The sequence below is a fragment of the Pseudopodoces humilis genome, chromosome 3, assembly GCF_049639895.1.
Source record: "Pseudopodoces humilis isolate 2021_Gansu_Grassland_sample_001 chromosome 3, ASM4963989v1, whole genome shotgun sequence".
In the NCBI taxonomy this organism is placed as follows: Eukaryota; Metazoa; Chordata; class Aves; order Passeriformes; family Paridae; genus Pseudopodoces; species Pseudopodoces humilis.
In genome coordinates this window covers 42,296,883-42,424,397 of record NC_142202.1, presented here as the reverse complement: position 1 = coordinate 42,424,397, position 127,515 = coordinate 42,296,883, and the positions used below count along the sequence as shown (strand labels likewise).

Here is a 127,515-nt window from a genome sequence, read left to right as displayed (position 1 = left end):
TGCACTGAAATTAAAAATTTAGGAGAGAAATTTCAGTGCTTCAGTGATGAACAATTTTGATTTTCAGATTAAGAGCCTTTGGAAACCACATTTTTGTGCATGCCCAGTACATTTTTACCAAAAGCTGTATTGTGAACAAGACTCACCTAAGCTCCAAAAGGAAAGATAAGGTATGTTGCTCATGCATGCATGGAAAATCAACCGTTTAATCAATAATTTATGGAGGGTCCATAGGATGTTCTGCAATGGTCTGCAAAAACCTTTCCTCTCTGGTGGGAGTGTGAAGTGGAAGCTAAGTGCAGTAGGCCAGAAGCACAGAGTAGTGCTGTCACTCAAAAATCAGAGTGCTGTAAGGCTGCTTTTTCATTGAAAGCCATGCAGCTTTGAAATGCACTTTTGGAAGGGCTGACCCCACGCACTCAGTCCACAGTAAGACCTGAGCGAATAAGGCAGAGCCTCAGGGGAGCACTCTTAAAGTCCTTAAGCCAATGCTCTGCAACAGCCTGTGTCCCCTGCAGTGTAGGTCAGGTTTGACTTTTGATCAGCATGGGAGCTGAACCTAGAAAGTCCCTGGGACTGGTAATGTGGAACCATCTGGAGGCTCTTTGTTTAGCTAGTTAATTCTATTAAAGCACACTGCAGGATTATTAAGTTTGCAGGGCTTAAAGCCCAAAGTTAGTGATAAGAACTTGGATCTTTGTAACCTACAACTCAGAGTCAGGTCTGTGATAACACTCCCTATGCAAATCACACATGCAAATCTATCTGAATTTCTACCATCTACAACCCTGTTTGCTGCAAATTATAATTTCAGATCCTATCCTATATTTGTTCATTCATTTATTAGGTAAAAACATAATAGGATTTTCAGGGAAATCTGTGTTGTGGAAACACATAAAGGAAGTGACTAGAGAATGAGATCCCAGCCAGGCTGGTTCCTAGTTTGCTGTCTTGCATAGCATCTGCTTTGCCATGGCCATCCTTGCTTTATCACCACTGGTCTGCAGATTCCCAGGTTTGCCTTCTTGAGATTTTTCTTGAGGGATGCCTCAGCTTCCAAGTCAGGTGCTTGCCTGAGTGCATTGGTACAGCCATATTCTGTCTATTTCTCCACAGATTACACTGTCATCTTCCCATTGCAGCTCAGACTGGAGGGTTCTTCAGCTGCAGAATGTGCTCATTCTTTCTGAGTATCAGCTTGTTAATTTACCTTTCCTTTACAGAAGTGGTAAAATTGTTAAATAGTGTAAACATTAATCTTCTATAATAAATATTTAATAATTGATGGTTAATTTAAAATTACCATATGCATATTATTATTATTAAACCATTAACGTTTAGAATAATAATATAATAAAATTAGGATATGATGTTATTGAAAAGAGGCTCCAAATATGCACTAACATTGTGAAGACCTCTTCTTGGATACAGAAAACATAACCCATGAGTAGGTAGATGAGCCATAGTACCCAAAACCAGTTCCTAGAATTGTTTGTCTTTATCATCTACCATCACTTTCTTTTTCTATGGGGAAATGCATTCTGGTTTCTAGCATGTTTTTTCTAAAATGCCCTTTTAAAGCCATCAGGAACATACAGTACCCCATCTGGCAGTTGCCAAGATGCATTGATTAGCATTATCCAAACATGCTCCAACTCATCAATAACCTGTGCTAAACCTTCTCATAAGAGATTGTTTTTTTCCTGTATTTTTTTTCTAGTAACTTGTCAAACAATTTTAATCCTATTGAAATAGATAGTCCTTGCAAAGCGGTACAGGTTAGCAAAGTGAGTTTAGACTCATGCCCTGTTGCATTTCATCAGGCACCAAACAGATTCATTTATATTGTGGTTAAAAGCAGCCCTCTTCATCACTTTTTTTATGGGTTTCAGTTTCTTTCCAGAGGGGGGAAAAAGGATGAAAAGTCAAAAAGTCTTCTCTATAGGGAGATTTGAATTGCTTAAGGATCTGAAATGGAATTGCATCTTCCCACAAAAACAGAGTAATGTTAGTCACAGACTGTGGCATATGTCTGTTAGTCACCATTAAATTAGGAGAGTTTACCCACTCTGTTCAATCAGTGCAAACATGAAATAGATCAGGTCTCAATTAGCTGTAGCAAAAGAAGTCCTTCAGAAGTCAAACTTTGATCATAAAAGGGGGCAATACTGAAAATATGCAATGGAGCAGGGAAGAAGAGTGACAGACTATTTTCATTAACAAAAATAATCGTTGATCTCAAAAATACCTTCTGTTTGACATCTGCCGCCCCCCCCCCCCCCCCATGGGAGATAATTTCTTTTTTCAAGCAAAGGCTGAATGTTCAGCCATCACAAAATAAGTGGGTTTTGCTCTTGAGGGTAATTGAACAGCTGCAGCAGTGAATGAAATGTACAAACACTTCCCAGCTCTCAGGATTTGGCCCATTAGATGGTCCTTTCAGGGCACGGAACTGGCTGCTGGCTCAGCACACTCTGAATTTCTATTCTGAGATGCACCACCAAAAGCTACCAATTCCAGAAGCTGAGGTCTCTAAATAGCTTGTAATGTTGTTGGAAATAGGATATTTAAAAGACATCTGGAAAAAAATGTTTGTGATCTTCTGTCAGAAATGGCTTTATTTGCATTCCAGTTTTTCTCCAAATATGCAGTCAGGATTCAAAAGAGGATCATTTCCAAAGAGTGTTGTCAAGATAAAAATCAGGTTTTTTGGTACTGCAAGATGGAGAAAATTATTAATTGAAATGCATTTTTAGAAGTTTCCTGTAAGTAATGCTGAAAATAATTTTACAAAAACAAAAGAAATAATACAAATCAGCTTTTATGTCAGACTGACGTTCTCCCTTTGTTGTTTGTGTAGCTTAGATAGTTTGGTTAATGACTGTTACTTTCATTCAGATGGGCATGCTCTGACAGACTCCTTTATTTCTTCATCGTTCAGTGGCCTTGTTGTGTGTTGGGTTGATTGCGTTTCAAAAGAAGCTTAACTTTTTATTTACAAAGCCTGTTCCAACTGACTTAAGAAAATTTAAGAACACTGTTATGTGATGGAATCCTATTATTTTTTTTCTTGCAGGGAGATGAAGTGGTCTGAGAGGCATTAAAGCAGTGCTGGTGACCAGATGCAGCAACCCCAAGCCAGAGGGCTGGTCTTCCATGTGTGCTGTGTCATTGCTACATGGTGGATTGCTGAATGGATCCCCATTGCAGAGCTGGCAATGCCCCAGCTACAGCACTGGCTTCTCCCTGACAGCACCAGCCTAGAGGTTAAGTCCAACATATGAGCTGTAAAGCCACTGTTTCTTGTTGTAGTTCAGTTTATTGCAGGACATTGTCCCAGAGTACTGGGCTACTTCCCGCTCACTGAGGCTTCATGGCAGAGCAGACAATTTCTCAGACCTTGGAACATCTCCTAGTGGCTTTGTGTGAGGATTGCTCTTCTTAAATGTCCTGGGTTGATTATGATGTTAAATTGTATCCCCATTCGTCCACCTAACCCAGACACAGGTTTTGTATTCTTAAAATTCCATCTCAGAGTAAAAGTGAGTGGAAAAGAAGCACCGAGTCTGTTATCAGAGACTGTACTTGCTCCCCCCGCATCGGGAGTTTTGACTACAGCACAGACAGACAACAAGACACAGATCGCCTTGGCTTTCCAACTAGCCGGAGCAGAGAGCTCTTCCTGGACTGTTTTCTTTCCCTTTTTCTGAAACAAATCAAACCTGCTCTGGACTGGGGACTCGGGGGAGCACCGGGAGCTTGCACCCGTGGACTACCGGGAGCCCAGCCTGGGCAGCGGCATTTTCCAGCGCCAGAGGGACTGATAACAGAGCGAACAGCCACAGGAAAGAGACCCTCTGAAGTTTGTCATCTCTTCTGAACGGCGAGAGGTTTTGTAATTTGATATCGTTCATTTTTGTGCTGGGTAGTGCTGTGCCTGTGAAATAAAAAGGTTTTTTCCACTTCTCTCAGAGAAATCTCTTCCCGAACCGGTTGGGGGGTGGGAGAAAAGGGCCACGTGAGTTTGCTTCCCGGGGGGAGCCCCACTGGAGGTTTTCTCCCAAATTTGCCCTAAACCAGGACATTAAATCATCAGAGACTACTTGTAGAGATCAATTATGTCTTTGTACTTATTCTGTCACTGGTCAAACACTTCAGGTGTAGTTTATCTGGAGATTTACAATGGATTTTCCATCAGATCATTGTCCAGCTATCAGAAATCTACAAAAATTGTGCAGAGCACTTTTGCCTGGGTTGGAATACACACCTTCTAAGACAGCAGAGTATCAGCCTTCCCCATTGTCTCCTCTCTCCAAAAAGGGACAAAGAAATCACAATTTTTTTGATGTTTCTATATACATACAAAAAAAAAAAAAAAAAAAAATCCTGCTAGGTGAGCACAGTTTTCCTGAGATTGTTTTTTTGGCAAAGCTATGTATGCTGAAAGCAGCAGCATGTTCATGGAAATTCAGCCATGACTATGAATCTGTCTGTGCTTCATGTGTCACGTCCTAGTCTGCTTAATTTCAGGAAGTAAATGAAAAACCACAGTGTGTAAAGGCTTTACTAAATTTTGGAGGAACATTGGTATTTGTCAGGTACTTAATTATTAATCTTTCAAAGTTAGTCTGTAACATGGAGTCTAGTATAAAAGAAAAAGATAAACACTTCTGAATTCCAGTTGAGTTATTGAAGCTTAAGATAGATATTATGCAAAATATTCCAGCTGCTCGCTGTCAAACTGTTCATTTGTGCACTGCAGTGTCTGCTTAATTTTTCCTCACTTGGGCCACCTGCCTTTTCTAAGTATTTTATGTGTAAGATATGGCCCTGGAGGAGATTGCACAAACAACCTAAGGAAATACGGTGTTATTCTCCTGATATATACAACACCTTCATTTCCCTTAATCTTCTCCATTTTGCACAACTATTGTCTGGGAAATCTGCTGTCACAGATGAGAGCTTTCTGTGCTGTCTGTAGGCTGAGGACACACAGTGGTTCCCTGTATTTCCTTTACACACAGCCCTGAATTGGCCATCTGGCCCACCTGTCTCATCAGGAGCAGTAAGGGTTTTTGTCACTGATTCAGCGAAGCACAGGCTCATGGACTTCATCTTCCTTGTAAGGTTTCCCTGGTAGAGTATCTGATTTCAGGAGTCTTTTCACATGGTGGTTCTGTTTTGGTTTTTTGGGGTTTTTTTAAAGTCCTCTTCCCCCCGCCATGCTCAAAATATAGAAAAAAATTACAAATTAATATCACTCCCTGGGGTGTGTGTGTGTGTGTGTGTGTGTGTGTGTGTGTGTGTGTGTGTGTGTGTGTGTGCGCGCGTGTGGAGCAATGAGGAATCAGGAACTGACTAACTTAGATGACACAAAAACATCTTGTAGGTTTTTGGATTTATAGTAATTACCTAAAAAAATAAAATAAAAGTTGCATGGCTTGATTTCCCCTCTGGCAGAGGGAACATCCTTTTTTGACTATGATTCCTTACCCATTAAAGAGGGGAAATCACACTGCTCTGTTGATGCAGCCTTCCTTCTTAAAGCTGTGCTGTAATTACAGGTATGGGCTGAATTGCCTTTGAAATACCAAGAAATGTCCCTGGGTAACTGTATCTGTCATTCCTGGGGCTCCATTTTCTGATGTAACCCGTGTCTTTGCCTTCTAGAAAGAAGGCAAAATGTGGTTCATGATTTCTTCCCATCCTCAGTTACTGCTACTAGGTGTCTGACAAATGTCTTCTTCAGGAAACCTTTCCATCCGCTTTTGCATCCTGGATATCTTCAACTACTTCAGCACCTACTAACAAGGTGATACCTCAGGAACACACTGAGTATTACACCCCTCTCCCAAAGACAATTAGCCTTAGCAGTACTTAAAGACTGGTATGTAAATTACATTACTCTGGAGCCTTGAACTCCTTAGTAAAGTAGGTATTTGCTGCAGGCAGCTGCAGTCAAACCAATTTATTTAATGTAGATTAATAATTTGATACAATTATTTTCCAAGGACACTTACTAGGGTTATTTTTGAATGTTCAGCCATTTCATAGCCCCAAATATAATGTATGATGAAAGTAGCTGGATTTATACTTTTAAACCAACTTTGTTTAATTTCAACTCCTTTTTTTTTCCATGCAGAGACTCTACGAAGATGAGCAGAGGTCAAATCGTCAGCTGTTGGCTGTAACACTGTCCCCTTTCTTCTAGTTCAGCAAGCTCAAATCCCATAAATCTTCTTGATCTTGAAATACACAAAAGCACACAGAAATCTAAAAGAAAACCTTGAGCATTTAACTGTCTTGGAAATATACTTCCAAATATATACTCTGCAAGATTTATCTTACAAAGCTGGTTAAACAGACGTGTTCAGTACTGGGCACCTTTTGTCTGGTGGTTTAAGTAAAGAGACATTGATTCCACTGAGAGAAAATAATAAATAAAGACTACTGACAAAATAGCTGACTGTATATATGCACTTCTTTAGGAATAAGGGCATATATATGAATTTCTGCAATTGTGGAATATCGTGGAATCACAGAATAGTTAGGGCTGGAAGGGAGCTCTGGAGATCATCCAGTCCAATACCCCTGCCCAGGCAGGGTCATCTTGAGCAGGTGACACCAGAACACGTCCAGGTGGGTTTTGAATGTCTTCAGAGAGGGAGACTCCACAAGCTCCCTGGACAGCCTGTTCCAGTGCTCTGCCACCCTCAATGTAAAGAAGTTCTTCACATTGTTGAGTTGAAACTTCTGTTTTAGTTTATGGCCACTGCTCCAAAAAGAGTCTGGCACCAATGTACTTGTATATTAAGGAAAATCTGCCTACTTCTTCATCTCATAAATGCATTTATAATTTTCTACATCAGTGAATGATTGCTGGCTCATGAGGATATATGCTTGCAGCAGGTACTGAGATCAATCAACAGGTTAGGAGAGATAATCTGGGGCTGTAGCAGTGATTCAGTAATATTCAGTATATTCAGAATATTCAGTAATATTCAGTAAGCCCTATTAGCTTTATCTGGCCATAAGATGTATACTGAGCATGTTGGGGAAGCCTCCATTGGTTAGTGCTTTCCTCTGCCTTGTTTGCAGAATGGAAAGCAACACAAAAATGCAGGCTTGCAGCCTGGATCCCATGAGACACAGACAAGATCCACCTTATCCTTTTTCCTTTGTAAGGCTCTGCCACATTCTTTCAGAAAGACACTTCAGAAACAGCAGAGAGCCAGCTGCTGGCTGGAGGAGTATTTCCAGCAGTGACAGCCGGCTAGGAGTGGCTGGATGTACATCCATCATGTTAATTAAGAGACCAGTGCTGCCACTGGGTAATGGGTGTGTCAGGCTGTGACAGAGAGTGCCAGATGCCTTGCTCAGTTGCCACATGAATGTCCTGTCACCAGACAGATGTTGGGCCATATTTTTGTGCCTTCCATCAGAAGCGTCCCTCTCTGGCATGAGCATGGAGCCTCCTTTCCATAAATGCTCTTCTGGTCAGAATTTCAGGTATCTCCATCACTGTCATAACTTTTCTGCATTAACTCAGAAGCAAAATTCATCCCCTTGATCAATGCTGAATGCAGAGTGTACTCATCCATCTCTTAATTCTTTCTCCTATTTTTGTTTTCATATTGATCTCTGATACCACAAGAAAGTCTGTGAGATACAGGCATGATATTATGAAGCTGGAAGATATAGTCATATTTCTTCATCCCTGGAGACATTCTCAACAGTGTGCAAATGCTAAAAAAGGATTAAACCTTAGGAAAACCAGTTGATGTTTCAGTTCAGGTGATGACATATGCACTAAAAGTATAAGTCTTATCATGATGTGTTTTCAGGACAAATTAAAACCCAGAAATTCCTATGAAAGAGGTGAAGGACATGGGAGGATTACAATAGGAATGGTGGTCCTCAGGAGGGGAAAAGGAAAAGAAAAGTAGTCCCAGCAAGAGGGAAGGAAACAAAATAAGAATGATAATGCTTATGAATTTTCATAAACAGATGCAACTATACCTTTCTGTCAAATGGTCTTGGTAGGCTTTACTTCCAATCAATTTTCTGATTCCTTTTTGAGCAAACTTGTACTTTCAGCTTTCTCAACACTCTTTGCAACACACTTGTGACAATGAATTCCACAATTTAAGAACAGCTTGTGAAGTATTTCCTTTTTTTTAACCTGTCACCTGATAATTTCATCTGATGTCCCTCAGTTCTTGTACTGCAGGAAAAAGTTAATAATTATTCCTGATTAATCTTCTCTGTGATAATAATAAATGTATACATTTAGGTATTTTTGAAATATTATTTTATTTAATTTTGCATTTGTTCTAGTTTCACTATATCCTTTTAAACACTGATTAATCAAAGCTCCATGAAGTTTTCTAGGTGTGAGTGCATTGCAGACTTTGGCAAAGACTTATTGATGTTTCTATTTTCTACTCCTTTCTTACTATTTTTTTGCCTTCTGCTTTCCTATTTCATGGATGCTGAAGAGTGAACTGTTTTCTGGGATTAGTCAGAAAAATAATCAGTTTCTCTTTCATGGATAATAGTTGCTGATTAGAGCATAATGAGGTGGAGAGCTTCAGAACTGAGGTGCTTTAATCTCATGCAAAAACAGAGACAAAAGTATGGAAGAGGAAACAAGGGTGCACACAATCATAAAGAAATACATAATGCGGACTTTTTCTTTCTCAGCTCTTCTTCAGGAAGAACAGGTAGCTGTATGAGAGGAAGTTACAGAGAACCAAGTTGCAGTGAGAGGTAAGAGATGACCAAGATGTGGACCATACAACTTCTCTTTTCACATCTGGATGAAGTAGACATTATCAATGAGGAACAACAGCATTTATTGTAATTCTTATGATGATGAGGACAAAAATAATCAAAATGCCACCATTGTGAAAATGGTGGCATTTCAGTCAAGACAGGAGGAGATGAAAAGGTGAGAGGAGAAATGATGTAGCTATTCAGCACACAACTACACCAGGGACCAGTTACCAGAGGGGCCCAGGTGCAGCCTAGGAAGATGGGGGAAGCAAGGGGCGGATGTCAGCAGCTGGTAGGATAAACAGTTCCATTCTGATTATTGCACTGCTGCCTGTATTAAGCCCACAGTACCATTAATAACAAATGCAAAACTAGAAGACAAGTCCCCAGTTCCCTTTCTGTTATTTTTGAAATTGTGAAAAGATGAAAATAATTATTTTGATTAAAATGTTCCCTGTGTTTGTTGACACAGGGTTATTTACATGTAATATACGAATTTACAGGCATTGTTACCTTAAGAGGCTTCCAGCAGTTCTGCCTTAGAATATTTCATGTGAAAATTCATGTGCTCCAAACATTATTCGTTTTTCTTGCCCCTTATGGGATTATGATGCACATGTTTGCTTTATGCAATCTGAATAGTTTAATATTTTCAGTCCCTTACAAGGAGATGACTATTCGTCAAAGATGTATTTATATTTCCCTGTTCACCCCAAGAATGTCTAAATTCACCTGTTTTAGCCTGATTAGTTTAGTAAAAATTGTTACTAGCCAGAATGAAGGCTGGAAGGTTTCTGCCTCTAGTTATAAATCTTATTTTTCCTCATTTATTATTTTTAATTAAATAATTGATTTGGTTTCAGTTAGTTTCTCTTGGTTACTTTGCAATCTAAGGGAAACAATGGATATTGAAAGCCTGAAGAAAAAGGAACTGTTTTATGGAAATAAATGTCTTTTTCTTTTTTTTCCAGAAATCTTTGCCTTAAAATAATTGTTTAGCATAATGTGGCAATTTCCAGAATGGTCAAGTCAGTGAATTACAAAAGAATATTTGGGAGATGTTATAAATGTACTCATTAGCAGACTTAAAAAGCATATTAAAAGCAGACTTAAATGGGGGATGGGAGCCAGCACTGAAGAAAATAATAGCATCTTTGGAAACTGGTTTATTCTGTCCTCTTATATAAAGAGGTCACAGTGGAAAGAAGCAGTTTCTTCCAAACAAAAGCAAACACCACACTGTTTTCCAGAAAAATGCAGAATTACAGCAGGTTTCCCCAGGGTTTGGAGAGTGCCTGATTTGTCCCACTACTTCACTAGAGGTCTCGCACAGAGATAATGAATGGCCCTCACAGTCCCCTGATGGTGTCCTCTGGGCACCAGAGACAGAAAATCTTACAAGAGGGAAACCTATTGTGTCTTGCTGGCACTCTGCCCCCTTTCCCTGTGGTGAGAACCATAAATTCAACTCGGTGGATCTTGTCCCTAGGCATTGAGAAACACCGGTCTGCGCTGATGCAGCTGTACATGCCTGGGCCTCAGCTGAGCTCCATGCAGGACAGCTGGACTGGGCTGCTGTGTGCTCAGTCCTGAGGCCTCACCATGCACCCAAAGGAGATGTTTGGTACAGGCTAAAGCATCCAGCAAACCCGAGGGTTTCTGCCTCTTGCGTATATATGTCTGTGCTGGATGAGTCTGACTTGATAACCCAGCTAGCTCCTATATTGAACAGGTGTTGTAGACAAACCTTTTGATGCCTTGGAGCATTAGTCACTGGCAGTGAAACAGCAGAAAAAGTCTGCCTCCATCTCCTCCAGTGCCTGGGGTCAGACTTTGTCTGTGTCCAAATCAAGAGGCTGTTACGCTTGCAGAAGCTCTCCTACACAGGCAGAGACTCTGCAGAAATTATGAAGTCTCTTGGGCCTCCATGAATTGGACTGCATAAAATAAAATACTAGGGAAAATCTAAAGTTCAGTGCTTTATTTTCCTTAAGACAGTTGTGTTTCCACTTCACTTGTTATTTGAATCATGCCTTGACTACTTTTAAAATCACCTCTTGTACGGCAACTTCATCTCGTATTCTGATTTCAGTCAGCTTCTAAGTCAACTAAAAGCCAGTCGCTGCTGCTTCAGGAACTCACAACCTTAATTGCTGTCCCTGATACTGAGGAGCTTGCCTTTTTTTCCACATGGATACATTTGGAAATCACAGCGCACTTACATAAAATTGTTTTCTTCAAAAGACGTGATCCCTCAAGAAGTCACGTCAAAGACTTAATCAGTATAAGGAATCACATCATCCTGAATTGTTCTTCAGTGTGGTAAAAGTTTCTTCTAGGCCAAGCCAGCAAAAAATGTCAAATCAGACAAGGGTTGTATTAATTTTATTTGGCAGTTCTCTGCAGAATACAAGGAGGTAGACCTCTGCTCTATATTTATTTTATTGGAAGGAGTAGAAAGCTTGTCACGGATCAAAGTCTTCTAGCTTCCCTCTTGGGAAGGCACCACTCCTTCTGCTGGGTCTATGGAGCGATAAGAGCACTGTGAATACAAGTAAGAATAAATAATATATAATAATTACTTGTGATTACTTTCAGTATTCATCACTTTGTACAGTAGAAGCTAAACTTTCAACTGCCCTCAGACAGTAAGCAGAGTGGTTTTTAAAAATGTCTGCTGGAAACATGGCTGCAAAACTATTTCTATTCCCACTGTGATTTCCCCCTCCCCATATTTCACAGAAATATGCCAGTTTTTTTCACATGTTCAGTAGGGAATAGACATAAATAGCATGGGTTTGTCTTGTTTTGATAATTTAATTTAGGTTGCATTGTTTTCATTAGCATAATTTTGACTCATTAAAATATTAATATTATATTTATCAGTACATGTACTAAACGTATTTCTATTTTATGTTTAGTCTTTATTAACTGATTCAGTAGAATCAGAATAAAGCATTTAACATATGAATTAAGTTAAATTCAGAATGCAAGCTTTTATTATTTTAAGCAAATTTCATTTTTTGATACAAAATACAACCTCTTTTTGTAACTTTTTACTACCCACCAAAAGATACTGAAGACCAGGCCAATTTTTATAATGCATTCTTTCTGCAAATATTTGGAACTTTCTGAAAACCTGCTTCTTCCAAACTAAGTCTTTACATTTGAGACCCTCATCTGCTGAGGAGCCTCTGCCTGTGGCTGAGAGGCCCCTTCTAGGCTGAAGCCACTTAGATTAAAAAGAAAAGGTTAGTATTTTTTTTTTACTGTGTTAATTGCAAATCTCTTTGACCTGCATGTCTGTCATTTTGGACACTGGGCTCAGATACATCTAATAATAAAGAAAAGCACAATCTCTTACATCTACAGTTGCCTGTTTCCCTCTCCAACATTGGTGATGTTTTCCACATTCCAAAAGTTATTGTGTGCTACAGAATAAAATATTGAATTTCCAGTCCCTGTGCCCCCTACATAATCTGTGTTAGTCCATTTATTTTTAAAATTATTTCCTCTTCTATTCAATTACAGATTTGAATACAACTAGAGGCTTTATTTCCTGTTCTTTTCTATGCCTATAATTGAAAGTCAGAACTCTCTTATTTGTTCAACTCCAAGAATTCTGAATCCTGAAAGAATGGAAATTAAACTGCAAAGAAATTTATGTATATGGTCACCTTATTTAACAGGGATTCAGCTTTTTAATAATCCATAGTGTGATTAGATAATTAAGGAGCAAGAAAAATGTGAAAGAGCAAACAAAAAATGATAGAGACCAATTACCAAAATGAAAACGACTAATACATCCTAAGATGAACGATGCTTACCTAAAAATGGTGTTTTATTGAATCAGGCAGAACTTGACCTATATTGGAAACAGAAGGAATTATAGTGATTATGTTGGGATAATATCAGAAAGCAGCTTGGCTGCATTATTAAGCTTGAAAGACATCAGCCGCCGCTATAAAATGCATCGCTAAACAGACAAGGACAGTAACAAATTATCCAGAGGGAAGTGAGGGAGTTGAGAGGCCATTTTGTCACTGCACTGTCATTGTGCAGACATTGATCATTCATCTTGGTGAGGACAGTCTAGGGAGGTGGGGAATACCTGTGCTCTCAGAAAACCAAATCAAGCCTTGGCACAAGGACAGTGTGGAAGGTTCCTATCTGATCCTATTGAAACCCTGGTAGCAGGGAAAATCAATGTGGTTAACAGGATGCTGCAGCTGGATCAAGGTCCTCCAGGAAGAGGCAAGTCCTTTTCACCTGCAGGGACAGTCTGGTGTTGTGCTGTTTGCTGTCTTGCTGTTTCTAACAACGCAAACAGCTGCATGCAGATGTTGTTTGCTAAAGATGCTGAGAATACAAATGCCAATATAAACCAAAACATACTCACATAAGGTGCCAGGGTGAGAAGGGCAATTACAAACAAAGATTGTTTCAGTCTTGGTCATGCCTTTCTTTACCCCTGCAATGCTGGTGGAGCTGCCCAGTTGTGACTGAAATTAGTTTTAAAGCTAATAGAAATGAAGGTCATAGCAGGAACATATATGTCACTGTCATCTGTACTTGCCATTTATGTGTCAATATTTTGCAAGTTAGTATTCTTGGGACCAAGAGATGCTAAACCAATAAACAACAATGGAAGAACGTGCCCCAGGCTACCTTTTGTTTCTGGAAGAGAGATGCAAATGTTGATAACTAGTTCACGGGGATTTAATGTTCCAGTGTGAATGAGGGGTGGAAGTGATGCTACCTGATGCTACCTCGGAACAGAAGATGGTTGAACGACACAAGCTCATCTTCTAATTACCAAGATGAGGCTGAAGGTCAACATGAAAAATAACATGTTATTAATGGATCATATTTATTCAGTGAGAGATCTTCTGGAAGTACTATACAATACAACCACAGATGTTAACATTTAATAGCAGAACTTGAGACTGGGCTTGAGTCTTTCAACTACAGAAATTTCCCTGGTGCTAATTTTTGCTGGAGGGCTGAGAACAGCCTGTGGAATTCACACTGGAATTTTTAGACCTTTATTGTGTTTTCATAACTACAGGCTCATTCCCTTCTGTTAGTGAGGCTCTCATGGGCTTGATGCACCACCTGTAATTTCCTCATGGTGCTGAACTTGAAAACATTTAAAACATTTAAAACATTTAAAACACAACTTAATCAGGGTCTTTTGGTAGAAAAAAAAAGACCAGTACAAATATTAGTCAGTGTTAAGAAACTAACTTATGTGCTAAATGCAGGTATATTAACCCAGATTTTTTAGGAAAAATGAATAAATAAAAGAATTTTTCTTTATCTACAGACCAAGGGGTGAAAGAAGGGATTAGGTGGGCTTTGGAACTAACTTCCTTCCTTCCTTCCTTCCTTCCTTCCTTCCTTCCTTCCTTCCTTCCTTCCTTCCTTCCTTCCTTCCTTCCTTCCTTCCTTCCTTCCTTCCTTCCTTCCTTCCTTCCTTCCTTCCTTCCTTCCTTCCTTCCTTCCTTCCTTCCTTCCTTCCTTCCTTCCTTCCTTCCTTCCTTCCTTCCGCCACTTCCTTCCTTCCTTCCTTCCTTCCTTCCTTCCTTCCTTCCTTCCTTCCTTCCTTCCTTCCTTCCTTCCTTCCTTCCTTCCTTCCTTCCTTCCTTCCTTCCTTCCTTCCGCCACTTCCTTCCTTCCTTCCTTCCTTCCTTCCTTCCTTCCTTCCTTCCTTCCTTCCTTCCTTCCTTCCTTCCTTCCTTCCTTCCTTCCTTCCTTCCTTCCTTCCTTCCTTCCTTCCTTCCTTCCTTCCTTCCTTCCTTCCTTCCTTCCTTCCTTCCTTCCTTCCTTCCTTCCTTCCTTCCTTCCGCCACTTCCTTCCTTCCTTCCTTCCTTCCTTCCTTCCTTCCGCCACTTCCTTCCTTCCTTCCTTCCTTCCTTCCTTCCTTCCTTCCTTCCTTCCTTCCTTCCTTCCTTCCTTCCTTCCGCCTCTTCCTTCCGCCACTTCCTTCCGCCACTTCCTTCCGCCACTTCCTTCCGCCACTTCCTTCCTTCCTTCCTTCCTTCCTTCCTTCCTTCCTTCCTTCCTTCCTTCCTTCCTTCCTTCCTTCCTTCCTTCCTTCCTTCCTTCCTTCCTTCCTTCCTTCCTTCCTTCCTTCCTTCCTTCCTTCCTTCCTTCCTTCCTTCCTTCCTTCCTTCCTTCCTTCCTTCCTTCCTTCCTTCCTTCCGCCACTTCCTTCCGCCACTTCCTTCCGCCACTTCCTTCCGCCACTTCCTTCCGCCACTTCCTTCCTTCCTTCCTTCCTTCCTTCCTTCCTTCCTTCCTTCCTTCCTTCCTTCCTTCCTTCCTTCCTTCCTTCCTTCCTTCCTTCCTTCCTTCCTTCCTTCCTTCCTTCCTTCCTTCCTTCCTTCCTTCCTTCCTTCCTTCCTTCCTTCCTTCCTTCCTTCCTTCCTTCCTTCCTTCCTTCCTTCCTTCCTTCCTTCCTTCCTTCCTTCCTTCCTTCCTTCCTTCCTTCCTTCCTTCCTTCCTTCCTTCCTTCCTTCCTTCCTTCCTTCCTTCCTTCCTTCCTTCCTTCCTTCCTTCCTTCCTTCCTTCCTTCCTTCCTTCCTTCCTTCCTTCCTTCCTTCCTTCCTTCCTTCCTTCCTTCCTTCCTCCCTTCCTCCCTTCCTCCCTTCCTCCCTCCCTCCCTCCCTTCCTCCCTCCCTCCCTTCCTCCCTCCCTCCCTCCCTCCCTTCCTCCCTTCCTCCCTTCCTCCCTTCCTCCCTTCCCCCCTCCCTCCCTCCCTCCCTCCCTCCCTTCCTTCCTTTTTGCCAATTTTCATACTTATACTACTTAAACCATGGTGTAATAAATCAGTGTTTCAACATGGGGAAATTCTCTAAACATCATAGAAATATGGTGTAATTATAAATTAGTAATCAGAAAAATACTTTAATTGAATTTTTTTATCAATTTGAAAATTTTTAAGGGTAAAAAGAAATGTCAGAACTGACACTTTCCTGCAAAAATTTTTGTCTTGAATGATTCAGCATTATTCCTTAAGAAACCAGCTTGCTGAAAATTACCTCGGTTGTCCAAAGCTTCATTCAAAGCTGATGATTATGCATCACAGGTGTCATCCACCACAATCCTTTGATGCAAAAGAGTTTTATCATTTTCAATAATGAGTAAATTTGACATGAGAACTTTTTAGGAGAGTTTATTTCCATGTAGTCCTTTACCTAAATGCATATATTTTTATTGATAAAAAACTTTCTAAGGAATTCCATTATGTCCAAGTAAGGACAGTTTGGATGAACTGATTTGATGGGGGAAGAGGGTGTTGAAATCTGATTTATCAGTCTCATCTCAATTTGACTTTTTGATTTTAAACTCAAACAGAATTTCTTTTCTCTCTGACTTCTTCAGGTGTATGTAATTTAAGAGAAATCAATTTAGAAATTAGATGCATGAATTACTCAGCAGTGGTCAGAGAAGGACTTGCCTTTTTATAGCTGGCTGAGTCCAAATATCTCTCTTAAGTGCTAAAGCATTAATTCCACTTGGAAGGGAATTCGATCAGTTTTTTAGAAAATGTCAGTTGTTTTCAGTGGAAACATTCCAATTGAAAAAAAAGCTGGTTTTAAATGGTTTAGGCTGATCCAAATTTGGACTGATCAGGCACTCAGCTCTGTGAAATGTTAGACATGAAGGTGATCCCTCTTTTGATGAAAAATGTCCCTGGGATCACAGCAGCATGCAGGAAGACAAATATTAAGGAACCCGTCCTCCAGAGGGAAGGGATGCAGTCAGGAAGCACAACCAGAGCTGCTTCTTCCAGTGACTGGCATATTCAGGATCCTGTCCTTGTTTGTAAAACCAGAAACAGAATGATTTTTCTGCTCCTTGGGTAAGTGGTGAGGTTAGTTTATATGCATTTATTAAACATTTTAACTTCCCCAGTGGAGGGACTGCTATAGCTCAATGTTTTATAAAAACTACAGACAAAGGTTGTTGCAAGGTAACATAATCTTCATCAAGGGCAGTATTTTAAGAAAAACAATTAATATCAAGAGTCAAAATTAAGAAGAAAAATCCTTTAATTTATCACTTCAGTGGGGTTTACAGGTAGTATTTTTCTAGATAATATATCCAAAAGTGGAACATTTGAAACTCACTAACCAGAACTTTGCCTTACTGAGGTTTTTGTTCCTCTCTTTAAAAGGTACACAAGTGGCATACCATAAAGCATTAAGTCAAAGCTGCAGAAGTTGTAGTCTGTGATAGTCTCCAGTGCATTACTCGAGAACGTGTGACAAAGAGAGCTGGCCATATCCTGTAAGCAAACAGACCAGTGTTTTCCTTGGGTTACAGTGAAATTAGATTTATCATCTGCAGATGTGGCCCTTTGTTTTGAATCACATGCTAGCCAGGAGAAACCAGAGAGCAATAAAGATTGCTCCTTACCTGTTGCTTTAGCCGGCCACTACCCTGTCTGTACTTGCCCCCAAGCCATTCAGTGCAGAGCAAGCAAAGATGTCCTTCAGTCATGTTAATATTAGAAATCTCAAGATGCAATACAGAGGCAAAGCTCATTTCACCTCAGTTTGATGTCAGGTATATTTGATGTGTCTGTCAAGAGTACCTGTCCTATTTCATTACTTTGCTTCTTCAGCTTCTCCCTTAATTGTGCATGTTTAAGAAAAATGTGGAGGACAAACTCAGTTCACCAGGTCTTATAAATTCTTTGCTTCTAAGCTATTTTGAGGGCTGTAAGAGAACTGTTCATGCTGAGCTATAGATCTAGGTTTTTTCATCTGTGGTTCCAAGAAAAGATGTTCACACCAGAAGCCTATGAAAAAAAAACCACCCCTGCAACCACCATTTGGCATCTGTCTGAAAAGACACTGATGCTGTGAATGGACGAAAGGCACTACAGAGGTGCACACCAGGTAGATTTGTACTGCATAACTTGGAGTTGTTTGTCAATAATTTCCTGCATGACAGAGATAGTGCTGGAAAATGTTAGGAAAGGTGTCATGTTTGTCTCTGGCACACAGAGGGAGCTTAGACGTTTTTGCTTCAAACAAGGATTCAGAGATCAGTCTTGTTCCCCATCAGTCTGCCGACCTAACACAATTTATGCTCAAGAATTCAGCTTCACCCAGCTCAATCGCTGATCCCAAGAACGACCCCTGTTCCTGTAATGGCCGTACATGGACAATACAGTGCCTAACCTAACCCGGACCCTGTTTCCTTGGGGAAACAGTAGCTTGGGAATGGCTGCCAGTATGGGTGTTTCTGGGTGGAGCTGTCATTCCCAGTGTCAGTGGTGGTCCCAAGGTCTCCCCCAGAAGTTTGCTACTGAAAAGTGGGCAAGGCACTTTCAAAAATGACACCAGATAGTTGTGTTCCCAGGGGCACAGGGAGGGCTGGGTCCTGTCGTGAGTTCTGTGCCAGTGACAGAGTAAGATCCTACAGTGTCCCTGTAGGACTGTACAGAGGCCCTGACAACAGGCTCCCAGCCAGCCCTGAGGACAGGCAGGGGCCTTTTCAGGGTGCTGTTGCAGCTCTCAGCCTTTTCTCCCCGACTTATTCAAATGAATGTGTCCCAGAGCACCAAAGACAGCAGCAGCCTTTTCCTCCCTGCTTAGATGATGACAGTTTCCACCCCTCAGTGGCCTCTGTGGGGGCAGGAGCATACCTACATTTTCAACAGATGCCAGAAAAATGCATGAGAAATATTCCATAAGAAGTGCTCAGAATATTTGTCTGCATATGGGGACCAAAATGATGACTAGGTCGTGATTACCAAAATCTGGATTTTTTTTACCTCCTTACACAGCTAACTTCTGCTCCTAGTCCCTCATATTCTTAGGAGATGTTGCTGCAGAAATGTTAATACCAAAGGTAAATGCTAGCTATAAATATTGGACAATATTCCCGAGTGCAGCAGCTAAGGTGGGGAGGAAGGGGCTCCTACAACCTTCACCCACTGTTTCCCTGCTGCTGAAGTGGCCATGGGTCTTCTGAGTCCCCCACATAAATCAGAGCAGCTGATGGGCTGCCCCACCTTTCCCCTTCTTTGGATCATCCCTATTGTCCCGTGGGCACCACTCCTTCCCTGACCAGCCCTGGCAGAGACATTCTTTGCTGAGAGCCACCCCTGGCCATCACCGAGGGATGGTTTGGCTCCCTGCAGCCTGCTCTCCCTGGCAAGGACCAGGCTGAGCTGCGGTGGCTGCGGCCCCCAGGATGCCATTACTGGCCTGTCTGTCATGATGCTATTAGTGCGACGGAGAGGAATGACTCCAGCCAGTAAAAGGCATTAGCAGAGGTCATTAATGAAAGGTTCTGGGTATTCTTAGAAAATTGCAGCATTACTGGGATGATTTGAAATATTTATTAACGTGGGGAATTATTTCAGTTTGTAGATTTCTCTCATTATCTTTTTTTTTTTTTTTTTTTTTTTTTTAAGCTTGTTGCAAGGCTACCAAGCAGGCTTGTGAGGAATCCAGCAGTGGTCTCTTCAATCATGGAAAGTGCTTTCAGAAAACATTATAGTAATACTCAACTAAATGCTGTCTGTTCCCCCCGAAAAGGAAAAATCATCATGAAGCAAAAAAGTAGCAGAGAGAGGAGTGTTTACTGCAGGAAACGGGTTTCTTCCCTCCATTTGTGAATGTTTTTCAAATGCAAAATCAAGATGGCTTTGAGCAACAAAATTCTGATGGTGAAGGTCCCCAGGCTTGAAAATAGGTAATGGGCTAGGCACACAAGAAGGCAAAATCATTGTTTTCTATTACTTATCTATGTGTTTCCTATTACTTGCCAGGGAGGTTTCAAAAGAAAGCATGCAAGCATGGTTAAGGAACCGGAATTTGGGACAAATGTTGACCTAGTTTTCAAGATAAATATCTAATATTCATTTGCAGTTCCTTTGTAGTTGCTGATGAGTGGATGTCACAACATTTGAATACTCTCTTTAAAGACAGTAAACTGATTTTCAGATGCTCTTCCCAACTACTTTATCTCACATCATTTGGAGCCGTGACCTCCTCTGTATGCCTGCCTACAACTGTAGCCTGGAAAAGTAGAGAAAATATACAGAATCAAATTAGAGGAGGGGTTTTCAATCTGTGTTCTCATAGTCCCTGTGGAATCTGACTCACAGAGGAGAACTGCTAGCAGAAAAATCATCTTTGAGACTTGTATACCCACTCACACCTCCAGCTGAGCGCTAGCTCGCTCAGAGTGAGTCTGAACACTGATGGGTGAGCATTCATGTTTAAATTGTTGTTGCAGCAGTGGAGAGGTGGTTAAAGTTACCTGATGAAAGGGAAAATGATGATAGCCTTCAAACTGGTGAGTAGAACATAGGTGATTGGCATAAACAGGCAAAAGAGCATTTGTCATTTGTGTAGTATGCCAGGCAGAAATTGCTGTGTGGGTGTGTAGCTTTGCATATGCTTGTTGTGGTTGTCTTAGCTTAAGTCAATGATTCTGCTGAGATAAGTACCTGAAATGCCAGGGGCAAATCAATGAAGGAAAAGGCAGGTATCTAAACTCCAGGATCGAAATAAATCCTCAGTGTAATACCCCACAGTTACAATCTAGAAAGAAATTGGCAGTTAGTTTTGAACAGAATGTGACTTGCACTGAAAAAACATAAAAGTGTAAGAAGTTACTGCACAATAAACACAACCAAAGGATTTTGATGTTATTGTTGCTTTTAGCAATCAACTTCGTGATTAATCATTTACCTTCCCTGTATCTGAGAAAAGAAAGGATTAGAGGGAGTGAAGAGAGATGTGAATAATTCTATAAGCATGGACTTTAGAAATTGTCTCTTAAACCTGACACATTCATTCTTTCTGTCACTGGGGGAACTCATTGAAGAAGGAAGGACATCTGGTAATAATAGCAACAACAATGTTAAGAAAATTATATTAAGGGACACAGAATCTAAAACATATATTGACCATTTGAATAATTAAGGGAACTCTAAGGGGCTCAGTGCCAGAGGAAAAATGTAGACTCAAGATTATACCATGCAAATCTGATACTACATGGCAGTTTCCCACGAATGCAAGGGAAAGCATTTCATTATTGATAAACAGAATGCATTCTATGTTAGTAGCTGGAGTCAACACAAGGACTTAATTAACATTCATGTTTACCGTGCACATCCCAAAATTGGATCAAAACAAATAGAAAGTGACTTGAAAACCCTAATTTCAGGCACTGTTTACAAATCTCTAGATGTGATTTATAAATGTTTTGCTCAGCCACCACCTTCAGTAAGAGTAGGAACAAAGAAAATATTGCGAAGATTTATTCCCTAAGTTACATGTAATTATCTATAGAGGTGCAGAAGTTTCACATTTCTCTTGTTCATTTAACTAGGATTCCTCATGTGACTAAGGGCTCATTGGCAGGAATAAACATTAATAAAACCTGCCCCTGAAAGATCTTCATGCTATTGACAGATGGATTTTATGCTTGCACAGTTTATTAAAAATATCAGATACCTGAACCTGGAGCATGGTTGCCTAGATTTCATTTGATACATATGTAACACAGTTAAGTGCATGTCCCTAGAAGAATATCACTGTTGGAAGCAAAGTTCTAGGTATTTTTTTCCTTTGTATAAAGCCAAAATGTATTTTTTCATTTTTGCCATCATTATTATCATTACTTTTCTTCTTGTTAATAAAAATGCTCTCCAGAGAGTTTCTTACTGAAGTATTCATGCATAAGAAAACTACTACACTTTTATTCTTTTTTTTTTTATATAAATTAAATTTAAAAATTTAATAATTTTTATTTATTTAAATTTAAATAAATGTATTATACAAACAATTTATATAAATTATTTTTTTTACTGTTGTCTCACTGCAGATTTTTTACAGGGTATGAGGAATTAAGGATTTTTAGCATCTTTTTGATGCTAAACAAACTAGTCATAGGGTACCTTGCTTTCATATAAAAGGGAGAGCTGAGACACCACTGTTGAAAACGCAGAGTAAAAGTGAAGCTCATCACTTTTTTCAGGGAGCTCTGGAAATGGGTTCTTCTGCTTTCTTCAGCTGGAAGTGTGAAAGGTTTCTCTGGTTTCTCCTTTCTTTAGTAAAATTTCATTTTTATTCCTTATGCCAAAAAGAATATTTCAAAACTGCTGCTCCTGTTGTCCTTCTGCACAACATCCTGTGGCCTCAGGAAGATCTTTCTTTCTCTGAGCGGTCTCTGGGAGCAACACTCAAGTGTCTAAATGGAGTTCAACTGAAATAAATATTAAAATGTTCATTATTTTTAAGGAAAAATGTTGCCTTCCCCACAATTTTAAAATGCTATAGAAAGCACACAAACTTCTCTGAAAAACTGTACATTTCCACCTTTTAAAGGTCTTGAGACAAATGAATGTTTTCTGAAGCCCCAGACTGTGACAATGACATTTTGAGAACGTGTGAGCAGTTGCGAAGGTGAAGCTGGACCCTGACAAGTTGGATTATTACTCTGAGGAATGTGTGTGGCTGCAGAAGAAGCTCTGTCTAAAGACAGCCTCTCCTGCCTTGGATGGTCCCTGCAGCTTTTCATGCATGTCCAGTGAGACGCTGGTGGCATGGAAGGTCACGGTTCCCAGAACTCCAGCAAGAGAAAAGGCACTTACAGCTGTGCTCCTGAAATGAAACTGCAGTTGAGAAGAGAGGAAAAGTGCAGTAAAAAATGAGGACAAGTTGTAAACTCTCAGAAACTAATTGGCACCACAGCCAACTTCATTCACTAAGGCATGGGCATAAAACCAAACTGCTTTCTCATGAAACTACTGAGGGTTTTTAATACCATTCTCCTAGGCTTTCATCCCTTCTGTTACTTTCCCCCTACGGTTTTATTCTTTCCTTCTCTCTGATCATTGGCTTTCTGTTTGCCCTTTTCTCTCTTAATTCAAGCATTTTTGCTTTTCTCTGCCCCTTTTTCTCAAGCAAACACTTAAACTCAATATTTATTTCCCCCCACTTTAAATAGTCTGTTACAGGCATAGTTTTCCCCTCTGCTAGTTTGATTCTCTCACCTTCTGCCTTCTCCACTAATTCACACTCTCCCACACTCACCCAAACACAATTTTTTTGCCTGGAAACTATGAATGAATTCACAATTCACCCATCACAAATTCACCCATCCCAATGGGTGGGAATGGAAGGGCGTTCTCAGAATGAGTGTCTTCAATTATCAAATTCCCAATGAAAACTGATCAGCAGGTATGTTGGGATAAAGGCAGAGAAGGTGGCAAGGAGATTTTTGGACATCTATTTACTAAATTGGAAAGCTGGGGACAAAGATGCTCAAGATAAAGGCTTTGCATTGGAAATACAACTTACCTTTCCAGCGTCTAGCTTTTCAAGCTAATAACCCTCTGGAAGTTTACAACAGTCTGAGCAGAAGACACACAGACACATGCTGTATTTTTTTCTGCCTTTGTTATCTGAAATTTTAATTGAAGTCATCCAAACTGAAAGAAGTTTTGGCTCTGTGCACAGCACAACAAAAACCTCCACTAGCACAGCACAGCCACACATCATAACAAACCCTGTCTTTTCATGCAGCAAAAACATTCCTTCAGTGGTGAACCAGGTACATTTCTGTGATGAAACATGAGAGAGCTCTACAAAGAAATGCAATCTCTTTTTCCCTGTAATTCTGTCAGTCACTTAACTATACATACAGAAGGAATTTTCTGATATGGAGTTAGAGCCCTGTCTCAGTCAACTAAACCGTGTATATTTTTTGATAAACTCAAGTCTGGAGTCAGCCATTGCTTTGCTTCAAAAAGATCGTGTAGTATTTTTGTTTCCTTGCCTTTTTAAAAATATGTATTAACACTGCAGAAGGAGCAGTTGAAAATGTAAGTCTGGAGAATAAAAATACATTTGATAAAATACCACAATTCTATTACTGAGAAGGACAACTTGGTGGCAGCAAGCTCCGTGGACCCTTACAAAGATGGACTGGGTATGCAGCACATACCAAAAGCCAATGGGGAATGAAGAAGCAATTCCTAATATTTTTCAAAACAAATTTTCAACCTCTCTCTCAAAATGATGAAACAAAAAAATCTGCTGGATCAGAGGTAAGCAGCGGCACAAAGGCAAAATAGAGTAGGCTGAGTGAAAGATCTCACTAAGCAAAATAGTGTGTCTTCAGTCATTAGTGAAAGCCCATTGGAAATGGGTTTGCTGGTGGACTGTGAATGATGTTTTCCCTGCTATCCAGTCAGTCTTTGGCTTCTCTGCTGGCACCTTTCATCACTAACAGACTGGAGCAAAACCAGTTTCATGCTCTGTCTCCTCAAAATTTATTGTGGGACAAAACCAAGTGCTATTTCTCCTCTGAATTAATTGCCACCAAAAGAGGAGCAGTTTCTAATATGAAATTTTGGGACAAAATGCCATCCATACACACTAGCAGGCTTTGTCATGAGAACTGGCCTAGGCATGGAGGAGTCACGCAGAGGAAATTCTGTGTTCTGTTATTTGAATGACTGCTTGTAAATATAGGTTCATAATGTATTCAGACAGGCCATGAGATGCTAATAAGTCTTAAGGAGAACAGCCCTAATCTGGATTTGAAATGACAATCAAATAGGAATGAGACATACAGCATGTCCATCAAGTAATCTAATTCTTTTTCTGTGACATGATTTTAATATAATTCTTCGCATTCACATTGCATGGCTTAATCTGTATTAGCTTTCTGAGCAAGACCTGATATGGGCTGATTATTCAGCCTCTCCAGATGATTTTCTCTCAGACAGACCTCATTTTAGGTTTCTGTTTTGTCATGACCTTCAGCAGCTCTATCTCCCTCCAGCTGACCCAGATGCTTTGCTTCTTTAATCTGAATCCCCAGTTTTCAGAGGTTGCTGCTGCTCCACTGCTCCTTTTTGTGTTTTCAGTGAGCTCTCGCAGAAAGCTCTTAGACAAATATAGTCATCATGGCATGGAAGAGAAACCATTCTTGCATTTAAAATCTGCTAATGACATAGGGAAAAGAAGATATGAACAAATGGTCACTTTTCACAAAGAAGGGAAATTGCCACTAAGAATCCCACAGATAATGTGCTCAGACATGGGAAGCAGTTACAGACAGGCAAGGAAGGTGCATGTGTAGGTGAAAAACCTTTTGTGATGATTAAAAATGGTTTAGTAAAATCAGTTCTAAAGCTGACTGCAAGAAGCGTCTGAGGGATATCACAATGTTGAATAGCTGTGGGATAAAATAGCAGATGAAACGTAAGGTTAAGACCATTGTATCACATACAGGAAAAACACTTCTATGTATACGTGAAAGTGAATGAGCTCTAATTTAGCTACTGACATTGGGGGGGAAAAAGAGAATGGGAATCACAAATAGAAACCATCATTAATTAGATTAGTACAGTGTGCCCACGCTTTTTCTGAGAATATTTTTTTTTCCATAAAAGATGTGGACAAAGGAAAGTCTGTTCAAACCTATGGAAATAGCTCAGAGCATTTTAACTTGGAAAAGACATGACTGAGGGAAAATATGATCAACATTTATGAAATGATAATGGTTTGGAAAAGGACAACAGATCTTCACTGTTTCTTATAATGAAAGAGTTAATGTGCACAAAACCAAAATAGCCAGTAGCAAATATAATAAAAATATATGTGCTTTTTTTGCACAGGTAGTGAAACCATGTAACTCTTTGCCATAGGTGTTAGGGAAACCAAAGCAAGAATGGGTTAAAAAAACCCTGCTAGATATATTCATTAGTGTGGAAGTTGGCCATGGGATATTTAACATAAGCCCAGTTAAATCTTGGAGGTGAAAAAAACCTCCCAGTCCAAAAACCTGCAGCTCTTGATGCTGAGGCATCAATAAATATAATAAAGATTGTTTCATATTTTCCCTTTTCCTCAATTTCTTCTTCTAAGTAGCTGGTATTGGCTAGTATCAGAGACATGATGTCGAGTTAGAGTTGTCTTTATTTTGACTCAGTACAAGCACCCTCCTGTAATTAAAGTAAAAAGGTTATACAGAAACTGTTGATCAAAAGCATCTTTATGCTGAGAATGGAGACAAGTAAACACAGTCTCCAGCCCAGGTACTTTGAGTGTGCAATTAAAGCAGCCTCCGAAGAGACAACGATATTTTTAAGTGCAGAAATTGCATGTCTAGTGCTGAACCACCCCAAAAGAAAACAATCTAGGCAAGGAGGAGTCTTGTTTAGATCTTCTGTTGCCCCAATATTACGATGCAGAGTTATCATAAGCACCTCTGTGAGCCATCCTGCCCAGGGCAATTTTGTGAACTAGCTTCCATGGTCAAATACTCTGCTGCATGAGGGACGAGCTGCTGATGATTTCAAATGAGCTATAAATAAACAGAAGGACATTAAATAAACAAGTCACATAGAATCATAGAACAGTTTGGGTTGGAAGGGACCTTTAAAGGTCATCTAGTCCAACCCCCCTGCAATGAGCAGGGACATCTTCAACTAGATCTGGTTGCTCAGAGCCACAAACAATCTGACCTTGAATGCTTCCAGATATGGGGAATGTAACAGCTCTCTGGAGAACCTGTTCCAGTGTTTTACCACCCATGTTGTACAAAGTTTTCCTTATATCTAATTCAAATTGACCATCTTTTAGTTTAAAACCATTGTCCTTTGGCCTATCACAGCAGGCCCTGCTGAAAAGTCCCTCTGCAGGGTTCTTGTAGGGCATCTTTAGGGACTGTCAGGTTGCTGTGTGGTATCCCCAGAGCCTTCTCTTCTCCAGGCTGAACAACCCCAGCTGTCTCAGACCTTGTCCATAGCAGAGATGCTCTATGGATGCTAGCTTTGGAGCAAGCTGCAGGGAGCCTGCAGAAACTGCTCCCTGCCTGAGAGCTAGCCTGAGAAATTCATAGGAGGATTTCAAAACAATCCTCAGAGACAGAAAACAACTGCCAGGTGCTGTTTGTCTGTCCTCTTGTTTTACTTGCAGGAGAAAGTCAGGAGGTGGTGTACACCACTGACCAATGATGGTGATGTAGCAGTTTACTAACCAATAAGAGTTTCCTTTCTATACTTTCCACGAACCAGTCTATAAAAAAGTCTAAAGTAATAAACTAAGGAATTCTCCCGTTCTGACTCCCTTGAGAGTCTGTGTCGTTCTTTCCGCAGTTCCTAATTAGAATGACAATGCTCCAGCCCTAGGATGGTTTTAGCGGCCCTCGTCTGGGACCTGCTCCAAAGGCCCACGTCCTTGCTGTGCTGAGGATGCCAGAGCTGGATGCAGTACTTGGTGAGTTCTCGTAAGAGCAGAGCTGAGGGGCAGAATCCCCTGCCTGGCCCTGCTGCCCACGCTGATTTGGATGCAGCCCAGGACACAGCTGGCTTTCCTGGGCTGCAAGCACACGTTGCTGGGCCATGTCCAGCCTCTCATCCACCAGCACCCCCAAGTTCTTGAAGGATGGGATTGAGATTAGAGATTCTGAGGAACAATAACAGATTCTTGTGGAAGAAAAATAGAGCACACACAATGATGATTTTGCTAACAGGCCAGGCTTTGTATCAGGTGCAGAAAGCAGATGGCAACAGAAGGAAATCTGAGCTACATGTAGTTGTTGCCACAGGCATGCTCTGAATGCAATGAGCCAAAACTGCCATAAGAGACAGGCCAAAAGCTGTTTATATAACTCCATGGAGAAGAAAAAGGAAGCAAAAGATGATCTGAACAGGATGCTGCATTTCAGGACATAAGGTGGGAAGTGTTAGTCACAGCATTAGGCATGCATGTCTTTAATCTAACAAGAGGAACTGTCTGTGTAAAGGCATTGGCTTCACTTTCTAAAATTGTCTGGTACACTGTGTTTTGAAAGGGTGCAGTGAAAGTTCATGGAATGAGACTTTGAATGGTGCGGTATGTTACATCAGATGGAAACGTTAATCTTTCCCTTTGCTACTGAATCACAATGAACAACCTCTCTGAAGTTCTGCAGTCTGGAAATTTCATCAATTCATACCCTCTTATGAAAACAATATCCAGCTCAATCCTATTCACAAAAAAACACAACTTTTTCTGGTAGCAATGCTACCAGAAGCTTGGAAATTGATGAGGTTTGCAAGTGAATAATAATAATAATAATAATAATAATAATAATAATAATAATAATAATAATTTTTACAAATCTGACAAAATGCAAAAGCCTGTGACAGGTAAATTCAGACAATCAAAGTAACAAATTCATGGTTTTAAGCCATTCATTTCAAATATTTTATTTCTCAAAGTTTAGTATCAAATCAAGATTTGAAGGCAAGAGCTACAAAAATTGTTCAAAATCTGACAACTCTTACCAATCCTATTGCTAACAAAAATTTCAGCTTGTAGTATATTTATAGACCAGCATTCTGAATCCAGCTACAACTGACTGATTTTTCAGCTTTGTTTAGCTGATTTGGTAGAACTGCCAATAGCATGTATACATCTAATGACCTGCTGTAAGTCATATTAAAAATGTGACTTTGACCAGGATATCAGAACACAAAACCAAAATATTTTTTACCTGATACAAGCACAAATCTGATGTCTTTTGACTTTCAGTTGTTGCAGAAGAATGCCTTGAGAATGCAAAAAAAAAAAAGTGAAAAGCTCAGCACCTCTTCAGCTTCAGAAGTCACACTTAGAAATATGGCTTTAGTGAGTTTGTTTATGTCATGACTGTTTTCCTCCATTGTTAATAAAACTGAGATGTGAGTGTTTCTTCCAAAGGCAATGTGCCCTTTATCCACTTATATAATTCATTGTGCTGGTTTTGACTGTGGTAGAGTTAATTTTCTACCCAACAGCTGGTACAGGGCTGTATTTGGATTTGTGCAGAACACAGGATTGATAGTACAGAGATGTTTTGGTTATTGCTGAGCAGGGCTTACACAGAGCCAAGGCCTTTTCTGCTTTTTATATTGCCATGCTGTCAAGGAAGCTGGGGATGAAAGGGAGGTTGGGAGGAGACACAGCCAGGACAGGTGACCCCAACTGACCAAAGGGAAATTCCAAACTGTATGGCATCATGCTCAGTATGTAAAGTGAGGGAAGAATGAGAAGGGGGATCCAGGAGATGGCTGAACACCTGCCTGCCCATGGGAAGCAGTGTATTAATTCCTTATTTCACTTTGCTTTCATGCATGGCTTTTGTTTTCCCTGCTAAACTGTCCTAATCTCAATTAATGAGTTTTTTAGCTTTTACCCTTCCTGTTCTCTCCCCAGTTCCACTGGTGGGGGAGGGAGTGAGTGAGTGAGTGAGTGAGTGAGTGAGTGAGTGAGTGAGTGAGTGAGTGAGTGAATGAGTGGGGCTTGGTGGCTGGCTGGGGTTAAACCATGACACCTATAAGCACTTCAGAGAAGTGAGGACCAGTCCCTAAAACTGTTGTGGCTTTTCTCTGGGTTGTGTGCCTCAGACTGGTCCATTGGGTGCTCTCTGTTCACTGGAAGTGAGGTCTGAGTTTGTCATAAATTGCAGACCTGAAGTTACCCAGACAAAGTTGGTCACTGATCACAGACCCCAGGGAAAGGTATTTCTATTATGTGCTTTCTGCAGAGGGACCTGAAGCTAAGGGATGTGGGCAGCATTTACAGAAGGAGGAGTCATCCATCCTTCAGAGCTAACCAAGAGCGGACATGACTGAACTGAAGCATGAGCATGAGCCTCAATGAACTTAAACACAGATCAGATTGAGGGCTGAGGAAAGAGACAGAGAGGTGCAGGGTAAAGTGACAGCTTTTACACAACTCATCCTTCTACACAGGAGAGATGGGATCTAAGCCATTGATTGGTGGAATCACAAGGCACTTTTGGAGCACTGCTTGCAAAGCACAAAGGACCTTGTGAAGTTAGCATGCAAAGACTGTCTGCCTCCTCACCGAAAGATGTGCCACTGCATTTGCAGCTCCCAACATTGACTACAGCTGCCTCTTGCAAGTATCAAAATACATATAGAGGTTTAGTCTCTCCTCTTCATTACCAGCAAAGCCAGTCACCTTTTCTGTCCTCAAAGCTGCAGAAAAATAGATCTAATGTACTGCACTGCCTTGCAAAACTGAGAAGTTGTCACATCCCATCACAGAAACGGCAGGTTCTTAAAATGGATAGGTCACTGAATAAGACTGAGTCTTCCAAAGACAGAGAACTGCTGCCTAGGTTAAAGAAGCAGGAAGGGTTTTTTTATTTGCTTATATCAATAGCAACATATATCATAATCCATTAAAAATACTTTTCTGGATAGCTCTGGTTTGTAAGATGCCATTCTGGAATTTATTGTTCCAGATGGTGAACATCAGAGAAAGCTTCCCTGGGTTTTTTTTCTGCTATTTGGTATTTGACTGGCTTAAAGAAAAAAAAAAAATCTCTTTGTGGCAGTCACCCAGCAAGGCATGTTTCATCCTAAACAGCTAAAAAGTTATATAATTACAGTCAACAGAAAGCAGTCTTATCTGGGAAGTGTGAGGCAGACTTACTTACAGGCAGTGATAGGAACTCAGTCCCTGCCACAATATGCTTTTTCATGTTTCTTTTCCTTTTCATCGTTTTTTCTGTGTAACTTTGTGCCCTGATTTTACACAGGTTGTACTAGTTCATTATTAGTCTTTGTAAAATCAGTGTAGCCTCTGAATTAAAAGTACAGATTAAAAGAAAAAAGGTTTGCCAACATAATATTAATGTCTTGTCAGGACAGCTAAGCTTGGCATATGAAGACACCTTTCTTTGGCTATCTACAGTATATAATAATTTCTACAGTAATTGGCTTCTTTCTCACATTTTTGAATGTTGTATCCCCACTACAGTGCTATACAACTGATGATTCATGCTTCTCATAAAAGAGAGGTAACTACAGGAAAAATAGTGCTTAAGACACACTGGGGGGAAAAGTGGCTATAACACAGCTACCAGAACTTTCTTAGGCCACTTCATTAAAAATAAAGAGTATACTGTAACAAATCCTTCAAATCAGTAAAGCCTAGGCCTCTCACAAACTGCAAAGTCATTGCAATAGGCAAGGCATGGAGAAAATATTTCCCTAGGTGAGTGTAAAAAATGTTATGCAATGCAATCTTTAGTGACTGTGGAGGAGGTGTTTTTAGCAGCTATATTGCCCTAAGGGGACACCACATCTCTGGATTTTGGCATGTTACCCTTTGGTTTTGGGGTTGTGTATGTGTTGCCTTGGAAGGCTATGCCCTCTTTATTTGAGAAGAGTGGGAAATTGGAACAACAATAACAGGGACTCTGGTTTTTCTTCAGCTCTTTTTCCAGGTGGCTCTGTGAGGACTGGACTGGGCAGGGCAGAGCATGGCTGGTGGAAGTGCCTCTGCAAGTTGGCTTGGTCCAGGCAACTGCTGGTGTCATCTGAACCTCTGCACACCTTCACTGTCAAGTCTGGGGTATGGAGCAGCTGTTCAAGGCAGAATCACGCAAAAGTGATGCTCTTACCCACCTCCCACGCAATGAGAGGAGCCTTGCAGGTCCTAGGAAATAGAGGAACTATAAGGCAAACAATCATACATCTTTCCCTCTCTGTGAAACAGAATGAAGTCCAGACTATTTTCTATTCTGGTTGTCAAAGATATCACCCATAAGGACTTAGAGGTTAGGCATGGAATCTATGTCATAGGTAAGAAGACATTCTTTTTCCATCAGCAACACAATTTATAACATGAAAGAGAGCAAAAAATAAAAGTACTAGGTAGTGCTTTCTTGTGGTAGCAAAATTTTGCTATAGACATATAGAATACAATAGAAGACAAAGGTGTAAGAAAATGTTGTCTTAGCAATGAAGGGATGAATAATTCCCACAGTTGTTCTTTTAAAAACTCCCCATCCAGTTATTTTTCAGAGGCCTTTTTAAGGACACAGAAACCTGTTCTGGGTGATGTACTGATCCTAGGGTAGTATGACAACTTGCAACAACCACAGGACCAAAGAAAACAACCACCACCAAAACAACAGGGCAGTCACACTTACGTTGTCTGTGATACTCTTCTAGGGTCAGCTTATGGGCCCTGCTTTCCTGAACATCTATCTGCATTTGTGCCTTGCTGTGCTGCTCAGAGCTGCTAGTCATTAAAGCTTGGTTTAAGGAGAGGAGAGAATTAAATACCTGGGCCTTTATCATCCCGAGATGAACAGTGCTCTCCATCCAACTGCATCATGTTGGGAATCAATTAAAAGTTTGTGTTTTTGAGGGATGTGGTGAAAGAAGAGATTGAGAAAGTGGAGAACAAGCCAATCAACCTTTCACATTCCCTCACATCTGGTGGGATGTCCAATCCCTTTCATTGTGACTTGTGTTGACACCTCAGTGGCATCTCCCAATGCTCTGTTGTTGGCAGACTTCCTCAGAGTGGCTTGAGTGGCTTCCTCCTAGCTTGTTGACTGGCTCCTACATTGTGCTCTCTGCAGCTTAATCACATGCTGTCAGACACTAATGGGGATGCTAATGAACTAATTATCATCTATTGGTAGCTGATCTTCCTGGGAATGCAAGTGGAGCTGCTCTTCACATATGTCACTAGAACAGTCTCTGCTCCCAACCTAATCAGAGATTTTCACCTGTTGGTTTTTTTTTTCTTTTTGGCAAAAACAAAGCTGGGAAGAGATACACTACACAGTCACAGATCTCAAGAAAGTGCATCAGTGGGACAGGCAGTTGTGGGGAAGAGAAACAGAGGATCAGCCACCTGAGTACAGCCATGCATATTCCATAAATCATCCTAGGAAGTTGGGTTTGATCCCCCTGGTAACAAGCTTTAGAGGAATTCCTCTTGTCTATTGGCCACAGCAAGAATAATGAACTAAATGCCTCATACATTAGATACAACAGAAAAATCAATTGAGTGTAGAGTGACTTTTTAAAAAATTGATTCTTAGTTTTAGGTTTTAGGCAAGATGCAGCTTGTCCAAAAAAACAAAAATTGAAATGGATATTATCTTCAAGGGAATACTGGTACTGTTGTAATAAGACATGTTTACTAGACAGTCTGGATGTTAAAACTGAAAGAGCTTTGGCTAATTCAGAAATTAGGAAACATGCACAAGGCCTACATATGAACTGTATCTCTGCAAAGATAAAAAAATCAATATATGGGACAGAGCTGCCAAATTCCAGTGTGTGATCTGTGCTGTGGAAGAAGACACCAGATATGCCAGCCAACAGTTCTTGATATGTTATTTCTGTCTACAGCAGAAATGGAGAGATTTCCCTTGGTTAAAAAGGATTTTAAATCTGTCCCAGAATTCACTGGGATATTTAGAATATCCACCTAGGAATATTAAAATGAAGAATTGGAAGGGAAGAGTGGAGAGACAGAAAAAAAAGCTGTTGGAAAACAGAAGAAGGGGGAGGCAGGAAGAGACAATTAGTGCATCTCACAACATGTATGTAGGCAAGAAATACACTACACAAAAATAAGTGAAAAAAGACTACTTCAGGAAAGAAGAAAACATTTCTGTTCTCCTCTCTCTCTGCTTTCTGAGAATATCAGAGGGACGAAGCAGTAGTCCTATTAAAACTTCTGGTTGTGGAATGGAAGCATGTTGTATGTATGTTCCCACTTGAGTGAACAGTCAAAGAATGACTGTGTGGGCTTTGCATGGTTTGAACAACTGATGGTTTAATAAGAAATACTGGAGATGCCCATCCAGCTATGTGATAGCTTTTAGGTCAGGGGAGACAGAGGAAAAATGGATGAGTTTTGCTGTAGTTGCCACTTTTTTTGAGTGTTATGCACGTCTGCATAACACCCCTGGACAGGACTGAAATTTGTTAAAAATGTGCTCCTGTCTCCTATGTTGCAGTGTCCTATTAATCTTCACAGCAGTTTGGATTTCTGTGTGCAGGTACAACACTGCCACGTTAGAGGTTTGCCATATGACTTTGAGGAAAGGACAGAAGCAAAATAAGGATTTTTAAAGGAGATTTTACATAAACTTCAGGAACTGATACTTTAAAATCAACCCTAGTTATCTGCAAAGAAAGGGTGTTAATAAAATGAAAATAGTAAATAACATTTTAAACAGTAGATTTCAATATTACTACATAAAATTCCATTTTTTCCTTGTGATTAGATTTTTTTACTGAATTACTTTTTTTACTGGAATAAAATGGGGAGGTAGGGAATTGGTAAAGCTGCATGATACTGGAGGACAGTTCTTTGGTCTATCATTTACTTTGTGCACAGCCATACACAAACAACATTACAATTTCTGTGCTTTGGTTTCCCTATGAGGTAAGTAATAGGTATTCTATTAATGACATCATGATTTCTTGAGGAAAGAAAAGGAGTGAGATAAGGCTTAAATAACACTAAGTGTTTTAAGATCTACTGAGAGTAAATGCTAAAATTTTTTCAAGTGGTGTTGTTACAGTAAATGGGTTTCTAGAGAAGACAATAAGCAAACTGAAAGAAAACAGTAAATTATAAGCCTCTTGAATGAAAGGCCTGACTTCTCTAGATATAATTCATCCAAATAAGTTGGGACTATTTATTTACTTTCTCTTGTGTTAGGGTCACATGTCATCTTTGCTGCTGCACATGTTATACCCAGACCACATTGGCTGAATGGACAAAAGGGTGTGTGGAGAGGGGGAGCTGCACTGCCTCATTCCACATCGCACTAGCCAAGCACATGCCAGCTGAGCTATCTGAGCAGCTGATGTCCTTTCATCTGCAATGAGAAATCTGTGTTTCCTCTCTGTGTTGAAGCTGTGGGGAGAAAAAACTGGGGTAAAGTTCTAAAGGGCAGGATTGTGTAGCTTTTATTTCCTTGTTGCATAACATGTTATGTGAGTGTCTGAAACACCAAGTGAAGACTTATCTTGAATTTAATGATGTTATTGCCTCGTTCCATAGCAAACTGCAGGAATCACTAATTACATCTCTTAGAGGCCAAGCTATTCAGCTTACATCAAAAGAGAGACTGCAAAAAATAATTACTGTTAACAAGTGAACTGAAACTATTATGCAAACTTCCCCAGTGAGCAAAAGCTGCAAGCCATAATCTGAATGAGATGGAGGATAATAAACAGCAAATGCTGTTAGAGCATTTGTGCCCTCTTTAAAAAACAACAACAAAACAAACCAAACAAAAATCTGAGAGGTCAGTGCAAGAAATGCAAGCACGGATTTCTGTCCTAGGGTCACAAAGATAAATTGGGATGCTGATGAGACACTACTCTCTTCAAAGCCTCTGAGCTGAAGGAACAAATTACATTATTGCCTTCATCCAAGATGGTTGAAGTCTTCTTTCCCTTTTCCATGCTATCTGCTTCCAGCTAGCCCTGTCAGCTGAGATGTTTGGGAAGAAAATTCTCCTCCTTCTCTGGTGAGGAGTGAATGTGTGCTGTAAAGACTGGCCTGAAATAAAACCGGGCCATCTGCCAAACTTGTATTCAGAGCTCTAAGTTGTCCTAAAATAAACACATTTACCTTTACCCACGTGGTGAGAGTTCCATCCCATGACTGTTATCATCCTTTCCACCTCTCCCATGTTCTCTTTACTCACCTCCAGTGTGTCCCTCCCACATTGTACCCTGCTTCCCAAGCCTCACCAGGACTGTTACAGGGCAGTGCTGATCCTAACACGGGCTCAGCGTTTGCATGAGGCACTGCAGAAAAGATCTGCGAGCTGCAAAACCACCACATCCCACAAGAACACATCTGTTGCTCCAGCATCACTACTAACTTGTGCTACAGTGCATATCAAGCTGTCTTTCCTTCCAAGGGAAAGAGATCTTCAATTATCTACAGTTAAATCCTCCAAGCAGTGGTTGCTGCAGAGGGCTGCCTTGATAGGATACAGGGTCTGACATGTGGCAGGGTCCTTATAAGCACAAGGCTAAGACAGTCGCTGGATCTGGATGAGGCTGGATCTAACTGTAGGCCTAATTCTTACTCTTTTATTTTTGGCATAAGAAGAGATTTTTTTGACATCCCAGGTTGCTAATTTGCTTTGAGGCATCTACCCTTTGAGTAGTATTATCTAGGGAGATATTTCAGCAGAGTATCTTTCAGGGATTTAATAAATATTTTTATTTCTTTTCAGACACCATCAAAGACAGAATGCGGGGCCAGCTGAGCTGTCAATCAGACTTTCTGTAGCAGCTGCTATGATCTTAAAAAAACCCATAACCTAAATTAGAAACATTTTTAATTTAAAAAGGGGAAAACATTTTAGGAGACGGATGTTGCAGAATGTGAGAAAGCTGGAACAGCAGAGCAGAACTGAAATTTCACCTGCCATACTTTATGAGACAATGGGAGAAAATAGCAATGAGTTTTATTTGTAGCAAGGTGACCCAAGGTGCTTTCACGGCTGAACTCACAACCTGCACAAAATAGTCATGGTTTAGGGTCTGTGAGTCAGAAATAAATTTAAATCCTGTATTTTTCATACTGCCCACAGCACTTGTTTCTTTCTCCTGTATTCTCCTGTCCTTGCTGAGTGTGACACTTAGAGCCTGTGATCTGCAGGACTTTAGAGAAGAGAGGCAGGTGTGGTGATAGTTTTAGTCTATTTATATCTACTCAAAATGTACTTTAACCTTGAAAATTCTCCCAGGCTCTTTTCTCTCTTTATCAAACAATGTCATTGCTGTGGATGACAACATACTCAGCTGGGAATCACTTACTACAGCCCTGTGAAATGCAGCTTATGAGACTTCAGGTGTGTACAAAACCAATCAGGTAATGGAGGTAGATCTAGAGGTACGTGGTCAAGTGGAATCAAGCTGTGAACAGCAAGGGAAATTGTCATCACAGAGCACCAGATGACTCAGCACTGCCAAGAATTTTGAAGGCAACAATTCAGATGTGAGCTTCAGAAGGGCTTAAAGTATTACGGCCTCATTGTTTGCCTCATGAGTGTCTCCCATAATTGAAGCAGGAACTATTCCTTCCCTTGAGTTCAATCCACTTTCTTTGGCATTTCCAGATGTCCTGTAACTCTTCCAGGTTCATTTCCTGTGATTCCCCTACCTGAAATCCTTCATACAGCACTCTTGGGCATCTTAGCAGCATCTGTATATGTATTTATTTAGTAAGATCAGACCACTTTGGCTCCTTCGTTATTTTTCTTCCTCTGTTTTTGCTTTCCTACTCTTCTTACCTGAGATGCAAGTATTCTAAAATGCAAAGTGTGCTCTGGGGCTTTCCTCAATGCCACAACCGTTTAAAGAGAACAACCCAGAGAACACTCTCAAGAACACCTGTCAGCCAATCTCTAGGCTGCACCTGGTATCAGCGAGGTGTAAAAGTCTGATCTCAGTCTGAGAAGTTCTCCTAATTTCTCTAAATGTCAATCAAGTGCGTACTCCTCATCCCCTGTACATGGCCCTAAGGATTCATCCAATTAGTGAAAAACAGTTGTTGTCCACTCTGCCGCTTGGCTATGACAAAGAGAAACGCAAGAGGAGCTCAAGGAAACAAGTGAGACTTACAATGAAAATTCCCAGCAAGTGGCAGGTGTGGGAGCACTGAGAGCAGCTGACATAAACTCCTCCCTCACACTGGCACTTCCCCCGCAGAGGTGACCCAGGGGTAGCTGGGTCTGTCAGCTTAGCTAAAGGCCACAGGTAATATTGTGGGCACTCCAGAATCCTGCCCTCCATCCTGACATTTCGTGTGGGTCTGGGGAGCCCCAGCAACTCCATATGTCCAGTGCTCCTCCTGCAAGATTTCCAGAATAGGACCACACGTATTTTCTCAGAAAGTGGACAAGGCCAGTAACCTTGATCTGTAAGGGAGGAGTAGGAGTTCCTCATAGCAAAAGATATTTATCACTCCTGTTTGTAATCAATCTCCATCGTACATCTTTTCCATATCTCACAGGAACAGTATATTCCAATGTATATTGGAAAAGATGAAAACACAGTTTTTGCATTTGAAGAACTGGGTCAGGCTGGGCATTGCCTTCCTGGCACAAAGATTTATTTTTTTATATAACAAATGGTGACCACTTCATCATAACAAGTCCTTTTAATCTGTATAAAGAAATTATATCTTGTCTTTAGTCTTCCCCATGACAAATTTAAGCTCATTGGAGCGATTTGTGTTCTTTATTGCATGGCAATTATCCTGCTGTGAAGGGATGGACTTAATGACCAATCAGGTAATTTCTTTTGCTAATTTTTTTGCTTATATCTCGGGAGGGTGCATGCTAAAAATTCTTTTTAATCAAAAAAACCTTCTTAACCTAGTGCATATAATTACACCCCTGGTAAAGCACAGATACGTCCCACTTTTTTAATAAATGACTCATGATTGTGCCTGCTTTGCTTTTCAGATGCTGAATGTGGTCCATTTTGTAGGGATCTGATTCATAAGAAGCCTCAAGCATGGCTTTTAAATATGCAGTCCCTTCAAAATTCTGTAAGTTATCTAAACCAAAAGGTCCATAAAACTAGTTGATTGAAAATTTCATCTGCAATTGCAATATCTTTCTTCATTGAAGCTGAGGCCAGAGAAAAACTTTTTTATCAAAGGCACTGGGCTGCACAAGTGTCCTGACAAGAGCCATTTCTTAAGATTAGATGGCAGAAGACAAACAGAAAATGGTGGAATCAACAGAAAATATGAGCTCATGTCCAATCATTTATTGCTGTGTGTAAATTATTTGGTAGCCCAAGTGAGAGTCTGACAAAACTAGCCTAAGGACAGAATGAGGATTGAAAATCACAGACTTGTGGTTTGGGTTTTTTTCCCCCTCTCTATCTGTACAGCATTAGACAAAGGCAGTGGCTCACAGCCCTGTGTTACCCTAGTTCAGGATACCATCTGTCTCAGGTATGGTCTCTTTCCACTCAAAAAATTCTTTGGGCAGACTGAAGGGCTCTCTCATCTCACATTTGCCTATGATTTCTGGGCAGCTGGCATTATTTCTCACTAGCTCCAGCCAGCCTACTGTGTGTCTGGAACACAGGGAACTTTCCTCAGAGCACCAGATTAGATTTGTAGTGCTTGGCCTGCAGGACCAGCACATGGCCACGTGGATGGTGGAGCACGTGTGCTCATGACCTGTACCTTTCTCAGGAGCAACAGCTGATGAGCACATCTGTACATGCTCAGATGTATCATAGAAGAACTGAATATTCTGTATGGCTTTTAGTATTTAGCTGAGTCTTAAAATTTAAAGAACATCACCAATGTTAATTTACCAAATCCAATACAGAGCCAGTAAAATTTTCTGAGCATATTAAAAAAGGTTGGTTCCCTGGTTCCCTGTGACTAATGGTGCTGACACTCACCTACCTGTGCATTAACTGGAAACCAATAGTGTGGCAAATACAAAAAAGAAATGACACAAACATTATTTCTATGAGTTCTGGGAACTGTCAAGATATGCAGATTTTTCCACAAATATTTGAATAAGGAGCAGAGAGAAGTTTCCCCTGGTAGTGAGTCAAACTCGAGTCCTTTAACTGTAAGTGTATTTTTGGTGATTTAAGGGCAAATATAACGTCTCCTTATATAGCTGCATCAGAAAGATGCTTTAAATGACTTCCAAAGTCTATGAATTTTTATCCTTGAAGAGTGTATACAAATCTGTGATCTGCATAGCACTGGAATTAACAGCTGCCTGAACCTGGTCAAGACACTGTGAACATTACCAACAAAGAAAGTTCATCAGACACAGTATAAAATACTGGAAAAAACCAGACCGTTCTCTTTCAAAATCACCCTGTCATGGTACAGGAGAGCTTTGTGTGGAGAGATGTCATGCCAAGTTAATGAGAAGCTGACACCTGCTGTCCTTAGCAAGCTGACATGCTGTAATCATGGAGCAGTCCTGGGGTGGAGCTGGGGGTGGAAGGTGAACGGCACCCACGGGCAGCCGAATCAGGGAACACGTTCTGCCAGGGGAAGCCAGGCAGAATGTCTCACTGGCCCTCTTCCCTGTGAGCTCTGCCAGCTTTAAATCCACTCTCAACTGATACACCGCCCTCCCCTGCTGATGCTATTTACTTCCTGGGCTGGCTCCCAGCACCTAGCAGTCATGAGAGATTGCCAGCACTTCATGATGCTGCTCCCACTCCCACGGGAGAAGCCAGGAGCCAGAGGAAGATGGGGCGATGAGCGGATCTTGACCCCTCTGGCATACAGCAATAAAACTGTGGGGTTGTCAGGGACAGGAAGGATCTTGCCAGGACGGGAGCAAGAAAGATTTTTCATTTCTTATTTCCACTTTGTTTCTGATCACTTGCTCTGTTACAGGGTGAAGTGCCAGTGTGTACTTCAGCACAGAAAAAGGGAGTCTGAGACAGAGCCTGATCTCACCCGTTGCTAAGAGAGTAACCTAATTTGCAGCAGATGGTGTTTATTGTTACTTCCCATCTGCATGAGGATTAAGAATTCTTCTCAGAAAAAAATGATGCAGCTTGACAGCATCCTGGTAAGAACAGGCAAACTTAATTCCAATCAAATACAAGTTTTCTGAGCCTTTGGGTAAGCTTTACTTAAATAAGTTTAGGATTATTATTTTTAGGTGGTTCTCTACTTAAATTTTTCCTTCTTTTTCTTTTCAATTTTTTTTTTTAGTTGAGGATATTATTTTTTAAAATAATGTCACAGTTTCTAGCTGGCAGAGCAATTTTAAAAAATGTACAGGAACGTACATTAAAAAATATACAATCAAAGAGTAAGCACATTGTCTCTGATCAAAAAGTAACTTAATGTCAGAGCTGAGATTTTTAGTTTCAGCTCCCCAAGGCCTTAAACCAGGATATAGTCCCACAAAGGAGCTGGTAGCACATCTTTTGCTATCTGTCCTTGGCCCCTAGCACTGATAAAAGAGAGCTATGGGTATGCTGTCTGTGAATGATCAGTCCCTTAAAAGCACAGATGTCTCTCTTATGTTCAGCGCCCATTGACTGATTGTGCCTCATGGCCCAGCATGTCCTTTTGTACACACTGAGAAACTAAGTTTTTATTCAATTCATATAATAAGAGTTGTACCAAGGTGGTTAGTACATTGAGCCTTGTTAAAGTCTGCCTGAGTTTTTTTTGTAACCCGTATTGTAGAAATGTCACAGTGAATATACTGCCACTATCACTTTCAGTTGTGCCTGGGCTTTAATAAGCACAAGAACATTCACATGACTTCAGCTTAGAAACCAGGATGAAACTTTAAAATGGAAATGATAATGGACAAACCAAAAAATAATTGTATTCAAAACAGAGATAGCAAAAACCCCCAAAGACTGAAGTGACAATTTGGTCAGATATGTGTTTATTAAGTAGGGCAACTTGCCCTAACATGTGGGCCGATCCCCAGACTGAAATGGTTATTCTGTATTTATAGTGTTATTGCCTAAATCTATAATAAAATCTCTCTGTATTTTGCTTATAGATTCTTTTTTTGATTGGCATGTCATCTTTTCCTTCCTGCAATTTAGGCCCTAGAAGAAAAAGCAGAGTCTGGTTATTTTTCTGCAGTTTCTAGAAATCAGGCATCCCCTGGCAGATAGCTGGTGGTGCTTGAGAAGATCTACTGGGTATGCCAGGAAATTCATGGCATTCCAGTCAAAAGGAATGTGTCTGAGGCCAGTGGACCTGACCAAACCCCTGCCTGGACTGCAGCAGAGAGTGTCCCTTGCACAGTGGCTGCACAGCTGATCTGTATGTTCACAGCAAGTCTGAAGCAGCTGGGCTATGTCTGGTACCTGGCATATGTGCTGCATAAATAGAAATAGCTCTCTAGGATTTCTTGAAGAGAAGTCTAGAAGCCCTACACACATCTGTAACAGGTCTTGTAGGGGTTGCTAATTTAGTGCAAAAATCATGACAGCATCAGGTCATTTGGTATTCTTGAGACTTGCAGTGCAAAAGGCACAGCAGTGGTGGCACTTACATGGGCATGTAGGCCAGAAGATTCTTTGCCATCCTAAAGCACATTTATTAAAGTCCTCAGATGTGTATTTTTCCTCTTAATTGGTTTATTATACAATAATATATACAATTATATATATATGTATAAATATACAATTATATAATAATTATACAATAATGGCACATTTGAGCCTTTTTTCATTATTTCACTGTTGTGGTGCTGCTAGGTGGGCTCCACGTGTGTAAGTATACAATTACATGCAATATCTGTGATATATACAACACAACTCACATTTTCCCATGCAGAGTTTCTCTTCCAGCTTGGTTAGCTCACGCCTCTTAAATGAGCTGTGCAAAAATCTTTGCTCAGAATCTTCTACCAGAGTATCTGTTTGCCACCTTAAAGGTCAAGTTAAACAAAACGTGGCAAGGCCAACCAGATCTCTGCTTACTGCATGCTAATAAAATTTGCTCCCATTTCAGATGGAAATGCTTCTCCTCCAAATCTTGTGCTCTTTAAATAATTTTTTACCCTTTGGAAAAAGTGCACAGATGTCTATGTTTCTGTGAATCCTTAGTGACATCCAGTGGCTAAAATGCTAAAAATTCTTAATTCCTATTGTCAAGAGACCCCTAAATTTCCATCTCTTTCTCTAAGAGATACCTATTAGAAAAAGGAGAAAGGTAAAAAATTCTGTTCCACAGCTCTTCTATAACACACTGTGGATTTGATTCAATCTCACTGAACTTGCAACATGCAACTGTTATCTCTCCTCTGTGGTAACTATAATAAACTATAGGGGTCCCCTAAGGAGCCATAGAGCTCCCTTAAGAAATCAAATTACTGAAACCATGCCACTTTCAATCAAAACACAGATACATATCACAATGCAAAACAAACAACCGTAAAAATGCTGAGAAATATAAACCAAATGCAGATACGAGTTTCACTAGGTAGTGTTCCAGGGAGGGGTGTGTCCAGCAGAATGAGACATGCTGAAGAAACTATACAGAATGAAAGAAAAGAAACAGCAGTGATCTTCTGGACAGTCATAGCATTGCAGAACCACAGAACTCAAGAATAATTCTGCTTGGAAAGGACCTTTAAAGATCATCTAATTCAACTTCCCTGCCATAGGTTGGGACATCTTTCACTAGCCCAGCATGATCTTGAACACTCCCAGTGCTGGAGCATCCGCAATTTATCTGGACAACCTATTCCTGTACCTCACCACCCCCACTGTAAAAAATTTTCTTCCTTATATCCAATATAAATCAACCTTCTTTCAGTTAAAAATTGTTGCTCCATGTCCTGACACTACAGGTCTTGGTAAAAAGTCTCTCTCCATCCTTCTTATAAGCCCTGTTTACATATGAAAAGGCTGAAATAAGGTATCACAGACCTTTCTCTTCTTCAGACTGAAAATCCTCAATTCTTTCAGCCTTTCTTCTGAAAGAAGAGAGCCTTTCTTCTTCCTAAGAGAGTGTCCAAGCCATATGATAATTTTCATGGTCCTGCTTGTGAATAATGTAACCTTGATCAAAACAGATATTTTTGGGCAAAGCACTGACTAAAGGAGATCTGGCTCTGTAAAGCTAACACATTGTGCTGTTGTTTGAATGTTTGGCCTTGAAAAGGTAGCCCTTTGTATTTTCTTGTAGTAAGCACATTATCAAAGTAATAAACAACTCTGCCATTTGTTTCCCCTCCTGATGGAAATAAATTGATACTCCTTGAATTTTGAATAATAGTCTGCTGCATCAGGCATATGCAGTTATCTTTGCTCCAGTCTTGCTACTTCTGTAATGCCTGCAATATCACTGGACTCCAATTAACCAGCTAACTCAACAACTGAGAAGAAACTTTCAGGTTAACTCAAAATAATTAAGTTCCATTTTGAGAGCCTTTCTAACTGTTATTTTGAGCATGTCAGGAGAAGCTGATGGTGGAAAACCACAGCCTTTTTTCCAGCTATGTGGGGCCCTGAGGCAGGATGTCTTAAGTTACATAGCTCCTTTATGCTATGCCTTGTCTGGGCATGGCAACTCAAGCATGAGAGAGCTGAAACCTCCTCCTTCACTTCTCTCTGCTCCCGCCTCTCTCCTTTTTCATGTCACTGTACTCAACATATCTTCAGTGTAAAGTATCAGTCTTTACTTGCTCCATCAGGGCAAGGGGACAATTCTAAAACATTTTAAGATGATATATGTTCAAAACTGGTTTTAAGCTGGCATACTTTCATACTGCAATTCTACATTTTACATACATTCACTACAGATCTTGTAGTGCCACAGAAGCATAGAATAACCCTGTTTGCAAAAAACCTCCAGAGATTATCTGGTCCAACTTTTCGTTAGAAGGGGAGCCTAGGTGAAATTATTTAGCACCATGTCCAGTTGCATCTTGAAAACCTCCAGTGATGCTGTCATGGACACTTCTCCATGTCCCTGGGAAGGTTGCTCCGGTGAACGATTGTTTAAAAAAATTAATTTTTATGTCAAGATGCATGTTTATATCATACATATAAATTCATATTTTGATACATCCACATACCAATGTCATTAATGCAATGTTATAGCTATCTTCCAAGACCCATCACCTGAGGAATTTCCAAACTTCTTCTTTAGCTTGTATATTTGGAACAAGTGTTTTTTAATCTACTTACTGACATTAAGCATGACTAGACCCTCACCAGCTCAGTAGGCTTATTAACACCTCTGGAGTTGGGTGATTGACTACAGAAATCAGCAGCATTCACTCACTGACTTCAGTATCCAGGAATGGAGTCAGGTATATAAACTCTTCCACACTTTTTAGTGTCTTTAATTCAATTTCCAAAAGAAAACAAAACAAAGGCACTCAGTAAGATGTCAATATTAGGAAAATATCCTTTTCTGCCTTCTGAATTTCTATTTATTAACTGATGCTCTTAGTTTTTAACATCTACTGAAAGCAGCTAACCCAGAATATTTCTTATACAGTTTCACTGGAGGGCCAGAAGATACATTGATGGAGGTGTCATTTTAGGAAGGCAAGGTATTCAAAATAATACATTAACACTGACACCTCAGTTTTCCTAATATTGACTAAATTTTTGAAGCTTCTTAGTACCTGGAGTGTTGTACCACATCTTAGCTGTAGTATATCTGTCCCATATATACGTGTTGTACAGAGTCACACTTACATTTATCATAAGTTGTAGGTGATGTCTTCAACTTTTTTTAAATGACAAAACCAGAGATTACTTTAAAGAATGTGTGGGAAGGTAAAACTAACTGTTTTCCTTCCAAATTTAACTGGTATATACCGATAATTCCAAGACAGCGGATTGGTCATTGGCAGACTTCAGTAAAATGATGATACAATTATCCTAAACATAATTTGTTGCATCATTGCTCCTCCCTTGAAATGTTCTTTATTTGAGAATAAGAAAGGGTCCTGGAATCTTTAAAATTCAGCACCCACACAACAGCTAAAAGTAGCTCTTTTACTTTCAAGCACCTACATTATCCTTATTCAGATAATAACAGTAATACTGAGACAGACTTTCAGGTGCTCTCTCTTCATTCACCTAATGGGTCCATTAATCATATGTTATTCAAAAACTGCAGATTAAATGGTGATTAAAAGTTTTCAAGAAATTCTTAGGTGACATGTCTTTGAGGTTGGGAAAAAAATATTTAAAACTGTGTTTTCTTAGCCATGAAGTATAGGAATGACAGTAACAAGCATCAGGAGAGGGAAGGGATGAAGGGGCTTGTAATATAAACGGACTAGGTAAACAAAAGTAATGGAAGTATAGGGAGCTTTGTAGGATTCTTTGGAATGGCTAGCTCCCTCACTGCTTTGCCCGTCTCTTCCATCTTGGAGAAACTTTATTTTGTGCACCACTGCCCCAGGTGAAAATGGCTGTACAGAGACACGGGGCATGTGGAAATAACCTTCAACTCCTAATTCTGGTTTTAGAATTAACTTAGTGAAAATTCCATATTTCAGTCCGCGCTGGTAAATTATTAAGTTCCACAAATTTCATATTTGAATTTACAGTTACACCGATAAATATGAAGACTGTAAGAGCTCATCAATAAACAAATTCAAGTAAGAAGAATACTTTTTTTATTTCCTCAAAGCGCTCAAATTAGAGTTTTGTAAACAAAACCATAAATGGCAACAACAATTATTTTTAGAGAAAGATTTGTCCTATCTAGTACACTTAGAAAAAGTAGGTGTATCTACTTGTTAAGAAATTAACATTAAAAGCTGGTTAGAATTTTAATTTCAAGCATCCAGCTCATGAAATTAAAATATAGCTAAGAAATAATGTGGCTTTGTTCCTGTACAGAATGTAGACATTTAAATATCACAGTGTAAGAAACCTGACACGCACAGTCATAGCTATTGCAAAAAAGTGCCAGTGTAGATTTGTTAGGTGGGTGTTTTGTTTTCCGCTCTTCAGCTGACAACACATGACATATAAATCATGCCTGCCAACCTCTGAGATCTCTGAGAGGGCTGGACTCTGAAATATGTCAGTCTTGGAAAGCTTTCCAAAGGGACAGGGTGAAAGCAAGCGGGGGCAATGAGCACACAAGAAGCAGCCAGCAGATGCACATGTCCACCGTGTTCACCACTGACCCACTTGGTTCTTCATACTCCTAGTAACTCAGGGAAGTCCTGAGAAACTCAGTGCCAGCCATGAATCACTGGCACAAATCTTTGCTGGTTACAGACCAGCCAGGCTCCGTGGCAGCACTGGAGGACTTAGGAGGGGAGGTATGTGCTGGTGCTGTCAAAATGTTGGCTGCCCAAGAGGTCTGGGGTTTTCCAGACCAGAGAACCACTGAGCCCACAGTCAGTCCTGGGGATTCTTCTCTGTCATTATCCACAGAGCAACTGGCAGAGAAACAGTTGTAGAGGATGCACCTTTACAACTCTTTGGTAAGGCTCTGGGATAGCTCCTCATCTGAGCTCACTGAGACAAAATTAAATCCATAAAATGCTCATGAGAGAAATGAGATCATTTGCCGTCTTCCATCCTGAGGCACAAACAGAAATGTAAGTGACAGCAGGGAGGCTTTCTAGAGCTAAATTTGTCTTCACTAAGGCATCAGTGACCTTGAACAAAAGATTTTGAGGGAAAGAAGAGCCTAAGAAGAGAGTCTGCTGAAAAGGATGGGGGAAGTAAATCACGCTCTGACTCAGTTCCTGTTACTCAGGATCACGTGGGCACAAACTACAATAAATTTAAACATGAGGAAAAGCTTATTTTGCTTCAAAGAATGGTCAGACCTTGGCACTTCTTGCCTATAGAGGCTGGGTATCCTATACCCCTGGTAACACATAAAACCTGAGGAGTCGTGGCAGTGGGCTATCAGATCTGGGTGACCCTGCTCAGGGTCCATGCCCTGGAGCCCTGTTCCTCCTCTGCAGCTCTGAGACTCCACGGCTTGTTCTGTGGGCCCTGGGCCCTGCAGCTTGACATGACTGGGTCAGTTTGGTGTGCTCTGTGCCCGCCGTGGGGCACACACCAGGCACCCACGCCAGCAGCACAGCTCAGCTACCCTGACATCTCACGGTGGCAAGAACCATGGGTTTAGATTCTGTATCAGGAAGTAAGTCTTTGCAGTCAGGGTGGTGAAGCATTGAAACAGATTGCCCAGACAAGCTGTGGGTGTCCCAACCCTGGAAGTGTTCAAGGCTGTGTTGGATGGGACTCTGAGCAACCTGGTCTAGTGGAAGGTGTCCCTGCCCATGGTATGAGTGTTAAAGTTAGATATCTTTAAGGTCCCTTCCAACCTAACCCGTTCAAGGAATTATCCTTCCCAATCCAAATCATTCAAGGACATTGAGGTGCTGGAGCAAGTCCAGAGAAGGGCAGCAAGGCTTGTGAAGGGTATAAAAACGTGTCTTATTGGACCCGGCTGAAGGAGCTGGGTTTGTTTAGTCTAGAGAAGAGATGGCCCAGGGGATACCTCTTTGCTTTCTGCGTGAAAGGAGCTGAGGTGAGGGGGGGATTGGTCTCTTCTATGCTTGCACTGAGAGGACATGGGGAAATGGCCTTAAGCTGAGACAGGAGAGATTCAGGTTACATATTAGAAAAAAATGTTACTGGCGACTCTCGGCCGTGGCCGGCAGGGCCTGGGCGGCCCGGCTCTGAGGGCCGCGCCCCACACGCCGCCCCACGGGACCGGCCGGCAGCGCCGCCCGGAGCCCTCCAGAGGGCGCTGCGGCGGTGCCGCGCTCCGCGGTGCCGCGCTGGCCGCGGGGGCGGTGCGGGCGGCGGGCCCGGCATGGAGGCCAAGATGAACCTGCCGCGGGGCCCCGAGAACCTCTGCTTCGACAAGGACGAGTTCATGAAGGTGCGCGGGCGCCGCCGGGGCTGGAGGGTTGTGGAGGGGCAAGGGGCCTCCCGAGAATGAAGGTGGCGGGCTCCGTGCGGGGAGGGAGCGGCCCGGAGCTTTGGTCGGGATTTTACAGCTCCGCCGCGGCCCTTCGCCCGGCCGGGGGCTGCCAGGAGCGCCGAGGGTGTCACTGACAGGGGCATCCAGGTAGGGCCGGGCTCTGAGACTGACGGGAGCGAGAGGCCTCACTACTTGGAGAGCTTGGAGTAGTTCCCAGTACTGAATTTCGACTCTTGGCTGTTGTTTCGTGGTTTGTTTATTTTTTTAAGTCTCCTGTGTTTTGGAGAGCTGGTCTTAGGATATTCAGTCCCACGGCACTGTGCTTTTCAGCCTAAAACCCAAGAGTTTAACTACTGCGTTAAGAAGCCTTTCGTCCCCTAGAGCTTTAGTTTGGTCAACTCACAGCCATACGGAGTACTTTATTTCGGGTGTGTTCCTTGTGTGCACTATTTACTTACATCCTCCTCTCTTTCCTGTTTCACTTTCAGGCGGATTTTGATGTGGATCATTTTGTGTCAGACTGCAGGAAACGTGTGCAGTTGGAAGAGCTCAGAGAGGATCTGGAGCTCTATTACAAACTCCTTAAAACTGCTATGGTAGAACTCATAAATAAGGACTATGCAGATTTTGTTAATCTCTCAACAAATCTAGTAAGTGTCGCTGCTTGTACTGTGTAGTTCAGGCTTAATGTGGTTCAGTGAGATTTTTATTTTTCATGTGAAAAATATATGGCTTTTATTTTGGCATTTTATTATTTAAGGCATCTTAAACTGAGGTCTCTAATCTTTGCACTGAGACACCATTCCTGTAGTAGTTAACTGCTGTACAGAATTGCTGTTGGCCTGTAGTAAATGTTTGAGATGTATGTATTTTGTCTTGAAAAGCTGATTCGTTAGGGAGTGAGACTCAGGGCAAACTTTGTTTCAAACTGTCAGCACTTTAAAAATTGAAGGAAATAAATTATTAACATAGAATAGCAGTGGTAAAAGTAAGGCTGTTCTGAAGAATTCTTTTAGAAATCTTTAAACTTTTCTGTAGTAAAAGTATCTTAAAAAAACCCCAGCTTTGTGTCTGAAAATTGTGACTGTTCCAATTGTGCAGATTCAAAGACTGATACTTAACATACTTCTGAGAGGAAAAATTTCCATAGGTGGAAATTTTGTTTATCTTTTGGCTTTGTGTGAAAGCAGTCTCATATCTTTATGCCTGTATTTGAGATAGCATACTTTTGCATTGAATTTAAAACTGGAAGTGATAAAGGAAGTTATGTTTTTTCAGTTCTTGTTTAATATCTGTAAAATTATAGGCTTTGTCAGTAATTCACATATGATCTTATTAAGAAAAAATAAATGGGTTTGTGGTAATTTCTTTAGGTTGGCATGGACAAGGCTCTCAATCAGCTTTCAGTACCCTTGGGACAGTTAAGGGAAGAAGTTATGGTATGTTCAAAACAATCACTGTCAACAGCTTGGGAAACTTCGGCTCACTCTCATGTGATGTACAGAATATCTTCTACTCAAGTTAATATTCATTACAATAAATTCTCTTTGAAAATTGATGACTTAGACTGCTAGTAGGAGAAACATTGTGTTTTCAAGCACTTGTATTGCACTAAATTTATGTTTCCTGTAGTGCTTTTCAGCCAAGAGATAAAGAGTTTCTTAAATTTGCAGGTGAATAGACTCTTGCAAGACAAGTCTATGAAGATATCTTGAAACTGTTTTAATATTTGAGTAACTTAAAAGATGGTAGAAAATTCAGATGCCACTGTCCCTTTATGGACTTCCTTTGCTCAGTGTGTGGTTTAAACATAAAATATCACCCTCTTGAAGGTGGATCTTGTTCTGGCTCTTCCACACTGATTTAGTATTTATGGGAAGGGGAAATTTTTTATCATCTTGGCAGCCAGTTCAAAGGGATGCTTGCTGCATAAATGTGTCTTCAAAATATCACACCCTTCATGTCTAACAGAAAACAGGGTCAGCTAGTGTAGGGAAATCCTTACTACATGAAAAATATTATTTAGAAGTGATTTATAACTTGAGTTGCAAGACATAAAAACGTAATGGGTTGATTGCCTGTTTTTAGGCAAAAGTAATTTGTTCTCTCTAAGGTACTAAAAGAATGGTTCTGGTGGAAATAATTATATTTGCAGTGGCAATGCCTAAGGAGCAGGTCCTACATTCTGTTATTTAGTTGTATTTATGGCTTTTTCACTTGATGTACTGTAGCTTTTTTTAGTCCCATAATTTTATTAATCTTTGTCTTAAATTTGGATTAGATTTTTTTTAGATTTTTTTTTTTCAACCCTTAAATGGGAAGCAAGCTTTACATACTGACTGTTTCTTTCACAGAGTCTTAAGTCATGTGTCAGTGAAGGAATTCAAGCAATAGATGACCGGATGACTAAACAAGAAGATATTAGAAGAAAAAAGGTACAACAAATAAATTACTACCTTTAAAAGATCATCCTTAGGATGACTTTGATTTTGTCAGAGAAAGTGAAATTTAGGAAGTTCTAGGCTGTCTAGATGCACACTGTGTAGGATTTTGTACTTGTAAAATATATTGACATTTTGGTTGACAGACTTCATATTTTACAGTGTCTAGTTGATCATAAATCTTTGTTTTACTGTAGTTACACAAAATCTATGTTTGATTTAGTTGGATTTTTTAGTTATAGTTATTCTTGTTTCTGACTGCAGTAGGATATAAACTTACTTCTTATGAATGGAATTGAAGTACAGCTGTTTAATTTTTATGGGCAGGTGATACACTAACATTGTCTTTGTGCTTAACTTTGAAAAGCATCAAGGATAGGAACAGCTGTCCTACATTGTGACAAACGTTTATTTGTGGTGTTTTATGGACTTATGTGAGTAATACTTCAGCTGAGACATGACTCAAGTATTAATATAAAAGGAGAAAACTTAAACCAGAAAAAACCCAAAGAACTAAGAAACCATCTAAAATATTTTCTTTAGGTGATGTCAGTTGGGCTTTGGGTTAGACATGAAAAATTTTTCTTTAATTACAGATGTGTGTCCTGAGACTTATTCATGTTATTCAGTCTGTTGAGAAAATTGAGAAGATTTTACATTCCCAAGGCACTAAAGAATTGTCCTCATTAGAGGGAAACAGGTAAAACATTTATAATGTTCAGTTTTGTTTGTAATTGATGGGACTAACTTAATTTCGTGGTGTTATTGAAGGTGAATTTATGAGCAGTAGGATATACTGGAATGTAACTCTGATGGAATAAATTACTCTAATTTTAGTATTTTATTGGTTTTAGTCTTCTGCAAGCCAGTTATTCACAGAATGTGTAACTCAAGCTCCAGAATTCCAAATTACCTGAGGTGCTTTCGGTAAGCCAGCTCTTTGAAGTTGGTGTGCGGTTTATTTTACTTTGTTTTGTTGGAAGTCACTAATCCTGTCACATCTGAAATACTCTCTACAGTTTATCCCAATGTCATATAAGTGGAACAAAATAGTTTTTCTTGTTTTCTCTGCTTATGTGTAAGTGAAAGGACTGCTGCGAGAATAGGTGAAGGCAGGCAAGGCAAACCTAGTACAAGAAAGGTTTGTGACAAATTCCAGTCAAACCTCTTCCTCTGCCTTTGCAAGATGTCTTTCAGCCAGTTTTAGAACTGATGTACCAGCCATACCTGTGAAAGGCATGACTGGGATGCAAGTACAGTTTAAGCTAGAGGGAAGACACAGTGTGAGAGTGTCTCTTTAGCTCAGTGTGCTGGATCACATGGTAGTGGGGGGTAGGTGTACCAGAAAGTAGGTTGATATCTACCTAGAAGGGACAAAAGCAGATGTTTTCAGTCAGGTGAGGCATTTTGCAGAATTAAGTTTGCAGTTAAGATCATACTTGAACAACTAAAAATTTGGCTCATTATTTGGATTGTGTGGACTTGAGAAAGGTAGGACTGTTTTTCTCTAGAGATAATTGTCATTAGTTTTACTATATGACAGAGTAAGAAAGAAGCCAATATGGGTGAAGGTCACCTGGTGCAGTTTCAGAGCTCTCTTAAGACTGACTTTTCATGTGAGAATAAAACTGCCATCTAGTAAAAAGTGCTTCATACTGCTGAGGCAAGAGCTTATGTTCCTCTCAGCTTCTGCTTCACCCACTTCATGTTAGAGCTGCAAAACAACACTAATCATATAGTGTGCTTCAGATCATTATTGCTTGATTGCAATAATTATACTAGTACCTATCAGAATTCAAAATATTTAAACTACAAAAAATTGAGGGAGAGCTCTATCTGTTACATATGAGAGTGTGTTGGTTTAAAAGGATCTAACTGTGTATTCTCATTTTGTATCACCTCTTCTAGTCCACTTCTAACTGGACAAGTTTTAGAGAGAATTGCCACAGAATTTAATCAACTACAGTTTCATGCAGTACAAAGCAAAGGAATGCCACTTTTAGACAAAGTGAGACCAGTAAGTATTGCATGACACTTGACACTTGCACAGTCAAGCAAAACCAATATAATTGGAAGACAAATGCCTGTTCCCTCAGAGTTTCATTGAATTAATTTATGGAGAAAAAATGGGTTTCATGAGGTCATTTTTATCTGTTGACTAGAACTATTGCTTTATCTGAGGATTTACGCCCTGTTTGCTTACTTACTTAGGATAAATTACTGAGAATAAGAGTAGGAAATACGACAGACATTTTTGTCAGCCTAATGTGTCTTGCAGTTTGTCTGCTTACTGATACTGAGGCCTCATTCTAGCAATTGATGTTGGCTTTGTTAGCTGCAGTGTGCAGACCAGAATATAAATGGAATGTGCCTACACAGTGGCTGGCTTGAATATATTCAAGTTTGTCTTCTCATGAAATAATGCTGGCCATTACTAATCTCCCAGTATGCTGTTTTACCTACTGTAAAAGATTAATTGATATTTTGGTGGGATTTCTTTTTCTTCTTTTTATTCAGTGGGGAGAGGGAATAAATGAAAACTTGTGGTCAAAGAAAGCTGTGAATATGGAGACAGGGTAATGCTTTAAGCTGATTAGCATGAGGGTGTCATTCTTAATGGCTTTTAAGCTAGTGAGGTAGTTCAGAGTTACAGTTTTTCACTTTGTGCCTCTGCCTGTTGGCAATATAAACTTGTTTCTGCACCAGACATCCATGGAATCTTATTGTTACATGGACAGTTCACAAGACTCCTCTGGCCACTGAGTTATCAAACTTGGATAATAGCAGCAATGAGCATGAGCAGCAGAATAGTGTATGCGGTGGGAGAACATTTGTCACATAGCATCCTTAATGGTGTTTGCCAAGACTTCTGTCCTGTACCTGTTGTTGCTAAGGCTCATCAGAATGTAGCTTTCATGACTAGTCATCAGCTGGGTTCCTGACTTTGCATGTTCAGTGCAAATTCTGTGAATCATTTTGGGATGGATGAACACAATGTATCATGTAAAAAGGGAGAGATCTGGCTATATTCATAGTTCAGCTCTGACTACCTTAATGTGTGTTGCTGAACTTCCTTCGAATACAGAGTTGTAGGGACTATCTTGGGCTGGGAGTATATCTGCAAGTAGTGCAGCAATGACTCAATCTAGTAGAAAGGATGCCATGGGAGATCAGGAAAAATGGTTTGCAAAAAGAACATGTTTGGCAAGTGCCAGAAGAAATCTAATTACTTTGGTTTTTGCTAGTATCACTCAGTGTCATTTGTTTGTGGTAATTTGACAAGCAGTGCTGGGTACACACTGTTTAGTGTCTGACAGTGAGGGATAAATGCTACAATTGTTATCCCTGGTCACTTACTGTAAATCTTTTGTTTATTGTTGAATCCTGGTTGAACAAGGAATAATTACTGACTTATTTCCTCAGGATAAAGCAGACCTGACATAAGTTACCGCAGAACTTAAAACATATAGAAGAAAATAACTGCCTTTCACTTTATTGTAATTTATTATATTTATTATATTAATTTATATAATTTATTATATTTATTCGAATAAATTCTGTCTTACATATAATCTTATGTCATCAGTAACTCATTAAGTTTGTGTTAGTGTTTGTTCAACACTGGCAGTTACCAAAACTTTTGTACTTTTCAAGTGAGGATAGAAAGCTAAGTTAGATACTTCTAGATGAATTTACTTCAACAATGATGACAAGGCTTTGATTTTGGCTTTTTATGACTGTATTTTCTTTCTCTTTGTAGCGTATAGCTGGAATAACAGCCATGTTGCAGCAATCTCTGGAGGGGCTGCTCTTGGAAGGCCTTCAAACTTCAAATGTTGACATAATACGGCACTGTCTACGCACTTATGCAACAATTGACAAAACACGAGATGCAGAGGCATTAGTTGGTCAAGTGCTTGTAAAACCTTATGTAGATGAGGTAAAATAATGTAAAAAAATTCCAGTTGTTTACCAGTTGGAAATAAATTGCTTATTTTTCCCGTGAACCTCCAACTTTGTTAGCAGCTTCAAAATATCTTTGTGGAGAGAACAGAACTGAGCCGCAACAAAATGTCAATTTGGTTGTTGTTGCTATTTAAGAAAAAAAGGATGGAGGAATTCTCTTACCTACCTGTTACCAGTTGCAGGTTATATTCAGTTGGGATTCATTTTCTTACCTCCATTTTTCTTGGGCTGAAGAATCAAAAAGCCAAACCTCTCCTGTTTAGGACAGATTTCCATTGGAAGTCTTCTAAGTGCTGTAGCAGCTGCTGCAGTGTGGGATGTGTCACTTTCCCCTTGGTTTTATCAGGGTCTCACCACTTCTCAGGTTTTCACCACTTCTGCACCATTCCACTTGTTTATGTAGCAAGAAGCAAATGTGTTCAGACATGTGGAAGAGTACCAAGAAACAAGCTATTGTTCTTTTCCTACTGTCTTCCTTCTCTTCATGTCAGAGATTATCCCTTTTCACTGAGTGTGAGATACTGTCCAGACAAACTGGTTTGCTTGCTGCATTAAAGGCTTAGCAATGTCACAGAAGATTCTTTGCTTTGGTTTGCCTGTGTTTGGGGTTGGACCAAACACCTCAACATTCAGAAGTTTTTACTTTATTCTGAGTTTGCTTAGCAGTTTGCTTACCAGTTGCCTGTTTAACTTGGCAGATTGCTTCAAGTGACAGTGATGTGGCAGTGGGTTGGGAGGACAGACACAGTGGTTCACATTTAAAAGAAGGGAGTTCCTTCCTTCCTTTTTGGGGGCAATCTTGGCAGTTGAGAGTGCTGCTTGAAAGGAAGTAATAATTCAAGCTGGCAAGTTGTACTTGGAAAATATAATGAAGTAATATACTGACTATTCCAGTATTTGAGGTTATAGTGTTAGGGTTTTGTGAGTCTTGCATTACAGCATATTTTATATTCACTTTTCTGGCAATTAACATTGAGCTGTTCCTGGCAGGTGATGGTGGAGCAGTATGTGCAATCTCACCCTAATGGCCTCCAGGCTATGTACAATAGGCTGTTGGAGTTTGTTCCTCATCATTGCCGTCTCCTGCGTGAAGTAACAGGGGGAGCGATTTCCAGGTAAATATCTTGGGCTTTCTCTCAGCTGCACTGAAGTTACAAGAAGTATTATATGCTTTGAAATCCTTTGCATTATCAGCTTTCATGCACTAATGATTTCTCTGGTCTCTGCTGAAGATTGATAGTCAAGTTTGATTTCTATCTCATGCCTGTGTTTTTCAAAACAAAACAGTGAACAGACTTTCCTGGTGCTGCAGCCCAGACCTTTAGAGGAAGCAAAGACAATCCTGTATTTCAGCAGTAGAAGTGAGTTCTGTGCATAATACAATGTGTCAGGTAACTTGGTTTTCTGAACCCATTAAATATGATTGTACGCTTCATCCAAGGAGAAGAGCGTAATAAAGCTATTAAAATACAAGTTCAGAAGTTATTGAGTTGTTAGTGCACATCAGAAGAGTGGGGATAATCCTCAGAGGTTTGGCTGATTTATTGCATGTACAGAAACTACAGGTTTAATTGATTTGTGCTTCCACTGTGTTCTCAAAAAGTGCTTAATTCCTTATGCAATTAAATTGCCTGTTTTCAAGCTTAAATAATTCAGGTCTACTGAATTGTATCCATTTATTCATCTCTTTGCAGGATGGTTAATATAGTAGGCTGCTGTAATTAGCAGAACTATGGATGTAGCCCCTAGGGACTGCAGAATTACTTTTCTAATTAGTCATCCATTGCTGAGCTTTTTATGACTCCTAAGTTTTACTAACATTCTAATTCTTTTAATCCCTCAGCAAGTTTTAATTGTTCTTCTTAATAATGGAATGTTTCTACTTTGTAATGCGGTATACTATACAATATAAAATCGGAATTGAATGCTTTTATCTCTTCTGCTCTCAATTTTTAAGTTTTCGTAATCAAGGTAGCTTTTAATCTTTTGATCAAACACAATATCATGTATAAATACAGTTTGGAACAATTAGGAAAAAGTTCTTTTAATTGCATTAGTCACACTATTCCTACTTGGTAGGTCTTGGAAGTTTGGAGCTGTTAAAACTTGAATTATACCAATAATAATAGGATTTCTCAGCTGAAATGTACTAATTTTCTAGTACACACTTGCAAAATATATAACTGATAAATTTTTAAAACACTTTGAATGTTATAAAAAATCACTTTGGATTTGATGAGACTTTGGAATCAAATAAGGACTCTTCAAAGGAAGAGCAGTTTAAGGGAATCAGCATAAATACGTAAGAAAATTTCATTGCATTTTGTCTAGTGCCATGCATCTATTTTTTAGTGATTCCTGCCTCCAAATAGAAGCCTGGTGGTAAAATACAACCATGGAATAATTGCAATTTTTTTCAGTGAAAAAGCAGATATTGTTCCTGGATATGATTTCTTAGTGAATTCGGTGTGGCCAGAAATAGTACGTGGTTTGGAAGAGAAATTACCATCACTTTTTAACCCTGGAAACCCAGATGTGTTTCATGAGGTAATTAATTTTCATTTTTTCCCTTTCTAATTTCTGTGACACACATGAGAATTGAAAGAGTGATGTTCTCTAACATTTTACCCCCTGCTGCTTTTGTCTAAATTCATGTTGTTGCATGGCTTGGAAGAGGAGGTTCTCAAACCGCTTGGTTCAGTTTTCATAGGAATTAATTTTCCCCTCAAGTTTGTTAGGAAAGCTCATACAGAAGTTATTGGACACCGTATAGTTAGATGAATTACTGTTGATTTTGGGAGTAGAATTGCAACATTATTGAAGGTGGGAGTGGGTGACTCCAGTGTTCACTCAAGTTTAGAACTTTGGTATAGCAGGAGCTGTCATGTTAATTAAATGCTTGGGTTGCAACTTGTTTTTTACTATGGGAAGATTAAAAAAATTCTTTGTTTCACTTGCTTATTTTAGCTTTTGCTCTCTTGCAGTACAGCAGATTATGTTGTGATTATAAGCACAAATCAACTGAAACCTGAAAATACTTGGCAGCACCATCAGATTTAGACAACAGAGATAGTATTTCTCTGGTATTACAAGCTTATATTAAATAATGAATTTAAAGTACTTGTCATGCTTGTATTTTCTTCATTGGTAGCGCTGCTCTGTCTCTAAAACATCTTTTACTAATGGTGAAATAGATTTCATGGTCTAGTACGAATATTGGCTCTGGCAGTGCTTTAAAGTGTGTTACAAGTAGAAAATAAGAACTTTCTGCTTTTCCTCATGTCCTGTCTACTTGTGTTTAACCATGATTATTGAAAAAATTTGGATTTTTTTCCCCTGGCAATTTGACTTGTGATTAGTGTGAAACATTTTATTTTCAAGATAGAGATGGGAAGCAGTGATAAATTGCCTGAGAGAAGGCATTGTTGGCGTATCAGGACAGATGACTTAAGAAAATGCTGGCTTGCCGGTGGAGGTTTATAAGGCACGTGATTCTTCATGAGTTCCTGCAAAACTGCTTTTGCTAAACACTTAGATATTTTTTCTTGGAATTTAAGATCTCTTTTGCACCGGCAGATTGAATAAGTGAAGGCAGGTAGGGATGACTGAATGTGTTTGCAGTGCTATCTCTGAATAAGAAGCAAATTACATGGATGTTGAGGGAAACTGTGGTAGTGCCATGCAGGTGACACCATAGTGTGTTCCTCCTCCCTCATGAGAATTCTTTGTTTACCATAAAGTTTTAGCCACTCTTCAAGCTTCCACCTTATGCTCTGCATACTGCAGGTTGTCAGCCTTGTTGGGCTTTTGCTGTACTGTGCTGCATGATGTACAGGAGTGTATTTTGTCTTCAGAAAAGCCGTATGTGCTTAAAAGGCCCGTCTTGTGTTACACTGATACTGGCCAACAAAGGCATTGTGTTTATTTAAAAAACACCCAGCAGTCAAAAAAACAACAAACCATAAAAACCCCAACACCTACCCATGACTTCCAGGTAAATCACATAATAAGTACTAAGTACTTTCCAGACTGCTTTTGACTACTTACGTTACTCTGAGTCATTAAAATCATTATAATATTTTACTTAAAAAGCAATATAAAGTTGAAATGCCAAGTGTAAAAATGCTATTATACCTATCTAAAGACTAATAGTTCTGAATTAAGAGGAGGGATAAAGCCCTTTAAAGTTGTTTCTGCACTGACGATGAGCCAAGTAATGCTACACAGATTTTAGACAACAATCTTTCATCTCTGTTTTCTAGGTTGATAGAAATGCAGAAAAGTTTTTTTCTCCATGTTTATTGGCATATGTGTCTATGTATAGGTTTAATGCTGAAAAGTTTGAATATGTAGTATTATCTGTTATGGGGTTTTTAGGTGTAGAGGAGAGAGAAAGGGATTGAAACATTTGTTTTAAATCCTTTAAAAAGCAGACTGGCAATGTTAAGTATGTTAAGTATTTGTGCGAGGTGGTTTTTAAAAATTGTTTCAGGTTGATGTGCCCTTATTTGATTTAGATGTGTACATTTATGGGTATTTGAAAAGAATACTTATTTTATCCCGAAACATTTATTTGAGATTAAGTTTAGATTTCTCTATTTGAAAATTGCTCCATTTTGGTTACCTATTTTACTTCTCTTAAATAGCTGTGCTACAATCCAATCCTAGAAGCTGAAATAGGAACCAATCTTGGAGTTTGTTCCCCCTCCTGGATATAATGTTCTCAATACTGAGATAAATGTCTCTTGAGGTGCCTTCTATTTTGAAAGTCTTTACCGAGTATTTGGTTTATATCTCTGATTTACACTTAGGGTAGCAGAGCATTAACGGTTTGTTTGCCTTTTAACAGTGCTGGGTTTATTATGTAAAAAGGGAGGCCTGAAAGAGAACTAATCTGTCACTCATTCTGGGTCTGACTCCTCCCATACCTTTTACAGGTTCATTGTGTTATAAATACAGGCAGGTTAGGAGAAAAGAAGTTACATAAAAGCTTCTGTGTACATCTTTCAAAATACTATCTTGACAAGAAAGATTGTCCGTAATTATACCTTTAACAGAAAGTTATGAACTTACTGCGATACAAAATACAAAAGCATCCCTGTGGCAGTTCATGTCCTTTGCTCACAGCAAAGTTTTTGAGAGAAGATCCTCTAAGCAGCAATGCAGGGGCTTCTCCTGATAAGGTTTTACTGCTTCACAAGAGGCAAAATCACATCATTCCCGTAGTGTTCTGGATTGTGGATTGAACCCTGACCCTGCAGTGAAGTCAGAAGCACTGAGACATTCATTCAGGCTTATTTCATTAATTAAGTAGGGGATTTATGAGACTATATGATAGGTTTTATGGCTTTTTCCTATTTTTTTAATAGAAGAAACTTGCACAGAAACCAAATTGGTTTTCATTCCATAGAAGTAATTTTAACTGCAGTTGTGTTTTGGTTTTAAATTCATTTATGTAGGTTTTGTGGTATGTTAGCAAGGTCTATTTTGTATGAAATAACTTTTTTTATACTGTTTTACTTCTGGTTTTCACCAAGTGTTTGGCCTTCTGCTTTGTGCATGATTTGATTTATCATTTCATTATTTTCAGTATTCTCATGCTGTTGAGACCAAATCCACAGTGTGTTTGGGGATTAATGTAAAATTTTTTTTTGCTTGCAACCAACTTCATATTATTCATAAACATCTTATTAGAAGTATACACTGGATTAAGTTAGTTTATCTGAAATTGTTTGAAGTTCTTCTGCATATATTTGATCTTTGCGATTTTTAGGGAAACAGATCTAGAAATTCTTATGATACAGGGCCTGTGTAACAAACAAAAATAATTGTGCTTCCATTCTCATGTGTGGTTGGCTATGTGTACTTCTGAGTTTCATTCCTGATTATTTCTCTTTGTTGCATAATTTTTATCTGCTGCACCTGTCTCTGTTAGCACTGTGCAGCATGATCCAGTGATTGAGCTCAGAAATACTCACAAATCTCTGATCAGTTCTGTTTGATCACCGTGTTCGGACAGTTTTATAGAAGTGTCCTGGGCTAGCTTTTGTTACCATAGAGTAACACTTTAGAGTTAGTTTGGTTTTGGTTTTGCTGCAGCCCAGGCTTTTAGCCTTGTGTGATTAGGTGATGAGGGGCAGTGTCAACATGATACAGGAGTTCTGCTGAACGGGTGATGGCCTTCCTTGTTTGCTGGGAGCCTTTGTGTGATCATTATGCTCCTTCTCTTCCTGCAGAAATACACCACCAGTATGGATTTTGTACGGAAATTTGAACGACAGTGTGGCTCCCAGGCCAGTGTGAAACGGTTAAGAGCTCATCCCTCTTACCACAGCTTTAACAATAAATGGAATTTGCCTGTATATTTTCAAATAAGGTTAGCATGCACTTTTTTGTTCACTCTTGCAAAAGCAGAGGTTAGTCACGGCAAGATCATCTGGCTTAAGGTCACACCTCCTCGTTGTTCAAAGTCTCACTTGTCAACAATTCATAGTGGAAATCAAACTAAGAATTCAATTACTAAGTCAAGTAACTTTTATGTAACTTTCACCAATTCAGCAAAAAAACACATAACTACTCTTCAATATGTACTGTCTTGTTACATCAGATTTGATAAGCTACTCATAAGACTTTCAGGAACAGATCTAAATAAGTCCTGAGCTCTTGTTTCAAATTCTTTTTCTCCAGTGTCCCTGAAACTAAGCTGTATGTTGAAAGATGCTACTTGTGCAAATCTGGGGGAATGCTTACTGTTAGGGAAGAAATGTTTTTTCTTAGACATAGGGAACTAAAAGACTTAAGAACTTTAAGCTTTTCCAGATCTAGCTATGTCTCTGAAGTTCTTTTTGTCTCACTCTTTAAAGTGCTGGGTTTTGTAGCATTGCTTTCCCAAAGATTGTCCTCCTATTCCCTATTCCTGAGGAGCTATGTAATAACTTCTAGGTTATTTTACTAGCAGGTCTGATGTATCTGTAATATTTCCTTTTACAGACCATGCATCTAGAAAAGAACAGAGAGACCCAAAAAAGCCTTGTTTTAATTCTAGTAATGTTAGAATTTTAATGAACAAAGTAGAATGTAGAACTGTATTTTTAGAAAGTGTAGTCTAGAGGTGTGAATGTAGGGCTGGAGGGCAGCCTTCCAGGCAAGGAACCCTTGGTGAGGTCTGCTATGACCCAAGTGTGCCATGTGTAATCTCTCTTGGTCCAAAGCCTTCTGAGTGCCTCTTAAAAAAAAATAAAAAAGTGTAATTTCCAAAAGATGGGGAAGAGAAATTGATGTTTATTTTTAACCTAAATCACTTTAGTGGTCTTTTTTATTGCACAATTATGTAATTGGCAATAACACTACCACAGTCACATTTATACAGTTTCTTTAATCCAGGGTGAATCTACATTTGTGCCAAAAAATTCCATCCAGGAATTTTAGGAGTCGCAGAGTTAATATAAGTGACAAGAGCTTGGGGCTGAGAGCTGGGCCTTAGTGTTTTGGTGGTTCATGGTGTTTTGTCAAACAGTAGTTACAGCATCTGATACCCTGGTTTGGTTTTTTGCTTGAACATCTGTTCCTGCAGTTTTGTAGGGAACTGATAAGGATCTGTTACTCGGGACAAAAAAAAGACTGATGTTCAATTCCAGTCAGTTTTCCCAAACCACTTAACTGTACAAATATTCATGCTGGCCCAAGGGAAGGGGCAAGAGTATTGACTACATAGTGGTGCACAGACTAAAAGTGTCTGTGGAACTGCAGCCATTATGAACCTTTTAACAGATATGTATCATTAATAGTTCTCTATGTCTGCCCTTTTTGCCCTTCAAATGCAACTTTTCTAGTAGGAGACCAATTGATCAAACTTTGATAATCTTGCTCGTAAAATTGAAATGGAGCTTCAGGATATTATTTCTCTTCAAAAATGTTTCCCATTAGGTATTCTGAGCTCTGATTGATTAAAACACTTTCAAAAAATCATTTTCCTTTAATCCAAGGTTGCTGTAAGTCTAGATAGTGTACTATTTTGAGAAATGTTTGGATAACAGCAGCTGATTCATCTTCAACTGTATTACTCCTTTATGTTGGAATAATCTGCTAACTTTGGAAGTGCCCGTGAATTCTTTAGTGCACGGTTGTGAAAATAATGCAGCATATTAATTATATCTATCAGGGAAGCTTTCTCTTGATGTGTGTTAATATCCTTTAAGTCATTCAAGATATTTATTGAGCTGTTATGTCACACTTTGGCATTATAGTTTATGGTTTATAGTTAAAGTTGTTTGGTTTTTTCTTTTTTCAGTTACAGAAATTCCCCAGAAAAGTCAGCCATTGCTAAAGCCTTTAGAAATGATCCTTTGAAGAACAGATGGAGATGTTCAGGCATTTCTTCTGTAGCAGTGCTGGCACAAACAGCACCAGTTACTCTTTCTGGTGTTACGGTCTTTCAGTTATGTCAGTACAGCTGATGGTGGAACTGTAATGAAACACACAGTGGGGAAATTATTTTCTATGTAAGAAATACTCAGCAAAAATTACAGCATTGTTAAAAACCTTATTCTATTCTTTAATCCTTTTCACCATGAGACTGAAAGACACTGCTCTGTTGATGGAAGCAGTGCATAGGCAGAACTAAGGTTTTGAAGCCATTTCACAAACAGGTTTATTTGCTAAACATTCATCTTAGTCCATTAGGAGTTTGAACAAGAAAAGCTAGGTGGGCCCCTGTCCTGATCTCAAAATGATAATTAAGATAATTTAAAGAAACCCTACAGGTTTGTAGTTAGTAAGTTTGATAAAAAGACTTACAGAGTTACTATGATGCGCATAAAAGCAAAAAAGAGGAAATTGGCGACAACAGAACTTCCTCCAGGGAAGCTTAAAATGATTCAAGTATGGAAAAGTATCAGACATTTTAATAACATTTGCTGTTATACCTAAAGAAGTTTGGAGGTGTCATTTTGATTTTTTTTTTTCTTTTAATTTTTTAAAAAATTGTATTTTTAAAAGGGGAATTTAAAAAAAACAGGTGTCCTTGAGAAACTATTGATTTTTATTAGGTACAGAATTGTTTGCAGAACTTAATGCTACTTCTCATTAACAAACATGTAGAAAGCTGGAGCTCTGGTATCACCTGACATATCTGAAGGTTAAAGAAAGCATGTGTCAATTTGTTTGCTTTTAGTTTAAAAGCAGTAACAAAACAAAAAAAGCTTCTCTCCTCAAAAAGCTGAGGATTTGTCACTCTGTGAGCTATCTTTTTGATAATGTTTGCAACAGTGACTTTGATAATATCCCAAAGTATAAGTTTTGTATATGCCTGTAAAATGTCAAAGAGTCTCTTCCCAGTGTTTGAATGCTGGTGTTAGGTTGGGCAAAAATAACCCCAGGTTTAAAATCTGTGTATGTCTAATGATATCACATTGAAATAACACTAAAGTAAACACTGAAAAATGTTTAGGCATCAATTTAAGCAACTGTTGAATTGTGATATTCAAAATTTTTCTTTCTCTCAGATTCAGAGAAATAGCAGGGGCCTTAGAGGAAGCACTTTCAGAGACACTAGAGGAGGCACCAGGTAAACTTGTATTGCAAAAAATATTTATTGTAAAGGAACCAGTTGTATAAGTATGTCTCTTGAGTATTTAGTAACATGCATCCCGTGGTTCACATGAGCTTCCCGATTTCTCATTAACTGATCAAACAGTACAAAACATTGTTATAGAGATGGCAATGTAAGAATTATTTTCAGTGATCACTTTGCTTTCTAGAAACCTCTTCTTTAGCAGCTGCCATTAACATACTTATGGAACCATCCCCTCAGTGCAAGAAGGAGCTGTTAGCATTTAACATCCTCAAAGTGACAAGCAAAATGCTGTGCTGTGTTATTGGGGCATATTTTTCTTAATTGTTGTAGTATTGTGTAGAGGTGGAAATGGCTCTCTGTTGGCAGCATTTAGACTTGCTGTCATTCATAGTGTTGGTGTCTGCTCCAAAAACATACATTGATTTATGAGGAGATGAGGAGGTATGCACAGGGAGAGTAAGAGTGGAAGGGTATAACATGATACATGCATTAGAAGCATATTGTAATCAGAAGAACTAATTTCAGCTAACAGAGTAAATACTTGTGAGGAAGGCAGCTATGAGCCACCTAAATGTGTGTGTGTATCCACACATGCCCTCTGAAGCAAACCAGGAGAAAAAAATCCTAATGGAGACAAAATGTATAAATCTTACCACTTCAAGGCATAGGCTTGGAACTTGCAGACACATTCCTTATCTTTCTAGTTGTATTCTCTAAAATGTTACTGTGTAAACGCCTTTTAAAGTATTTTGTTTAAATATGGATATTTGTACAGTGCTTTAAATAAATATTTATAGCAAATATCTCATGTAACTGGGAGAAGAGCGATAGTTTAGTGCTAAGGGAGTATTATGTTATGGCTGGCAGGCATATCTAATGTAACTTCTCCAAAAGACTGCCAAAATTTATTTTGGAAATGTTATTTCCTGAAGTGGATTATTTGGTCAAGCTGTTTCTGCCTTTTTTGCAGGCAAATTCTCATTTATTGCTTTTGCCTGCACAGCTACAGCAAGACTTTAGTGGAATTTGAAATCTAAAGCATTGAGGAGATTGTATTTTAAGAGTTTATTTCAGGCAATGCTTAATACATTTTCTATCTTATGATCGTATCTTTTAGTAAGACTTTGCTTTTCTAAATTTTGGGTAGTACAATTACACTGATGTTACATCTTTTAAAAACATGCTTAGGAACTTGACCTTTGTTGCCTAATAATTTCTAGGTGGGAGCTCCTTCTGTCTCTTGGCCACTCACATGGTCTGGACGAGTCTTGTGAAGTGCTGGTCAGATCAGATGTTTTTACCACTTCTAGCGCACCGCCTGTGGAAACTCAGCCTGCAGATCTTGGCACGCTACTCTGTGTTCATCAGTGAGGTGAGAGAGCAGCCTGCTTTGAGGGGCTGGTGATGGAGAATGTCCATCAAAAAGAGACTTTCTGAAGTAAAGTATGTGACCTCTTTTTAAGAGTTCTTTTTGGTGAAGTTAATGGTTTTTAACCTTCAAGCAGTTCATGAGTTTGGCTTATAAAAAGTATCACTGCAAAATACGTGATTAATCACAAATATTAGTACTATTGCAGTGCTGCTGTCTGGTGGTTGCCAAAGCTGTACTTCATGCTGCTTAATGCTGCCTCTGCCACTGAAACAAGACAAAATCTTAGTTTTCTTCTGTTTCCATGTTGTTGATAGAGGGAATGAAGTTGTGAAACAGAGCCAGATGAAAAATAACCCTGCAATAAGAAGGAGTAATATAATCTCGATCAGTTGTTTAGTACTGAAGATGCAAAACTGAAATTTCCTGGGCAGCTGACTCAGCATCAATGATTACTGCTTCTGAGCAGAGAAACTGTGCTTTGCTCTTGTTCTGCCTGGTCCCAGCCATACAAGTGAGCCCCTGTTTCTTGTGCTATAGAGAGATAGTGCAATAGAATAATTGGGATTTGAAGAGATTCCTGGAAATCATTTGGTCCCAATCCCTACTCAAAGTAGGACCAGCTTAGATGAGGTTCTGCAGAGCCTCCTAAGTTGGATTTTGAGTGTATCCAAACATGGTCATTGCACTCTCTCCTGGGAGCCCTGATCCAGTGACTGATTGCATTTTCCTCCTGTTTGATCAGAGTTTCTCTTGCTACAGTAGATATCCATTGCCTATTACTCTGTCACTGTGCCTCAAGGAAAAATCTGACTCTGTCTTCTCTATACATGCCCCTTTGGTAGTTGAAAACAGCAGTAAGATCTCCATTTATAATTTCTTTTGTGACTCAGTGACTTAATTCTCTCAGCTAAATTAGCTCATGGGAAGCACTGATAAGTACCAGAGTTAAAAAAGAGTAGTCAGGGGAAACACTTGCCTGACAGCACTTGCCACCTGACAACAGAGAGCTTGAGGAGGTGGGAGAAAGGAGTTGTTTGACAGCAGGACAGGACTGCTCTCTAATAACCTTAGTTAGACAAATTTGTTCTAAAAAGTCCAACTTTGTAGCACACTCAAATTTCTTTAAAATTTACTTTTTTACATAATTTAGTAATGGTATTTGGTGATACCCTTTGAAAGTGTGGCATTCTAATGCTGAAGTCTTACAAATCCTTTATATATTGTTTCAGTTTATCCAATTTTATCTGCCTTCACTATCACTAGGGTTCACACTTCAATTTGATGTTTCAGGTTTCTGTAAGGCCCATTTCCAGTGAGAATACAAAGGAAAGCAAAAAACCTGTGCCAGTTGGTAGAAAGGAATCCTCTTTAAGCCTCAACCCCAGTGAGGACCAAGGGAATGGATCTTCTACAGAAAGTCTGCCATTGTCTTCTGTATCTAGTACTCAGCTGATATATGTTGCTGCAGATCTGGACAAACTCCAGGATCGGGTTTGTGCTTTTGGCTTTATTTAGAAAGAATCTTCATCAATGTTTTTGGCATCTTGTAAAGGCATTAAACTGTATAAAATAATGTACCATAATTTTTTTTTAACCTTAAATGCTAAAACTTGGGGTGTCTGATACCTGAAATACATGGCCTACTCTGGGCTTATTTGGAATGTCAGATTATGGACAAACCAGTTCAGGTATTTAAATTCTTTCTATCAGTAGTTGCTGGACTTAACTCCTAAAAATAATACCTTTTTACAATTTTTTGCTGTGAATCTGCCAATCTTACCTTTTCTAGTTAAGTCCCCGTTGCAGCTTGGAGGGTGGTACAACATTCAGCTTTAATGTTATCTTCTCTTTTAAGTGTTTGCTGGTTTTAGTCTTGGAGGTTGGAAAAGGTTTTATCATTATGATCATACTTGATTAACAATCCAGAATCTTTAGTAGAGATGTATGGTGTTAATTGTCTCCCAGTAGGGGTGATTCCTGTGTATTTATTTTCAGAAAGGCTGAATTTTCTGTATTATGTGAAGTTGTAAATTGCAGGTGGATTTTGTTAATTCTCAATTACTTCCTCTGAGTACAATAGTAAGGTAGAGGATTTAGTGTGTAAGCCTAAATTCCTGTGTGTATTGTGAACTTCTAGTATTGATTGTGCAGAAATGCAGTAAAACCATAGAAACTGAGTGTGTCTTTTGATGCACTTCAAACTTACAGGATGTAGCAAAAGTAATTAAAATGTTTATAACATGACTGTATCCTTCTCAGTTTTGGGTTGTATTTTTTTTCAGATTCCTGACATCTTAGACATGATTAAACCAAAGCTTGAAATGGTTGGCTTCAAGAATATATCTTGCATTGCAGGTAAAGCTGAGAGGCTCTTTCCCTTTTCTCCCAAATCCCTTCTGCCAAAGGAAAGAAAATCAACTTTTACAGTGTCATTATTTAAGATGAAAATACTTAATGAAACTTGCCTTCTGTTTAAATTGTTGAATAGAAACAATCTTGAACAGACCTATTGAGTCTGGAAAATGCTTAACGATTAAAATTGAGTGAGTCTAAAGTGCTTTAAGGATTTTTCTCCAGAAAGTGAGGAATTTATCCTAGAATATTCATATCATTAAACTTTTGAAAGAACTGGGGAAGAAAACATAAGGAGAGGCTTTCTATTATCCAGTTGAAACTAAGATGTTTTTCTAAATTGACTGTTCTCTCTCAGGCCTGATGAGTCACGTGAGGCAGGGGTTATCAAAGTATCATAGTTAAATACCTTAACTTCAGAGGGTAGAAGCAATTCAGAATTTTAGCCTCCTTTTTTGTTTCCGGGTTTTTGGTTTGGATTGGTTTGGTTTTTTGGGTTTGTCTCTGGTTCATTTGTTTGGTTTTTTACTTGATCATTCTTTATGTGAAATACAGAGTTTGATTTTAATTTAATAATTAAAGCTAGGCATGTAGCTGCGTGAGTGAACTAGTCCCTGTCTGCAAGTATAGCCAGAAGTTCTGCATCATGAATTCCACTGAAATCTCTAAATCAGAACTACTGGTAGATGTCCAAGTCTCTTAGAGATGTAGGAGCCTGTGCACATCCCCTGCTCAGTAGATGGTCTGTTGCCAATCATGGCTTTGAGTTGAACATATTCCAGTCATTCCATAGGGAGTTTAGAGAGAATTTCACATAGTTTCTTTGGAAGGTCAGAGCAGTCCAAGCCCTTGCTTCATTGGTAATACTGGAAAAACTTTGAACCTGGAGAATGTTGCTTTACTCCACTTGTCTGGCTGAGGAATGGTTGGTGTTACTGTCAGTGTTTTATAAATGGCTGGTGTGTATTTATTTGGTAAGCATGTCCTGTACATGACACCAGACAGTGAGTGGGATTAGGAGGATAAGGGGATTCACAAAATTCACATAATTTGTGTTGTGATTGGGCAGGGTAGCTCAGTTTAAACTTCAGCATTTTTACTTTAATAGGAGCCTTGGAAGATTCAAAGACTTCTCTGTCAGCCTGTGTGCCTACTTTGAATAACAGGATTATCCAGGATCTCAGTGAGTCCTCCTTTGCATACCTGAAGAGCGCACTGGAAGTTCCAAGGTTATATAGGAGAACCAACAAGGTCAGTGCTGCCTGCAAATGAAAAAATAAATCTCAGAAGGGCCTATGCTGAGGCTGTTACCAGTTCTTCAGGCATGTCCATATCTGCTTAACAGAGCCCATGACAATGTCTTCAATCTAGTGAAATGCAACACAAAGCTGTAGGTATTTTAACAAAGCTGTAATAGTCTGCTCAGCTTTCTCTGGAATCAGCATGAGCTGATCCAGAGAAATGCATGAGCATTCAGGATCATACCCTGGTAATAGTGATGGCTGGCACATGCATCTCTGAAAAAGCTTTGGGCATTTTGAACCTTATTCTATATTATATCATGTTGTATAACTCTACTGAATAACTTTGTGATGGTGTCTTTCCTGTGTACAATGATCTCTTCATTGACTTGTCTTAAATGGTTTATGTATCTCTTTGCTTAGGTACAGGCTTAGCATTTTTTTATATAAGCTAGAATTGGGCGTTGGTACTTTCAGTAAGTAAATGACTGGTTCCTTCTTCCCCGACTTGTTTCCCTGTCATCTACCAGGAGGTGCCAACTAAAGCTTCACCTTATGTTGACAGTGCTCTTAAGCCCTTCCACCGACTGCAGAATGACTACAGAGATGCCTTGAAGCAGCCCATGATTCATCAGTGGTTGGCAGGTGCCCTCTCTGAAAGCACACAGAAGTAAGAGAACCATACAGAACATTGTTTGCCTTAGTTAAAAACTCCAATGTCCATTTAATGGGCACAGGAAAAAAACAAAACACTATGAATTAACACAACTGTAAAGAAAACCAAAATGCAGCACTCTTTAGGTGGGATATATTTCCTTGGGTTTACTCTGGTGTTGCATATTCGGCAGATGAAAAGCTGGGCAAGGAATCCAAAGACCTGGCTCCTGCCCAGATCTTGCAAACCATGACATTGTGGATAGGGCATTTGAAAAATTGCTTAGTTCAGTTCAGTGAACTGAGGATGTGCACTTTGTTTCAGAACTGATGTAAGACCTTAAACTTGTGTAACTTTCAATGAACAGTGGTTGAATTTTCAAGAACTTGAGTTCTACTGTTCTTTGACATTTTTAATGTATGTAATGATTATCCAACTTTTTAGTGGTTTAAAAAAAAAGCTTTGGGCCTTTTAAACTGCTGAAGAGCTAATTTTTCACAGTTTTAATAAGGCTGTCATAAAGCAATACTTTCTTTAGCAGATCTTCTCTTTCCTAGTTAGCATCTTGAGGACTTTTGACCATGAGTAATCATATGCATTGGGTTCCTTAATGGATTTTTTTCCATTTCTCTAGCAGTATTTTAAATTCTTACTGCTGAATTTTAAATTCTTTCTGAGCACGGATGTTGCGTTCTGTGAGTTCTGCCAGTTAAAGCATGTAACATGAGACAGCAATACTTGCTTTTGTTTGAAAGTTCTGCCAGAAAATTTCACGGGTACTCCCTACTTTTTACATTGTGGATAATTTACTCTTTGTGGTAGCTATATTTTTTTATATCTCTAACCTTGCCTAAAACTGAAGAGTCACCTTAGCCTATTTTGATGGATTTTTTTTTCCTTTTCCCATCTTTTTTCCATCCAAGTAGTTTTGCTTTGTTGGTTTTCTTTGACCTATCTGATCATAGATGATAATACCAGAAGAATCTATGCAGGTTAAAGTATAACGTGTTCTTTCTGTCTGTCCTTAAATGGTTTTTCCTAATAAATTTCTATATATTGTCTGTTGGCTGCTGCTGAGCTTAGATTGATTTTTTTTTTTTCCTGAGATTTAACCACATAGTAATACTGAGGTTTTAAACCATAGTCAGAACATGAGTTCTTTCTTGCCCTTTACCTCCTTATGCCTCCCTACTCTTACTCTTCTGGTACCTTTCAGAATATACTTAAAATTGTAAGACAGTTCTACACCTTCACCAACTATTCTTAAAGTTTTTCTTACGTATTTTGGACAGGGCTAAGCTTAGGTTGGTCTTGACTGCATTGGTCATCTTCATTTTGCACAAAACCTCTTTTTTCAAGCTTTGTGTCTCTTAACCAGTTTTTAGTGCATAGAAAAAAAGCTTGTTGTTAACCCACAGCATTTGGTAAGTAACATTGCTGAAGAACTGCAAAGATTCCTGGAATCTCATGCCACTCAAGGTTATTGAGTTAAAATATCTTAGGGTGAATTCTTGTCTGTCTCTCTATGTCTTTGTGCCTGATTAGTCTTGCTTTTAAAGCTTCAGTAAATCTGGTTACACCATGCAAAGTAGCTGTTATGTAGTTCCTTGGACTCAACCAGAGTTTTTTTGCCGCCCCAAAAAGCAGTTCTTCGCTTTCCAAAACTGAATTAAGTTCTAGGTTAAACACGGTGGCAGTGGTTAAACACCAGTAAGACTGGCAGGTTCATTTCTTAATTTGTTAGAATTTTCTGTCAAGTTCTATTTTTGTGGTTTGTTGCTACTATTTTCATGATTTTGTTTTAAAATGTCCTCACTGACAAGAGACAAGTCAAAGAAACTGAACTTCTTAAATGGAGGAATATTGTAGTTTCTTTATTGAGAATACAGACGCATATAATTAATTTCTTGCTGTGATAATAGATTCTTGCATCCAAATGAAAAAAAAAAACAGAAAACAGCATAAACTAGTTTAAAATCACTTTGCTTAAATGGCAGAAGGATTTGGGAGTACAACAGAAATAGGAATTAATCACAAGTGAGTGGGACTAGGAAATACCAAGATATGAAAAGAGGATATGACTGACTTTTACTGGAATACTTTTTCTTTTCATAGAGTGGTATCGTGAAACAAGTTTCTATGGCACTGGCAAGCACTTTTTCTTTAACCATCCTTTTCCAATTACCCTTTAAAAAATCTTGTCTGCTTTCTGTTGCCTCCTTGTTTAAAAGTATTCATCAGGAAGATTCTTTCAACTCTTTTAATTCTTAGAATAATAGTTTTCATAGAGAGGCTCTTTGAAAGTTAGATATTTTAGCAAATTGCAGAACAGTGCTCAATCTGGTCACATCTCTCATGGATCTTTAAATTTCCCACTGTTCTGTTTTCTTAACTCACTGTCCTGGGCACAGGACAAATTAACAATCTGTTAATTTGTATGATATGCTGCTCCGACTTCTTCAGTCCATAAGTCTTTTTGAACTTCTGTTGACTAGTTGATGTGTGTACTTTGTTTGATTCTATGTTTTCTTTAATGTGGATCCCACTCTGTGGGCAGTGGTGTTTGATTTTATCTCTACCATTTCTAAATTAGGGTTAGGGTTCTTCTGACTTTTCCTGCCAGCTTCCTGAGACTCCTGTTTAAATCAGTTTCTTCATTTTGGAAATAGGCATTTCTGACTGGTGTGCACATGTGTGCTTGAATATACAATTTTATAACTTGCCTAAAAATACGTGGGTGGTCTATCAGGCTGTTATTCCTGTCCTGTTTGTAAAAGCAGTTTTGCTCAATATTCTATTGATTGTATAGAGGGGCTGATCTTGACTGTTTAAAATGGAGCAGTTGCATTCCTTGGTCACTGCTGAATACAAACGTCTTGAAAAGTCAAAAATGTTGTGACAAGGAGTCTTCAAGACTGAATAGTAATCTTCAGATTGACCTCTGGAACTAATAATGGAAATACTGATTAATTAATAATGTTAATAAGTAGCTCCTTTGCAAAGGAAGCCATTCCTTCTGTTATTGTTCAGCAGGGCCAGTGGTGTACTTCTGTGTATGAAGTAGACTCTTCAGTAAAGTGGGTTTTTTTCTTTCTCATTAACCTTCCTTAATTCAGGTATTATGAAACTGTATCAGATGTGCTCAGTTCTGTTAAGAAAATGGAAGAGAGTCTGAAAAGGTTGAAGCAAGCCAGAAGAACTGCAGCTTCAAACCCTGTTGGTACAAATGGCGGCATGAGTGATGACAACAAAATCCGACTGCAGCTGGCTCTAGATGTTGAGTATTTTGGAGAGCAAGTAAGTTATGAGAAACAGGTTTTTTATTATTATTAATAGATCTGTAAGGGAGATGAAAAAGGAAAGGGAACCTTGACTCAGCTTTTGGTCTTGAAAGCTATGTAGGTATGGGTTTGGGATTTGGATTTTTACTTTGTGTTTTCACATTTGCGTAAAGGAGATGATTTCAGACCTTGGTGATTATAGATACCACTTTAGCAATGCATTCTTTCCTGAGCTTCCTTACACAAATGCAGAGCTTGTATTTCTTACTGCTCAAAATTCAAGTACTGCTCAGTGCTTGGAAGCATTAAGAAGAAGCCCTGTGTTTACAGATGAGAGGGCAGGGACCTGACTTAGGTCTGATAGAAACTTCTTTATGGCTCTTCTTTTGCTCACCTTCTGTTGGGGTGTTCCTAGCCTTGATGTTCTCTGTGGTCAGGGTCTGTTCCCAAGAGCTTTGAAGATGTCAGCTTGATTTGTTGTGCTGCACAACTGTAAGTGCTTTTCAGTGCCAAAGATGAAATTTTAATAGCAAAACATAGAAGAAATTACTCCAGGAAATGTATGCAGTAGTTACATTAAATTGTATAAACATAACCATTTTGTACACCTTTATTTCTAAAAGTCATATCTAAGTATAAACAAACTTTGAACTAAGAGTCCATATCATTAGTTGCCAAGGAGTTGTCATTGACCTTGTTTATTAGCAGATGCTGTTGATGCATTGTAGCAGGTAGATTAAGTAGGCTTGTGTGTGACCAGATGCTTTTCTCAAATATGAGACTAATCACAATTGGGTGGAACTGTGGAAATCTCACTAAAAAAAACTATTGTCAGTTTTTGCCTGGGGTTGATCTTTTGTTGTTCTTTTCCATCATTGCAACGTGAATTTAAGCTGAACTGGGACAGATTATTCATAATCATTTGGGAAATGTTTTGGTACATGTGACTGTTAAAAAGAGTTCCAGCAGCAAACACCTTTTCAGAATCACTTCATTATGGTTTTAGTTAGATCCAGATTTTTCTGCTTCACTGCACTCTTAGTTTTTTCATGGCTGTATTTTTCTTATTGTCAGAGCAATAGATTTCCTGGCTAAGAAATTACTTGCAGCAACCTCTGTAATTGTAGAGTTGTTTTTGTTTCCCAGGAAGTTCAAGGCTAGAACCATAGGCTCTTGCAGCCTATTGAAATGCTTTCACTGTCATGCTGTTGGCTCTTCTTGGATGTATTCACGTTTATCTTTTAAGTATTGCCCAGAAACTTCATTTGGAGTTGGAAAAAAAAGAATCAGTTGAAATCAAGGCATTAAAACCAACTACAGAAAACTTCCAGCTGGCTTTAGTTACAAGTTGCCTAGAAGATGGTGAAATATTTCCCTGAAAGACACTTCTGTAACTGGAGAGACTTAACTGAGCAAAGTTGGATGCAAATTTTTTATAGTTTGCAGTATATGCAGTTGTGCTTTTTGCCACATGTCAGTGCAGGACAAAACATAGGCTTCACTAAATGTCTTAAATAAAATAATTGGTGGGTTTTTAATGTTTTAAAGAAAATTAATGGGTTTTCTGTATCTTTTTAGATACGAAAGATGGGACTGGAAACAAGCAGCATAAAAAGCTTTTCAGCCCTTGCAGAGCTGGTTCTGACTGCCAAGGATCAGGCTACAGTGGAACCATCCTAGATATGTTTGAAAGCATGTGATTGAAGATGAACAATGTTCCTGAAAGAAAGAGAATTTAACTCTTCTTTGTTTTACCAAATAAATAGCAACGAAGTGCTTCCTAAAGTATCTTGAGCAGCAAATCAGTATATCTTCTGCCTTGATAAATTTGCTTCACCAAAAGACTGAGCATTTATCAGTTATCCATTATATGGAAAGCAATCAAAGTTCTAAACTTTCTACTATAGAATAGAAGTAGAATAAGATGTTTTTCTTATTTTTGTTGTACAACTTGAAATGTACAAGAACAAAGTTCTATGTTGAAAGTAATATGTAATAAATTGTCTTCCTAACTTTTGATGTCCAGATATGTTTTTGAATAAAATGGATTGATTGATGGCTGTGTACAACCTGCTCCAGAGGCAAAGTGAGGTTCTTGTTAACAGAACCCTTGCTTAGAGTGAAATGACACTGAGTGACCAGAGTTTATGTATGTATCTATATATATATATATATAGAGCTATATCTGTATACATAATGTCAGGTTTATTTTAGAGCACTTTGGTTGCAATGGAAGAAGGGTATGTAGCTGTTTTGGTTATTGTCTATAGAAACAGGACAATATGAAAGTATAAAAGTACCACTTAGGAAAATATATAGGGAAAAGAAAGAAAGTATGTGAGTACATAGCAGAGATGAAAGATAACACCATGCACAGATCCAGCAACTTGATTGTTGCCATTTTAGATGTTTGTTGGCCAAAGTGATGGTCACAGTCTTGATGCATCAGGGGTGGGGGAAGCCCAAGAAACAAAGAGTTCAGTGGGTTCATACATGTTTAGGTCAGGTGGGAGTGCCCTGGTACATCCCCTGGGCAGGAGTTCTACATTGTCTGATGTTAAAACTGTGGATCACTTCTGGTGGGAGGCCCCAGAAATTCATCTGGGGCACATCGGGGTTGGTGGTGGTCACAGACTCCATCTGTCCCATAACTTAGGGGGATTTTGAGCAGCGATACGAGTATGAGCACTTGCTTTCTCTCCCAAAGTTTGCCAGAGAATTTGTCTGGATGCATTAACCAGGATGCATTAACCAGATGTCACCTCTGACAGGTCTGGAATCAGCACCTTCCTGTCACAAATTCCTTCCTTCTGTGCTTCTCTAGCTCCTGTTGTGGTTGCTTATCTTATGGCAAGTTCTGTCTGTGGCCTTGACAGTGTTTGAGACAGGCAGCTGTGTGCTTTAACTCTACAGGGTGTCAAAAACTTCCAGAGGTTATTCCAGGTCTCCTGGGATAAAGTACTTGCAGGAGCAGGATTCTGCTATTTCTCATTACTGTTTTGCACTTACTTCCCCTCCCTCATCATGGGATATGGTTAGCTCCTGTTTGGGTTTTTAATGTCTTCATTTAACTGATGTGTTGTTTTTTTTCACAGACCAGGTTGGTGTGAAGGGCTGTGTGACAAAAGCTCATAAAGTACTTCAAATTTTTTTAAATAATTTCTACTGCAAGTATCTAACTTAGAGGTTATTGCATTCAGACTGTTTTCCTTCAAATTAATACTTAATTCACTAAGTAGAATTTATTCAGGCCTAGCATATTTCTGATTTGTATTACATTATCTATTAGAATTCACCTGCATACATACAGAATTTTTGTAACTTCAGACCTAGTTAGATCAGTGCAAGGTACATCTTTGTATAGAAGGAAATTTGAAAGCGTTACTAGTGTTTAAAATGGTAGAAGGATTAACAAAGATCTTTCTTGAACCTAGATTGATCTCCCTACTGATCTTCTCTTTCATATGTGAAGGACAGGCAACATAGTCTAGGCACAGTAGGAGGTGAATTTAAGGCTTTAAAGTCAGAATGTCCTGGTTCTGTTTGTGTTTTGTTGTACTGATTTTTTTTACTTTTTTTTTTTTTATTAACCTTGTGAAAATTTAACACTGGAGTTCTAGTTCCCATTTATTAATTAAAAATACCTATTGCTTCCTAAAGTATTTAGAGATCTTGGGGCTTAATGCCTAGATCATGCAAATTTTCCAAGTACTTAGAAATACGAAATTCGTAGCTGTTGTGTGAATTGAAGCTGTAGTGAGCAAACCTTTCACAGCTTGAGGGCTTTCATTCCTCACTGTTGGAAACTGATGCTATTTTAGTTGAGAAGACACAGCCATGTGGTCATAGTGCTTTTGAAGCAATTAGGAAAAGTGGCTGTTACGACTTTTCTAATACTAATTTTTTGAAGGGTGGCAGTGAGGAAAGTCCTGCTGCTTAGAAGTACGTGGTGGTGCTTGGATTCAATATTGAGTAATGGAGAGCAGTATTTGGCTTTTCTAATTTGCTTAGCTTCTCTCTGTTCATGGCACATACACAATTGAGGGAGCATCCAAATTTATTGGTGGAAAAAGAAACAGCAAAATAAACCAGCTTGTCAGATGACAGATTTGTCTCCTTCAGGCACGTGGAAATCCTCAGCCTTAGGCACACACTACTGAGTGGATATAACTCTTACTGCTTATGAATAAGAAGTTTGTGTGATACCCCCTGTTGAAAGAAAGGTGTGAACTAATTTTGCCTTTGGTAACCTGAATTTTAGCATTTTCAAACACTGTGGATCAGTGAGGAGAGGATATACAATGTAAGTGTGCTCTGATGGAGATGTCTTCTGCTGCTAATCCTATTTCTTCTACTCATTAGGTAATTTTTGACATGCACTTCATGACAGTAATGCAGTTTTGATTTTATGCCTTTTTCTTCTTCCATTCTAGGAACTTTAGAAAACTTGCTATGCCTTTGTAATCTTGGAAGGAATTTAGCTGGAAGAGGTTTTGTGCAATACTGAGGAAAGAAAGAGCAATGGCATGTCTTCCTCTAAAAGGGTAACTGGGTTCTCAGCATGGTAGGTTATACCAGAAGTGGACCAGAGTGTTCTAACCTCATCATCTAAAGATAACTACCAGTATGTGTATTTGGCTGGACCACTCAAGGAGTATTTACTCTCCTTTTTCCATCAACCATTGTATTTTCAAGGTTGAACCGGAGGGATGAGGAAGCAAACTGCACAGATTTCTTACAAATTGTTTTGTTTTTTAAGCTGTCAGTGAATTGTCAGCTATGCTCAGGGATAAACTGTGCTGTTTGTTGAAACCTAAAAAGCTCATCCTTGCCTTTGTTCTCTTTCTCCAAATCTCCCACCTTTTTAGAGGCTGAGTTTAGGTGCTTCATTCACTGGATTATTAGGCTGTAGATTGCATTTTTGATCTCAGTATGTGAGTGATGTCTAGGATGCTTGGAATTTGCATTGTGGTGTGCCTGATAGAGGAATTTGGTAAAATCCAAGGAGGAGAGCGAAGAGTGCAAAATGCCATAAAAAATTTACATATAAAATTGATGTCAGAAACAAGTCTCAGGGTAGTGCACATTGTTGTGGAAGCAGAGACTTAGTTGGGAATTGGACGTGGGTTGTTTTTTGGTTAGTTGGTTGTTTTTTATCATTTAATGATATAGGAGAATGGGTACTTGTACAGATAGCTTATCTTGTTGGTATTGTAGCATTTGCTCCAGTACATCTCTCTCGGCAGTCCTTATTCTGGTCAGTTTACTTTTAGTTCCCTGTCTCTGACCTTTCCTTCTTCCTTTTCTTCTCCAGGGTGTCAGTGGAGAGGTGTTCTCCACACAAAACTTCTATTCTGAAAAGTGTGTTTATGGACTTGTTTTGTTTTTCTGCCTGTAACCACTGAACAGGGATATGGAATTCCAGAGCATGCAGCTCCCACCTGTGAATATAAAGGCATTTTCCCCTGAACTTTCCATCAGTGTATCCAAGGGCTCCCTCTTGTTATTTTCCACCTTCTTCATAAAAACGGGACATTTCATGGTCTGAAATTTTATTTGTAGATGATGCTACCTTCTTACTTCAACAAGTAAATGGGATAACATTTAAATTAGTATGAAGCTGCCTCTTCCATGCTTAGAGCTATATCATTGGCTGTAGTGCTTGATAATATGCAACTTATTGTCTTAAAAACATAAATCTGATTTGGAGCAGATTTTGAATCCAGAACTTACTTATATGGACAAAAGCCCAAGTGAGCTGTGCCAAAGAAACTTGGAAGTGAGTTTATTTGCATCTTTCTTCTTCTGCATGTTCATACTTAATTACTTCTGTGTCTAAAACAAGTACAGTATTTAGATGTTAGCGCATCTGGAGTACATAGAGTATAAATGGATAAATACATGGATGCTGTTTCCTAGTGTTCTGAGGGTTATTTTATTTATAAGGTTATGGCATTTTCCATTAAGCCACAAGGACGTGTCTACATCACTGACAGCAAGCTGCTGGCATTAGTGCATTTGGATTAGATACACATTTGGGCCACTGCAGATGATAATGAGCTGCTGTGCACTGCGGGATACGTCTCGCCAAAGAGGTTTGTAGTTATTTTTAAGTGCCATCAGTCCTAACAATAAATCAAGATGAGAGGTGGAAATCCTTGTTCCAGGCTTTCCTCAGTACCAAGGTCCTGTCTCCCAGTTCCTCACTTCCTAATTCAAGGGTCATCTAATAATCAATTGTTCCACTTTAATGCTTGAAATTTTTATGACTCTGTTAAGAGTTGGACTGGACTGCTGTAATCATTTTATTCACAAGTAGCTGCACCACATCCACTATTTATACTAATATATATTATTGCCATTAATGCTATTTTTAAAGAACATATGGTTTGAATATGTTAAAATTTACAGAATTGGACTCTAACCAGTAATGTCCATCTTTGCTGTCAGGCTATAAGAAATGCCTCTCCAAGAAATCCAAGAAATGGAATTTTATTGGAATAGTAGACCTTGTGGGATTTTTTTCCTAAAAAACATATGAGATTATTTTGTCAGACTCTGAGGATTTATCCATCACATTTCATTAATGTGATGAACCCTATTTTTAGCATTTCCATAGAGTTAAGAAGTGAACATATCCATCTGGGCTGCAGAAAGAAGAAACTTCCCCTAAGCATGTTTTTGCTTCCAAGGCAAAAAATCTTGTCCTAGTGGGACAAGTGGAGCCTGCGTGTGCTGTTGGCAGCTTTTAAAAGGGAAGTGTTGCTGATGAAGCTAGAAATCTTAGTGGGTAATTGTAAAATCTTCACTGTTATGTAAAAGGAAGTCTCTCTTGAAAAACTGACCATACAGTTAAAAAGCTTTTTAAAGAATGAAGTGGTTCTTTGCTATAGTAAATAAAAATAGTATAGTAGAAGCTGCTTATCTATTTTTTCAAGTTGATGCCTTGCATCGAAACCATGCTTTGCCCCACTGCATCCAGAAAGGGAACTAGGAGCAAAAGAGAGACAGAGAATAAAATGGAAGCTGGAGGAAGGATGTGAGTCACCTCACATGAAATAGATGAATGAGGATGAAATGTTGCAAGGTGTTAGCTTTCAAAAAGCTGTATTTCAAACACTAACTGCTTCATCTCAAAGCTAAGTAGAGCACTCAACAAAAATATCTGATGAATAAGAAAAAGGTGACGGGAAATGTGCATCATTCCACTCCTTTCTTATCCTCTGTGTTTGCATTTAATCCTCATGCAGAGGGTTTACTACTCTGCCAAGAAAAAGCATCATCCTTGACTGCTTTTCAAAAACAGCAAAAAGGAATGGCTTATTCAGTGTTACATCCAGGTATGCCCCATCTTCCTTTTGTGCTGCAGGGTCTTCTGCCTGATCTGTTCCATCACTGGCCAGCTTGAAAAAGGCTTTATTTATTACCTGCAAGAAAAAAACGTAACTCTGGAGTCATCAGAGCATGATTGTGGTGGGACAAAGGAGAGTCTGAGTAAATGATAAAGCACATTGTACTCCATAGATGTTTTAAAAAGATGTTGGATACTTGTCCATAATGTGCAAAAGCTCTGTAACTGTTTTTACGCTGGGATGGTCTGTAATCCTGTTACCCGTGTGCCGTGGTTTAACCCCAGCCAGCAGCTGGGTACCACACAGCTGCTCACTCCTTCCTCCCACCACTTGCCAAACTAAAACTCTTGTGTTATCAGCATTATTCTCCTACTTAATCCAAAACATACATTGTATGTGATACTCAGTCCCCTACTAAGCATGTCCCCTACATGGCCCTGACTACTTTTTTGTAGGTAAATTTATTCAGTTTAGGAGGCTGAAATTGTGCAGGAAAGTTAATTTTTTTTAATGCCAGTGATATATACTGTACCTTTCCAACTGTTAGACTGGCGTTGCTTATCTTACTGAAATCTGCCCCCTTCCCCAGCAGTGTAGGCAGTTCCATATCTGCAAGCAGCTGCTGTAGATCAGAGCTGTCTTCTAGTGTTAATGCTGGCAGCATTAATTTGATGTCTCTGCAGAGAGAAGGAGAGAGAGGCAAGTGAGTGTTCACTGTGAAAGCATCGTAGTTGGGCAGTCCTGGGGAATGTGAGAACAGCTGCAACAAGTGCTTGGTGTATGGGCACAAACGCAGTGGGTGCCTCTTACTGTTTCCAAGTGTGAACTCACCCAGACTTCACCCAGGCTTAACCCCAGATCATCCCACTTCGTGGGTGGGATGCAAAGGGGCTTTGTTGTTTCCTTGAAATACCCCCAAAAAAAAAGCTGATCCCACCAAAGTGGAGCTCCTTTGAAATGAGCTCCCTGGCTGTGCAGGGGTTTCTCTTTGTGCTCTGTAGTAAAGCCCCCCTGGCAGGATCCAACCCCAGGTGAGGGGGCAGGCCTGTGTGGCTCATCCCATCCATCCCTACTACGAGAGGATGCACATGCCCCTTCCCTACCTTGGGGACAGCCTCTGGAGCCAAGCTGAGGATTGTGACATCAGCTCAGACTCCACGTGCTCCAGGTCACTGCCATTGATGGGCTGCAGCAGCACCAGCAGCGCGGTCTTGCTGATGGGGACTTCCACCACGGAAAAGGTCCCACTGGCGTCAGTTTTGTACTTGAGTGTCCCCGTGATAGACAACATAGGGACCAAGACCTTTGTGTTTGAATCCACCCAGAACTCCTGAGGCTCTTTGAGTGGGAAGGCTTGCTTAACATTCACTGAAAAACAAATCAAGAAAGGAGAAATTGATTCTTCTCGTCCTTCCCTCCTCCCCTCTGCCCCTTAGCTGGTCTTTTAAGAATACATTGTGCCTTAGAGAAGGACTGCGTGTATAAAATCACATTTAGCTACTTTAATCATATGTCTCCCCCTTTTAATCTGCCTTCTGGTGCCATAAAGCTCACAGCACAGAGACCATGGCCATCAGGACTGTGACTGCTGTATTGGTTTCCTTTCTGTCTCTCAAGTGCAGTGATGGCGTGTTTGGAAGCACATCCATCAGGGCCAGCCCTTGCTGCAGGAGCACTCTCAGGCAGCTGGGTGGGCTCAGGAGAGGCAAGGCAGCACAAGCTCTGCCTGAGGTCTCACCTTTCACCATCTTACAAACCAAAGCAATGGGGAAGGTTGTAAGGACAACACTGAAATGTTGGTTGAGCCAAGGAGGTTAAAAAAGACATAGTTGAACACTTACTAGACCTTAAAGTAAATTTCTTTCCCAGTTCACAATTTTATAAGAGGCCTTGTTCTCACCTTACACTACTTCTGTGCAGCTCTGCATTTCAACACGTTATCTTTTCACTGCCACAGCTCAATGCTGCTGCCCAGCTGGGCAGATAATCCTGTTCAGCACTGAAGAAACTACTGCCCTCAGTGAAGCTTGCACCTGATGTTCTGCATTGAAGTCTAAATGGCAGGCCCTGCTTGGCAGCAAGTCTACAAATGTGAAGAAAACTGTGTGCAAGTGAACAACACTTGAGACCACTGGAACAATTAGCTGATGTTTTGTATGGATTTCTGTCACTTTATCAATGCTATGGCTGTTGATAGCATCTCAGAGCTTATATAACGTGTTTCAGAGAGGTAAAAAAAAGGGTTTTTTCCTTTCTGCAGCTATAGGGACAGACATGGAGCGTGATAGCATCAGCTGTCATGGATGCCCTTTCACAACCAAATGGCAAACCAAATGCTAAAGTTAACTTCTATGTTTATTAGAAGATAATTGCTTGTGTAATTAATTTGTTCTGGAGCCAGTTTTGTCCATTCCACCTGTGGGGACTGCAACATTTCAAATGCATCTTCGGAGAGAGAAGGTAGTAGAGCTAAGCTTATACAAATTACAAGTTTCCAATACAGAGGAAGAGGAAAAAATGGTTCCACTAAAGGAAACTCAGCTTTTGTGACCATGCCCAAGTCTGTAACCCAGTTACTTTTGTAGTATCATATCTATGCTACATCTTAAAATGACAAATGAAAGCTGATGCCCACATCTTGCTGAGAGAATGACAGCACCCATGAAAGGCAAAGAAAACCTGACGTCCAATTTTGAGGTGGGAGGTTGGAGGCACAAAAAGGTGTCCTGGGCACCACAACTCCACCTTTAGCAGTAGAGGCCCACTCAGGAACTTAGGGCTCACTGCAAGTTTTTTGAAATAGAGTCCCAGGTAGGCAAGCTGTCTGAAGTGTGCAGTCTTTGGTATTGGATTCAGTCACGAGGATCTAGGAAAGCAGCTACACTCAGAAGAGAAGGCTCAGTTGTAGTGCAGGGGGATTTCTGGGACAACAGCATGGAATGACCCTAGGCAAGGAAGGGACTGCCTTATTTCTTCTAGGTTTGTGTAAAAGCTGCCCTGCTTCCGTAACTGATGATGTTTGGTTGCTTCCTGAGCCAGATGTTGCCTCCTGACTTCTGTGTTTAATAGCCACTAGAGGAGTCTTGTCCACTGTATTTTTTAGCCTTTTATGTATCTGTACCTCTGGCCTGCTACCCCCAGCTCCTTTGGCTTTCTTTAAAGCTACACCCTGATCAATCTTGCTGGAGGCCCCTCATGACTTTTAGTTCCTTTGCAGCCAGAAATGCTGCACGGTTCTTTCTCATGCACCTTTCCACACCTTTCCTAATCCTTAGTTTCCTGGACAAGGAAAATTTCTTGGAGGCCATCTCCCCCCTCCTCGCTCCCCGTTGCGCTTGCTGGCTCGTGGCAGAGTGCAGGCAGGATCCCTGGCACAGTTGTGGGGAGCAGAGGTCCAGCCTTTCATCTGAGCCCTTCCCTTTCCCCACTGGCCAGGCATGACCCTGCTTCCTTCCCAGGAGCAGGGTTACTGCCCATCCTTCCCCAAGCCTGTTCCCAAAGTGAGCAGCGCTGCCTCATACCTGCCAAGCGGACGTCCACCGCAAACAGCAGCTCTGCGGATGGGTCGATGTCTGCCAGTAAGCACTTGCTCTGGCCCTCGCTTTTGGCCTCCACAAAGGCATTTATTTGTTTTGCTGCCTCGCCTGGGTTTGTCAAGTCAACAGCTCGGGCGTAGAATGCATCAGCACTGGGGAGCAAGTGCTCTATGAACAGCTGGAAGAGGGGTATGCCAGGGGCAGAGAACAGGCTCAGTGTCTTGGAAAAGAGCAGCTCCTCGTCCCCGCTCTTCACAAGCCTTTCGATAGTCCTCAGGCTGGAAAGGAAATTGCTTCCGACTGCCGTGGAAGTGCAGTCAGGGTTTCCAGAGGGGGGAACAAATCCCAGCAATCCCTGCAAATCGAGTGCTGTCTGGTTTGAGGCACCCAGGTAGAATGACACCAAGGAGCTGTAGAGGCTGGTTGGGGACAGGAGCACATTTTGGCCTGTCCGTGCTTTCTGCAGCACGTTGTAAAACCGCATGCCCGGGACGTACACCAAGCCACTCAGGTAGCCTCGTTCCTCTTTCCCCCAGGTGTTGAGGCTTGGGGCTTCCAATTTGTTCTTGTCATTCACGTCACCTTCATATTCAGGTGTGGTTTGGGACTCAATGGAGACAGGGACAATAGTCTTTCCTTCCTGAACCAATTTTTCCAGCTTGTCACAGTCACTTTGATTGAAAGAAAACAAATTGAAAGGGTGGACGTAGACCCGGTCACAAGTCACCATGGTAAGGCAAGCCAGCAAGCAGAGAAGACCTGCCACCAGATTCATGTTGGAAAATTGCCTCCACGGTGTCTTCTGAAAGAAAAAAAGAGGAGGAAAGGAGACTGGTCAGTCTGTTTCAAGTACAGTTTCTGTTAATCACGGGGTGAGGTGCTAGTGCTGCTGGAGTTACAAAGGTATTCAGAAAATTTCAGTATTTAGTGGTGTTTGGTCTGACTCTGCCCCCCAAAAGCCCAGGATGAGACAGACACCAGTTTCAATGGCAGCAGGTGGGAAATGGTAAGCACAGATGTGACTCCATTACCCACTGCAGTGCCCTAAGGATTTAGCATGGGAATGGTTGCAGGTGCTGGTTATGCCTACTAACTAGACCAAGCTACTTCTGTGAAACCTTGTTTTGCAGCAAATGCAACAACATTTGTTCCTGGGACCTGGTCAGAGCCATCTCTGCAAACTGCTGCACCGAGCCTTGCAGACACACGGACAGGCTAAGCAGTGTGCCTGCTGTTACGCAGGAAGTGGGTTTGGAAACCAGTTCTCTTAAGGTCCAAATGCAGAAATGTCCTGCTTTGTATGTCTAGTCAGCAAAATACTTGGCACTAGCAGAGCATGTTATGTTTTCATAGCCCAGTGCAAATATTCGTTCTAGCTTCTAGGCAAACACTCCAGGCTCTCTTATACAAATGTGCTCACACCAAAACTATTTTCATTGCACCTTCTATCTCTGAATACAGAATTAGAAGGGGTAGGCTGAGTGTTACTCAGCTGTGCAGGCAGTCCTCTCCTGAGGTAAAAGACCACTTGCTGCTCTTGTTTTTCCTGACAAGAAGCAGTGAATTTTACTGTATGTGGATGTCACTAGTGTTTTAGCACAGAGTATGTAATGCATATAGGGAATGAGAATGTCATGGACACACACACACACTGAAAAATTATGCCCACTGACAAATACTATATTTTTAGAATTCTCTCTTTTCCTATATCAAACTTTTTGATAACTAATAGCTCTGCTGTAACTTTCTTAGATTTCTAGTATATGACTTTTAATCTGTGTATTTGAAATCCAAATTGAAGTGTGTTGAAAATTATGCATCTGTTAACAGATATCTTCAGCCAAGATGCTGTTATCCAGAGCTGTATTTTTATTCTATTAGTAATTCCTTGTTTATTGTAGCTTTGTTCACCCTCTTTCACCCATTTCAAGTTCTGCAGAGCTCATTGGATGGGCAAAGTGCTATCAGCCTTGCCAGTACCCAAGCCCTGCTCTGTGCTTTCTTTCTCCAAGGCTTTTTGAATCACGCCAGTCTGTCAGGTATTGTAATTCTGGTAGCCTGAGCCTTTTGAGAGGACACACAGCAATGTCTGTCTCACCAACATTTTACACGGGGTAGAAACACTTGTGTTTAAATCCATCTATTCAAGACCTGGCCCTTTCCCAGCCTAATTTACAATGTATAACCACATTCTTTCCCCTGCGGGATCCCCAAGTATTTAATGTCTAATAATATCCCAGTCTGCAGTATCACCACTCTATTGCACATACAAAAACTGAGATGTGCAGATGCTTGGTAACTAGACAGACCTTGCTAAGTAAGTCTGCATGCCAACATGGATATCTACATTCCCAGGTTCTTGTCTAACAGCTGGGTTTGCAAATTGAGTTTCTGTTGCTGTGATGGTCACTCAGGATGTCCAAGTGTCTTCCTGAATGCCTGTGGGTCAGGCCTGAAACTATTTGCTCCCCAGAGGCATACAGGGAAGGACCTGCTGTAGATCTCTGTCCCTGCCTTCACCCAAGAATTGCTCTTCCCCATTAACTCCCACCTCATTCTCTAAATTACTGTATGGGCGGCACAGTTGTGCTGCTGTCTCCTCTGCTCCCAGCCCCTCTTCACCTCCCCAACCCTGCTGGTAGCATGTGACATGCTTGACAGAGCATATTCATTGCTTATGACTGGTTAAAAAATTATCTTGGGAGGTGCCTTCCCAACTTCACATTCACAGTTAGCCCAGCTACTGTGCTAGTGGATTTCTAGACTACTCAAAGCATTTTTCACATTGGGATGCTCAGGAAAATTAACCAAAAAGCCACAAATTATAAGGAATGCCCTTCCCACACTGTTCTCTCCATCATACAATTCTTTTGAGGGATTACTTAATGTTTCCTGCACAGCAGGGAGGGTGACCCTGTGCCACCCAGGCAGGCTGTGCCATTTGGCACCATTGGCACTCAGTGGTCACTTCTCTTTGGCTGCCAGAGCCCCCCCATCAGCTTTTGTCACATGAGCAGAAGCAAGAGGAGCAGTTCTCACTGCCAAGCACTTACCCTAAGCCCCATCTGTGGAAAGTCAGCGTGGTTTATTTGGCTAAAGAAGAGAGCCCCGAGCCCTTTGGAAAAGCACGAGCACCTGAGTTGAAAAAGCAGCATTCAAAGCCAATCCAGTAAGAGCGCTTACTCGCCTCTGTCCTGGGGGGTGTCTCCCCTCTGTTGCCCCTCCGATGCTGCTGTCGCTCAGGCGAGCTCCTCAGGACACCTCTCCCCCCGGGGCAGTGGGGCTGCAGGTGGAATTCTGCCCTTTCCACAGGGCTGCGGCAGCATTGCGCAAAGCTGCTTTACATCACAGCCTGGGGGCCCAGAGAAGTTACCTCAGGCCAGGCAGGGCCCAATGAAACCTGAGCCCGGCTTAACACCAGCTGCACAGAAAGTTCCAGGGATGGATAGACAACCTTTAGCCAGACCCAGCACACCTACGGAGTCGCAGTTACACATTGACCGAGGCAGACACAGGCGTTTTCCTCTGCAGAGTAACTGACTATAGGAGCTGAAAAGACCTCATTTTGCACCAGACCAAAAGGAATGCAGGTTTCTTTGTACTTAGGTTTGTTGTACAGTTTGGATCAGATTCTTGTCTTCACAAGATAATTTGCCTTTAATCTCTACCTTGCAGCCTGGGGATCCAGGAGTGTGTGAGGTGTACGTGCTACCGCAGAATAAAGTGATTAAGCTCTTAATTTTTACCCCTTCTTTCCCTCTTGAGCTGTTCAGAATGTCAAGGCCTTGTTCTTTTTCCTCTTGAACAAAACATGTAGAAATGGAGAAGATGAAAGCCAGAGAGGTGAGACTGCCAGAGCTGGATCACAAAGACTTCATCCCTCCCAGTCTCAGCCTCCCAAGTCATGTTCAGGAAAAGGGGTTATGATATGCAGATCTTTCTGCTGCTTTTGAAACAATCTTTCAATTTTGGTGTGCCCCTTCTTCCTATTGAAGCAAATAAACAGTGAATCAAACCAGGGACAACGCAACTGGTTAGACTGGGTCTTGTTCGGTGCCCTTGCTATTCTTAGCAATTAAAATCCCATGGCTCAAACAGGAGTAGGGCTGATTTGTCATCTGAGCTTCGATTTTAGAGGGCCAGCTAGGGATGATTTGTACTGCAGTGCCCAGCTACATGTTGGGTTCAAGGAGAGAGCTGAGAGAGGAGGATGTTTTCAGTGTGCCTGGGCAGCTGGAGCTGGTGGAGATGAAGGTGGAGACAGGGACAGCTGAGTCCTGCCAATCCAAGGGCTGTATGCCAGATGCCTATCACCAAAGAGATGAGAAATTTCTGCCTCTGCAGTCCTGCTTTTCATTTAAACAATCTGATTACCCTCACTCTAATGAGGTCCGAAAGTGTTTCTGAGCTTGGGCTTGTAAAACATGCTATCATGCACTGAAGGCTTAAACAGCTTGAAACATTCAAGGTGTTTTGTCCTCTTGCTGCCTGAGCATCTCAGTTGAGGAAGCATCTGCCCACAGAACAATTCCTGAGCGTTTGTACCATCTCCAGACAGCTTTAAAACACTTCTAGCCAAGCAAAGAATACAGGCAAAAGGGAGAAGGATGAAAAATGAAAAATGTATATTGCTCAGCTAAATGCTAAGCGATCAAGTTAGGTTTCAGGTTGCAATTCCCCTTCTTTCCCCTCTGCTCTGGAGACTCCTTCCCACAGGCACACCAGCGGAGCCAGCTGGTCCTTTAGAGGCCAGTGGAGCTGCAGGTGGGATGTGAGCACAGCCCAAATCTGTATCTCCTGCACCACCATCCATGTGAGTCCACTTGAGGCACCAGACAGGCATCAGCAACGCACACAAATGGCCAGACCACACCAAGTCTGAGCTATAGCTGGTCTCCTGTGTCCCCCTAGATGAGACTTGAACACAGGTAAAAAGAAAACCCATCCCAGTACCCTCTGTATCAAGGACACACAAATGAAAGCTGTTTCATGGAAGGGCACCTTGTATTCCATAAAACTTTGAGAAGTATCCTTATTAAAAAGAATTACTGGCTTTGGCTAATAAGCTCCAAGTGATGCTAATAACATATAGTACAGCTGTCAGACTTATGTGTTTGCTGTGGACAATAAACACCGAAAGGGGAAATCACAACCCTCTCACCCTCACTGTATTTTTTTTCCTTTAATCATGAAAATCAACAATTTCCTTTGTTCTGTAGCATCCAGACAATATTGTTTGGGTATCCCCTGCTTCCAGCTCTCCTGAAGGTCATGACCAGTGTGTGCTGCAGCTGTTGGTGTCCTTTTGCTCTAAGTACCAGCCCTAAACAGGCAGCCCTGGCTGCAGATGCTGCCCTGAAGAAGAGGAGGAGCAGGAGTCACCTGAATAACAAATCCAGCATGCTGGGCTGGTGGCTCTGCCACAGAAAGAAAGTTCAGCTGAGTTGAATACTCTCAGAGTTTTCAGCCAGATTGATCCTTGGGTGTCTTTTGGTGTTTGTGCATTCAGTTCTGTTGTTTTCCATCTATTAAAAAATGGTCAGTGTCTTTGAGGAACACAGAAGTCTATCTTTTGCCCCCCACCCATGCCCCCACGTCAATAAAGTAATCAAATTAAAATACCCAGCTTTCTCCAGAAAAAGAAGTTTCACCAGGTAATGTTCAATGTCCTGTTTCCACCACAGTCCTCCTCCTGCTTCAGGCCACCGGGAATTTGGCTGGCCCCAGTAATGAGGGAGAACCTTTGATTTCACCTTATGTTCACACTCTACTAAAAGCTCAGACAGTTTCCCCCCTGCATTTGCCAGTCACTTGTGCTCACTCAATTAATATTCCCCTATTAAGATGCATCACACACCAGTGCATCTCTTAGATCTATGTCTTTTATCTTCTAACAGTTTCCTCTAAAGGACGTTTCAGATTACGAAGAACAAATCCTGCCACACCTGCAACATATTTTATCCTAGTAGAACTTAAAGACAGTTAGCCTTTCATTTTACTTCTGAGACATTTTTAAGCAGGAGAGCATGAGCATCATTCCAATTACTATATGTGGACTCTGTTGTCAGGCTTTTTTTGTTGGGTTGCCATGGTTTTAGGAATGAGAGTGTGCTTAAAGATAGAGCTTCGACTTTAGAAAGCAGAGTTTCTATCCCGCCCTTCAGCTCCGGTGTCCAAGGATTCTGCCCCTTAAAGAGAGCTGTGCCAGAGAACTTGCACTGGGCCAAATTTGGGCAAAAAGATTCCTGGCAACAAGAAATCCAAGAAGGTGAAAGCAAGGCTGTTCTACAAGCATCCCCTATCCAAAGCAAGCTTGTGGCCCACACACGTTTTCTAATGAACCTCTCCCTGCAGCAGCCACAGTAAAGGTACAAAGAAACACAGACCTCTCAAACCTGTTCTTCAGCGGTGAGGTGTGTGCTCTCCTTTTGCCCCACTCTCCGATTTTGGAGGGGTACTCGGCTCCCCCTTTTATACCCTCTCTTGCATAAGCCGGGCCCGCCCCGCTCCCCCCCTCCGCTGCCCTCATTTCTCTTCAAAACCTGCCTCTGTTTTTCCTGCTTGTTATTCATGGTAGCTGCTGAGAGGGAGCAAAGAGGGGTGGAAAAACACTGGTGCTGCGGTTATGGGTTTCCTTGCAGCCATCCTAGGGATCAGATCTCCTGGTCAGCCTCACTGTTCTGAAGTGCTATATGTGGAAGCCCTCCCCTGCCCCATGAAAAATTTCTCGGTGATGGTGCTCCAGCACTTCTTCATGCAAGTACTGCCAAAAAAGCTTCAGAAATTTTAAGCCTGGCAGAGGAACACTAACCCTACTGACAGCAGCATGGTAATTCAGCCTTGAATGGGAAAATGTTTTTGTCCAAGCTAGAATTCTGACTGATCGACCAGGCGGCTATTCTTTTGACGAAGAACATTGCGTCTCCACTTTGTCAAGAAGTGTTTTAATTGATCTGAATTGTTCCAGGAAAAGCTGCATAAAATTCAGCACTTTGTGCAGAGACAATAGTAAATATTTTATTCTGTTTCTTTCCGTTTGTTTTCCAACTTTCCCAAATTTTGCTCTGAGACCTGAACTCAAAAGGACCAGAGGTACTCCTGTGATGATTCTCTTGTCTCCTGTGAGGCAGCAGAACTGGAGGAGAGATAAATTACTCTGCTCACAGGCTCAGACCACACACCTTCACATAATGTCTTCCTAACTTGGGTTGGCATGTCTGACATACATAGATTATTAATTAATATATGGATAATTTAGACATAATAGCATGTACATGGCATATATAATTCATTACTAAATTTGAGAGTTTCTTTTATTAAGCCTTAAAGTATCTTGAGTGAGAAATAGGCCACAAACAGTTTGTTTGTACAGCCTGTGAGCTGACATTGGTAATCGTGAACCTCTACATCCCATCAACATTCACAGTGTTCCCTTTCTCATCTGTTCTGGTAAGGGAACACAGCCTGGAGTCTTAACAAGGCTCCAAGTGGAAAGGGCAAGCAGGCACTGGGAAAAGGACAGGGAAGAAAGGCAAAAGAGGTTGCCTGTGTGGGAGGATCTGACAAAAGGAAGATTGATAACTATTGCTTCATCAGCTGCTGCAGTGGTCACCCCAGGTGTGGCAGTCAGTCGTAAGGATGGAATGGAAAAACGATTATTTGTGAGACATCAGGGAAAAAAACTTTGTAGAGCAGTAGAGTGCCTACAGAGACCAAGACATTTCAATTTGGAAGAGGATCCACTGGTATGGGAAGCATAAACATAAAATGCTGAAGGTGAACAGGAAGACTTGAATCGCTCTTGTAATATTGCCAGAATCAGTGCATTCCTGGTAAAATTATCAGGCAACAAATATAAAGAAAGAATCCTTTTGCATGCTTGAACCTCAGGAGACACTGCCACAGGATGCTGCAGAGACCAAAGGTCTTGGTACAAAAGGAGATTAAATGAAGTAACAGAGGGCATGGTCACTGGCCTCTGCAGAATACGATGGTCCAGGTGTGGTTGCTAACTGGGGAAATCTCCAGACAGACAGCTGTCATGAATTTTGCTTGTTCCAGCATCTCTCATGCCTCTCTCCAAGGGATTGTCTTCAACTTGCTGTGGAAATAAAGATGTCTGAGCTGAGGCCAGCTTATGCTGACTCATTTTGCAGCACAGACTGAAAACACTCTTTCAGTAGAGCTACACTGATGAAACACTGCACTCAGCAAACCTGACCCTCAGCATTGTTCCTGTGCAAAGAGCATTTAGGAACACGCTGCTATCTCTTCAAAATCAACATAAAACCTGGGAAATATGAACAATTTTCAAAAACTGTGGGTAGGTTCTTCATATTAATTAGCCATGGTTTTTTTTTGTTTTTTAATCAGAGTTACTGCATTGAGGTCTAAAATGTATCTCTGTCAGACCACAGACCTGTGGGCTCTGTTCTAACTTCAGGTGCACACAGAGTACTTGGTAACTTTTTCTAGAGTGAATAAGTAGGAAAGGAGTACCACTGGCAATTTTCCATACTTTAGTAAACCAATTTTCCTCCCATTCCGTAAGAATTGTGGCAAGCTGCCATGGGCCTGATTTTATTTGTTTATTATTGCTGTCTCTGGTGGGGAAAGGTAGGGTAAAGTAATACTTTTTTTGGTTGTTTTAATAAAACAGGAATACGTCTGCCTGTGATTTTTCCCGTGTTTTCTCTGTATGCCTGACCTCTGCCCATGCTGGCTGGAACCACCTTTCTGTGAAAGCTTCTGGTTAGCATGAGGGATGTACTGAGCTTGCCCAATTTTTTGTGTAAAGAGGATTGCAAAAATGCTTTTCAATAATAACATTCAAAGTACAGATGATGAAAGAGAGGGATTATCCCGCTTCTGCCATGGGTTCTCACAGCAAGGAGCAATGGAAAACTTGGTAACTTGGCTCCCATAAACCCCAAGGATCACGTGTGCCATTCCTGTGCTGGGGTGGAGGGAAAGCGCGTGTCTGCCCGGATGATGCCAAAATGCACATGATGAGTGGGCAGCCTGTGATCTGACTCAGGTGGAAGGGCTGGTGTGGCACGGTGCTCCCTCCCCACAGGAGAGGTGCCCTGGCTGAGCCAGCTGCCCGGCCTGCCCTCGCCCTGGCAGTGCCATAAATCCTCCCTGTCGGAGGAGGGAGCACCACCGTCTTGCCGTCTCTTTCAGCTTCTCAAGGAAGCTTGTACTAACACTGGTACATGTTCCAGCCTAAAATTACATTTGCTTTGTCACAGCTTGTGTTTGCAGGCCCTGAGGGTAAAGATTGCTTTGAATTTTCATAGCCCTATTTTTTTTCCTGTCCCAATGGAAGATGCAGTTTTTAAGAGCATTTTAAGAATGATCTGTGCACAGCCTGCACACGCACACAGAGGCATGTTTTTGGGTCTGCTGTGTGTGTGGGCAGAGGAAACCTCCTTCCCTGAGGATCTCAAAATACTTTTCAGTCTAACAGTTACATCAGCAACATATAATTTTTTTTTGGTCCTTTCCTGTGGCACATGTTGTGCCTGTGAGGAGCAAGAGACAATCCCAGACTGAAGCAGGCAGGACAGAGCAGCCTGTCCTGAGAGTGAAAGTGGACACAAAGAGGTGACATGAATCACCTTCAGTCATGCAACAGGCTGGCAGCATCTCAAGGACAATCAGCCAGGCTTCTCTACTCCCAGCCCAGTGAGTTTACCTTTCTGGTCACATTCTATCTTCATCCAGTCCCATGGATAAGGCAGAACAGCAGGGATGGCAGTGCCAGCACAGCAAAGTGCCTGAAAGAGCTACTGCTAGCTTTGTTATCAGAACCCTGGCAGATGTCCTTGTGTCAGGGAGGGATTTTGCACCGTCCCAATATTTGCCAGCTAGGTCAGGCACTGAAGTCTTCAAGCTGTCACCCAGGCTGAGCAAGGCAAGTGGCCAGTTGACCACTGTCTGGGAAATGCCACAATATTCAGCTCCAAAAGCCTCCACCACCAAACATCTGGCTGCCATCAGTATTGCAAGGGTGCTGCAATAAGCTCAGTTGAGATTTACTCCCCAGGGATCTCCTAAGTGATACTTTGGGTGGCTGACCTTTTCTGGCACTACTGAGATTTTTGAAACTCTGGTTGTAATTCTTGTACCCTGGCCAAATTGTCCACAGGGCACTATGCACAATTGTTATTGTCTCCTAGCCTAGAAATTCAAAGCACAGCCATAGAAAGACCTTTGGAAGATGGGATATCCGTGTTCCCTGCACAAACTCAGGTTCCCTTTTATCTTTTCCCAGCCTCTCTCAAGACACCTCCACCACTCCTCCTGCTCCTCTGCCTGGGTGGGAAAATAGTTGCAGTCAGCAGGACTCCGCTATTTTGGGCACTATTTGGTGCTCCTCTGAGCAGACTGGTGGTCTCCTGCTTCACTCGAGGAGTGTTTTTAATCACATGCAGTTTGTGCAGCTCATTAGTGAGAAATAGACTGGCTTCTTCCTCACTGCAGGCACTGCGGGACTCCTCCATCCTCTGGAGCCGCAGCAGCTCCCACTCAGCCAGCTACAAGGCCAAAGCTGCCGCTCTCCTGGGACAGCAGCCGCAATTTTCAGTGCTCCAAACACAACCTACAGACCCTTTTGCCACCTGAGATGAGGGCGGCGCTTTCAGGCTGGCGTTGATTTGAGGAGCTCACAGCTAACCAGGCTCTCTCCGGCGCTCCGATCCCGCTAGAAAGGGAGAGCAGGGAGCATCCCGGCGCTGATCCCGCTGTGGTCCAGCAGGACCGCGGCAGAGCCCTTCCTTCCCCGTCTCCTTATCCGGAGCTGCCGCCGTGCGGAGGCTCCGCCGCATCGCTGCTCCCGGCCAGGAGCTCTTGGAAATGTTATTCCCTCACTGCCCTTTGGTAAACCAGGGATTCTGGAAGCAAGAGGAGGGGAAAGTTAAATTTATATCCAGTAATACATACATACATACATACACACACACATATATATATATATATATATATATAATCTTATAATATCTAATTATATCGTATATATGTTATAGTATATTTATAATATATTCTATATTAATAATATATAAACATATAAGTATAGATAAATATATAAAATATATAAAGATATAGAGATATATAAAAATACGATTATTTTTTTTTCTACAGGAAATAATGAAAGAGCTCACAACTTAAAAGTTTCTGGGGTTTCGACAGACTGGCGAAAGTCAATCTCCAGGCAGATCAGAACTTCCTGCTCTGTTTTGTATTTGCTGGTTGATTTTTAGGCAAAGGCTTAGATGCTGCAGTTTTGGGGTTCGTTTTTATTTTTATTTTGCTTTATTTTTCTACCTTTTCTGTTTTAACTGTAAAAGCATGAAATAACAACTTAGCTTGCTGCTTGAGGCATAAATCAGAGGAACAGTATTATTAAGCCCAGAATATTCATGATGAAATAAGGATAAAGATTGCCTTCTGGCAACACACCCTGGTGAAAGCCTTTGAAAACCATAACTCCTCTCATTAAAAAAAAAAAAAAAAAAAAAAAAAAAGTGAGTGCACTTGGAGCTAGTCTATTACTCCCAGGAAAAGCTGAGCTCCCTTAGGGGCTGCCTCTGACTCAGGGAGCTGAAGACATACTGTAACTTGGCTCCTCTCCCATACTGTCACTTGGTGTTTCACAGTCTTAAGAAAAAGAATAAAAATAATCTTAAAAGCCCTCTTTTGTTAGTAAAACTGCCGCTCCCCCAAAGTGATGAGTTAATGCAGCATTGTGTGCTTAGCTCTGACAAAAGCCTGGAACAACAGCTCAGAAAGCTGTGCAGTTTGGCTGGGTAAAGCACTTAGATGGCTGCCTAATGATGATATTTCAGCTGCCAGCACAGATAATGTTGTCCTTACTTAACCAAGCACACAAAAAGATGCTTCACATTTCTGGGTGTGTAAAAGGGGTGGAAGCCCATCAGAGAGGCCAGACAAAAAGGAGGCAGGCAGAGCAGAGCTGCCTCCTGGCACCTCAGAGCTGTCAGCTCCAGGGTAACCTGGGCAAGGTGGGCTGTGGTGGGTGGGGGAGCCACCTCATGGGGTCACCCCCCCTAGGGTGACAGCTCAGCACCCCCTGCCCTCGGCCCTGGGCCACACCAGCATTTCATAGGCAGCCACGGCAGCGGGCAGTGATGGCAACGCCACAGGTGGTGTGAGCACACATCAGTCCTGACACCACGCTGGGGACTGATGCCTCTCGAGGAGAAGAACCTATTGCTTTTGCACAGCACAGTGAAAGAAACCGGGCTTCTTACATTCACTGTTATTTTAGGGTCCTCCCTTGAATGACATTTTGATATTCTGCAATTCCTCCAAGGTGTTTTTTCCCCTTAATCAGCAAAATTTTCAAAGGCCACTTCTTAAAAACCCTCCCCTTGGTTTTCTGTACCCTTGTTCTCATTGCTCTCCAGCCTTTTTCACTAGGCTGTCCACAACATTTTGTAGGGCTGTCCAGACCTCAGGCTGTCTTACAGAACTCCTAAAACTGTCCTTTCTCACTTTCCTTCCTTCTGCCTCGCTTCTGCCTGGAAATGCAGGAGAGAAGGATACTCCAGGCCCTCTGTTGCAAGGCTTGTCTTGTCCACAGAAAGTGTGCATTACTTTACTGCCAGAAGACAATACAAAATTCCTTAAAAAACAGCACCAAGCTGGGCTCAATTTTACCTGGTCTCAGCTGATGTTGGAGAATTGGAAGATATCCTCAGTTAGCAAAGATATGTGCAGGAGCATGGGCAAAGCCTGCCAGGCTGCAAGCCACTGGGCAGAAGTCCATGCACTGCATTGAGCCAAAGTAATGGAAAGTATCAGAAACAGCGTGGTTTTGTGTGACTGTGACTGTGGCATTTGGATTGAAATCAAGGCAAGGTTCAAAGGGTGCCAAGCAGTGTGAAATGAGACTAATCTCAGAGACAGAACAAAGATGTTTTATGTAACTTCATACAGATCTGGAGGAGGAAGGACAGAGAGCTGCTGAGTTTCATAGGTGGTACCTCAGTCCACAGAACATCTCCCCTTAAATCTTTGCACATACAAGGAGAGCGATAAAGGGACCCAGACAAAACCAGTAATTTCTCTCAAATGCCTGGAGGAAGAGCACAGAAATGAAATATTCTAGCCTAAACTAGTCCCTTAAGAAGGTCAGATGACACTGAAGGGGCTTAGCCAGCAAGCAATAAGCACTGGAGAGCGTGGGGTCAGCCAGGCCAAAGGCTATGGATAAACACTCCAATGTTGAACCGTTGACAGGGCAGGAGGTGTAATGACAACAGGGTTATGAAAGACTTAGTCAAGCTGCTGTCATTTGAATAACCAACTTTAAATCCTGAGTGACCAGAGTCTACCTGACGTTTATGGGGAAGGAATTACATAAGTGTGACTCAGAAAAAGCACAGGCCAAATGCTGAACAGCAGGGGATGAAAGCCAGTGCGGTAGCATGAAGCTAAGTGAGGAGGCCAAGAAGTGGAAATCATCATTTTCTACATCAAGTCTTTATGTCACCTTCTATCCCGTGAATGATGCCAGGAAGTGAATAAGAGTTTCTTCTAGAGTAAAAACTGTTCAAACCACAGAAAACCAAATCAGATGTTCTGCTTTCTTGAATAAGAAGTCCAAAGAAGTCTGACCCAACAGGAGACTGAAATGACACTGTTCCTGTTAGCAGTAAGTGTGCCTGAGACTCTGCTCTTGGCAGAGGATGCTCACCCTCTGCCAGAGCCACTGCTTCTTCTGCACAACGCCCATCTGGCCCCCGCTGTTGGTGGTGGGATGAGCAGTGTGGCTCGGCAGGAGGGCGGTGCCCATGGGCAGCTGCAATTGCAGTGGTGCTCACACTCCCTGAGTGCTTTGTTCCCATGGCTGAAGGTAATAGATAAAACTCCTGATGTTTCAGGAACAGGCATTTAATGAGGGTACCTGGAAGAAAATGTAGCTCAGCTCTAACATATGTTGCCAGCCTATGCATCACTCATGCTGTTATGCTGTCACCTTAAAATCTTGCCTGGTCACAAGGCTTGTAGAGAGATCTCTGCAGTCTGCAGGAGCCTAATGGTGTGCAGAGCAGTCCCACTAGGAATTAATTGCATTCGATCTGACAGCTCTCTCTCAGCGCTTTCACACACTGGCAGGAGCTCACTCGGCTGTCTGCACAGTCCAAGGACAGACCTGCACTATCCCCACCATGGGAGAGGCTCGGTGGGCTGCAAACCCACAGCTCCTGAGACAGTGGAATCCTGGAGGAAGGACTTCATTACTCAGTGTGACAAGACTTCCGTATTAATATTGTCGTGTGTTGCTTAAATGTCACAATATGTCTGCTGCGACAGCGTGCCAAATGAAAATGTACATGGGCTGGTGTCACAGCCTCTCTCTCGTCATCTGTGTTGACCTGCTGTTCCAGGGAGTGTTAAAATATACCCTGCTTTTACCCTCTGAGCCAGGACACCTAAGGAGAAAGGTGTTCTAGGTCAGTGGCTCAAGTCCTGCTCTCCACTCTCCTGAGCATGTAGGATTGTGTTGCTGGTGTCTGTCCATAAGAGATTATCACAGGACGGGTTGGATTTTCCTCCCACCCTGAATATCTGCAGAGAGCACCAAGGGGCAGGAGAAACAAGCCATCTAAGTGGAGAAATGTTCTTTCACTGCTTTCAAAAGGTGATTTCATGGTAAAAGAGCAAAACTGCTTAGTCCTTGTAAAACTCTGGAGCGGGGTAAGCAGGTAGGTGGTACATAGATTTGTTGGTTTCTACCCTTCAAGAGATGAACCCGTGATTCTTAACATGTGTCTGCCAAGGTATCGTATTTTCATGAGAGCAGACATTTTATAAGTGTTTTCTGCTCATTTTTCTTTTTTCTACCCGCACTCCCCAGACACCATTTCTCCTGTGCATTTTTAGTGCCTTGACACTAAGGCTGAAATCTCAGAGACGTGAATTTTCCTGCAGCATCATGACATGAAGCAGCAGGGCGAGGAGAGGGAAAGGCTGTCCCTTCCCTCTGGGAGAAAAGCTACAGCACGGAAAAAATTCTTATTGCACACAGGAGATTCACATAGGAGAGAATCTGCATGTATTCCCCTGCAGCAGGACAAGCACCCACAGAGTGCACATTGTCATCTGCAGCTGAACTCTGAAAAGAAGAAATTTCCTGAAGGGATATGTGGTTACTCTCCTTGGGACACAGCAGGTGGGAATCTGTGTGTCTAGGGCACTGAACCTCTCCTTCCCCAGTCAGCATGTTACCCTGGGGTACAACAATGTGCCTTGGCCCACACAGGGGTCTTGTGGATAAAGTTCCTGGTTTTGCTGCTGGCTGAATATGAGATTTTTGGTACTTCCAACCTGGGCTTTTTTGGCACTGAAATGCCTTTTACCTGCCTTAACCCCTTGTCTGGTGTTCCTCTCACTTGGCTGTATGCATTTAATCTGGCCATCTACCCTAAACTAGTCCATGAGGGTCTGTCTAGAGGCAAATGAAAGACACAGTCATCTCCAGAGGGATCTTGAGGATGAGCACACAGTGAGTCACTTTCTGGGGGTTTTTATCTTCTCACCAGCTGTAGAAAAAGCTGACATAATTTGGACTCTATTCTGCAAACCTTAAGTTTGGTCAAATGACAGCCACATTTGGAGCACCGGGCCTGCCTCTTCTCACACATTTGGACAGTTTCCATGTATTTGCACAATGGGAACTTGGTCTCAGCAGGGAGCCTGCAGACCAACAATGGATGCAATTATGGGGAATAAACATGGGAATATATGTTCTGGAAAAGAAAGCTTTCCTCATAGCACTGCTGTGAAAAATAGCAGAACAGAAAGGAACTAATTCTGTTTCACCTAATTGCTCTCTATAAATCATCTCTTGGCAGCAGGCTAAACTGGTCCACCAAAGGGCCAATAAAGCGAAGGGAGGCTGAGCACTCTTTGTACTCAGGGGTGTGTTTTGTACTACAGGAACCATAAGTTGTTCCAAGAGAGTGGCATCTCCTCCCTTTTGAAGCAGAGAGGAATATCCATGTCTGGCTCTGAGTGTTATTCCTTTAGTGCATCCATGGTGCATTGCCTGGCATCCTCTCCAGCAGAGTGTTTTACTGTCCAGCGTGAGACACAATGGTGCAGGTGAATGCTGGTAAGCAGAAAAATCACAGAATCATTTAGATTGGAAAAGACTTAAAAGATCATCGAGTCCAACCACCAACCAAGCACTGCCAAACCCACCACTGAACCACGTTCCTGAGCACACACCTGCACGTCTTTTAAATATTCCCCGGGATGGTGACACCACCACTTCCATGGGCAGATTGCTCCAATGCTTGACAACGCTGTCCATGAAGAAATTTTTCTCACTATCTAATACAAACCACCCCAGCGCAGCTTGAGGCCATTTCCTCTTGCTCCACTGCTTGCTACCCGGGAGAGGAGCCCAACCCCTCATCTGGCTACACCCTCCTTTCAGGTGGTGGCAGAGAGCAATAAGGTCCCCCGAGCCGTGGCCATCTCTCGGCTCTAAATGACATCCAAAGGGGACAGCACCTGCCCGCCAGGGCAGCCCTGCCGCAGTCAGGCCGGGCTGCTCCGCCACCTCGGCGAGCCTCGGGCTCTGCTTTCTCTCCCGAGGCCGGGCCCAATGGTCCTGGCTGGCTCCTGCATATCTGGAAGCCCCCCTGGCCCGTGGCAGCCTCTCCGGCCCGGGGGCGCTGGGTGTGGAGCGGAGCCGGGGCCGGGCACTGCCCCCCTGGCCCGGCAGGCACGGCCAGACCGGGACAGCCCCGGGCCGCTCCCAGGCTGCTCCCAGGCTGCTCGGGACCCGCCGCCCTCCCTGTTTGCTTTCAGGGTGTTTGCCTCAGGTGCAGCCAGGTCAGTCTCGCCAGGCAGCAGCTCAAGGAGGTGACACGGAGGAAGGAGGGCTGGAGGATACCGCCGGCTCCCCCAGCGCACGGTGCTTCCCACGCCCTTCTCCTTCGCAAGGCACCTGAGGAATTCTTGCTCCCCTCTCTTTTCCCACCTGTCCTGCCCCAGCCACCAGCTAAGCCTCGTCTCTCCGGGCTCTCTCGGGCAGGTGGGAGGCAGACATGCCCTACCTGTACCAGGACTCGAAGGCGCGGCCGGCCGCGCATCCCGGGAATGCCCGTGCCACGCACAGCTCGGGGAAGGGCTACGAGCAGCTGAAGCAGGAGTGCCTGCGCAGGGCCGTCCTCTTCGAGGACTCCGACTTCCCCGCCTGCAATTCGTCTCTCTTCTTCAGTGAAAACCCACCCATTCCCTTCGTCTGGAAGAGGCCTGGGGTGAGTGCGCCGTCGTTGTTGTTGGCTCCTCCGGTCCTGCCCAAAGTCGGGCACGGCTGTGCTTCGGCTTGCACCAGATACGTGCGGTGTGCGGGGACACGTGGGGATGAAGCGTAGGTGAAACCCTTCCCACCTCCGGAGCGGTGGATTTTGCTCAGGATTGGAATGCCTGAGCAAAGAGCTCAAGCTGCAGGGTGAGAGGGCTGGAAGGCTTCGTGCCAGGTGTAGCCCGTTGTGCAGGCACACTTGTGTGCTCGTGTGCGTGCATAAAGAACTCGTAATCAGCTCCTCTCTTACAGCATTGCCAGACAAAAGGTGAAAATAAGAGACCACGCAGGGAATTAAGGGTAAAATACATTATGATAATGTTCTAACTGTGTAAAATTTGCATGCTGTTAATGCAGGAAATTCATAATTAAGATAAACTTCAAAAATTCGAACCTTTTAACTTCTAGAGTATGAGAGTCTTACACCTACTTGCTTGCTTCCATCAAGGAGCGCTGAGAGATTACAAATGCATGCCGTGGTTACTGAGCCATTCAGCAGTAGCCAAGGGCTCAGTGAGTATCTCTTAATGCATCTTGCATAACAGTCATTAATAACACAGTGGGAGCCAAAGCTGCACCAGCCACGTGCTCTGAGATCACAAACCCAGCATCACTCCAGGTTCCTTCTCCCCACCTCACTCTGTAACTAATAACCACAGAAAAAACGTGGCAACGTTTCATTTCTTTGCTAACAACTGATGTTTATTCTGGTTTGGGTTTTTTTTTTAGTCTGAAAGCTTCCTCCTTTATAAAATACTTTTCTTTGGTGATAGAGATATCAACGGAGAGAAAGAACAAAGTAAGCTTAAAGAAAGGGTTTAAATTATCTTAATTCACAGTGATAAGCATTCATTGCCTCAGCATCTGGTAGTTAACATAGTGCTGATACAGAGCAGAATTAAAGCTGTTACTCCTGGACAAGTTTCAGTCATGAAAAAAAAATTGGAAAACCCTACACGTGGTAAGTGCATCCCCCACAGGCAGTGCTGCCTATCTGTGCACCAAAACGCCAGGTGGCTCGTAGGGCTGCCCTCCCAGCACAGGAGAGTGCTGTGAGGCAACAAAAATGCATGTGGCTGTGACACTAAATCATAAAGAATGGTTCTCCTTTGCCCAGCTCTTAGATACTAGTTTGTCTTTGTACGGCTTCAGAATAGTTAAAGTTTGGTGTAAAGTTTGATCAGGAGTGGTTGAGAGCTTGTGTGCCCTTGTGTATGGTACATAGGGGCAGTGGAGAATGGCCTGTTGGCTTCAGGATCTTTGTGTGCTGGACTGAAAACATTTCCAGGATGAGTAAGTTACCTCGAATGGCATCTGCCTTTACACTCCAATTCCCCCCACACGCTTTTGTGAGCTGCACAGTGAGAAATAAAACTCAGGGGCGGCTGAGAGGATGTGTAAGGACAGGGTATTAGTTATGCTCTGCTCTGGCTCCTCAGCATTTAAGCTAGATCATTTTCATCTCTGTTATCCATCAGGAGCAACAGCAAAATAGAGGCTCTGTAACAATTTCAGTTTAATACATTTTACTTTGCAAAGGGAACATGGGCCTGGTGAGTTGCCACAGCTGGAGAGGGTGAGCACAAAAACATGGCCTCTGTGTAGGGTATCTGTGTTCCAACTTCTTTTCTTGGTGGATGGTTTTTACTGCCTCTCCCACCAGTATTTTACAGTAGCTTGGATGAAGTGTAGCACGGTACATGTGGGTAATTGCAGTGACAAATAATCTAAATCTTCTGATTTACAATCTGTTAGAGTTTAATCTTTAGTAATGAGAGTAGGGAAGGCTTTCTCATTACTTTGATATGCATATATCTGCATATATGCATGTTTGTAGCACTATGAGCAAGACCTTCAGCTAGCACTAATCTGTAAATCTCCCACTGCAATCAGTGAGCTACGTGGATCTGCACCAGATGAATATCTGACTTTCTACATAAGTGAGGTGCTCCAAGACTCAGAAAGACATTTAGTGATTTTGTTTAGCAATCTTTTTTAATTACAAATTGAAACTGTCCTTTATCAAAATTTTAGAATAATTTCAAGAACAGAAGACTTCCCTTCCCTTCCCTTCCCTTCCCTTCCCTTCCCTTCCCTTCCCTTCCCTTCCCTTCCCTTCCCTTCCCTTCCCTTCCCTTCCCTTCCCTTCCCTTCCCTTCCCTTCCCTTCCCTTCCCTTCCCTTCCCTTCCCTTCCCTTCCCTTCCCTTCCCTTCCCTTCCCTTCCCTTCCCTTCCCTTCCCTTCCCTTCCCTTCCCTTCCCTTCCCTTCCCTTCCCTTCCCTTCCCTTCCCTTCCCTTCCCTTCCCTTCCCTTCCCTTCCCTTCCCTTCCCTTCCCTTCCCTTCCCTTCCCTTCCCTTCCCTTCCCTTCCCTTCCCTTCCCTTCCCTTCCCTTCCCTGTAGACATACAAACTGAAGAATTAAAAAAAAAAAAACAACCCAAAAAAGGAAAGACAAATAGGTTTTACCAATTTCAGATGAGTCTATGGTCTACAGGAGGAAGTAAGAAAGAAATATTCCTAGTATGAACAGCCACAGACAACCAGTATGACAGGTTGGGACCAGGCAGAGAAATGTAAACACAGAAACCACCTAAACAATCTCACTCCCAGCCTGTTTTAGGTCTCTGTGCACCCTCTCTACCAGTGTGAGACAGGCACAGGGATGCAGTTTGTTTTCTTTTGCATTTAAAGAAGCACAGCTTTAATGCAGCATCAGGACCGGTCACTGTGTCTCATCTCCCCAAAGACTGCATGTTCCCACTTCTAGGCAGTATCCTTGTGCAGGTGAATCCTTAAATTACTGCATGCTGTGTGTGAATGCTGGGTTTTGTCCTTTAACATGTTGGAAGTCCTGTTACATAATTATACCATCTGAGAGTCCCTTTAAAATTAATATTACTTTTGCAACACCCACTCAAAAGGTGTAGAGTACGTTTTCTTTTGTGCAACAAAAGAGAATGTGGCACAAGTCCAGCCAATATCCTTTCAATTCCTTTTTATTGATTTTTTTTTTCTTTAAATTATGTTTGCTTGCTTTAGACATAGGAGGTTGAAAACATTTTTTCCATATGTGAGTTACAGAGATGTATAATAAACAATGAGTCACAAATCAAACCCATGTCAGTGGAAGGGGTTTATATCTTGTCCCTTGCTGACACACAGGGCTTCTTGGTAACAGCTAAATGCATTAGTTGCAATGAGAGTTACCTCTCCTGAGAGCAATGGTGCCAAAACAAAGTGTGTTGTTGAAGATCAGCTACTTCATCAGCCATTGCTACATCAGTGTCTAAAGGCAATGAGCTGTGGTTTTATTGTTCATGCCCAGTCCCAACAAGACTGAGTGTATTTAACAAGCAGGCGGGCCAGGTAAGGAGGAGCTGCTGTTTGATTTCCCTTTGCTCCACACTCTGGGGACATGATGGACCTCCTCCCCGGGGCACCTGTGGCCGAGGCACAGCCTCCTCCCCAGCAAAGGCAAACAAAAAAGATGCAAACCAGCTTCCTCCTGAATATTGCAGCAGCAGTGCTGGCTCACTGAGGGGAGTGCCCTGGCTCCAGCAGCTGCTTCAGCAGTAAGTGCAGGAAGCTGAACACAACTACCAATATTCTGCCCTATGGTCTGAGAAAATGCAATGATATGAGCACAAAGCAACTCAATTTCATCTAGACAGATGCAGGGATTAAATGACTGAACGTGCTTTTCTACTTGCCCCGCCCTCCCCATTAATTTGTTTCATTTGCCACTTCGGCAGAAGGATCTGCTTCATGCCACAGGGTCTGCAATGATGTATCAGGGCAGACTGATTAACTACAGGCATATTTCTCCAGTAATATATTAGATATTCTCCTTTCCCCTTTTCCATTCAGTTCAATCAGTTACATTCAATATACAGTTTGTGGGAAAATGGAGAAGAATTCCTGCCACATTTATTGGTTTATCACTGTAATTTTGCTATCCAGCCATGGTATTAGTAATTGAACTAAACCAGTCTAATGAATGCTTGAGAAGTGTTGTAATGCCACCATGAGCACCGTTCCCTCTGAGCACACGGGGTAGGTGGTGTTAGCTCCTAAAAATTAACAGGGCTGAAGCTGTCTTGCAGTTTGCTTTTTTTAAGGAGGAAATGTTCTTGTGGTTGTCAGACACCATATATTCCAGGTATTACATGCAAGTAAATAAAAGGCTTACTAGTTCAGGTAAAAGAAAATTGCCAATTTTTTTTTTTTTTCAGCCATTGGAGGAAAGCAAGGAAACAAAAAGCCCTGTTAACCGGGGCTGCAGCCTGACATCAATCTTCTGGATGAGTTTGTACTATGATATTTTAACAATTGCCTACAGATGAATAAAGAATGCCAGCCTTTCATTAGCAGCCAACTAATTATGAAAAAAAAAAAAAAAAAAAGAGTGTAGTTGATTCTTTAATTGCTCTACATGGTAATTAATTAGCAAGGGTTCTCCATCTCGTTCTTTGTGGTGGCAGCACTGCTGCAGGATAAGACGGCTCGTGTGGCACACAGGGTTTGTCAGCACTGCTGCAAGTTTGGTTCTGAGTGATGGTGATATTTTCCTGGCACATTCTAAGTAATTTCTCTGTCTCACTGCTGCAGGAGATTGTAAAAGACCCCAAGTTTATCCTTGGAGGAGCCACCAGAACTGACATTTGTCAGGGGGATCTTGGTGAGTGATTCTCCCTGGGTGGAAGTGTTCGTACACACCATGAGGAGCAGCAGCGGTGTGCTCACACAGGAGGGGATGTTGCCCCTCCTCAGGGATCCCAGGCTCACCTGGCCCTCAGCTACCTCTTGGATAGCTCCCTCCCATCCATGCCAGGGACCATCTTGGTGCAGTGGGATTCAGGGAAGGATCTTCCTTTGAGGGTACTGTGGGCCCAAGGGAATCTTTTGTCTACTGGCACCTCCAGACTGAAGCACAGTCTGCCCTGGCCAGGCAAGGACACCCCCTCTGGGGACACACAGGCTGTATTTTGGATTTCAGGGGAAGTTGCAGCTGTCATAACATCTCCTCTGACCCCCTTTTCTCATCTTTTCCCCTTCTCAATCCACAGGTGACTGCTGGCTATTAGCAGCCATAGCTTCTCTCACACTGAATGAAAAAACACTAGCAAGAGTGGTGCCACTGGATCAAAATTTTGGGCCAGATTATGCTGGGATATTTCACTTCCAGGTAAGGTAACCATCTGTCACAGAATGAACACATCTCTGTCAATACATTCCATGGTCTATTTTGCAGTGGGTTGGCCAGGAACTGCAGAGGAGACACTGAAAAAAGTAGGATTGCTGAGTTTACACTGTTGTTCTTGTTTTGAGGAACAAACTAGAGGGCTCTATGTCAGCCTCATACAGGCACAAACACAGCCACTCCTGTTTTGTGAACAGCTACATGGCTTTAGAAATCATTTCATATTTTCCTGGGCACACACACCTCACTCTGGATATTTAAGTCCTTAAAGGAGTTGAACTGGTGTCTGTACCACATGTGTGTCCTAAAGGAGTCTTGAATTACGTGGTGAAAAGGAGTCTTGAATTATGTGGTGAACACTTGTGTAGCTACGTGAGTGACATTATCCAGACAAGGAGCTACAGTACAGGTCTACACATTTAGTCTTGGTGTTTCCTTAAGACAGATCCACCCTTCCTAGAGAGCAGCCTTGCATGGCAGAGTGGGAACAGATGATTTACATGTCTTCTAATCAAGCCTATGACTGTCATTAACTTACAATTAGAAGTGCTGGGACGCCAGAATCCTGCTCTCAGGAAATGCCATGCTGTCAGCACACTCATGCACCATCCTTTCTAAACAGTTTTGGCAGCACAACGAGTGGCTGGATGTTGTGATTGATGACCGATTACCCACCTTCAAGGGCCGGCTGGTTTTCCTGCACTCAGCTGAACTCAATGAATTTTGGAGTGCCTTACTAGAGAAAGCCTATGCCAAGTAAGTCCCACTGCACATACATAATTTGCTGCTTGTACATACATTATTCACAGTTTGTTCATATGGCATTCACAATTCCAGTGAGCAGCTTCTAGCATTTGCTGCTGCCCTTGCCAGCCTGACAATTGGCATTAAAGAAAGAACACCCCCGGGCTTTAAAGATATGGAGAAATGGATGAATTAAAAATGCAGCTAGAAAGGGAAGCAGAATGACCCTGATACTCCTTCTTGGGTACGCTCTGGGGTACTTATTTTGACTTCAGTGCTATTGCTGCAATTCTACACATGTGCCAGAAAACTCTCAAACATGGATATCTTGAAAGCAATTCTCACAGTCAGCATGTGTTTTCCAGGTTGAATGGCAGCTACGAGTCTCTGAAGGGTGGCAGTACAATAGAGGCCATGGAGGATTTCACTGGGGGTATAGGAGAAATGTATGATGTTAAGGCGGCTCCTGACAATTTCTATGAAATCCTAGAAAAAGCCCTGAAAAGATGCTCAATGGTGGGCTGCTCTATTGATGTAAGTAAGAAAGGGGTCTCAATTTCTCGGTGCCCTCAGCTTTGGGGTTCAATGTTTTGTGGTCTGAGTTTCACTTTTTCTCCTGATGAAGTTTGCTGCTTGCAAAGACTAGTGAAATTTTTATTGAAATAGGCAGTGTGATACTCAGCTGGCTGATGGTACCCTTCACCACCATCACTGTCCATCAAAGCCTTTTTACAAGAAAAGAGGCCATGTGAACACCTGATCTCAGTCTGAGAGTAAAGACTGAGATCCTGGAAATCTAGATAGTGCTGAAACAAAATCACAGGGGCAGAGGAGGAATTCCACCCTGGAACCACCTCATTTTTGCTCTGGGTGAACGATGTTTAAAACCCCCCATATTTTTTCCCAGAAGAGGACCATTGCACCATGGTTGAGTGGAAAGACAAGTTCCCTGTTTGTAGTATGGGTTAGCCACTGGTTACCCTGGTGCTTGGGGAGGACCAGGTGGCACCACTTGTGATCTCCCTCTGAAGAGAGAGGTTCATTGGCATTTTTTTCCCCTATTCCAGACCAGCAGTGCTGCCGAGTCAGAAGCCCGAACCCCATTTGGCCTTGTGAAAGGCCATGCATACTCTGTGACTGGCATGGAGGAGGTATGTCCAGCAGCACAGGGCAGGGAGACACCTGCGGAAAAGACAAGGGAGTGTTCCCTCAGCTGATGGGGGAAGTTATCCTGGGGAAGTTGTCCAAATTCCCATCCAGCTTTCCCTCCCGCATCTCCTGTGGCACAGCCCAGCTATTGGCACCAGCCTCTGTACACTGGAGAAGCCTTGCTGCCTAGATCCTGGCACTTGACATTTTCTCTATTTCCTTCTTCCCCAGGTGAGCTATAGGGGCCGGCAAGTGCAGCTCATAAGGATCAGGAACCCCTGGGGACAGGTGGAGTGGAACGGCCCTTGGAGTGACAAGTGGGTGCACTGTCCCTTACACACTGGCCTCACAAAGGCCAAATCCCAGCTTCTGCTCCACAGCTGGCTTCCTGCAGCTCCAGCTGCTCCACGGGGACTTAAACCAAGAGTTTGCACATGCCTGAAAGTATTGCTGCCCTACAGCATCTCCCACTCAGCATATTCAAAGCAGCGCAATGCAGGGATACCGCGCGTGGAGGTTGTTTAGCCCCCAAAATCTAGCACTAGCAGAAATACTGTATTAATATAAATAATTTGATCTTAATACATTCCCAGCTGTAAAAGTTACATTAAAATATACATTATGAGTGACATTTTTGGTCAAATATTTACAAGTCTGTAGCTGTAGTACTTGTAACACAACATCCATGCTTCGTCCTGCTACAGATAAGCTGAAACTGATTGTGCATTTCCCCCTCTGAATAGCTTGCATCTCTCTATTGTTTGGGGTTTCTAAACACATCAGGAGTAATATCTTAATAATAATATGTGGTCATTAAATGAGACCCTCTCCATGCCAAAGTTTTGGAAGGACCCCAAACCACAACAGGAATGGCCTGAAAAACAGTCAGGGTTTACTACTAATGGTAAACAAAGTGCAAACAACACAAATGAAAAAAAATACTCAGTAAAAAGTCAGCACTACATTCCTCTCCAAAACACACTTTTCAGTATATTTTTGCACATGTGCACTGTTTCATTTTTGTTTCACTTTTTCTGCTGAGGTTGTTGTTTTTATTTGTACAGATTCAGAGGAGAGGAACCATAACCTACCTGCCTTTAATATGCTGAGACATGTAATCATTTGTAGGACTACTTTAAATTTCCCTGTCCATATCATGGCTCAGAAGTAAATTAAATATGTCCACATCAGCTCAGATCCTTTATCTTGAAGAAAAACATGGATAATTGACATGTATAATGAGTTCTTAAATCTGAAAAAGATGGAGGGATTATGATCAGGACAGGCATCTGGCAGTTTATGCTGCTCATCAAAAAGGCTGTCTCTGCAAAGCAGAGTTCTGACTCTGCATGTGGGAGGTTTTCTGGAGCTCAAGATGCAGAGGGCTTGCAGGTCAATACATGACCTGTAGTAACGTTTTGCAGTGGTTGCTGGAGTTAAAAATCACAAGATGCCTTCTACTCCCTAAGTTTATTATGTCAAATTGGAAATATAGTAGTGCACTTCCAGGTTTCCTGAAAAGCTTTATCAGGTTTTTGTTTGGTTTTGATACACCACAGCTGGAGTTGAGGGGGTGAGTGAAAAGGAGGCAAAGAATTAACCTGGGGCCCCAGTTACTCCACCAAATCTCTCTGTGCAGGGGAAGGATCCTATTCAGTTCTCATTGACTCCATTTTGAAAAAAACATCTGGCCCTAAATTAGCAACAAGAGTGAAAAAGAAGATGGTGCTACAGAGGGAGTACAGATTTAAGGAGAGTGTTTACTTACCATCATCTTGAGGTTTACCAATAGCCCTATTATCTCCAACCCAAACACCTGAGACCAGTCCCAATGTCAATAACTCACATTAAGACCACTCTGAAGCAGTTTTGGGATCTTTGGCCTGGTGCTGATTTTGGCTGCATTAATTTGGTCTCTGTGACCATGAGTGCCAACAGGACCAGGAAACCTCTTAAATGCAATTGTGTTTGTGTAAGCTGCACAAATAAAACACATGTGAGAGAAGAATAGCCTGCTGTTATGTCCAGCCAGTCATTCTGAGCCAGGGAAAATGAATTGCCACACACCTGTAGTAAAGCCTGGTTTTGTTTTCCTGCAGCTCTGCAGAGTGGTGCTCGGTCAGCCCATCAGAGCAGAGACGCCTGTCTCAGGCAGCACGGGATGATGGAGAGTTCTGGTAAGCCACAGGTTTTTAAACTGTGTCACTCTAATCAGAAATCAAGGTGCAAGTGGCCAAAACAAGTGCAACAGGGAAGAAGCCTTTGAGTGATGAAATTCTCAGTTTCTGCCCAATAGAGGGCAGGTAGAATGCTCCCTTTGTTTTCTGTGTTCCATGTATGCCTATACCTGTTTTAACAACAAAACTCAAAAATCAGTTTAGCTAATGGCATTGGTATTTCAAATAGTGTGTCTCCCATGAATGTAACACCCTTTAAATCCTACCCATGAATAAAGGCAGGATATACAGAAGGGAGCATGTATGGCACTGTATCAGCTATGAAATGCCTTCAAGATTCATGCTGGGCATGCTCTGGAAGAGAATGAGTCCTGAGAAGCAATACTACTAGTTGCATAAAGTAAAACAGCACCAAGATATGTGTGAAATTGTGGAAAATTTTAAGAAAAGATGAAATGAAATTAAAGGAAATTAAATTAAATGAGAAGAAAAAAAGAAACCAACATGGTGGAAATTACTTTAGAAGCGTGAAGTGTTCTTCATGGCAAACTCATGATCTCAGAGCAGATGGCTGACTTGCACATGATTCCCCCCCTACAGTGACCGTGCTGTGACAATGTGTTGGGTCACATTTTCTAGGGCCAGATGCTCAATTTACACAGAGGTAAGTCTAGAGAGGTATGCAATGGAGCTATTCCAGATTTTGCCTGCAAGTTAAACCGAAGTTCAGCCTCAGGCCTGAGAAGTTATTTGAAATAGACAATGCAGCACCTTAAGTCACAGAAAATGATTTTCCCCAATTTTGATAACTGAAGGGAGGTAGGTCCAGTGGCTGTTCCATAACTATATTTTTACAGAAGATATTTTGAGTTATTTTGCTATTGACATAGCAAATGCATTAGGGCATTTACAGTTTCTTTACAAATCTTTTGTGCTTGTTTGGGTTTCTGGTTTGGTGTTTTATTGTCTGCTTTTGACCTGGCTACAGCTGTAGCTTATGAGGTGAGTGTAAAATAGACAAAGACTTTACACAGAACCCAAGTAACTCCAGCAAGTATCTCAATGCAGGGCAGAACTTAAAGCCTGACCATGTGATGGGGGTAAAAGTGTGCAAGTAGGCATCAAATGAACAGTGAAATTAATGGAAAAATCCCATTTTAGACCCTTTTGTTCTTTGGACTTGTGAGAACTGAAGAAAATCTTCATGGTGACATGCTGAGGACATTTTAACCTCATTAACTACCCCAAAGATATTTTGGCTACGTATTAGCAGTTCAGATTGGTCTTGTCCAGGTGCTTCTAATAGATGCAAAGGGGCATCTAGTGGTTGGCTAAGAAATCAGCTCCTCACTCATCCTAGTCCCTTCCTTCCTAAGTTCAGAGGGTCAGAGTCTTCTTTTCCCTTCATAAGTACAAACCCAGAACAGCTCTAGGGAAATCAGAACAGGTGTTTTACCTCCTAGATGTCAAATCTAATCTATAAAGGGCAGCCCCTTCCCCTGCTTTGCAGCACATTTCCAAAGACCCCAAAACTGCACCATGTGGCCAGGAAACCAGGCCATTTAGAGACAGATTTTGCTATGCTGCCCCTGCTTTAGTGTCCTAAGCATCAGAGTGAGAATTAGCAGTGCCTAGGGCTAGCAATATGTGGGAATAGCTGACAAGAAAGGGCAGAACTCAGCAAAGCAAACCCTGCTGTTTCTCTCCACACCAAAACCAAGTTGTAAAATGGCCCATAGCAAGTGTAAATTAATACCACCACATAACAAGCTATTTGTTATGAGGAAGAAAAATGGAACTAGCTGTGTTGGACGAGGCACAGTGGGGGCTAGCTGGGTCCTATCTGCCACTGCCACAGATAAACTTGTATATTGGAGGGCTTTTGCTCTCCTGCTACTGCATTTTGTTGTTAGGCATCTGCCACAGGAAGAAAAGGAAAATTATAGCTACAGAAGCTTGTGTGTATCAGGGAGGAGATCCATTTCTGTGTGTTATTTCTGTGGTCCAGGGAGAGAGGGAGGCTCTTCCAGATAGCAGTTCAGAGCAGAGACCATATATTGGGCATATATGCCAAACTGCCCTCACAAAGGCCTAATGCATCAGCTCTTTTACAGAGGGAAATTCAGCCTCCCAAGGCTACCCTCAGGCCCAGAGTGTATGTGCCTCCTGTCCTTGGGGTGCACACCATGCAGGCTGCTGTCTCTTAGACTGTTTCTGTGCAGCTTCCTTTTGCTCAGGGCTGCACCCAATGCCCAGTGGTGCCTGGCTCTGCCTGTCCCTTCTTTTGGCTGCTTGCTCAGTCCTGAGCTGACTCCTTGGCCAATGGGACTATTGGCATCTTTTTGCCCTTGTGCTTGCTAGATAAAATCTCCTGGCTTATCTGCTTCTCTGTGTGCTGAGAGGGCTAGTTCCAACAAGCCCAGCCTAGCAGCTCAAACCTGCCCATATTGTGGCACCTGCTCCCTCAATCCCATTGCCATGTACAAGTCTCCACCTTGGGCATAAAATACATGCAGCGCAATCTGTGCGGCACAGTAGCAGGCAGCAGTGTCTATGCTCCTTCAAGGGCAGGTTGGAGGCATTTCTCAAGTCCAAACACACTTTATCTCTCACGTTTGGCATATATTTTTGCTAGAACAAGGTCCCAGGCACCCATACGGGAGGGAAGGGTGATCATTTTGAGCCTAGAAACCTTAGCAGAGACCCAAATGTTACTTTAATTGCAGTGCAGACAGGTACCCATACCATAGCTTGACTAATCCATCACCATGTGTGACTGGTTGTGCTGTCATTCTGCCTGACTCTGAACACACAGATGATTTGTATGAAGACTTAGCTCCTGCACCTGCCAGACAATCCTTTGGCTGGGTGTTTGGCGATACAGATGTGGCCATTAAGCATGGTGTTGGTGAAATAACTCTTTCCACTGTAGGTTTTGTGTCAGTGTCACTTCTATTTCATCTTAGACTCAATTGTAACTGAGTAAAAGAAAGGTGTAAGAGATGTCAGAATGAGATGCAAACAAAAAGGATGCTTGTGCTTTACGCCACAGTGAGTGGAAGCTAGTTGCCCTCCTGCTGTACACTGGCATTTATCCATGGTCACCAAAACTACTCTACATGAACTGGTGATCTGGCCCTGGGGCTCTGGTGGATAAATACTTCTGCTGGGCATCCTTCACAAAAAGGAATGGCTGCCCATTCCTTACCGTGCCTTTGGCTCAGGATGAAGTTTGAAGACTTCAAAGTGCATTTTGACAAAGTTGAGATCTGCAACCTGACTCCAGATGCCCTGGAAGACAGCACTGCCCACAAATGGGAAGTGACCATCCACCAGGGAAGCTGGGTCCGCGGAGCCACTGCGGGAGGATGTAGAAATTTCCTAGGTAAGAATGTACCAGTTTGAAAATGAGAAGCAGGCACTGAAATCTTTACCTACCCTCAGCTGTAACTCTTCAGAGAGGAGCTCTGTAGCCAGAGCTATGGGTGCAAGACAGTTCAGCTGACAGCAACCAGCCAAAGGGATAAATGAGGAAACTCAAGCCATGGGCTTTAAGAGTGTTGTACTTTAAAGCTAAGACCTTTCTGTGACTGGCTTTTTTGGATGAACAAACCAGCAATGAACAAAGTGATAAATGTTCATGTGGTCCCACTTGAGACTTTGTAGTGAAAGGGTTGCTTTTTTTGCTCTCAGGTTCATTGGGTCTGATTTACCTCTTAATGACGTTTACATGAGCAGGACTAGGTTTAAATAAGCCAGCTAAGCTGCAGCAGCAAGTGTAAAATGAGACAAAAAGCTCCCCTCAGCCAACATGTTTATGTGCCTCTGAAGCTGTGTTATGGATCCAAACTGTGCTAGTTTAGACTGGCACCAGCACTATGGGATCATTGTAGCGATGTAATTTTAATAAAATTTCATCTGACAGCTTCATTTGAACCATGGTAACTTAATAAGGCACCAGGCTTAAAATCTTTCCTACACCTAGTTCCGTGGAGGACTTTGGGATTTGGTTTGTTTTTTGCAAAATAAAGTGGAAAGCTTAGTGGAAAGAAGTATAACGATTAATGGAAAAACTAAGTTTGAATGAAACCTCAGCTTAATTGTCTCTTTTGGTTTGGTGGGGGTATTTTTGTAGTAGTAGTGGTGGTTTATTATTCTGAGTCAAGAAGCTCTCTGGTGTTCCTTACTTTGGCAGAAACTTTCTGGACAAATCCACAAATCAAGCTGCATTTGACAGAGAGAGATGATGGACAAGATGACTGCACGTTCATAGCGGCACTGATGCAAAAGGGTCGCCGTAAACTCAAGAAGCTTGGAGCTGAAATGCTGACCATTGGCTACTCTATTTATGAGGTACTCCTTTGCTGCTACAGCACAGGAGCTGCACTGTTGCCCCTGCCCCATTTTTAGGGCTCTTGCTCTTAAAACAACCTTCTCAGTTACATCCAGCCCCATGGAAGATGGAGTCCTCTCAGAGGAGAATTTAGGAGTCTCTGTGGGGCCACGGGTTCCTAGGACAGACCCCTCAGCCCCATGATTCTATCACCCTTGCCAGGCTCAGGGAGAGGGAATATTGCTTCTTCTGAGCATCCTGGGACACATCACACGCAGATGCCCTTTCCCGAGTAAGGCTGAGGTTGGTGAATCCGTTGTCACTGCCCTGTGACACCCTATCTGGGATGGTGGTGTTTAGTGGCAGGGAATGTTCAAGTAGGAAGGCAATGTCTCTGAGTGCTCTGCCTTCTGGGTGGGAAAGGGCAGTGGCAATGGGCCCTTGCCATAAGGTGGGAGCTGAATTGCTGTAAGCACCTGGGAGAGGGAATGATAGTCAGGATCTCAGCCTGGGGTGACGCCTGTGCCAGGCAGAATTTAGCTCTGTGATTAGGAAAAGGGTGAGAATAGCTTTCAGCACACCCTGGCCAGTTCAGCACTGCCCTTTGTTCCCTTCCTAGAGCCCTGGCAGAGATGGACACTTGGGCAAAGACTTCTTCAGGTACCACCCCTCCAAGGCCAGGAGCAAAACCTACATCAATTTAAGGGAGGTATCCCACCGATTCAAGCTGCCACCGGGTGATTACATTCTTATTCCAACCACATTTGAGCCGCACCAGGAGGCAGATTTCTGCCTGAGGATCTTCTCTGAGAAGAAGGCCATCACTGAGTAAGTCTGCAGCAAACTTTGGGCCCTCCAGTTCTCCCCTGCACATGGGGTTGTTGGCTGCTGGGGAGAGAGTGGCTGCGAGGCACCCAGCCCTGCAGCAGAGACCCAACATGGCAGGCTCTTGATCATTTGGGGTTTTATTTTGTATTTTCCCGTTTTTGCTAAACCTGACCTTTTTTTTTGGAGAGGAGTTGAGAAGGTGGGGAAATAGGGCATGCCATGAGGAATCTGCTGGAAGTTTGACAGGGAAGAGTTGCTAGATGCCTGGCATCTATTTGGGTCTCTGTGAATGCAGCAGTGTTTGCTTCCTGTTTGTTTCCTCCCAAAGTTTGTCCAAAAGACAATTTTATGTTAAAAAAGCATGCTGAGGAAAAAATGTGTTCACAATGAATAATGAATAAAGAATGAGATGAATTCTTCAGCAGATGACAGGCACAGCTGTGTCCTCCCTGAGTCCTGCCTAATGTCTGATTTAAGGGCTTATACCAAAATTTAAACAGTGCAAAAGTCTGATTGATGAATTTTAGCTAAACACAACTTGTTAAGTAAAAAAAAGACAAACTGCTTTATCATTCACCTGGGGAAAAGGTAATAGGCAAGCTTCCACCCCAAGCAGATGTTGAGTACCTTCAGATACCAAATAAGGTTTTGTTTTCTCCAGGGATCTAGATGAAAATGTTGCCATTGATCTCCCAGAGGTAAGTCTACAGCATTAAAATAGCAAGAGAATAGCTCAGCAGAAGCCGGCACATACTGCTTTTACTGTCTTTGGCTAAACCACGTTCATTTCACAGGAATGTTACACAATTGCCAGCTTTGTGTATATCACTGAAATGCTAATATGCTTCTGCTGAATGTGGTAAAAGAGCTGTAACAATCAAAATCACAATCGTTATGCTTCTCATCCCCTTGAAGGCAGCCAGTGCCAGCCAGAGAGGTGGGTGTCGGCCACCCCGTGTGCCCTGCGAGCACCACCCCTTAGCACTGGGGAGCCACGCGGCTGTTCACATCTTTTAATTTATTTCTTGTCAAAAATAAGAAGCAAGAGAATGTCTAATAGACCTACATTAATTTTGCATACAGATGTCTTTATTTTACTTCTTCGTATCTGCAGGGCTTGGGAGGGAATGCTTATGCATGCACGTGCCTACTGAAATGATTGAATTCTTTCAGTTTTTGAACGGCTTGGTCTGCCTGCTGAGCACTAATTGCAGCTGGGTCTGAGTCAGCTCCTGTTTAAGCGTAACCCTGCAAATAAGCCATTAATTGTGGTGTGCCTTTCCATGGAAACAAGCTAAGCCAAGATCTAATTTGTCCCTCTTTAGTAAAACTCTTCTCCGAGGACCAGCTAACAATGACATCTTCATTTTCGGGATCTCAGGGCCATGTTCCGTAGCAGAATAAGTCTGTGCGTGTGTGGGTAATATGCTGAAGTGCAGCCACCTCTGGCTGGTGCAATCAAGAAGGGCTGGAGGTCCCAGGACGATGCCACAGGAGAGAGCTCAGCAGCGCTGGGGCTGTTGGAGGCCCCAGGAAACAGAATGGAGCAGGCTGGGATGGGAGGAGATACAGGATGGGTTTTCCAGGATGGGTGCCCTTGGTTTGTACCAAGGCAGAGGCAAACTACACACTTGTCCAGGCGAAGGAAATGATAGGGTGAGATTCCCCTCAAGCAGAGAGATGGCCAGGAGGCCTCAGATCTGGCAGAGTTCAGGAGCATGTGCCCTTATTTTAAGATGTACGGTGGTCCAGGCTGCACAGAGGGGTTATTTGCAGGAGAAATGTCACGTTTTGCAATTCTTAGGAGGACTTGTGTGGTTGCTGTTGCAGCCTCTACGGCCAACCCCAAACCCACAAGAAACTGAAGAGGAAAAGCAGTTCCAGGCACTGTTTGAGCAGATCTCGGGAAAGGTGAGTGCAAAACACTTTGGGTCAGAGCAATATTTAAAAAGAGGGGAAGCATTTCTGCCCCTATCCGGAGCCACACGAAACAAACCCGACATATTCTGGGAGTGTGTTTGGTTGCAGTGTGTTGTCTGGGCACCAGATGTCACCATGCCTTATGGCTCGATGGATAAGGGTGCAGTCCCCGGTGAGCAAGCAGGAGGACCCAAGCTAGAACTCAAGGTCTGAAGGAGCCCACCTGGTTTAATGTTCAGCCGCAGTTGAGTTTTCTTTGGTTCAACAGCTCCTGCTTGAGATCTCCTTCAGAAAGACTCATGCAGAGCAGCATTCCTGTATTTTCCCAGCCCATAAATTTTTAGCTTTTTTCTGGGTTTTGTATGGCTCTTTTTTGCTGAGTTGCAATGAAGAACAGATGAGTGATTTTTGTGTTTTCTGAGGTTTTTGGTATGTCTGATTACAGAAACATTTAAGTAACAGATGATTCACTTTTTTTTTTTTTTTTCTTTTCTTTTCTGCAGGACATGGAGATATCTGCAGAAGAACTTGAATATGTTCTGAATGCTGTATTAAAAAAAAGTAAGTGCTGACAACTTCTAAGTTAAGGCTGGTATATAACTTTCTAAAATCTGCCACTAAATTAATTTACATGTAGAAAATTAAAGGCTGTCTTACGACCCCAACCTGGTATCCCTGAGCCAACAAGGGCAGAGCCAGGAAAGCGTTTGGTCCATGATCTAACCACGAGCTTGCCCTGCCTCCAGCATGATCCATGTCAGCTCAGTGAGGCCAGCTCCCTATTGCACTGCCACCCTGCTGTGGAGGGACAGGCACTAGGCTGGGACTTTTAAGCTCATGATCCTGCTACAGGCCCTTTGTACAGTGGAAAACCTGTCACTCCCTGAACCTCAAACCAAGGACAGTATTTCCCGTCATGTCTCCAGTAAATGCATCTTCAGTCTGGACTGAGACTTCTCTGTACTGAGAGCTGCCTTCATCTTCTAGTTCACAGGCCCTCCCACGATGAGGACTAAGAGTCAGCCATCTCTGTTCATGAGTCCTATTTTCTCCTTTCTGTTTATAAAAGACAGATTTGCCTATGATTTCTTTCATATTATTGTTCTTTTTCAGCAAAGAACATAAAAATCAAGAACTTAAGTCTCATTTCATGCCGAAATATCATTTCTCTTATGGATGTATCCTTTCAAACAAGTGCCTGCGAGGCTAAACGAAGAATGAATATAATCGTCCATAACATTATGTATTGTGGGTGTCAGAAATGAATTTAGTAGTGGCAGATCACTACCCAAAGAAAACAAAAATACTTGACTGTTTCATCCTGATTTTTATTTTAGAAATTTAGGGTTAAGAGTTTCAGGACAAACGGTTTTCTATTGCAAACTTAGAGGCAGATGCTTTAATGCTGACCACCTTTAGAAGTAAATCTCAAGCTACTTCTGTACAGGACAGTGCATTTTTCAAGCTGTGGTTTATTTGAAAGAGACATAGAAGACTGAACTCAAGAGAAGTCTGTTGTCTGGGGAGCTAAATTCACCAGACAGAGTTGTACATGCAAGTTATGGGTCAGAAATTAAGGATCAAAAGTGGTGAAAATTGCTGATATCAAAGCTCTTCTTTGACAATCAGCTTAAAAACTGGAAAATCTGGTCTTTCAGCTAGTTACTGGGACTCCAGGAAACAGACATGTGGGTGAGAGTTGTCTGTCCAAATTTAGGTATTTGTGGTGTAGGCGTCTACATCTGAGCCAGATTTCTAGACTTCCTTTATAGACAGCGAAAGGGGTGGTGTAATTAATTGTTCTGGATGTAGCTAACTGAGGGGTGCTAAATGACTGCTCAGACATCAGGTGAGGTGAATCGCAGCCCTGATGCTTCTCCACCAGATTTGTCCTTTGCGGAGTTTTGGCTCCTGCTGAGTTCACTTAGCATGGCTTCTCCTCAGGTAGAGCTGCTTTTGCAGTATGCTTGCCCAAGAAACAGCTTTCTTACACATGAGACAGAACAGACCTACCAAGGCAGGTATCTAATGTTTGGTTTTATGCCTTGCTTGTTCAGCTGAGATGTCTTTTGCTTTTGTTGCTTCAGTCCATGACAGGGGTAACATCTGTTCAAGCACTTCTAAGAGAAAACCAAAACAGACAAAATTTTGTCCTGTGAAAGCTGGCTCATAATATTAAAATTCATTGCAGATTAGTCACCCTGCACATGCAGCGAGAAACAGGGGACCAGTTCTAAATTTCCTTGCTTAAAAACAAAGCCTCAGTAGGGAGCTGGTCCATGTTCCCATCTCATCCTTACATGGTATTGGCACGAAGCCAGGCCCTGTGCTTGACCCTGGAGCATGGCAGCAGTTCTAGGTTTACTATTTAGGATACAACTAAATAGTTTCCATGATTTGCAATGCTTCCAAGCAAATCTTTGCATAGCTTTGGATAAATGGGGAGACATCTCTTCCTCTGCTTTGGGAGCACAAGGAACGCAGACACAACCATCCCGCTCTGGACGTACTATTTGGAGCACAATGGAAGAGCAAAACCATAAAAACGCAAACCCAAGTCAATGCTGGCACAGTCTCCTCTGTGTCACATGCTACTGAATTCCCTGGCAATGGTCAGCATGTGGTGGTGAGGAGCAGGGACAGAGTTCTACATGACCCTGGGAAGAAGAGCCTGGCTGGGTAAAAAAACCCTTTGCAGAAGCGAGAATGTCCTTGGGATCTGTGGGTGCCCTCAATAACGTCACCAGCAGAGGTGCTCAAATAACAGCAGGTGTTAGCTAGACCCCACTTGGCATGTTTTGACCTTTGTGAACGAATGCTCGCTGAGCCAATGTCCATCTGAGCAAGGGCTGTGTCCTGGCAAGATGGAAAAAGGAAGGGGAATGGGACCTTTCCTCATTTAGCATTTCAGAGCAGCTGCCTCATCCTGGAAGTGAACTGTGCTTGGGGGGCATCAGTGAAATAAGTCCCTCACTTAAGGCAGAGGGAAGGCCAGACAAGAACTGCTTTGCAGGCATTTATTTCAGACCGTAAGGACCAGATTTTGCCAGTCTCTCCCCACTACTCCCATTAATTTTTGGTTGAGCCATTGCAACAGGACCTGGTCTCTAGACAAAAATACCGAACAGCACATTGGTTGACTAACTGCTTTGGGCACAGAAGCAATTTGTTTTAATCAGGTAATTTAATTCTCTGAATCATTTATATCCCATTTACATCCAAAACTGTTCTTGCCTTAGAATAATCTTTCTTCCTCATGAAGTCCCTGAATTGCTCAGCTGTGTTTTTATATCACATAATGTTCCTCCAGTAACACAACCACAGGCATGACTGCAACTGCTGATGTTCTACCTCTCAAGAAATCCCAATGCCAGTTAGAGCAGCAGCACAGGCTTTCCAGTCAACATTTTCTGCTTAAAGGAACTACTCTGATAAGTTCAGGCTGAATTTGGGCTTTCATATAAAAAGTCCTTTTCCTTAGTTCATATTACCAGACCAGTGGCAACGGGAAACTGGAATTCAGTGAGTTCAAAGTTTTCTGGGAAAAAATGAAGAAGTGGATAGTAGGTGACATTATCCATTGTAATTCTTCCTCCATTTCATTAGCTGCTTCCTGAACAGCTTACGGGGTATATGCAGACAAAAATGGAGAGAGGACTGTGTTCAAGCCATGAATTTTAACACAAAACAAATGTTTTTAAAAGCATGGGGTTTGTTTTGGATAGTCAAAGGCATTCTTAGCTTTCCATGATGATAAACCGTAATGGTTTTCTGGAAATAACTGAGATTTTTGTAAACTAGTCAACTATGTTTGGGATAAAGAATGCAATGGACCATAATAAGCAAGCCAATCAGAAGGAAACTTAAGGAGTTTCCATAATTGCTGTTGTACAGAAGAAGAAAGTGATGATTCATGACTAGTAGGAAACAATCATTTCCTAAGTCACTGCATTTTCATTACTGGTCTCTCAGGAGTCAACTGTACTAAAGTCTGGGAAAGTGCTGATTCTAATTTTAAACGCATTTCCTTGCCAATGTATAGGCAGTGAGAATACGTAGGTTTGCAGAATCAATCACAGAATGAATACTCTCAAACAAAAGACATTACAATTGTTTCCTCATGGCCATTAATAGGTTTTTCTGAATTCATGCTTCACCAAAACATTCAAAATATGCAGTTCTTTGCTTCTTGTCTAGCCCATCAGAAATGCCCAACACTTTTTCTGGGTACTAATGCCACATCTCTTTTAACAAAGGACACACTGTGTTTTAACAAGGGGCTTGAGAAGCCCTTGTGTCCTGTAGGAAGATTTGCACATGTATTTGCTGGAAAATTTTAAGCTGAATGCGACGACAGCTCCAAATAACTCATATTCCAAAGGAGAGTCGTATTTGTCGTCTCAATAAAAGGATGGAATTTAACTCCAGCTTGAGAATTGCTTAATATATGGGTCAAAATTCAGACTGTTTGACCAGTTTTCTTGGTTGTACCATGAATGTGTCTATTCAGATCTTTTATACTTAGCAGCAAATGAGCAAGTGACAATATTAACATCATGTTAAACAGTTTGTCTCTAGTGTTCAGAACTAGAACGGAGAAAAACATAAAAGAAGATTAAGAGAAAGTGTCAGTTAAGAGTTAAAAGACAGAGAACAATACATCTTTCCAGTTAAAATCACTTTTTAAAAAATCATGACATTTTTAATGAAGAGCAACTCATTACTTTTTAATGCTTGGATTTGGCAGTACTTTTTAAGTCACAACAACCTGTTCATATGACAAAGAGAATTGGGACCAAGATTTACTCCTCCACTATAAAATCAGACCAGATCTAGACCAAAGTCTTGTCAGTTTTCTTAAATGCTTATACTGTGCGGTTGGAGATAAACACCTTGCCTTTCTATGCCATATCTGTGTTCCCTTTCATACACCAGTTGTGAGCTTTCTGTGTGCTCCTTCCATAACAGAGTATCTTCCTTCAATTTGACTTTGATAAATCTGGCTCCATGTCCTCTTACGAGCTTCGTGGGGCTCTTAAAGCTGCAGGTAAGGCAAGCACTGCATTTTATCCTGTAAACCTGTTGGGCAGATGAGCGTGGGTGAAGAGGACAATCACACAGGCCAGGTGCTCCTGCACAAAAAGGAGGTCTAAGCCCCAGAGAGAACCTGGGCACACTGAGTGGGGTAATTTTGCCCCAGGTACCCCAAATCCTGAAGGGCAGGCAGTCAGAACAATCTCTGTATTTTACTAAGCTATGTTAAACCCAACAGGGCTGAACGTGTGTGGGGTTAGACCTTGAAACAGATCACTTCAGAGTCCATGTACATTCAAGGGTTGAAGGAATAGTGAGAAAGCTGCTATGAAGAGCAATCTCTGCATCAATATTTCATCACAACTTGTTTTTATTAAAGCAGATAATTTTTCAGAAATCCCTCCAAATTCGAGAAGATAGAATGGTCTCTCATACATCACAGTGTGGCATGGACTAGAAACTGCAGTGCCTGGAAAATTTCTTGTTCAGGGTTTGTTATTCATTGAAGGCTTAAGGAACTTGGTGGTTAGATCTCTTTCTGGATGGATATGTGCCACGGAGTATCCTCCCATTAAGTGGTTTTCAAGATTAGTTACTAGAGATCTGTAGATTCCCCCTGAGGTGTGAGGTTGCTCACTTCTGCTTTGTGTGTGTCTCTGGGAAGGATACCAGCTCAACAATTACCTGCTGCAACTGATTGTCCTCCGATACTCTGACGAGCAGCTCCAGATTGAATTTGATGATTTTCTGAACTGCCTAATACGCCTGGAGAATGCGAGTCGTGAGTATCTTCTTCCTCTGGAATTTCATCCCCCTTGAAAAAGAAATCGTTCTGCTTCGAGCATCTTGCACGGTATCTGAGATCCAGCACAAAGCTAACAGAAAGGAGCTGTGTTTAGCATTTGCATTTAGGATGGCTTTTCTCCTGTAAAGTGAAAAATGCTCTGCTGCTAATGGAAAATTTCCCCTTGTGAATAGAGCTTGCTACATAAACTCTGCAGCAATGTTGAAGGCATGTGAAGAATGCTGGTCAAGTCCATGTTGTAACCCCTCTTGTGGCTCACCCATGAGCTTAATTTGGGATCACACAAGTTCAAGGTTCAAACATTACTTGTGCCTCATGGAAAGAGAAAACTGGCATGCTCATGGGCAGGTATCTCCTGTACCTTTTACATAACATATTCCCTTTTGGCTTCAGATGGAGTTCCCTGTACTTCAAGGCACCCAAGGTCTGAGTTAATTTCTGGCACAGGGTCACTCTGGTTACAAAGCAGCAGTAGTAAAGATAGGTTAAAAGGTGGATAAATTGAATAAAAGGTGGATAAAAGGAATAAAACCCAATTCACTCTATGAGAAGAAAAATCAGCTTTCTTCACTGATTTTTTTTGATTTCGTTCTTTTTACTTTCTGGCTTGACTATAGCACTAGAATTATTAAATTTCTGAGGCAGAAGTTAAATAAGATATATAAAGAAGTGCAAATTGCTTGGCTTGATTTCAGAGTATCCTCCAAATCTGACTGTTTAGCATGTTCAGGACACCTTTTCCAGACAAGTCCTGAAGTGAGCCTGGCATAAAGGCCTTAAGTCAGCAAGACATTTCCTCTTGGAAGGTCTTTGCTTTGTCAGAGGAGCTATCACCACCAAGCAATCCTAAGCAATCTGCCTTTGTGCCAGGCCCTCCCTCTCCTTGGCATGGCCACTCGTCGTTGTGGGATGGAGAGCTCGTGTGTGAATATGAATGAGGTGTATTTATAGCACTGGTGTCCGTTTTTCATTCCAGGAGTATTCCAAGCACTGAGTGCAAAAAACAAGGACTTCATTAACCTGAATATAGGCGAGGTATGGGCACAGATTCATAAACACTGAGAAAATGATGGGGTTTCTCTAGAGCTTTGTCTTCTTCTAAGGGCTGGAGTATTTCTGCATGACACTTCAGATGTCCATGAGAGTGCAGGGGGGTATCTGCCATAGGTTTCACCGTGGCTGGAATTTTACAGCCCACTGCAGCCCATGCACTGATTAAATCTCCTCCACACTACTGCCTTCCTTGCTTGCCCTGTGGCATATTGACAGCTTCCCTTGCCCCTTTCTAGTTTCTCAGGTTTTTTTCCTTCCTTGGGTGCCAGGTTTCAGTGGGGGAAAGAGGAAGGAGCAGATGGGGGTAAGGGGGGGTCCTTCACTCCCCCTGAATCCCCCAGGAATTCAGATCAGCCAGTGTGTGTCTATCACTTGCTTCTCACACTGCTCAGCTCGGGTTTCTTATTTTCTTGTGCTCTCCTTGATTGCCTGTTGCTGTGAGCTGTCTCTCATTTCACACTAAGCCAAAGCTTCCTGGGGTGAGGCACAATGAATTCCCAGGGAAAAGAAATGTGGGAACTCATGTGGACAGCTGGCATGCAAATAAAGTAACTGCTGTTTCCAGCATCTAGTGCTTGGAGGGCTTTGCCTTATTCCTTCCTGCTGGCTGAGGTCTCTCCTTAATGACAGGATGTAAGACCCAAGTGAGCAAAGGTCCTCTTCCCTAAATGGGGTCAATTCAGAGAAAAACACTGCTTTGGAATGGCTCTCATTTGGGGAAAGACATGGGGAGGGAGAAGGGCCTGAAATACTTTATTGTAAAGTTGATATTTTTCTTAAACTAGTTTATCAACTTGGCAATGAACATCTGAAGAACTTTGATTTGGATGCCAGGAGTTTCTTGCGACTTTGCTGCCGAGACTTTTGCCCCTAGAGCTGGGGTCCCCTTCGCATGCAAACTTCACCAGGAGATTTCCTGCAGAGAAACATGAATGCTGCCCCCCCTTTCTGTTCTCCAACCCTGTGGATGAGTTTAAGTGTCAGATCATGTGTTTTTTGGTAGAGCCTGATACTGGATTTGGCACTGAGCATTTGGATGTGGTACACATGCCTCTCAAGCAGGCTGAAGCTGTTGTTCCTGAGTGACCACAGGTTTTTATGAAATAGGATTGTGTTTGCTTTCAGCATAGCACAGACTACAGTGATTAAAAGTCTTTATTGCTGCTTGGCTACTGATTACTGTAAGGTCCTTTTGAAAATACAAATGCATAAAACTTGTTCAGTTTGGAATTTATTTCCAGGCATTATGTGTGGCTACATGACAAGTACCCTGTCGTAGCCACATGCGTTGCAGTCTGGTGAGCTGTAGGGACTGTATGGAAGAAAATTCACTTCTTAATAATTGTGGTCCCAGGTCCAGGGTTCCTTAGAAGGATGCTTAAGAAAAGGTTTGACATTCATCATAGATATGCTTTAGGGAAAAATGATTGCATCTCACCTTTTCTTAGTTCTTCCTCTGCTACCAACAAAATTCCTCTGCTTCACATTTTGCTGTGTAGCCAGAGTGTCCCACAGGCCTGCCTCTGTAGAGTTGCACACAGTTTGTCATTGTCTTCAGAGAAACACATGGCCTCTCAGACAGTGAGCACTTGCACGGGGCTGTTTTCCTCCAGGCAGTCCAAGATTGTGTCCCACACCAGCCATGCACCAGAAGAACAACTGTAATCATTTTAGATTGACTAAATGTACCCATTGGTAATGTCCTGATCTCTGCAGATGCTATTTTGCATCTGTGACTTACACAGTATTATCCATGTGATGTGGGTAGCCAGTGCTGACTTAAAAAATAACAGTAATAGCAACCAGGGACTTAAGAGGTCTTCATAGGATTTGTTTCCATGATAATCTTCGTAACTTATGTCTATTTTATAGTGAATCAGCTGTCTGGCTTTGTTGTCTAAAACCTTTCTTGCAGTGTAACATATGGCCCTAGGCTAGCCTTGCATCCCCTACTGTCTGGGATCACTGAGACAGACAGGGTTTTGTTTTCTCTAGATTTAGACCTAATGAACAATTCAGGAAAGAAAATCAAGCTGCAGTAAAGGTGAAGCTCAAACAATGAAAAAAACATACAAATCATGGTGTTTAAAATACTAACTTTCATTTTTTTCTATCAATTATAATATTGTAACTATGCAGAAAATACTCTGGAGCTAGCTGGGAGCTGAGCAAAAGCTGATGGTTGCAGTATTTGATTAACTGAGGTACTCAGCCCCATGAGGTGTATTGATTTTCAGATGTGCTGATTGTTTGCCCTTTTACAGCACCAGAGACAGCTGTCCAAATCTGTGGAAGTTTGGATTAAAATCAAGACTGTCCTATGAACATTCAACCACACTCTTGAAACAAACAAACAAACAAAAAAAAAACACAATTGGAAATCCTTAACCGGTTCACTGTACAAGCTTAGATGTAGATACAAATTTGTTGTAATATACCACTGTTCACATGCAGAAGAAAAGAAATGTCTCGATACCTGGCATTACCAGTGTAGCTTTCTGTTCCTCTCCACAGAGCTGGTGCTGTCTTGAGAAATCAGGATTGCTATACAAAAATTATAAATAAAGGTGGAAGCAATGAGGTACAGGCAAAAATATTCTTGGCTTTAAAAAACAAAATTAATGCATTTAAGAAAAGAAACACCCTGAGGAGTTTTCTGCCCACTCAGAGCAGTTGCCTGCTGACTGTACCAAATAGAACTTGAGAGATAACATCAGAGTTCTTTAGGAATCAGCCTCTTTCTTGGGCAGCCAGCTCTCTGCAGACAGCCTGGTCCCAATCCTGCCTTGGGACTTACACAACACCCACAGCCACAGCAGAGGGCACAGAAGGGGGTTAAGCACAAGAGAACCTGTAGGTACAACCAGGCTGGCTGTACCATGGCCACTCAAACTCTGTTGCAGCACAGTCCCCATCTCGCCACTTGGCCTGTAAGGATGTTACAGATGCCTGTGCTGAAAGCCTTGCCAATATCAAGGTGTAGAACAGCAATTGCTCCCCCTTGTCCTGTGTGTTAGACCATTTCCTTTCTGCACCGGAGCACGGCCCACCTTAAAAAGGGAAGGGTAACTCTGGCAGTAACTTTTGCAGCATCGAGGTGGAGGATTATATAATCCCTGGTGAGGTGGGGTTTTTGTGTG

The 127,515-nt window shown here is 41.6% G+C and overlaps 3 protein-coding genes across 6 annotated transcripts; 2 read left to right on the top strand and 1 right to left on the bottom strand.

The window, feature by feature from the left end:
* Positions 1-47,857: 47,857 nt before the first annotated feature.
* COG2 (component of oligomeric golgi complex 2) lies at positions 47,858-75,082 on the top strand. The gene is made up of 18 exons (XM_005518554.3): positions 47,858-47,976; positions 48,507-48,668; positions 49,392-49,457; positions 50,373-50,453; positions 51,056-51,159; positions 52,368-52,476; positions 54,220-54,399; positions 55,416-55,540; positions 56,846-56,972; positions 60,662-60,801; positions 63,929-63,990; positions 65,220-65,371; positions 66,662-66,862; positions 67,654-67,726; positions 68,832-68,974; positions 69,495-69,634; positions 72,736-72,916; positions 74,479-75,082. The coding sequence occupies exons 1-18, from the start codon at positions 47,908-47,910 to the stop codon at positions 74,578-74,580; spliced, it is 2,217 nt and encodes a 738-aa protein (XP_005518611.2). The 5' UTR covers positions 47,858-47,907; the 3' UTR covers positions 74,581-75,082.
* A 3,353-nt stretch (positions 75,083-78,435) lies between these two features.
* Positions 78,436-90,261, bottom strand: AGT (angiotensinogen). Of its 4 annotated transcripts, XM_014263652.2 has the most exons (6): positions 90,175-90,217; positions 86,842-86,923; positions 83,774-84,590; positions 81,356-81,620; positions 80,785-80,929; positions 78,436-80,327 (listed from the first exon to the last, which is right to left on the bottom strand). In XM_014263652.2, the coding sequence occupies exons 2-6, from the start codon at positions 86,851-86,853 to the stop codon at positions 80,136-80,138; spliced, it is 1,431 nt and encodes a 476-aa protein (XP_014119127.2). In that variant the 5' UTR covers positions 86,854-86,923; positions 90,175-90,217; the 3' UTR covers positions 78,436-80,135. The 4 variants fall into 4 exon arrangements, with proteins under 4 accessions (XP_014119127.2, XP_087908606.1, XP_014119128.2 ...); XM_088052480.1 differs by lacking the exon at positions 86,842-86,923 and having other exon boundaries at positions 90,175-90,261; XM_014263653.2 differs by lacking the exons at positions 86,842-86,923; positions 90,175-90,217 and adding an exon at positions 86,972-87,239.
* Positions 90,262-100,658: 10,397 nt separating this feature from the next.
* Positions 100,659-125,593, top strand: CAPN9 (calpain 9). Its single transcript, XM_005518557.2, has 20 exons — positions 100,659-101,085; positions 105,741-105,810; positions 106,199-106,317; positions 106,955-107,088; positions 107,442-107,610; positions 108,144-108,227; positions 108,457-108,542; positions 110,325-110,402; positions 113,627-113,787; positions 114,598-114,755; positions 115,355-115,563; positions 116,225-116,261; positions 117,394-117,474; positions 117,987-118,044; positions 118,597-118,661; positions 120,978-121,046; positions 122,452-122,530; positions 123,182-123,298; positions 124,299-124,357; positions 125,161-125,593. Exons 1-20 carry the CDS (start codon positions 100,873-100,875, stop codon positions 125,185-125,187), a joined length of 2,073 nt encoding a protein of 690 aa, XP_005518614.2. The 5' UTR covers positions 100,659-100,872; the 3' UTR covers positions 125,188-125,593.
* Positions 125,594-127,515: the final 1,922 nt, after the last annotated feature.

Bases quoted from the DNA above. Each gene is read 5' to 3' on its own strand.
- COG2 (XM_005518554.3), top strand. From the start codon at position 47,908: ATGGAGGCCAAGATGAACCTGCCGCGGGGCCCCGAGAACCTCTGCTTC. The intron at 49,458-50,372 runs GTATGTTCAAAA...TTTCTTTCACAG, and splicing joins AGTTAAGGGAAGAAGTTATG to AGTCTTAAGTCATGTGTCAG. The intron at 69,635-72,735 runs GTAAGAGAACCA...TCCTTAATTCAG, and splicing joins CTCTCTGAAAGCACACAGAA to GTATTATGAAACTGTATCAG.
- AGT (XM_014263652.2), bottom strand. The intron at 81,621-83,773 runs GTATGAGGCAGC...TTTGTTTTTCAG, and splicing joins GGTGGACGTCCGCTTGGCAG to TGAATGTTAAGCAAGCCTTC. The intron at 80,328-80,784 runs GTACAGTATATA...TTTTTCTTGCAG, and splicing joins CCAGTCTAACAGTTGGAAAG to GTAATAAATAAAGCCTTTTT.
- CAPN9 (XM_005518557.2), top strand. From the start codon at position 100,873: ATGCCCTACCTGTACCAGGACTCGAAGGCGCGGCCGGCCGCGCATCCC. The intron at 105,811-106,198 runs GTGAGTGATTCT...CTCAATCCACAG, and splicing joins CATTTGTCAGGGGGATCTTG to GTGACTGCTGGCTATTAGCA. The intron at 113,788-114,597 runs GTAAGAATGTAC...TTACTTTGGCAG, and splicing joins AGGATGTAGAAATTTCCTAG to AAACTTTCTGGACAAATCCA.